The sequence below is a fragment of the Schistocerca gregaria genome, chromosome X, assembly GCF_023897955.1.
Source record: "Schistocerca gregaria isolate iqSchGreg1 chromosome X, iqSchGreg1.2, whole genome shotgun sequence".
Taxonomy (NCBI): domain Eukaryota; kingdom Metazoa; phylum Arthropoda; class Insecta; order Orthoptera; family Acrididae; genus Schistocerca; species Schistocerca gregaria.
Window position 1 is genome coordinate 106,513,765 of NC_064931.1, and position 144,179 is coordinate 106,657,943.

Genomic DNA, 144,179 nt, shown 5'->3' on the forward strand with positions numbered 1-144,179 from the left:
CACTTTACTGAATACTAACCCTTATGCAGACATGGCAGTAGACTTTTGTGTTGGCCAAGTTGCCGGTGTGGGCGTGGAGGGGCTCCACCACTGAAAAAAAAAGGCTGTTGGTGGTATGACTGAAGTGGAAACGCAAAGGAACAACCACAGCTGAACTGACCTCATGCGAAGAAGAGCATGATCGTCGAACATTGTGGTGGGTGATTGTAAAAGATGGCATTAAATCAGAGGAAGGAATCCCTCGTGAGTCGCAAAGTGCTACCAGCGGTCTAGCTAGGACAGTGACTGCACGTAAAGAGATAAAAAGAATGTTATGCAATGGTCGAGCAGCTCCTCATAAGCCACGCATTTATGTAGTGAAGTCTAAGCGACGCTTGAAAGGTGCAAAGAGCGACGCCAATTGACAGTGTATAAGTGGAAACCAGCGATTTCACGTTATGAATCATGCTGTACTCTGCGGCAATCCGATGGAAAGGTTTGGGTTTGATGAGTAGCCGGAGAACGTTACTTGCCATCACTTGGTTCAAATGGCTCTGAGCACTATGGAACTCAACTTCTGAGGTCATTAGTCCCCTAGAACTTAGAACTAGTTAAACCTAACTAACCTAAGGACATCACATACATCCATGCCCGAGGCAGGATTCGAACCTGCGACCGTAGCGTTCTCATGGTTCCAGACTGCAGCGCCTAGAACCGCACGGCCACTTCGACCGGCGCCATCACTTGTAGTGCCAACAATGAAGTATGGCGGAGAAGATGTTACGGTATGGGGTGTGAGTATTGTATTGTGCGTATTGAACCGGGGACCTAGAGACTACGGAGAGGCTTCATCCCGCTGTAGTCCTCAGTGGTACATAACAGATCACAGCAGTCCACCCCCAGCACCACCGCCCCATACACCGAACCCAGGGTTATTGTGCGGTTCGGCTCCCAGTGGACATCCCCCCCCCCCTCCCCCCCCCCCCTCCGGGAACGTCTCAAACCGGACGAGAGTAACCCCAAATGTTTGCGTGTGAGAGTAATTATGGTGTACACGTACGTGGAGGCAATGTTTGCGCAGCAATCGCTGACATAGTGTAACTGAGGCAGAATAAGCGGAACCACTCTGAATTCGCCGAGGCAGATGGAAAACCGCCTTAAAAACCATCCACAGGCTGGCCGGCACACCGGACCTCGACACTAATCCGCCGGGCGGATTCGTGCCGGGGACCGGTACGCCTTCCCGCTCGGGTTAGTAGCGCGTAGATCGGGCGGCTAGCCGGGCGGGTGCGGAATGGTGTAGTGTTTCTTTCTTAGGGTGTCGTTCCCTTATTGCAGTGAACGAAATGTTAAATGCGGAAGGACTGAACACATTTTACAGTGCTGCATACAGCGCATAGTACGCGAATAGTTCGGAGACGATGACTGTTCATACCTCCATGAAAATTCACCGTGGCATGAAGTAGATTCTGAGAGGCAATGGTTTATTAACTATAACATTGCTGAGATAGAATGGTCTGCCCAGATTCTCGACCGGAACCCAATGGAACACTTTGGGATAAGTTAGAACGTCGACTTCGCTCCAGAACCCCTCCTTTCCTTTTAAAAGGATACTGCTGATTTCCTTTCCCACTACGAGATTCTGGGCTGTTTATCAATAACTACCCCCCCCCCCCCCACAAAAAAACGTAAGAATGTCAGGCCGCATGCATTAGAACAAATATAACATATTAAAAAATATTAACCACTACGCTTCGTCCAGTCCAATGCAGGGGTTTATCATAACAGACAAGACATGATTTCTGGAAGCTATAATCGCCATATTTTAACTTTAAACTGAACCAACACAATACGTAAGGAACAAATACCTTCCAGGCGCATTAAATTAACATACACCAAACAATCAGGCACGAGATAACGGTTCATTCCTTTTCCTTTTTGTTGGTTTGGATCTCTGGCGGCGCTCCCCTTTTCATCCAGTCCTCGAATACCGAGTGTAGAAGCCCGTTCAATAAAATAATTAAAAAAAACAGCCAATAACAACATCCAAGGTTGCACCTGCAACGGGGCAGTATTAGACATAAGCAACGCATAACGCATAAACACAGGCGCTTCTATAAAAAGTGACAGGGCACGAAGCTAGTTTTTGAATACTAGTTAGTGTTAATATCCAAACGCGACCTCTCATACAACAAGGCACACAGAACTCTATTCTTGTTCTTTAATAAGCGTCCTAAAAACCAGTCTGCCGTGGGGTACATACTCGTAATTCAAGTTCCACAAGAAACAAAGCAGTCCTCCAGAAACGGCGCGCTTCGGTCAGAGGGCTACTCCCCCTCTCTAATTAAAAAAAACTGAGTAAAGGAATTAACGATCAACTTGAACAGATGTCTTGTGACGTCCGCTCAGACCAAATGCAACGAACAATACCGAACAAAATGGAAAAAAAGAGAAAAAAGTGGTCAGTGTGACAGAGTGTCAATCCTAAGGGTCCGAGTTTGATTCCCGGCTGGGTGGGAGATTTGGTCCGCTCAGGGACTGGGTGTTGTGTTGTCCTAATCATCATCATTTCGTCCCCATCAACGCGCAAGTCACCGAAGTGGCGTCAAATCGAAAGACTTGCACCTGGCGAACGGTATACCCGACGGGAGACCCTAGTCACACGACATTTACATTTATCCAGAAACAATCTTCACGTCCAGACAGAAGGTTATACTCACGTCCAACATTACGGCACGCCACTGTCTCGCCCACAGCACAATTGCTGCTCTCCGCTGCGTCCACTGCTCAGTTTCTCCTCGCGCCACAGCCAGGACTGTTCCTCCCCTAATGTCCCGCAATCCCACGACAAGTCGCCTCACCGCCGAGAGGAAGCATGAGCAACGTTGGCAGCTAGCGCCAACCAAAACCCATCGTGCCGTACACTGCACAAAGCCTAATCTTTCTTCCTTCCATCTTACGATCTCTACAGGATAGATACGTAGGGATCTGTAGAATATGCATGATTCCTGAACTGAAATATGGTTCCTGAAATTTTCTAAGCTGATTCTCCCGAGATTTATGGCGCCGTTTTCGAGTTTCAACCAGCTATGGTTTTTCAAAACTTCAGTTGCATTCTCTAGCCAACAAATCAAATCTGTGATAATTTGTGCCACTCTTCTCTCTATACGCTTGATTTTACCCCTCGATCCGGCCCAATATTGGGGTCATTCATTTGAACAACATTCGAGTATTGTCTGTATTCAATTAGTTTTGTAAACAAACTGCACTTTCACGTTTCCAGCATGCTACCGATGAATAGCCCCCTGTTGTTTGCTTTACCTACAACTGGGCATATATGATCTTCCTACATTGTTATTCCCAGATATTTGCACGGCATTACTGACTCTAGTTGTGTCTCATTAATCTGTTAATTAAGGGATACCACACTTTTACGTTTCGTGAAGTGCATAACTTTGCATTTCTCCTCATTAACAACAAGTGGCTAGTCTTTGCACCACGTTAATATTTTTTCGAGATCCAACTGGATATTATGCCTAGTGCAGTTTCTATCAAACAGACTTTTTTCATAGATAACTGCATAATCTGGAAAAGCCTGAGATTGCAACGAATGCTATCTGCTAAGTCATTAATGCAGAACATGGACAGCAAGTGTCCTATTACCCTCCCTTTGGACACCAGATACTACTTAAGTGTCTATAGCCATTCAGACTAACATGCCAGCTACGAAGTTTTCGGTACAGTCGTAAACCTGGGTGGATATCCCAAAGGAATACATTTTCTGCAAAAGGCGTTGAAGTGCTGCTGAATTTTCATTTCTTTTCATGTATTTATTCTTCACAGTTACAACTTATTGTCTGGAAAACTAAAATAAGCCACACAGCCCACTTTTTGTTTATAATAAAAAAGAATAGAATAATTATTAGTTCTTGGTGCATGCAACAATACTAAAAAAGGAGCATACAAAACCAAAGAAACAGCATGGTTTTCGAAAAAAAAGCAGAAGCAATGAATCCAGAATTTTCCAAACTAAAATACGATGGAACATACACATGACGTTTTCGGTTGGAAGTATTTAGTCCTAATACCGCTAGCAATGATCTTTTCTCACCTCCGAAAGGCACCTCAAAATGGTTCAAATGGCTCTGAGCACTATGGGACTTAACATCTGAGGTCATAAGTCCCCTAGAACTTAGAACGACTTAAACCTAACTAAGCTAAGGACATCACACACATCCATGCCCCAGGCAGGATTCGAACCTGCGACCGTAGCGGTCGCCCGGTTCCAGACTGTAACGAATAGAACCGCACGGCCACCCCGGCCGGCGAAAGGCACCTGTCCAACAATTGGAGGCTTTCCCGCAAGTCATATTGGGTGGCCTAATGTACGGTATTCGAAGCAACTGTGCACCTTGTATTGCTGTGTGGGAGCATCACATCGCGCAATGTCGCCCCGTACGCTTCTGGAAAGCTGATATATGGTCTGTTTTTCGGTATGTCCTGCATTAGTACCAGCGTGTCAAGGGCATTTTTTTTTTGCGCACTCGTTATGTCCGTTCTGTGTGTTGTTCCGTTTACTAGTATCTTGTACATCAATTAACTTATCCACGTAAGTATGTTTCATTCAAGTTTGTTACGAAATTTAAGATATACGTACGTTTCATTATTGTGGTGTAAAAGATGAAGTCTCATCAGCTGAGTCTCAAATCAACAAGTCACATGGATACATTTATACTTACTCTGATTTGTTTTCACCACAGACCCAGGTCCCCGGCTTCATATGTTTCAGGTGATTTGAAAAGGTTGAAAAACAAACAAAAACTTTTCGTAAGGATTCTTTATTTTCATCCAGCACAAAACAACACTATATCGTTCCACTTCAGCATGCCGTCATCAGAGTTGCCACCATATTATTTACTGGACTTGAATCATATGAAACAGTTTATCAGTTTATCCCGTCACTCCGATAGTAGTTGGCCTAACTTATTGAAAACTCTCCATAACTGTCCACAACCACCTCCCTTCATCTGAGACAGCTTCTTTTATTGTAGTGGCTTTTGACATAACTCTTATGGTGTTAAACAAACTCTACGTTAGAGCTAAGAAGTCTTGTATGAATCAAATGATCGTTTGTATCCAATGAAACTACAGGCCAATTTTCAGTTTGATTCACTGGATCAAAATTCGAGGACCCTCGCAGATTACCTGTTCTGTTTGCACGCAAATCATCTCTATAGTATAATGACCGATCCGTACTGACATGAGGACAGAAGGGCTAAAACCATATAACAACTAAGATCAAAAGGCTAAAATACAATTAAACCGAATTCGTTGATATACATACATCAAAAAAAGTTTTGCACCACCCCAGTTCCCAGAACTTTTGAAGACAGACGTTGACTGGGGATATTATATCACAGACACACTCCATTTGACTGGTCAGAGATGTCACTAAGCCCGCCCAAATATGTAAACAACCATGCATGAGCAGCGCCTAATGGATGGAGTGGGTCCGACAGCCGATCAGTTCCAGTCATTCCACCAGGAAGGAGGTGCACGGCTCGTGTTGTCCGTAATTCAACCATACCTAGACCGTCCATACCGCGGTTCGATCGCGTCCGCATTATTACTTTGTGCTAGGACTGGCTCTCGACAAGGGAAGTGTCCATGCCTCTCGGAATAAACCAAAGCGATTTTGTTCGGACATGCAGGAGATACAGAGAGACAGGAACTGTCGAAGAGCCGGCCGGTGTGGCCATGGGGTTCTAGGCGCTTCAGTCTGGAATCGCGTGACTGCTACGGTTAGTTAGGTTTAAGTAGTTCTAAGTTCTAGGGGACTGATGACCTCAGATGTTAAGTCCCATAGTGATCAGAACCATTTGAACCATTTGAACTGTCGAAGACTTGCCTCGCTCAGGCCGCGCAAGGGCTACTACTGACAGCAACGCCATCGTGTTGAATAATGCTTTTCGTGCAGCCACAGGACGTCGTGTTACGACTCAAACCGTGCTCAATAGGCTGCATGATGCGCAACTTCAGTTCCGACGTCCATGGCGAGATCCATCTTTGCAAGTACGACACCATGCAGCGCGGTACAGATGGGCCCAACAACGTGCCGAATGGACCGCTCAGGATTGGGATCATGTTCTCTTCATCGATGAGAGTCGCATATGCCTTCAACCAGACAATCGTCGGAGACGTGTTTGGAGGCAACCCGGTCAGGCTAAACGCCCTACACACACTGTGTAGCGAGTGCAGCAAGGAGGAGGGTCCCTGCTGTTTTGAGGTGGCATTACTTGGGGCCTTCGTACGCCGCTGGTGGTCATGGAAGGCACCGTAACGGCTGTACTATACGTGAATGTCATCCTCCTTCCGATAGTGAAACCATATCGGCAGCATACTGGCGAGGAATTCGTCTTCATGGACGACAATTCGCGTTCCCATTGTTCACATCTTGTGAATGACTTCCTTCAGGATAACGACATCGCTCGACTTGAGTGGCCAGCATGTTTTCCAGACATGAACCCTATCGAACATTCCTTGGGATAGACTGAAAAGGGCTGTTTATGGATGACGTGACCCACCAACTAATCTGAGGGATCTACGCCGAATCACCGTTGAGGAGTGGGACAATCTGTACCAACAGTGCCTTGCTGAACTTTTGGATAGTATGCCACGACGAATATAGGAATGCATCAATGCAAGAGGTCGTGCTACTGGGTATTAGACGTACTGGTGTGTACTTCAATCTAGACCACCACTTCTGAAGGTCTCGCAATATCAACATGCAATGTGTGGTTTTCATGAGCAGTAAAAAGAGCGGAAATGACGTTTATGTTGATCTCTATTCCAATTTTCTGTACAGGTTCCGGAACTCTCGGAACCGAGGAGATGCAAAACTTTTTTTGATATGTGAACATATTAAAAGATTGCGTTAGATTCATAGATTATAAGTCTGAACTTGGATTTCTCAAGTGCAAAGTGTCTTGTAACTTACTGATGTTTTAATTTGATATCTACATGAATTCTCTGCAATTTGAGCTTAAGTGCTCGCTAGAGGGTTCATAGAGCTACTTTCAGACTACTTCAGGCCGTTAGGCTATGGAACAGCTAGTTGGAAAAATGAACATCTAAATCTTTCTGTGAGCGCTCTGATTTATCTCATTTCACAGAGGTGGTCATTTCTTCCTATGTAGGTGGGAGTCAACAAAATAATCTCTCATTTCGAGGAGAAAGTTAGTGATTGAAATTTCGTGAAAAGGTCTCGCCACCACCAAAAACTGTATTGTTTTATTATGTCCATGCCACTCTCTCCCCTATTTTGGGATAATACAAAACGAACTGCCCTTCTTTAAACTTCTTCAATGTTCTCCGTTAATCCTACCTGGTAAGCCTGGTAAGATAGGACAGCAAAGCAATACTCCAGAAGAAGACGGACGTGCGTAGTGTAGGCAGTCTCTTTAGTAGATGTGTTGCATCTTCCAAGTTTCCTGCCAGTAAAACGCAGTCTTTGATTTGCCTTTTCACAGAATTTTTTGTGTGTCCAATTTAATTTGTTCGTAATTGTAATCCCCAGGTATTTAATTGAATCGACAACCATTAGATATCTTAAGTAAATCATTTTGTAATTCGTATTAATCTTCTGGCGAGGTTGCTAGACCGGAAACGACAGTATCAGTTGTAAACAAGTTAAAGGGCTGATCAGATCATCTCCTAAATTGTTTATATATATTAGGAAGAGCAGAGGGCCTACAACAATTCCTTGGGGAACCCTAGACCTCATTTTTGTTTCCCTCGATAACCTTCTGTCAATTACTATGAACTGTGACCTTCCTGATAGGAATTCACAAATCAAGTCGCACAACTGAGACGATAATCCATGATTACAGAATTTGATTAGAAGACGCTTGTGAGTAACGATCTCAAAAGCCTCTTGGGAATCTAGAAACGTGGAATGAGCTTGAGATCTCCTGTGGCTAGAACTCATCATTTCGTGTGGATGAAGAGCCAGTTTTGTTTCACAAGAGCGATATTTCCTGAATCCGCGAGTTAATTAAAATTAATTAAAACATTGTCCTTTCATGAAGAAATTGACCTGTATCGATGTATTTCGACCTTTCACAGCGACTGTGATTCGTCAGTTGCTTAAAAATGCGTTTCACATAAAGTGTCGAAAAGAAGATTGAGCAGTAGTTGCAGAACAGATTTCGCGGGATTAATTCCCCACAAAACGTGTTAACTTACTGCAAATAAGAACTGCTTCTAACTTCCAATGAACGTTGGTAATGCTGGGGCTGATTTCTAAATGATAGATCTAATACGAAAACCTTAATCATACGAAGAAAGCCGATAACATAAAAAAGTAAAAGGTCAACATGGTAAGAAACGGAGATTTTTAAACAGTTTTACGCAGGGTTATATTACATCAGATTCAACCTTTGTTACTCCAAACTGTAGGTTGTGATGTACAAAGGGCCTTCCGTCAGAAGCAATCTACTGAACATACATCGTGAGTCACGAAGAAAAGTGCATGCTTTGAGGGGTGATAGTATTAGTGATGGTGAACGAAAAACGTCATATGAAAATACACTGAAGAGCCGAAGAAACTTGCACACATGTCTAATATCACGTAGAGCCCCAGTGAACACGCACAAGTGCCGCAACACGATGTGTCATCGAATCGACTAATGTCTGTAGTAGTTTTGGAGGGAACTAACATCATGAATCCTGCAGGGCTATCCATAAATCCGTAAGAGTACGAGAGGGTAGAGATCACTTCTGAACAACACGTTGCAAGGCATCTCAGATATGATCAATAATGTTCGTGTCTGGGGAGTTCGATGGCCAGCGGAAGCGTTTAAACTCAGAAGAGTGTTCCTGGAGCCACTCTGTAGCAGTTCTGGACATGTGGGGTGTCGCATTGTCCTGCTGGAATTGCCCAAGTCCGTCGGAATACACAATAGACATGAATGGAGGATGTACATGTCACATGCCAGAGGAGTATCTATACGTATCACGGGTCCCATATCACTCCAATTACACACACGCCCCATACCATTACTGAGCCTCCTCCAGCTTGGACAGTTTCCTGCTGACATGCAGGGTCCACGTCCATCCGCTCGATACAACCTGAAACGAGACTCGTCCGACCAGGCAACGTGTTTCCAGTCATCATCAGCCCATTGTCGCTGTTGACGGGCCAAGGAGAGACGTAAAGCTTTGTGTTGTGTAATCATCAAGGGTACAGGAGTGGGCCTTCGGCTCCGAAATCCCATATCGATGATGTTTCTTAGAACAGTTCGCATGCGGACACTTGTTGATGGCTCAGCAGCGAGATCTGCAGAAATTTGCGGGAAGGATTGCACTTCTGTCACGTTGAATGATTCTCTTCAGTCGTAGTTGGTCCCGTTCTTGCAGGATCTTCAGCGATGTTGGAGATTTGATGTCTTACCGGATTCTTGATATTCAGGGTACGCTCGGGAATCGGTCGTACTGGAAAATCACCTCTTCATCGCTGCCTCGGAGATGCTGTGTCCCATCGCTCGTGCGCCGACTATAACACGACGTTAAAAATCACTTAACTCTTGATAACTTGCCATTGTAGCAGCAGTAACGGATCTAATAACTGCCGGCCGTTGTGACCGAGCGCTTCTAGGCGCTTCAGTCTGGAACTACGCGACCGCTACGGTCGTAGGTTCGAATCCTGCCTCGGGCATGGATGTGTGTGATGCCCTTAGGTTAGTTAAATTTTAAGTAGTTCTAAGTTCTAGGGGTCTGATGACCTCAGATGTTAAGTCCCATAGTGCTCAGAGCCATTTGAACCATTTTCTAATAACTGCGCCAGACACTTGTTGTCTTATATAGGCGTTGCCGACCACAGCGCCGCATTCTGCCTGTATACGTATCTCTGTATTTTAATACGCATGCCTATACCAGTTTCTGTGGAGATTCAGTTTATGTTGTGTTTTTAATGGTTACCACGGAAACTAATGAAAACAATGGGGAACTGGACAAATGCTGATGATAGTGAAAGAAAAGTTGTGATCCATTTTTTTGTTTAATTGTGAACATTTCCTTACAAAAGATGTTTAAAAAGTCTACCGTGAACTGAATTCATTTTTCAGGTCTTGTTGGCAGCTGCCGTGTATTGATCTGGGCTCATTTGTACGCTCCTTTACACTGAGCAGACACATGTAAAACACGAGCGCTCTTAAGCCAACCCCACAAACTGTAATCTAATGGACTAACCACGGCGATCGATCCAACGTCCAGGATAAGTTTCAGTGAGGTACTATGTCATTGGACGTATGCAATGTGTTCCAAGGAGGTGGAAGTACGTACTACGTTGCCCACTGTTGTATTCGCATGTGAGTGCTCGTGAAGAAGGCATCCTATTGACGCCCTATATGTCGGACAGGTTAAGAAAAGGGGAGATGTTCATTTGAAGTTTTTTTGTTCACCATCACCAATACTGTCACCCATCAAAGCATATACCTTTTCTCCTGAATCACTCTGTAGATCGAATGCTTGCAATTGATCTCTGATGTTCGGAAATAGCGGATAATTCAACAGCACTGTACTACAAGTTATTAAGTGTTGCTGGCCACGTAGGACAGCATGGCGGGCAACACTTGGTTAGTCGTGCTGTCATGATGGGAGTCAGTTTCCTCTGAAGAACTGAGCTTTCGCTGTATGCGGCAAGAGTGAAGCAAGTGTGTGTAACATTCACTTCTCCTAAGGTGTCTTCCACGCTTCCGAAAAACAATAATATCGGTTTGCCGTTCGTTGCTCGTGATCTGCTAGCATTAGAGCGTGCCAACTTGAGGGCGGAGAGGTTATCATAGCCGCGGGAGTGCATCAGCGTCCGTGTCGCAACGCGGCCAAGGAGAAACTATTCCTGAAGTCCTCAGACGTCCCAGGCACTGCCGATATGCTAGACCCTTTGACCCGTACAGCTTCAATTCGATCCCATTTTTTCCACTTGCTTATCAAATACTTACTTCTCGTCCCCATTATCAGCCTCTCGGCTTCATTGATGTAATTCTCCGCTAGCCGTCTTCCTTTGCCAATTAAGATTGGAATTCCATCATACCTGCTGTACTATTCGTCCATTACCGAGATTGCTGCCTCCCACAACATTTTATTCGTCCCACTATTGAAATAACGGTAAAATTTGAGGATCTGGTAGCCTTATTGTCTTGTATTTTTTTCTTGAAAGGGCTCTCCCTGATATCTCATGGATTATGTCTTAAGCTCCACAAGACTTCCACAATGAAATTTTCACTCTGCAGCGGAGTACCTCGTCTCGTACCTTCCAAACGTTACAGAAATTCTCCTGCGAACCTTGCAGAACTATCATTCTTGGAAGAAAGGATATTACGGAAACATGGCTTAGCCACAGCTTGGGGATGCTTGGAAGATAGGAGACGAGGTATTGGCGGAAGTAAAGCTGTGAGGACGGGTCCTGAGTCGTACTCGGGTAGCTCAGTAGGTAGAACACTTTCCCGTGATAGGCAAAGGTCTCTAGTTCGAGTCTCGCCCGGCACACAGTTTTAAACGGCCAGGAAGCTCCATAAGGCTGTTTGAAGACTAAGCTCATGTACAGAGGGAAGCCACAACTGCAAGAAGAGGGCCTGTACCTCTACGCTTCTTGGAGGGGCTGGCAGTTCACTCGTTGCGTGGCAACGGTGATCAATCACTGGAAACAGCCACAAGCATGATATGTCTAAGAGGATGCGTTCGGTGATGGTTAGTGTTTAACGTCCCGTCGACAACGGGGTCATTAGAGACGGAGTGCAAGCTCGGGTTAGGGAAGGATTGGGAAGGAAATCGGCCGTGCCCTTTCAAAGGAACCATCCCGGCATTTGCCTGAAACGATTTAGGGAAATCACGGAAAACCTAAATCAGGATGGCTGGAGAGGGGATTGAACCGTCCTCCTCCCGAATGCCAGTCCAGTGTGCTAACCACTGCGCCACCTCGCTCGGTATGCGTTCGGAGTGAGTTAAGTTGCAACAAACACATAAAACTAGTTATAGAGAAGGTAGAACCAACAGAGTTATTGGAAGCACCCTAGGGAAATGAAGGGTGGTCCCCGGTAAATAGCAACTTACATCTTCATTTAGTTATTATGAGGTTAAAGGTATATTTTACACCAATATGACTTACACATAACTGTTCCACATACATTGCCATTACTGAAAGGCCAAACGCAAGTTTATTTATTAAAATGTACGGCTCACAAATGACTTCTATCAAAAATGGTTCAAATGGCTCTGAGCACTATGGGACTTAACATCTGAGGTCATCAGTCCCCTAGAACTTAGAACTACTTAAACCTAAGTAACCTAATGACATCACACACATCCATGTGCTGGGCAGGATTCGAACCTGCCACCGTAGCGGTAGGGCGGTTCCAGACTGAAGCGCCTAGAACCTCTCGGCCACTCCGGCCGGCTGACTTCCACCATTGGCGATGCATTGCAGACGCTCCTCATTACGTTCTCAATCATTTTTTGAGGACTGTTCTCTGTCTCTTCCCGGATTGCGACTTTCAAATCATCAGTATTTTAGGGTCGCCATGAAACAACACCGTTCTTGAGGTGAGTCAGCAGTGAAAAATCAGAGGCTGAGAGATCAAGTAATCTCGCCAGCCATGGGATATCACCAAAAGGTGAGAGTAATCGATACTGAAGTCGGCGCCTCAGTGTATTCATTGAATTCTGGGCCGTATGAGCTCTAGTCCCATCTTACTGAAACCATATCACGTTTAGACGGCAATGCCTCCGCAGCTATGGGATGAAGATGAAGCATGAGCAGATACCTCTCGAAACTGACACTCACTGGTAGGCCATTATTACCTTAAAAATGTGGCCCAACGATTCCCAAGGGCTATCTAGTAGGACAGAAGACGACGACGTTTGGGGCACTATGGGGTTGTCCACGAATAAGCTGCGCGTTTGTGTTCGACTAATGTTGGAAGTATTGTTTATTGACAAATCCATTTAGATGAAGGTTTGCGTCATCAGACATAACCCGATTTGTCAGAAATGTCTGGTCAATTCTGTCCAGTTATATTATGTCGAAATAGTGCCTACTCACTGGATCGCAACTGTTGAGTCACTTGCAACTTATAAGGTGGTGATAAGTTCCTCTGGGACCAAACTGCTGAGGTCATCGCTCCCTAGGTTTACACACTACTAAGTTAGAACTTAAACTAACTTTCGCTAAGGACAAGACTCATACCCATGCTCGAGGGAGGACTCGAACCTCCGACGAGGAACCGCGCGAACCGTGGCAAGGTGGCTAGTCCGCGCGACACAACCTATAAGAAAGAAACTTCAAATCCTCTGCAAAAACATTTTTAATGTTCTGGAATGTCAACAGACAGATCAGTGTGATCAGAATGAATGTCCCACTTCGCAGCGGAGTGCGCGCTGATATGAAACTTCCCCTGGCCGAGCGGTTCTAGGCGCTTCAGTCCGGAACCGCGCGACTGCTACGGTCGCAGGTTCGAATCCTGCCTCCGGCATGGATGTGTGTGATGTCCTTAGGCTAGTTAGGTTTATGTAGTTCTAAGTTCTAGGGGACTGATGACCTCAGATGTTAAGTCCCATAGTGCTAAGAGCCATTTGAACCATGTTGAAACCTCCCCGCAAATTAAAACTGTGGGCCGTACCGAGACTCGGTACCTTCGCCTTCCGCGGGCAAGTGCTCTTCCAACTGAGCTACCCAAACACGAATCACAACCCGTTTCCATAGCTTGTGAAGTTTGAAAGGTAGAAAGTTGTGACGTTTGGAAGACAGGAGATAAGCGACTGGCGGAAGTAAAGCTGTGAGGACGAGTCGTGAGACGTGCTTGAGTAGCTCCGTTGCTAGAGCACTTGTCTGCGAAAGGCAAACGTCACGAGTTCGAGTCTAGGTCCGGCACACAGTTTTGATCTGCCAGGAAGTGTCTGATCTCTCTGAGCTTCGTTACAGGGCTGCAAGAACTCAGCGGATATTTTCCGATGTTTGAGCTGTCATTTGATGTCCTTTATGCTACACATCGGTGACAGAACTCGTCCCACGTCATTGTTTTATCTGCCTGGATATCATTATTCTATCTGAAACACGGAGACAGTGGGCCCTTCCACGGCGCATTGGACATCCGCAACGCTCTGCACACGACTGAACTCCCCCACTACCTCAATACGCACTCGCACTAGCCAACGTTGAGTTTCGACCTGAATGGCGTAATATGTGGCTCAGATTAGATTCGGTAGATACCGTGAGAACATTTGCAACTTAGCAAAGTGGCCGACTGAAAGTGTACCATTTCCCCTGGACCACTCTGTATGATTCATCCACTAAGAAAGAATATCCTACGACCAACCCCTGAGTATCGTTCATCAGCTTGGAACCGTTAGCAGCTGCGTACTTCGTCACAGGTTTGTTTAGTCAGCATGAGAGCTTAATGGAGATGTTCAACTAATTATAGATAAATACTCTTCAAGAAAGGGTTGTGCGTCGCAGAGATGCATATCGTTAATATTCAGAGAGCGGTCAATCCAAAACTCAAGAAACCTGTACCTTCCTCCACCATACGTCTCCTTATCTAATGGCGGTAAACTGTGAGAAATTCAAGATTACGCAGGGACTTAATGATAGTCATTCTTAGCTCACAAAATTAGTGAATGAACGAGGCGGGCAGTGACACACATTGTACTCTTCGCCACACACTGTAAAGTGGCTTGTGTAGTGCTAAGGAAAATGTCGATGTGTCTTTCACGTTGCACTTCATGCAGATCAGATGATATCGTAAATGATCAATCTAATGAAGTTCCAGAATGTTCCACTTTCTTGAATTTTACAATACGTCTTTTCATTTATATCATTCTTTGCTTTACGAAAATTAAAGATACAAGCTATAATTACAGCTCCACGGGTGTCGTCAAAAAACTGCTGTGGTCATCAGTCCCCTAGAACTTAGAACTACTTAAACCTAACTAACCTAAGGGCATCACACACATCCATGCCCGAGGCAGGATTCGAACCTGCGACCGTAGCAGTCGCACGGTTCCGGACTGCGCGCCTAGAACCGCGAGACCACCGCGGCCGGCGGTGTCGTCATAAATAAAACCAATTTCGTTTTATGCATTATGAAATGGTAGTTGAAAGCCGACTACAATAAAAACGTTGACTTCGTTTGTAACATACACGAGGATTTCCTGCAATCAGTCCCAATTTTTATTAATTTCACTTGTCTTATACACGATACTCTTATAAGCGAAAAGTGTTCTTTACGTTACTGAAACGGTTTCAAAAAGTTTATATATATATATATATATATATATATATATATATATATATATATATATATATATATATAATGCTCTGTATTATATCTTCACATCTTCTTCTTCTTCTTTTGTGCCTTCGTACCGCATCGGCACAAGGTCGGCATTGTTACTGGCGGTTTTGGCATGCTTCATTTAAGGGGTGACCGGATGCTCTTCATGTCGCTGCCCCGTTACCTCCTGGGACAGAATGTGTGTATCCTAACTGTTTGCGTGTAGCGCTACTTTTGTAAGAATGAGCGAACGTTTTCTAAATGTTTGCGAATAGTGTAACTGAGGTGGGGCTCGGGTACCAGCCCGGCTTTCACCCAGGGGAATGTGGGAAACCGCCTAACAACCATATCCAGGCTGGCCAGCACACCGACCCTCGTCGTTAATCCACCGTGCAGATTCCATCCGAGGCCGACGTACCTCCTCGTCCTGGATGTCGCTTTGACACATACGACAGGTGGGTTACAGATATCTTCATAATTTCAGAATATATTATTTTTGTCTTGTACAAGTGAATAGAAAGAAAACTAATTTAGATATGATAAGCATGTATTAGTTTATGTTTAATGAGTTACAAAAATTACGTAAGTATAAATTCCTTCACGTTTCGAAATACCCATAGGACAAGAAACTTCGCTAACAACAAATTTAGACGCGGCTGAATGACAGTGAAGTTACTAGAACTATGTTGAAGCTCATGCAAAGCATGCATCACGTTTAAATTATCATAAAGTTCTGAAAACGCACTTGGCATCCACTGAAAGGTAATTTAAATGAATGAAAAACTGACTGAAAACAATTAAAAATGCTCCTCCTGCGGGGTTGCATCATAATTACTCTCTGCTGTCGTCCGAGTTGTATCAAACTGGGAGCCAGTCAGGAAAATTTCCTGTCAGGACCGTGATTACAAAGTACATTTAATTTCGTGCTGACCGTCACATATATCACTAGCGACACGGATAAAATTATAGGTAAGGAGGGGAGCCTTACAGACACTAATCAAGGGAGAATAGTACTTAGACTAAAATAAAAACCGGACAAGTGTCATTAGAAGTCGCGCTCTGAGGACTCCTTACAAACTTAATTATGTTTATAGATAGTTCATCTATAGGGTTTGATAAATGACTTCGCGAGTATCAAAATATGTGACATAAATGGCGGTATCTTTTGACTGCATTGACTTAGAAGCTTAAATTTTTACACCGTCGAGGCACATAATGTAAATTTCAATCAGTGGCGGATACAGAAAAACCTCAAGGAGGGGGCGCCAGAGATATCTTGAGCTACCTTTACTTTTACCGTAATTAAAAATAATCAAGTCACATACAAAGTTTAAGAAAGTTTTATTTAAACTGATTATACACGTATACAAGATAATGACATATTATGATATAAAAAGTTACAATTGTGGTTCTCTTCCTTAAATGATGAATGCTATGCGCCTATTCTTCCTGGCAAATTGGTTAATTACATCGTCAATAGGACAGTTAATGAACAGGGTGAGTGTTCAACAGAGCTAAGCCATTAAGTCGATCCTCCTTGATTGTCGACCTGAGCCATGTCTTTGTACGCCGCAATGTTGAAAAACTTCTTGCTGCTGTAACAATAGATGCAGGTAGACAAGCAAATATTTTGTAGAGCATGTGCAAAGTAGGATAGTCAGATCTAGAACTACGTCACAATCAACTGATCACTCTCTGTCTTGACTAATCTTTACACTTGCTACAAACTAGGACATTTTACTTACTCATTCTTTAGTCTTAATATTTCTGCTTCCTATTCGGCGAATAGTTAGTATTTATAACGACACGTATCACAGATTGGTTCAAATGGCTCTGAGCACTATGGGACTCAACTGAAGTGGTCATCAGTCCCCTAGAACTTAGAACTACTTCAACTTAACTAATCTAAGGACATCACACACATCCATGCCCGAGGCAGGATTCGAACCTGCGACCGTAGCAGTCGCACGGTTCCGGACTGCGCGCCTAGAACCGCGAGACCACCGCGGCCGGCTATCACAGATTCTCTATACAAGGAAACAGTAGAATATTCGCGACTTTTCTAGAACAATTGCCAGACAGAATAACGTATCGAGATCACTAGAATTGCCGCGACTTTTCTCGTAGGTATGTGTTAGCTATCTATGTGCCAGACAGAAACGTATGAAATACGATGACGCGGACGCGCGTGCTACTTAGGAAAGTGCAACTACTCGATAACTCGATCCAGTCGAGTCGACTGACGAAAGGAACCAACGAACAGCGTGCGTGCTGACAGGCGGGGGCGGTGCGGGTGGGAATGCGGGTGGCTCTGCAAGGGGGTGATTTAAACTTGATACTTCTACCCATTCCTAAGAGAAAGGGACCTTAACAGACGTACAGACAGACTGACGGACAATAAAGATATCCTATAAGGGTTCCGTTTTTACCGTTTTGGCGACGGAAACCTAAAAAAAAAAAGATGTTTGAGGTCAACTGAACAATAGCCTTGGAGTTCAACAAGATTAGTATGCATAAAATTACATTAAAAGAGATACATTATAGATTTCAGAAATACAGAAAATTAAAGTACACTGACTGGATAGGAACAGCACTGAAAAGCTGGTAAAGATGGCATAAATCGTCAAACATGAACACAAGCACAAATCTGACATACACGACTCAGACGATTGAATAGTAAGACTTGACTCGTAAACAAAAAGATTAAGGAATAAAGCGATCCACAGAGAGAGAGAGAGAGAGAGAGAGAGAGAGAGAGAGAGAGACTGACGGGTGATGGTTCAGTAGCGGCTTGTCTCGAAGCTGCCGGCGGCCATCCAGTTCTACTGCTACAAATTATCAGATGTGGTATTGCGACCAGTTAGTAATAATACATACGAAAGAATTGCTCATCGAATTAATTGCTTTTCCTATTGCTTTGAGGTTTCAGCAACCATTAAATACTTCTACCGATAAGGCATTTAAACTGAAGGTCCAAGTGACGTGGATGCATATTATACCGATCGTAGAAACGCCTGTTGTCCCTTCGAAGCCGAGCTGTAAAGGTGAGAGTGGCTGTGCCCTCTGGTTCCTATTTAAAGACTCCTATCTAGAGGAAAACAGTCGACTGGCGAAATTGGAACTGAGTTCTGTGACCAACAAACTACGTCTTTCTGCAGCTAGTTATTAAGCGTCAGGTTTGTGGTATTACCTTCCTAGGCCGTGTCGAACTTTTACCACCAATTTCACCTTGCAGGTGGATCCCTGCGCATGAAAGTCGGCTTCTTATTACAAAGGCTTCGTTTTAACGGAAATCGCTATCTTGGCTATCAGTGGCAATTTATTAATGGCAACACTAGCTGAGCCGCAAAACTCGGGGAAAAATACCCCTCTGTCTGAGAAACGTCATCGCATTATTATCACCATCTCTCGGTCACATCAGGAACAAATTAAAAGTTAAGTCCTTAATAATTCGGTTCACTTTTACTCAGCATTTTTACATGACACTTGCAGAAAACGGTATGTTACGCTGAAAGGTGAATGTTCCACAGAAACGGAAGTGACACCTGGGGTGGCCAAAGGAAGTGTGAGAGGATCTCGTTTTCAGTGTACATAAACTATTTATGAGATAGGATCATCAGCACTACAAGAATGTATCATTGTTGGACGATCGTAAGGAATTACAGAAAGAATTGCAGAAAATTTCCACTTTCTTTAATGGGTAACAGCTCTCTTTCAATCTGGATAAATGCAAAATAACGCCTATAGCAAAATGAAATAACACAATAGGATTTGACTACAACATTAGTGGGGAACATCTTGAGCACGTCACGTCGTATAAGTATTTAGCTGTAACACTAAGAGGCCATCTAATACGGGATATCGAATAAAAATCAGCATTAGGGAAGGTCAGTGGGCGACTTAGATTTGTTTGAAGGGTTCTAGGAAAATGCAATATATCTGTAAACGAAATCTCATAAAAAACGCCCAATTCTAGACTACTGTTGCGGTGTTTGGAGTCCTTATCAAGCAGGCATGACAACGAACATCGAATGAATTCAGAGATGCGTTGCTAGGATCATAATAGGTCGGCATAGCCCATACGAACGTGTAACAGAAATACTCAGAGAACTTAAACGGAAATCCTTGGCAGATACACGCTGCAGCCCTCGCGAAACCCTGTTGGATAAATTTAGAGAACCTCTATTCGAAGATGACTGTGTGACAATTCTGCGACCACTGACGCAAATCTCAATTAGCGATCACATGAATAAGAGAAATAAGAGTACGTACAAATGTATACAGGGTGTTACAGAAAGGTAAGGCCAAACTTTCAGGAGATATTCCTCACACACAAATAAAGAAAATATGTTATGTGGACCAGTGTCCGGAAACGCTTAATTTCCATGTTGGAGCTCATTTTAGTTTCGTCATTATGTACTGTACTTCCTCGATTCACCGCCAGTTGGCCCAATTGAAGGAAGGTAATGTTGACTTCGGTGCTTGTGTTGAAATGCGATTCATTGCTCTACAGTACTAGCATCAAACACATCAGTACGTAGCATCAACAGGTTAGTGTTCAACGTGGTTTTTCAGTCACTGCAATGTTTACAAATGCGGAGTTGGCAGATGCCCATTTGATGTATGGATTTCCAGAACGAAGGTGTCCCGACAGGAAGACGTTCGAAGCAATTGATCGGCTTCTTAGGGAGCACGGAACATTCCAGCCTATGACTCGCGACTGGGGAGGCCTGGAACGACGAGGACACCTGCAATGGACGAGGCAATTCTTCGTGCAGTTGACGATAACCCTAATGTCAGCGTCAGAGAAGTTGCTGCTGTACAAGGTAACGTTGACCATATCACTGTATGGAGAGTACTACGGGAGAACCAGTTGTTTCCGTACCATGCACAGCGAGTGCAGGCACTATCAGCAACTGATTGGCCTCCACGGGTACACTTCTGCGAATGGTTCATCCAACAATGTGTCAATCCTCATTTCAGTGCAAATGTTCTCTTTACGGATGAGGCTTCATTCCAACGTGATCAAATTGTAAATTGTGGGCTGACAAGAATCCGCACGCAATTGTGCTATCACGTCATCAACACAGATTTTCTGTGAACGTTTGGGCAGGCATCGTTGGTGATGTCTTGATTGGGCCCCATGTTCTTCCACCTACGCTCAATGGAGCACGTTATCATGATTTCATACGAGATACTCTACCTGTGCTGCTAGAACATGTGCCTTTATAAGTACGACACAACATGTGGTTCATGCACGATGGAGCTCCTGCCCATTTAAGTCGAAGTGTTCGTAAGGTTCTCAACAACAGATTCGGTGACCGATGGATTGGTAGAGGCGGACCAATTCCGTGGCCTCCACGCTCTCCTGACCTCAACCCTCTTGACTTTCATTTATGGGGGCATTTGAAAGCTCTTGTCTACTCTACCCCGGTACCAAATGTAGAGACTCTTCGTGCTCGTATTGTGGACGGCTGTGATACAATACGCCATTCTCCAGGGCTGCATCAGCGCATCAGGGATTCCATGCGAAGGAGGGTGGATGCATGTATCCTCGCTAACGGAGGACATTTTGAACATTTCCTGTAACAAAGTGTTTGAAGTCACACTGGTACATTCTGTTGCTGAATGTTTCCATTCCATGATTAATGTGATTTGAAGAGAAGTAATAAAATGGGCTCTAACATGGAAAGTAAGCGTTTCCGGACACATGTCCACATAACATATTTTCTTTCTTTGTGCGTGAGGAATGTTTCCTGAAAGTTTGGCCGTACCTTTTTGTAACACCCTGTATAGACAATCGTTTTCCCCTTGCGAATGGAACAGGGAAAAATTGATAATATTGGTAAAATGTACAGTTCACCATGCACTGTACAGTGGCTTGTGGAGTAAATATGTAGATGTAAGTAGTTAATTAAAAACTGATGCAGCCACCAATTAAAGGTATCACGTTACAAAAATAATTTTGTATGATGTTAAAGACAAATTCAGTGATGTTAAGGTTGGAACCTTAATCAGGTTATTGTTCATCGTACTAATAGATGCAAATATTTTCTATAGTTGCAGGAGACGACAGAGAAGACTCGCATTCTTACTACCGCGGAGATTTTGTGAGAGTGGGCTAGAAACGGATGAAATCAGCTTAACAACTGAGGAGCTAAATCCGAAGTATGTGTAGATGAGTAGCAGCGTTGGTTTGAAACACCGATGTTAATAACCAGCTGTGTGACGTACTTCTCCGTACACCGTATAGACATCTGATGTTGCTGTGTGTCGAAGATATCTCACTAGCCAGCTGACAGTAAGTGTTGTACGATGCTTGATTGCACAGTTAACCAGCCTACAACTGCCAAGTAGTTGTCCACGCAGGCGTCTCGCTGACTCCAGGACTGTTTACCCTGCAGTTGCTAATATTGCTGGTTGAGTGGCTTAATCACAGAGTGCGAAGCAAAACTATGTTCGTGTATCGTCCATTGACAGTAACTGTGATCTGTTCACACTAAAAATGTGGCTGTTGACAACAAGAAAGAAGAAGAGATATTGATGTACATTTTGAATGTAGATCATCCACACAGCAGATATTTTCCCCAGATAAGCACTTTCCAAACAGTTACAATGTTATGGCAAAATTTCCACTTTACTTTAAACATTATGGAACCAGAACTGTGTAAGATATGAAGATTTAACTCAAAAATATTAACGTAATTTCTCTCGAAGAGCAATTTGTAGACCTGCTTACTATGAGGTAATAATTTGTCATTTTTTATCCGCAGCTACTTCATATACTGCGTCTGCCGCATGTACATTTTCGTGCTGATATTCTAACGAAAAGAGGAAAAAGATACGTTAAGCGAAACAGAGGAACTAATTTCCAAAAATTATATTATGTAATGCCATTCATCATGAAGCAACTATGATGTCCCTGGTCCTAGATAGCTTTGCGTCCAGAAACAGCTGAAGTAAGGCTTTGTTTAAAATCGTCACTAGCAGCTATCACAACATGTGTCTGAGTATGGTGGTTTCATTGTAAGATACTGGCAAACTGCAGTCAGTCTACAGATGAGATTTCCAACACTACGTTCATGTGATCCATCTTAGAGTATAGCTCAAGTGTGTAGGATCCACACAACATACGACTAGCAGCAGACATTGAAAATATGCAAAGAACGGCAGCACCAATGGTCACACGTTTGTATGATCATGAGAGAGCGTCACGGAAATGCAGGAAAACCTGAGCTGCGAGACGCTCTCGGAAGAGTACTTACATCGTCTCAAGTACCAGTATCAAGTGAGGAATCTAGGGATATACTACAGCTCCCTACGGTACCGATCTTTCAGTGATCACGAAGGCTAGGGTACACCCGTACGCGCAGTGTGCTATCTTAAAAGAAAGGGTGATGAGTCAGATGCATATAGAATGGCCATGGTGCGCCAGCCAACATGAGTGTGGGTCTAAGGCTGTTTTCTAAGCTCGTTCAAGCAAATTCTGGACTGGTCCCCAATTTACCCCTCATAAAATACGACACATAAATAGTTAAAACAAAATTCTTACTCAGAACAAAGCTTAATCAATTCACAGTCAGATGGCGCATACGGCTTCACTCCCTTAGACTTCTGATAACTGCAGTGGCAGGGAGGGCATCCTGCCCGTAATAGATAGGTCAAACCTTAACAAAAAAAAAAGAAGAAGAACATCCACAGTAATACTGAGTTTGTGGATAAAAACCTGCTGCTATGCAGGTATCAGCAACAATAGTTGCTTTGTGGTTCAAAGTTCAACGAGAGTGCCAGTAATCCGATTTTCGTCCATTTGCATATTAAAGCCTTTTGTAATATTAATGATTATTGCCGGATTTCCATCATATTGGCTTGAACGTGTAGTGTTCTGGAGACGGTAGAAGCGTTGTTGACATCTGCAACGGCTAAATATGGGGATATGGTGATCCTCGTAATTTTCTGCACAATTATATGTACATCGTGCTTTCGTCGTACAAGCATTTGCCTCACGTCTGAGTCATTTCTGTTTCGTTTACATTAACCGAGGTCACTTACGTAATTAACGGAAGCTGCCTCAAAGCGACATGGAGGTTGTTCTGGTACACACCATCCATGGGAATTTTCGCTTCAGGAGGAAGGAAGATTAGTGTTTAACGTCCCGTCAACACCGGTGTTATTAGAGACAGAGCAGACACTCAAATTCAGGAGAGATGGGGAAGGAATCCGGCCCTGTCCCTTCAAAGGAATCATCCCGGCATTTGCCTTATGCTATTTTTGGAAATTACGGGAAACCTAATTAGGATCGCCGTAGTCATCCCGAATGTGAGTCCACTGTGTTAATTATCGCTTACAGTGGTCGGTTGAGGGTCTGACTCCTGCCGCTAACGTTCGGGATAAAATAAACGATTCTAACACCGTTTCTCTTAAAAATGTTTATGAGTACACAATGCAATTCTTATTGCAGAGTGGATATATTGAAACTTTTTCTACTTGAGCCAGTGTATACGGAAAACTGTTAGTGTGCGCTGCAGGATTTGCGTTGTTAGTATCATGATTTACATTTAGGCGCCGTTACTGGTACGATGACGGAGGGTTAAAACACAAGCATCCAGTGCATTACAGTTGCAGACATTCAGCATGGGTCTGCACATGGTGAGCAGCACTTAGCTCGTAAATCAGCTTTATCAAAACAACAGCAGTAGTGCTGTTGCTATTCGCGAGTATCGTCGCATAAAAGTAATACGGACAGGTCATCTTTCCGCACCTGGTTTGAAGAACATGATCAGATGTTCTAAGTAACTGGCGATTTGGGAATTGGTCGTGGGAGACGCTGACGGCCAATTGCGTCACAAATTGTTGAAGAAGCTAATGTTGCCACGGCTGAAAATGCTGGATGCAAAGTGCGGTCTTCAAGCACTGAACGAGCTGTGTTAGGACAGCTCAACATTCCATGGTTCACCTAATGTGTTTCAGAAGCAATAGAGCAATCTATAGTGCGATTCCACGCTGTCGCGCATGCAGAGAGTCGTCCATTTTCAGCGTTTGTAACCTGGAACGTAAACGTACCCTCAATTAACAGTTGTTATCCCCCTGATATGGAAATTAAAATTTGTTTCCTTCACTGGTTTATTCGTTATTTTTCTTCCGCATGTTCTTACAAATGTTTACAAAAGTTTTATTGATCTACGATCATTCGTTTTTTATGGGGGCCCTTTCAAGTAGCGAAAGTTTAATTATGATCACTCTGTAGTTTGAGGAATGTAGCACATCAACATGATTTAACCTTTATGGTGAATTAACGTACATTTCGTAAACGAGCTAAATGTTAACACCTAACAGTATGCAAGATGGGCAACTGGTAACACGACTTCATATGAGTTCCTAGTGTTGAGAAAGTACTCTGCAAAAAAATTTCTGATACTTCGTTTCATTAATCACGACAGAAAGTGGAAACTTAAAGAAAGTAGTAGTAGTAGTAGTAGTAGTATTACGACGTGGTCACGCTAGTCCTCTGCGTTCTGTGTAAGGAATATAGAGTACGAGGTCCAGCTGCAACAGACGGACATTCACACCAACTGCAAGCCTACCAGAGTACCGAACGGATTAGAACTCTTTACGGTATTTTAATATCCGCTGCGCAGTAGGGGATAACATTTTTCTTATCCGCGCAGGCCTATAGTTGTGTTGACTGTATGCCTCCTAATGTGCAGAATGTGGCACTGTTGGGTCTTCATTGGCTTGGAGTGCTTTTTAATTTTTTTGTTGATATCTGCACAATTCATATTCTTTTCTTGTTGTTATTGCCTCAGCATACTTGGAGCTAACTGCACACCCCAACAGCGTATAGTTGTTAATGATTCTGATTGTAGACACTGTAGAGAGACTGTCAGCGAGTGCAGAGAAGAAGACAATACATGCCATCAAATAGTCAACTGAGTGAGGAGCCGAACAATATGGAGCAGTGTAAGACACTGATACATCTAGAAACGACTCTGACATGTGACATGTACATCCTCCATTCATGTCTATTGTGTATTCCGACGGACTTGGGCAATCCCATTAGGACAATGCGACACCCCACATGTCCAGAACTGCTACAGAGTGGCTCCAGGAACACTCTTCTGAGTTTAAACACTTCCGCTGGCCACCAGACCCCCCAGACATGAACATTATTGAGCATAACTGGGGTGCAACGTGTGGTCAGAAGAGATCTCCACCGCATCGTACTCTTACGAATTCATGGACCGCCCTGTAGGATTCATGGTGTCAGTTCCCTCCAGCATTACTTCAGACATTAGGCGAGTCCATGCGACGTTGTGTTCCGGCACTTGTGCGTGCTCGCGGAAGCACTGCACGATTTTGGGCAGGTGTACCAACTTCTTTGGTTCTTCAATGTAGATTAACTTAGCACATTTGAATACGCGTTTCGTATTATAGATGCGGAAAGTATAAAAAACGAGGAGAGGATTGAAGTGACAGTGACAATGTCTATCAGAAAAGAGTAGAATTTAAATAAAGAACTCTGGTGATATGAGAAAGTGAAAAGTTGTGGGGGAGAGGGGACTGACGAGTGTGAGCTGCAGACTTGTATATGGGAGAGATAGCTTCTGTGATTGAGGATAAGCCATTAACTGACTTTTGAAGTTTGGAAAGAATTTAATTCCTCTGAAGTTTTTAGGAAGATTGTCCCGAAGTCAGGTTCCTGACACAGAAAAGGATTTAGAGAACATAACAGTGTTATGTGATGGCAGAGAGAGGATTTTACTTTGTTGAGAACGAGTATTTGTGCTGTGCTATTCAGACAGTAGTGTTAAGAGTTGAAGATAAACAAGAGGGAGTGCCATGACTGAAAGGACGACCGAGGAAACGTAAAGTGTAATAGTCTCTACGTCTATCGACACGTGGCCCTGAAAATTGTTTGCAGATAGCAGTGATGTAGTCGAAATAGCGCACGTCACAAATGCATTTCAACAAACATTCAGCGCCAGTTCTACCCAGCGTGAGATTTCGTACGAAAGACCTCGGAAAATAGCATCACCATTGTTAAGTATGAAGAATATTATTGACTGTAATAATTTCTTTTTAAGCTCTTTTTTTATATTTCTGTAGTGAATGAAGTGACGCTGACACCGTCTTACATACTGCAGTTGAGTGCTCAGTCCAGTCTATGTGATCCTCCAGAATAAGTGCAAGTTCTTTGCAGAAGGAGAAGATGTTTAGGATTAAGGGTGGAAGAGAGTCTGTGAACTGCCTAGTAATAAGTCTTTTGTGAGCGACTAAGATTGCTTGCATTTTAGATGGGCTAAGTTACAAACCTACGTTCTCCGCCCTCTCAGATAAGGTAAGTAAATCAGCATTTACATGCTGGATGGTTGTGCGCAACTTTATTGGACTTGCACTGAGAGATAGCTGAAAGTCGTTCGTGTATAGGCAATACTTGCAGTGGGAGAGAATAGCTGACACATCATTAACATATAATGAGAAAAGCAACGGGCACAGTACTGATTCTTAAGGGATCCTTGATACTACATCCCTTCATTCTGACCTATTAATTCCAATCATTACACACTGTTGGAGGAATGTAAGGTATGACTGGAACCACTGTACAGCACTTGAACAAAAATGTTCACCTGTGAATGTAACAATGTTATTTGATGCTAAATAAGTGCTAAACTGTTAGTGAACCATCTATTCTAAAGCCTTGGATAATGCTGGTAGAATGCAAATGGGTCTGTAGTCTGACGGTTATTTGGCAGATTCCTTCTTGGGTAATGGTTTTATGAGTCCCTGCTTCCGGGAGATTGGGAAAAGACTAGAGGTCAGAGAATGGATGAAAAAGCTCGTTATTTTGGGCAGTAGTGGACTGACCAGAAAATTCATAATTTGCGCTGTTATATTCTCATTTCCTGCAGTAGCCGAACGAATACTCGCAATGGACCAAGGACGTAGCGATAGGGCGGGAGGGCGGGCTCCACCTATCACATAAATGAAATTACACATGACCTAGTTGCTGTGTAGTGAAATTGAGAGATATTTTGATTTTCAATCATACGACGAAAAAGGGATACGTACTATCGATAGTCAGCGAGGCCAACGATAGCTTTCAACTATCTACACATCCAAAGCACTATCGGCTATCTCCCATCCCTGTTTTAGCCAAATCAAGTTGTTGACCTTACTTGAGCTCAGTTGTTCTTTTGTTAATAAGTTTAGTTCTTATTTGCAGTTGAATGTAATGTAAATGATACCGTTTTTTCCAGTGTGCTGTTGTGATAGTTTCTAATTATGAATAAGTTTTAATAATAAAGGAGAGGAAAACCGATTTTGATTCGTCTGCTAGTGTTGCGGTAAGTTAATAATATGTGCTCACTGACTACAATAGTCTAATTACCTATCTATAGCAGTTCAATGTTAGCACTGGAGTCGTTATTTGGATGCTGTTAGAATTTTGGGGTATGTAATACTTCTGTATTCCATAAGACAGCGGATCGGTAGACATCATTGAAAATAATATCAAATTAAAGTCAGTGCATAAAAATATACTTAGATTTGTCTGTGTCTCCCAAAATTCGCGTCGATCAACAAAAACATGGCCCATAAAGATATAGTTGCATTTCTTTAAAAATATTGCTTGATATACTATCATTACCAATCCGGGCGGCATTTAGTTTTGAAAACCAGTTCCAATAGGAAGCGATGGGGAGCAATTCGTGGAGAGCAGAAGGGGTATGCGATGACACCACATTCCTTATTTCGCTCGTTCCTAAAATGCACTCCTGGAAATGGAAAAAAGAACACATTGACACCGGTGTGTCAGACCCACCATACTTGCTCCGGACACTGCGAGAGGGCTGTACAAGCAATGATCACACGCACGGCACAGCGGACACACCAGGAACCGCGGTGTTGGCCGTCGAATGGCGCTAGCTGCGCAGCATTTGTGCACCGCCGCCGTCAGTGTCAGCCAGTTTGCCGTGGCATACGGAGCTCCATCGCAGTCTTTAACACTGGTAGCATGCCGCGACAGCGTGGACGTGAACCGTTTGTGCAGTTGACGGACTTTGAGCGAGGGCGTATAGTGGGCAGGCGGGAGGCCGGGTGGACGTACCGCCGAATTGCTCAACACATGGGGCGTGAGGTCTACACAGTACATCGATGTTGTCGCCAGTGGTCGGCGGAAGGTGCACGTGCCCGTCGACCTGGGACCGGACCGCAGCGACGCACGGATGCACGCCAAGACCGTAGGATCCTACGCAGTGCCGTAGGGGACCGCACCGCCACTTCCCAGCAAATTAGGGACACTGTTGCTCCTGGGGTATCGTCGAGGACCATTCGCAACCGTCTCCATGAAGCTGGGCTACGGTCCCGCACACCGTTAGGCCGTCTTCCGCTCACGCCCCAACACCGTGCAGCCCGTCTCCAGTGCTGTCGCGACAGGCGTGAATGGAGGGACGAATGGAGACGTGTCGTCTTCAGCGATGAGAGTCGCTTCTGCCTTGGTGCCAATGATGGTCGTATGCGTGTTTGGCGCCGTGCAGGTGAGCGCCACAATCAGGACTGCATACGACCGAGGCACACAGGGCCAACACCCGGCATCATGGTGTGGGGAGCGATCTCCTACGCTGGCCGTACACCTCTGGTGATCGTCGAGGGGACACTGAATAGTGCACGATACATCCAAACCGTCATCGAACCCATCGTTCTACCATTCCTAGACCGGCAAGGGAACTTGCTGTTCCAACAGGACAATGCACGTCCGCATGTATCCCGTGCCACCCAACGTGCTCTAGAAGGTGTAAGTCAACTACCCTGGCCAGCAAGATCTCCGGATCTGTCCCCCGTTGAGCATGTTTCGGACTGGATGAAGCGTCGTCTCACGCGGTCTGCATGTCCAGCACGAACGCTGGTCCAACTGAGGCGCCAGGTGGAAATGGCATGGCAAGCCGTTCCACAGGACTACATCCAGCATCTCTACGATCGTCTCCATGGGAGAATAGCAGCCTGCATTGCTGCGAAAGGTGGATATACACTGTACTAGTGCCGACATTGTGCATGCTCTGTCGCCTGTGTCTATGTGCCTGTGGTTCTGTCAGTGTGATCATGTGATGTATCTGACCCCAGGAATGTGTCAATAAAGTTTCCCCTTCCTGGAACAATGAATTCACGGTGTTCTTATTTCAATTTCCAGGAGTGTATTTCTTCCGAACACCTTTCATTCCTGACTGATTCCAGTTCTCTTAGAGGCGCAACCCCTCTGCTGAAATGAAAAGGACTGCATCGAAGGCAGGCCGCGCATCTCTTCGGAGAATCCCGGCACTCAAAGCCGTATGATAAATAGATAAAATCCAAATTTTCATCATTTAGGCTCAGGCAATTGTCTGCCGGGACATTCTTTAGTGCAGAAAATGGTCTTTCTTACATTGCAACAGGTGACAGATGGATACTTAATGAGGAATTCTGAGAAACTGTATGATTCCCTAATTCCCGATCCTTTCCATTTTCACCACCAAAAATTGTTCTCGCTTCTCAGTGAAATAGAGATCTCTCCTTTTTTTTTTCAAAAAATTAGCTCTCGTCCGTTCCTGATAACTGTCTCAGCTCATATCCGGGCTGAAAGAAGAAGAATGTAAAATGACCTTGCAGCAGGAAAGAGACTGGAGCAAGAATGCTTCATATTGGTTTGCCAGAAAACAGTACTCCTAAGTAACAAGATTATATCTCCGCTTAAATGATACTGCAGTGACTTTGGTGGTGTGAGGTGTGCACGGATAGCCTAATGGTAAGGTGATCGCTCGCGATAAGTGGGAAATCCTGGTTCGAGCCCCGCACCAGGACAAATTTTCATTGTCGTTATTCCCTTATACAGCAGATGGTTATCCATATTCGCAACTACGAATACATTTCATGCATAACTCCGCTTGGTGAAAATTCAAAGAATATTGCCGAATAAAATGTTTTATGGTTATTTACGTAAATTTTCAGAATAAATGAAAAACGCTAGCCTTTTAAAGGTCTTCTTTATGAAATCGGACTCCCTCCGCCCCTTTTGACAAAATCCTGGCTACGTCCTTGAATGGACTACTTATACATTAAGAGAGTCGATGGTTTGCATCCTTATGCGTTCTTCAAGTGAAGATATTGGCGTCGAGAAATAGTCCTTTAGATCCTAAACAGAAAGTAGGAGTTCAGCTGCAGACTTAGTTTTACCTACTCCAAGATCTCGTAGATTTTTCCATAGAATAGTGTCACTGGGAAGTCCACAGTTAGCGAGTGGGCATACTTGAGTTTTGTATTTCTCACTGATTGACCAACTACATAGGTTGCGTAGTTGCTTGTAGGTGAGATGGTTATCAGAGATTGCTGCCGTTTGTATGCTCTGAATATTGCGTCTCCAACCCCTTTTTCTAAATCACTTCAGGCAAATGCCGGAATGGTTCCTTGGAGAAAGACACGCTTTCATTCTGTATCCTTCCCATCTTCTAGCTTGAGCTATGCCTCCAATGACTTCCCCGGAGATGGGATGTCAAAGTCTGATCTCCATTATGATTATAAACATTGTTTCTTAAACAGTGGCCACACCTCTTAGAGGTGCTCGGCCGTTTGAAGTCACTTGGTACAACGTTCTCCCTCGATAATGACATACTTGCTCACCAAAAGTGCTACATTTTTATCAGTAGTTGTTAAAATTTCATAAGAAGTTTCAACGTTCTATCGGGAACAAAGTCATTACAAACTAAATAGTAGCTCATTTTTTTAGCAAAGTGGCCTAAGAAGTAAAAAAAAATATTAGTACATTAGTAAAGTTGTTGTAGATAACCAGGAAAGTGTTTTTTCTAAGTATTACCATGTTCTGCAAAGCATCGGCGGAAAATTCCGTTAATTATAAATGTACGTTATCAACTTGTTCGATATCAATAATGTTTGGTCGATGGGGCAAAGGAAGCAAGGCGACCAGTTGTTTGCCTTGACCTAAATGTATTTTACCTTGTACGTACATTGTAAAGCCTTGACTGTTTTCTAAGGTTTCTGCGCGATATGATTATACACAACAGCACACATATTAATGATCTGACCTTGTCCTGCTGTATGAGTAATATATCTCCTCCGCCTTTATCAGCACATTTCTGGTCATAAATCACATCCCAGAGTAAGGAGACAGCCGCTTTTGTTTAATGTGACGTAACTGGATGTGTAAAATTGTGTGTAATACTTCAGTATGTAATGCTCATCGTACAATTTTGGCCATTTGTTGTGCCCTGTACAAATTAGTACTATTTTGCCCTCGATTTTATTTCATATTATAAATCCAAAACGTCATAATGGAATCAAAGTTGCTTAGATCATACATTACCCTCATTTTATAATTATTTCATTAAAACTGTGGAAGAAATGAGATTTGTTTTTAATTTTTGGGAATTTGAGTCTGAAATGATTTTATCTGGCAATAAATTTAATATTTCAAATCATAGTTTTACTTGCTAGCGGAAATGGGATTCACGGAGCTACAGGAAAGGAATAATATACGTTAGATAAATGTCACTTACAGGAAAACTGTTGTTAGAATTGGCAACAGCTACTTATTGTGGATACTGTTTGCGTAAATTGTGTGGGACTGTTTATTTGTGTTTAGCGATGTGGTTGTGATGGTTCCGAAAAATACTATACGGTTATTTATTGCGCCGTATGTTAGCGGTGTGCGTTTTATTCCACAGCTTCACACATACTCCGCAAGCCACCGTGTATGCTTCCGTTCGAACCTGAATTTGTCTTTTTCTTCACGGCCCTTATGCAATGTTGGTGGCAGGAGGATAGGTCCATAGTCCGCAGCAAATTCCGGTTTCCTAACCTTTTTCAATAGTGTTAGGCAAGAAGAACGTCTTCTTTTTCCAGGGATTCCCATTTGAGTTCGCGGAGCATTTCCGTAAAATTCGCGTGTTGATCTAATCTAGCGTCAACAAATCTAGCAGCACACCTTTGAATCGCTTCGATGCCTGCTCTTAATCTGACATAGTGTGCATCCCAAATTCTCCGGCATTACCAACGAAAGGGTTGCACAAGTGTTCCGTACTTCGTATCCTTTATAGATGTGCTACACTTCTCTAGAACTCAGCCAATAAACTGAAGTCGACCCTTCGCCTTCCCTATAATCGACCTTACGTACTCGCTCCATTCCATGTCACTTTGCAATGTTATGCCTAGGTATTTAAACAAGGTGATTGTGTCATGTAGCACACCACTAATACTGGCTCGCCGGCCGATGTGGCCGAGCTGTTCTAGGCGCTTCAGTCTGGAACCGCGCGACCGCTACGGTCACTGGCTCTGAGCACTATGGGACTTAACTTCTGAGGTCATCAGTCCCCTAGAACTCTAAACTACTTAAACTTAACTAACCTAAGGACATCACACACATCTATGCCCGAGGCAGGATTCGAACCTGCGACCGTAGCAGCAGCGCGGTTGCGGACTGGAGCGCCTAGAACCGCTCGGCTACTCCGGCCGGCCAGTAATACTGTTTTCGAACATTATAAGAGAATTTTTCCTACGCATCTTCAGTAAGTTACATTTTCCCACATTCAAAGCGCCAGGTGATATGGCCGAGAGGTTCTAGGCGCTTTAGTCCTGAACCACGCTGCTACTACGGTCGCAGGTTCGAATCCTGCCTCGGGCATGGATGTGTGTGATGTCCTTAGGTTAGTTACGTTTAAGTAGTTCTAAGTCTAGGGGACTGATGACCTCAGATATTAAGTCCCATAATGCCTAGAGCCATTTGAACCATTTGAACATTCGAAGCACGTTGCCGTTAATGACAGCAAAACAGTAGTTCTATCCAATTCATCCTGTACCCTTCTACAGTCATTCAAAAATGATACTTTCCTGTACAAAACAAAAAAAACTTTATATGGATATATGCCCTATTCCGAACGCTTTCCGGTATAGAACGCATTTTAACAGCCGTGTGAGGGAACACTTCAACCGCACCTTTTCTAATCGGTGATTTGGCCGTGGTAGTAGGATTAACTGCCCACCAAGTTCGCCAACCTCACGCCCTTAGATTTTTGTTTACGTGGTTGGATGAAGTCTGAGGTGTATAGACGAAAGGTAAATAGCGAGATGAACTGCTTTATGCCGTCATAAACGCCACTGCAGCGCCGGATTAATCGATCGCTCTTAGGATAATTTAGGTTAGGTAGTGTTTAAGTTTAGAGACTGATGACCTTAGCAGTTAAGTCCCATAAGATTTCACACACACACACACACACACACACATGGACGCCACTGCCCTCATCAGATACCGTGCAGAGGTACTCAGACAAGCAACACGACGTGATCTCCCAAGAGTGCAAAAATGCACTGAAGTTGACCGTGAGATATACGAATATTTACTGTGAACATTACAACAGCTGTAATATGACGTGTACGATAGTGCTTAGAGGTGAATGTGTTAAAAATACCTATTTTTCAGTTGATACCTTGTGAACCGCATGTTGTAATGTTTACTAACTTCTGTACATGTGTAAACCTGGCAGTCCATACACACAATGGCGGAAAAAAATCGCAACATTAAGAAGTAGCTGTGCGACATAAACGAAAATTGGTAGCCGGCCGTGATGGCCGTGCGGTTCTAGGCGCTTCAGTCCGGAACCCCGCGACTGCTACGGTCGCAGGTTCGAATCCTGCCTCGGGCATGGATGAGTGTGATGTCCTTAGGTTAGTTAGATTTAAGTAGTTCTAAGTTCTAGGGGACTGATGACCTCAGATGTTAAGTCCCAGAGCCATTTGAACCATTTTTTTTTAAAGTTGGTACTCGTGTTTCTACATCTGAAAGATGATGGCTATAAAAACGTCGCACCAGTAGCGCCACTATGAGGATACATATCAAGTTTGCGTTGATGTTAGTGAAGAATGCCGTTAAGGCGAAAAAGATGCCATTAATAATACCTCACAGAGTTTGAACGAGGACGGCCACTTGGCTTACCGAGAGGGAAGACCGTCGTGTTCGGAGTACGACTCTGGCGCATCGTTCTCCATCTGCAGCAGCAATTTGAGCAGCAGTTGGCACCACAGTGACACAACGAACTGTTACAGATCGGTTACTATAAGGACAACTCCGAGCTAGACGCCGTGTAGCGTGCATTCCACTGACTCCGAACCACTGCCATTTGTGACGTCAGTGGTGTCATGCGCGAAGCCTACGAGAAAGACAGGCAGCGGCGCGTACGTCACGAAGGCAGTTCTGCGCCAACGCCTGCACTTGCTCGCTCGCTCAACTCAGCAGATAAACTAAGTTTCTAAACCTGTTAACTCGTAGCTACGTGTATACGTACAAACGAGAATTGCATCTTCTACTGGAAACAGCTATGATGGAGTCTTACTGTTATTAGTCCTACAATGATCTGAAGTCCATAGGCCTACTTTAATATGTTACGACTGTACTAGGGTACAATAAAATTTAAATCATGCCAAAATGATTATCAGTTGCATAAGGCACCACTTCTTGTATTAAATGAGGACTGTTAAGTAGAAGACAATCCGAAAACAAAGGAAGTATGTTACAGTACGCTTGTTCGCCCACTGCTTGAATACTGCTCAGCAGTGTGGGATCCGTACCAGATAGGGTTGATAGAAGACATAGAGAAGATCCAACGGAGAGCAGCGCACTTCGTTACAGGATCATTTAGTAATCGCGAAAGCGTTACGGGGATGATAGATAAACTCCAGTGGAAGACTTTGCAGGAGAGACGCTCAGTAGCTCGGTACGGGCTTTTGTTGAAGTTTCGAGAACATAACTTCACCGAAGAGTCAAGCAGTATATTGCTCCCTCCTACGTATATCACGCGAAGAGACCATGAGGATAAAATCAGAGAGATTAGAGCCCACACAGAAGCATACCGACAATCATTCTTTCCACGAACAATACGAGACTGGAATAGAATGGAGAACCGATAGAGGTACTCAAGGTACCCTCCGCCACACACCGTCGGGGGGCTTGCGGAGTATGGATGTAGATATAGATGTGGAGTAAATCCTATAAACAAGCCGTTAGACCATTTATATCGAGTATTGATCTTAAATTTTGTTGTAGTACTGTTCAACTGGTTCAAATGGCTCTGAGCACTATGGGACTTAACCTCTATGGTCATCAGTCCCCTAGAACTTAGAACTACTTAAACCTAACTAACCTAAGGACATCACACAACACCCAGTCATCACGGGGCAGAGAAAATCCCTGACTCTGCCGGGAATCGAACCCGGGAACTCGGGCGCGGGAAGCGAGAACACGTAGTACTGTTAATCAGTAAGACTTCATAATAGCAGATTTCAGTATAAGATGCAATTCTCGTTATTACATACACCCCCAGGTGCAAGTTAACAGGTTTAGAAAAGATTTTGCCTGCTGAGCTGAGCGAGCGACCGAGTTCAGGCCTACCTTCGTGACGTACGCGCCGCGGCCTGTCTCTCTCGTGGGCCTCGGTCATGCGAGATCGAATTGGAGGCGGAGTAGAGGTCTGTTTTGTTTTGTGATGGAAGCTGACTCCGCCTCGGTGCCAGTGATGGCCGTGTGTCGGTTAGGAGTAGGCCAGTTGTAGGCTCGGAGTCAGCCTGTCTGCGCACTATAATTGCTTCATCATAAGAATAAACCTGATGTAAACAAACACAAACGCGATGATTGGTCAGAAGCCGTTGCACACGTACACTTGGGTTGTTACGCTCTTGGAAGTAGCTCCTACGTATGTATTTTATATCTTATTACTAAGTTACGTTATGGGAGGTAGGACGTCAAACGGGCCGTCTTGGAGCAGGAGAGACACCACGGGACATTTTAATTTCCACTGTCTTTACATTTACGAATAAATTCATAAAACTTTGTCAGCATGACCAGGAAGGATTCAGGTTTCACAATCATAGCAGTGGAAGTTCGAAAACATAACAAAATAATTTTTTTACATGTGAAAGTTCATCATTTTTTCACTTCGATTGGCTACGTTTGTTGCTGTAGGTACACATTTCTTCATAAGTAAGAGAGATTCTTCGATTAATTTTGCACAGCATACAAACTCTAGAAGTTATTTAATTTATGAAAAAATGAATGTGCTGTTATATTTTAAACTTCATGTTTAGAAAAAACTCAAATTTTATAGTTAATTACCTCAATTTTTACCACAGTTTTTAATTGATTTGGAAAATTCTAGAGTTTCAAACACCTGTAAGTATGGTTTGTATGCTGTGCAAAATTCATCGAAGAATCTCCCTTACTTATGAAGAAAAGTGTACCTATAGCAACAAATGCAGCCAATGATGAATGAAAAAAAGGTGAAATACAAATTTTAAAAAATAATTTTCTTATATTTTTGAACTTCCACCACTATAAGTGTAAATCATGAATCCTTTTTGGTCATTCTGACAAAATTTTATGAATTTATTTTTAAAAGTATAGACAGTGGAAATTAAAATGTCCTGTGGTGTCTTTCCTGCTCCAAGTCGTCCCGTTTGACGTCATACCTCCCTTAAATGTAACTTTAAGGTATTAGAATGTATTAACAGCCATCGACGTTTTTCTTAATCACGCTTTAACTACGTAGTTTTTATTTCAAACATCGTGTACATTTACAGCTTCTGCAACGTTGTGCTCTGATTGTCGCACTGTTAATGCGCAGTATGAAAATGGCTGAGGCTACTTTCTGTTCCGTAGTGAAACATGCGCGTGGAACACTGTTAAAAATCGCCGAAAAATAAGTTGTTCTCAATGTTCTTCATAAATTTACGGAGATAATCGGCTTTGAAGGTTTGTATATAATGCAGTTAACATTCAATTCCACTGTAGTGTAGCGCAGTCGGGAGCGTAATGGAATGTTAACTTACTGCGGTTATTCGTGCTTTGGTTTAATTCTCCCCAGTATCATTTGAGGAGACGAGGTACTGGCAGAATTGAAACTCTGAGGACGGGTCGTGCGAGGGTAACTATGCCGGCACGGTAGCTCAGCGTGTTCGGTCAGAGGGCTGTTTGCCCTCTGTAATAAAAAAAAAACTGAATAAAGGAATCAACGATCAACTTGAACGGCCAGACCAAACGCAACGAACAAAAAAAAAAAAAAAAAAACACACACACACACACACACACGGCAGAGCACTTGCCCACGAAAGGCAGAGGTCCCGAGTTCGAGTCTCTGTCCGGCACACAGTTTTAATCTGCTAGGAAGTTTCAGTTTGAGATACCTACATCTCGTAATTATAAAGCTCATCATTTTTTATGAATAATGTACGTCTTCTTGTTTCTAATCACATATTGCAAGAGAAATTGCTGTGTTCACTTCAGATACAAATCCTTAATTATCGATGTTTTATGAAAGACTGTACATAAAAGTTGTTTAAATTAAGAAAACATAGTTTAATTTTTAACGCTAAAATTAGAAACCAAATCCTGTTTATTTGGACTATATCCATCGCTTTATACCACAGAGGTAGATAAGTATCGAAGAAACATGAAAAACAATCATTTTCACAGCATCGTGCACATCATACAAATGCATCATTTATAGATTTGACACTGTACCACTACTATATGAACCCAACAGGACTGATCTGGAGCCAAGCTGCGGGATTTGGCCCGAGAAGTAACAAGACTGTTAAGCCGCCAGACGTACTGGAACTAACGCACACAGCTTTTCCACACGTCACTACCGAACGCTGCCGGGATATAGAAAGGCTCATCATAAAAGAAGAGAAAATGATGTACCTGGTTGGCTTCGTCGATTCTGTTGTTCATAGGCTCGTTGTCTACATAGCAGGTGACATTTCGAGAACTGAAATGTATTTCTCGGATTCGGATAAGGGAGGAGCTAAGAGATTACCAGACGGCTGACTGTAAGTAAATCCTTCAGTGGCTTCAATATTTAACTATATTGTGAAATCCTTCAATGCTCCCTTACGTTTCATACAGCTCATGCAGAAAAATTACCCTTTGGTTTTGTTAGGAATTTTCATCATTATTGTTTTTAATTACGTTAGCTGAAAACGATAACGTGTTGCCGTTTTCTTCCAGTCGTCTAAGGAGCGTATTGTGGGAGATCTGCAGTGTATTACTTCATTCTGCTTAAAAATTAGATGACTTCGGAGCTGTATTGCTCCTCCGCTCGTCTCTTTTTATGTGTGAACTGCAGATGGCCACGTCACTGCAGGCTAGCTGTACCAGCTGACCGGCCAGTGCTGTCCAAGTAAATAGCGCCGGTAAAGCTATTGTCCCGTGTTTTATGTGTGAACTGCAGATGGCCACGTCACTGCAGGCTAGCTGTACCAGCTGACCGGCCAGTGCTGTCCAAGTAAATAGCGCCGGTAAAGCTATTGTCCCGTGTTTTATGTGTGAACTGCAGATGGCCACGTCACTGCAGGCTAGCTGTACCAGCTGACCGGCCAGTGCTGTCCAAGTAAACCGCGCCGGTAAAGCTATTGTCCCGTGTTTTATGTGTGAACTGCAGATGGCCACGTCACTGCAGGCTAGCTGTACCAACTGACCGGCCAGTGCTGTCCAAGTAAATTGCGCCGGTAAAGCAGTTGTCCCGTGTTATCGCTAAGTCGTGCGCGTAACCCACAGCACATAACGTACCCTTATTATGGTACTTGACAGTACTCGAGACAGCTTCGCTGCAGTCCCACGTGAAACGGAAATCCAATGAGGTTCCAGCAAATGCGGAAGAATATATAGTGCAATGTTTACATCAGGTTTATTCTTATGCTGAACGGATTATAGACGCGCTGGACCTATACCTGGAGTTATGGTCTGGGATGAGATTTCGTGCGCCAGCAGGAGAACTCTAGTGGTTATCCCACGTACCCTGACGACAAATTTGTGCGTCAGTCTGGTGACTGGACCTGCCACTCGTCTACAGCATTACAGTGGTTCCAGAATGAGATTTTCACTCTGCAGATTTGAAACTTTCTGGCAGACTAAAACTGTGTACCGGACCGAGACTCGAACTCGGGACCTTTGCCTTTCGCGGGCAAGTGCTCTACCATCTGAGCTACCGAAGCACTACTCACGCCCCGACCTCACAGTTTTACTTCCGCCAGTACTTCGTCTCCTACTTTCCAAACTTCACAGAAGTTCAGCAAGGTTCGCAGCATAGCTTCTGTGAAGTTTGGAAAGTAGGAGACGAAGTACTGGCGGAAGTAAAACTGTGAGGTCGGGGCGTGAGTCGTTCTTGGGTAGCTCAGATGGTAGAGCACTTGCCCGAGAAAGGCAAAGGTGCCGAGTTCGAGTCTCGGTCCGATACACAGTTTTAATCTGCCAGGAAGTTTCATTACAGGGGTTGTTTTCCAACAGGATAACGCCCGTCTACATACCGCTGTTGTAACCTAACAAGCTCTACAGCGTGTCAACATTTTGCCTTGGCCTGCTCGATCACTTTATCGGACAACTCCAGCGTCATCCACAAAGAACATTAACCGTCCCTGTATTGACCGACCACGTGAAACAGGCATGCAACTCCATCGCACACATTGACATCCGGCACTTCTCCTACACAATGCACGCACGTTTGCATGCTTGCATTCAACATTCTGGCGTTTACATCGTTATTTTAAAGTACCAGCATTTCACATTTGCAATGGCTTATCTCCCGTCTACATTAACCTGTGAACTTGCAATGTTAATCACTTAAATATGTTACCCAGACAAATGTATTCACGAATATCATTACTCTACTTTGATTTTTTTGAGTTTCAATTGTTTTCCGTCAGAGTATTGTAGACGTTTATGTGTGTGTGTGTATGTATGTATGTAGGTTCCACATCTTCTCCTCAATTGTTGGTCGATGGCAATAAAATTTGGTTTGTATCAACTGACTGAAAAAAAACACCATGGAAGCAAGAACCACGTCCCACTCGAAGGGTTGCTCACGGGGATGGAAAAGCTGCATAGGTCACGACAAGCAAATATCCAGACTGCATTCATCCAGTACTTGAGAATGACAGCACTTAGTGATATGTAACAAACTTTATAGATAACTTCAAACCTTTACGAGACTTTTTCTCGCTGAAACTCCAATAAAACAGAGTAAGGGAAAAAGTTTGTCGCTGTCTACATTTTCGCTGTTCGCATCAGGCATTACGTTTTAATTTATTTCTTCTATACAACTAACTCTACTCGCAACACATTTTGGAGGCAGTATACACCAGCCGGCCAGTGTGGCCGAGCGGTTCTAGGTGCTTCAGTCTGGAAACGCTTAACCGCTACGGTCGCAGGTTCGAATCCTGCCTCGGGCATGGATGTGTGTGATGTCCTTAGGTTAGTTAGGTTTAAGTAGTTCTAAGTTCTAGGGGACTGATGACCTCAGATGGTAAGTCCCATAGTGCTCAGAGTCATTTGAACCATTTGAACAGTATACACATATACCACTAAAAGTACATGGAAAAATATGTGATTATACGATAGATATCTGAGGAGATATGACGCCATAACCTTTGAGCTGTGTGAAAACGGAACTGCAGAGCGAAATGCGAAAGAGATACAGGTAAAATATGTGTATTAACATGAGAAAAATATGTGAAACATGTGCACTATGTGATCAAAAGTATTTTGACACCCCCAAAAACATAAGTTTTTCATATTAGGTGGATTGTGCTGCCGCCTACTGCCAGGTACTCCATATCAGCGACCTCCGTAATCATGAGACATCGTGAGAGAGCAGAATGGGGCGCTCCTCGAAACTCCCGGACTTCGAACGTGGTCAGGTGATTGGGTGTCACTTGTGTTATACGTCTGTACGCGAGATTTCCGCATTCCTAAACATCCCAAGGTCCACTGTTCCCGATGCGGTAGTGAAGTGGAAACGTGAAGGGACACGTACAGCACAAAAGAGTACAGGCCGACCTCGTCTGTTGACTGACGGAGACCGACGACAGTTGAAGAGGGTCGTAATGTGTAAGAGGCAGATATCTATCCAGACCACTACACAGGAATTCCAAACTAGATCAGGATCCACTGCAACTATTCTGACAGTGAGCAGAAGGTGAGAAAACTTGGATTTCATGGTTGAGCGGCTGCTCATAAGCCACACATCACGCCGATAAATGCCGCACGACGCCCTCTTGGTGTAAGAAGCATAACCATTGGACGACTGAACAATGGAAAAACGTTTTGTAGAGTGACACAATGTGGCGATCCGATGGTAGGTTGTGGGTATGGCGAATGCCGGGTGAACGTCATCTGCCAGGGTGTGTAGTGCCAACAGTATAATTCGAAGGTGGTGGTGTTATGGTGTGGTCATGTTTTTCATTGAAGGACCTAGCACCTCCTGCACAGCACAGCCGTACATTGATGTTTTAAGCACCTTCTTGCTTCCCACTGTTGAAGAGCAATTCGGGGATGGAGATTGCACCTTTCAACACGATCGAGCAATTGTTCATAATGCACGGCCTGTGGTGGAGTGGTTACACGACAATAACATCCCCGTAATGGACTGGCCTGCACAGGGTCCCAACATGAACCCTATACAGCACCTTTGGGATGTTTTAGAACGCCGACTTCGTGCCAGGCCTCGCCGACCGACATCGATACCTCTCCTCAGTGCAGCACTCCGTGACGGATGGGCTGCCATTCTCCAAGAAACCTTCCAGCCAATACCATATTGAATTCCAGCATTACCGATGGAGGGCGCCATGAACTTGTAAGTCATTTTCAGCCAGGTGTCCGGATACTTTTTATCATATAGTGTATCTGACAAATGCGCACTCTGGCAATGCCGTGGATAAAAAGCTCCCCCTTAACCCTTACATCTATTTCAACCAAACTTGGCAGACATATTACTGACTAACTGAAAAAAAACACTGTTTGGCTTAGAACCAGCAACTCCCTACTGCGGTGGGGTGGGGGTGATATTGTGAAGGGGGAAATGGAGGAAGAGGTGGATAGATAGAGGGGGATGGGAGAAGGAGGAGATAGACAAAGGTAGGAGGGAACAGGAGACGGCCATAGATAGGAGGGAAGGGGAGATGCACAGAGAGGGAGAGGGAGAGAAAAATGGACAGTGAAAGGAAAGAGGAGGAGATGGACAGAGAGAGGGGGAGGGACAGATGAACCGAGAAAGTAAAGAGGAAGATATGGACAGAGGAAGGGGGTGGATAAGATATTCAGAGAGAGGGGAAGAGGAGATGGATGGAGAGAGCGAGAGGAGGAAATGGACAGAGAAAGGGGAGAACATGGACAGAGGTAGGGGGTAGGAGGAGAGGGATATTGAAAGGAAAGAGGAGGAGATGGACAGGGAGAGTGGGAGGAGGAAATTGACTGAGAAAGAGAAAAGGAAGAGATGGACAAAATGAGTGGGCAGGAAGAGAGAGGGGAGGAGGAGATAATCAGAGAGACACAGAAGAGGAAATGGACACAGAGAGGGGAGAGGAGATTGGCAGAGAGAGGAGAGGAGGATATAGACATGGAGAGGGGTTAGTAGGAGACAGGCAGAGAGTGGGGACTGGAGGGTGTAGGGGGAGAGAGAGAGTAAGAGAGAGAGAGAGAGAGAGAGAGAGAGAGAGAGAGAGAGAGAGAGAGAGAGAGAGAAAGGGGAGGACGAGGTAGACAAAGAGAGCGAGGAGGAGATGGACAGGGAGAGAGGAGGAGGTGGTGGACAGTGAGGGGGATGGAGGAGATGAGCAGAGGGAGGGGAGGAGGAGAAGGACAGAGACAGGGGGAAATGAGATATAGCCTAATAGAAGGTGTGAATAAACAGATACCCAGTTAACACTGTGTTGGTTCAAATGGCTCTGAGCACTATGGGACTTAACAGCTCAGGTCATCATTCCCCTAGAACTTAGAACTACTTAAACCTAACTAACCTAAAGACATCACACACACCCATGCCCGAGGCAGAATTCGAACCTGCGACCGTAGCGGTCGCGCGGTTCCAGACTGAAGCTCCTAGAACCGCGGCTGGCCAACACTGAATGATACAAAAAATAAATAACAATATACATTAAATGTGTTCTATCTAGGAGAACATTCGGAATAGGGCATACTTCAAAACCAAGCTTTTTCCTTCAAATGATTGTTCGTGTCATATCTCTGAATATTGACCATTCCTCTTCGGACATCCTGTATAGAGAACAAGAGCGTTCCTATACACTTTCTTGGGGCATTCCTGACTTTTGTGTCCGATGAACATTCGACATCCAAGTCAAGTTGTGTTTTATTATTTTAAAAGTCTTTGAGCCATTCAGTAGTCCAGAAGCTAACCTGTATGCTCGCACCTTTGTTCTCTGGAATCGTTTACGACTTCTGTGTGCTACTTACGTGAGTTGGACTAATTAGCGATTTTGTTTCTTCTCTCTATACTGCTTCCAGATCTTGAAAAATGCCATTGTTCAGATTGGAAGCGTATACCGAAAAATATCTAGAGCTGGAACTTAGTGAATCCGTAAAACTTTCAACATGATAAAAATAATATTGTAATTTAACATAACTAACGAGGATGAATCTTGGAACACCAGACTATAGCTCAGTAAGAAACGGTGCAGTCTCTGACAGATCTGCAGTATATGGCTGGCTGTCTTGCAGAAATTTTATCGGTTTTAAATATTTTTCAGACCTGCTAAAAATTTGGAAGTGGTGTCAAATTTGCATTTTACAATTTTGATCTCAATCAGAAAAATCGTGCACTTTAGTAACATAAAGTTCTTCCTAAATAATTGCCACGGTTTCCCCTTTGTGTGCTCGGACTATGGTTGACTTGTCGTACTCAAGCTTTTTCTAAATATACTTCAAAATACAATGAAGAGCCAAACAAACTGGTATAGGCATGCCTATTCAAATACAGAGATAAGTAAACAGGCAGACAACTGCACTGCGGTCGGCAACGCCTATATAAGACAGCAAGTGTCTGGCGCAGTTGTTAGATCGGTTACCGCTCCTACAATGGCACCTTATCAAGATTTAAGTGAGTTTGAACGTGGTGTTATAGTTGGCACACGAGCGATGGAACACAGCATCTCGAGGCAGGGATGAAGTTGGAATTTTCCCGTATGACCATTTCACGGGCGTACCGTGAATATCAGGAATGCGGTAAAACATCAAATATCCGACATCGCTGCAGTACCTGCAAGAACTGGACCAAAGACGACTGAAGAGAATCGTTCAACGTGACAGAAGTGCAGTCCTTCTTCAGATTGCTGCAGATTTCCGTGATGGGCCATCAGCAAGTGTCAGCGTACGAACCATTCAACGAAACATCATAGATATGGTCTTTCGAAGCTGAAGACCCACTCATGTACCCTTGATGACTGCACAACACAAAGCTTTACGCCTCGCCTGGGCCCGTCAACACCGACATTGGACTGTTGATGAGTGGAAACATGTTATCTGGTCGGACGAGTCTCGTTTCAAATTGTATCGAGCGGATGGATGTGTACGGGTATGGAGACAACCTCATAAATCCATGGACCCTGCATGGCAGCAGGGAACTGTTCAAGCTGGTGGAGGCTGTGTAACTGTGTGGGGCGTTTGCAGTTGGAGTGATATGGGGCCCATGATAAGTCGAGAAGGCCGGCCGGGGTGGCCGAGCGGTTCTAGGCGCTTCAGTCCGGAACCGCGCGTCCGCTATGGTCTCAGGTTCGAATCCTGCCTCGATAATGGATGTATGTTATGTCCTTAGGTTAGTTAGGTTTAAGTAGTTGTAAGTTCTAGGGGACTGTCGACCTCAGATGTTTAAGTCCCATAGTGCTGAAAGCCATTTGAACCATTTTGAACTACTTCAGACATTAGTCGATTCCACTCCACGTCGTGTTGCGGCACTTGTGCGTGCTCCTGGGGGCCCTACACGATATTAGCCAGGTGAACCAGTTTCTTTGGCTCTTCATTGTAAGAACGCGTCTGCTTCTTGTGCTAAGAAGATAACTTCTATCTGTTTGGCTGAATAAGACTTTCTTGATGCATTAACACCCAGTATTGCTATTACCTGAATGTAAACGAATCATGACATTAATTGCATCGTGTTGTATGCTTGTAGTGTGTAACTGACACGTCAGTATCTGAAACTGTAAAGTTGAAGCAGCTGTCTCTGGAGTTAATGGTAAAACAATTTGCTTAGACATCTAGTGGAAGGTGTAGGCCCCACCTCAGCTTTTACATACATTTATTTTGTTTCAGCTTTTCTTCTGTCTCCTGTCGACTGTGCTATGTTGTTTTCTATAATGGCTCTACTATTTAATGTTTTGGCAGTTAGGTAATGTAATTTGATGGCTGGATGCCTTTCCTACCGCCACACGTGTCAGTTCGTGCTACGACATCTGTCTGTGAACAGCGTAAACTTTGGTCAGTGGGCTATCATGTTTTTATTATTTGTATGCCATGTTGTTTGAGACGGAGATTGTGAACCTGCCCAGCAGTTTCCTGAATGAGTGTGAATAACTGCCTTCAAATCACATTCTTACTGGCCGCTAAGTTGGACAAGTGGAGGATAATGCTATGTGCAGATTCGATCCAGTTCTGGCTCACCCCCATATCTCGTAAAACAACGTTCTACGGGTGACGATGTTCGAGCAGGACAGTGTAACTCGTATTAATGAAACTTATGTTACTCAAGTCGCACAAGTTTCTACTTAAAACCCACAAAACATATAGTATGACAAGTTAGACGGGCTGTATTAATGTAGTGTTGAAAAAAAAACTTTCTTGCATTTTTTGAAGAAGCAGAATTAGCTGAAAATTTTTTCCAGCAAATATCTTTTATGGTTTTGAGTTCTGAGGTTTTGAATTTTGTAGTTCAAAAAGATTTACTACATCCATTTCTGGATTCACATAGTGAATAAATTTCAGCATCGTGATTGAGCGTCCTATATTTGATTCTGCGCACATTTCCTTAGATTCATGGTGTAAATTATGCACAGTGCAGAATAGAACTCAATCACTCAATACAGTTATAATGGGGGGGTGCCCAAAACAGAGTTATTTTTGAACGATCCTATGTATGTTGGTGTGCTGGTTGCAATATCAGCTTTCAGTGATGGCCATATATCTTCCAGCTTAATATGGGAGGCAACTGGTGTGGAATAATGGATTTCGGTGCAATGCATTAATGTTACACAATTAAAAATTTTGAATATAGGAGGTGTATGGCAGTCCTTAGAAGACAAAGCAGAGTAATCAGAAAAAGAAGTAGTAGTTACAAGAAGAAAGCTTGCAACTAAGGAGTATGAGCATGTAGTGTTTTAGAGTGTGTGTTTAAATATAAAGTGAGTTTTGTATGTTTTACTCTAAATGCTTTTCCCACAACTTTCCGTTTTGCTTGTTTAAGGAAACTTTTCTCAAAAATAATTCTCCAGGAATGAGTGCAATTTTGAGATTAACTTCTTGTTCTTCCAACAAGCCATTTTAGTCACATTTTAGAGAGATAAAAAATTTGAAGCTGAAAGTTATAAATTAAAAAGAATTTCAAGTAGAACAATTTAGTTTCAGTAGACACTGTCTGAGGTATTTTTCTTATTTAATCACTAGTTTCACCTTTCTCCTTTTACTGTTTATCCAGATTAGGTACTTACAGTAATTCTACTATAGAAGTGCAAGTAGGTAACTTCAAAATCATTTCACATTGAATTGTCGTTGTTAATGAGTTTCATATGAGTGTAGTATTTGAGCAAATTTCTAGAAAAAAAGCTAAGAAACTTTATGGGAAAGTGATTAGTAACAGATATTTTCGCCGGCCGCGGTGGTCTCGCGGCTCTAGGCGCGCAGTCCGGAACCGTGCGACTGCTACGGTCGCAGGTTCGAATCCTGCCTCGGGCATGGATGTTTGTGATGTCCTTAGGTTAGTTAGGTTTAAGTAGTTCTAAGTTCTAGGGGACTAATGACCACAGCAGTTGAGTCCCATAGTGCTCAGAGCCCTTTTTGAACAGATATTTTCAAAACTACTTTTTAAAGAAAGGTATCATAATCACTGTGTCCTCAGATCTATATTGTGATATGCTACTGGTACTGTGTGGTTCTAGCTGATAGACCTTTAATATGTAAGCTCCGTGCACGTGCCCTGGTGAGCCCGTCGGTACCGACCGACTGCCATGTCATCCTCTACCAATGACGGCATTGGATGCGTTGTGGAGGAGCGTGAGGTCAGCGCACTGCTCTCCCAGATTTTGTGTTTTCGTGAGCTGGAGCCATTACTACTCGGTCAAGTAGCTCGTCAACTGACATAACGAGGCTGAGTGCATCCTCTTCTAGTCTTCCCAGCGAGGAAAAGTCCCTGGCAGTACTCGGAATCGAACCCAGGTCCTCTGCATGCTAAACAGCTATGGAGGCAAACCTTAAACAGAACGTATTACTTCAAAAGGACAGGGGTACAACTCTTACTTCTTATCGCTCATCTTTGATTTTGAGAGAAATGTTCCACTGTTATTCCATTTATTTGTTTTGTTACATAGGTCTGCGCATCATCAGTTTTGTTTGTGTGAGGTGTTTATCTCTGTGAGAAAACCAAGACTGATCTCTGCGCATATAGCTGTGGAACTATTGGACTATCACGGGAAGTACTGAGTGGCTATAATTAAACTGACTGTGTTCCGAGAGCTGCAGTGCGGGGGTGTATACATCGCAGGTTGCTGAGGAATCGTAGGTGTGTTCATTAATCGGGAGCATGCAGAAAAAAATAATAGTTCCGTTTTCTGGCACCAGGTAGCACTACGGCACTGTAATCAGTCAGAATGTGAAATATTTCCTGTTTTGACATCAGTATGCTGCTTGTCGCCTGGCGACGCGTATTCATATTTTTTTGTGAAATGATTTTTCGTGTAAAGGGTTAAGATGGTTGAAGTTCTCCGCACGAAAAGTACTGGCTATTGAGAAGAAAGACCGTGCACTGCTTGTAACGTTGTTTCATCAGAACGGCAGCAATAGCATAGCATTACATCGCCGACAGAAACAGCTGCGAAGAGACCCCCTGTCAATAGATGGAATAAAGAATACGATCAATAAATTTTAAGAAACGGGTGAATTAGGTGGTGCGGCAGGGATGTGGCCCGTTTCCATCGCAGTTATTAATGAAGTTGCTGTAGCTATAACTGATCGTGCAGCACAAGCCTCAAACTCCTACAGACAGTACTCGAGCTGTGTCACGGGCATTTTCTCTCCCCTGGTCAACAGTTCAAAAGATTTTGCGGCGAATTGTGTATTGATATCCCTATCAGAATGTGCACCAAATTAAGCCCCGACATAGGCTACAAGGACATGACTTTGCCCTTCGTTTTTTGGCATGCATGGAAATGGATGACATGTGGCCGGGGAATATTCTTTGTACGGTTGAGGCACATTTTTGTCTGCATTGTGCCATGAACTCACAGAACCGTCACATATGGAGTTCTGTTCCAGCACATATTGTGCAGGAAGATCCAGTGCACTCAGTTTATGTGACTATGTGGGATGGTATCCCAAGCGCCTTCATCTCGGTCAGTTTTTCTTTGAGGCGATGTCACCTCGTGACCTGTTAGATGTGCAATGACAGTGAGCGTTGCAAGAACCTCCTTGCGCATCACTTGATTCCATTTTTGCAAGAACGCAATTGTGTCCACATCACTGTTTCCATGCAAGATGGAACGTAGAAATGTGTCCCCTGCCACCTGAACGATTTACTTCTCTAGACAATTTCAAGATGTGTGACCTTCCATATCCCTCTGCCTAAATCCATGTCACTTCTGGTTGTGAGGATATCTGAAAGATCATGTCTATGAGGGATGTATCTGGACTCTTCCTGCTCTAAAGGATAACATACGACGACATATCGCTCTGATCAAACAGGATATGCTGGGAGCAACTGTCGATCTTGCAGTGTTATGGATGTAGTATGTTGCTGAGCCGGGAGATCATATTGAACACGTGTTTAACTTGTGACCTTATACTACTAAACGTGTCAAATCACCGTTATTATGAGTTTGATAGTTCATCCATTTTTCTTCCAAATACACCACATTCTGACTTCTTACAGCGCCATGTTTTCACCTGGTGGCAGAAAGTGGAACTCTTATTTTTTCAGCATACCCCCCATTAATGAACAGACCTACTATGTTTGAGCGTCCTGCGTTGCATACAGACCACACTGCAGCACACAAAACATTATCGGTTTAATTATAACCAACCGATAATAAGCTCATTTGACAAAATATTAGTCAGCCCGTTAAAAGAACACAGTGGCCGCTTTGACGCACTGTAGATGGTATAGAACTAGTTCCAATTGGTCATGTAAGCTTCTACCGCTAACGTAAGACGTGGCAGTGAAGTGTTGTATCTATGTCTGTCGGTTATCTGGAAACATACACTACTGGCCATTAAAACTGCTACACCAAGAACAAATGCAGATGATAAAATGTTATTCATTGGACAAATATATTATACTAGAACTGACATGTGATTACATTTTCACGCAATTTGGGTGCATAGTTCCTGAGAAGTCAGTACCCAGAACAACCACCTCTCGCCGTAATATCGGCCTTGATACGCCTGGGCATTGACTCAAACAGAACTTGAATGGCGTGTACACCTACCCATGCAGCTTCAACACGATACCACAGTTCATCAAGAGTAGTGGCTGGCGTATTGTGACGAGCCAGTTGCTCGGCCACCATTGACCAGACGTTTTCAATTGGTGAGAGATCTCGAGAACGTGCTGGCCAGGGCAGCAGTCGAACATTTTCTGTATCCAGAAAGGCCCGTACAGGACCTGCAACATGTGGTCGTGCATTATCCTGCTGAAATGTAGAGTTTCGCAGGGATCGAATGAATGGTACAGCCACGGGTCGTAACACATCTGAAATGTAACGTCCACTGTTCAAAGTGCCGTCAATGCGAACAAGTGGTGACCGAGACGTGTAACCAATGGCACCCCATGGAATCACGCCATCACGACGAATACACGCTTCCAATGTGCGTTCACCGCGACGTCGCCAAACACGGATGCGACAATCATGGTGCTGTAAATACAACCTGGATTCATCCGAAAAAATAACGTTTTGCCGTTTGCGCACCCAGGTTCGTCGTTGAGCACACCATCGCAGGCGCTCCTGTCTGTGATGCAGCGTCAAGGATAAACGCAGCCATGGTCTCCGAGCTGATAGTCCATGCTGCAGCAAACGTCGTCGAACTGTTCGTGCAGGTAGTTGTTGTCTTGCAAACGTCCCCATCTGTTGACTCAGGGATCGAGACGTGGCTGTACGATGCCATGCGGATAAGATGCCTGTCGTTTCGACAGCTAGTGATACGAGGCCGTTGGGATCCAGCACGGCGTTCCGTATTACCCTCTTGAACCCACCGATTCCATATTCTGTTAAAAGTCATTGGATCTCAACCAACGGGAGCAGCAATGTCGCGATACGATAAACTGAAATCGCGATAGGCTACAATACGACCTATATCAAAGTCGGAAACGTGATGGTACGCATTTCTCCTCCTTACACGAGACATCACAACAGCGTTTCACCAGGCAACGCCGGTAAACTGCTGTTTGTGTATGAGAAATCGGTTGGAAACTTTCCTCATGTGAGCACGTTGTAGGTGTCGCCACCGGCGCCAAGCTTGTGTGAATGCTCTGAAAAGCTAATCATTTGCGTATCACATCATGTTCTTCCTTTCGGTTAAATTTCGCGTCTGTAGCACGTCATCTTCGTGGTGTAGCAATTTTAACGGCCAGTAGTGTAATTTCTAGTAAAATGTAGTAAACTACAACCGGCCCGTTGAGGATAAGGCTAGGGGAGCAAGAGCGCACACCCTCACTCGATGAGAACTCGTAGGACACTTACCGGACTCATGCCACTTCCTCGTGCGATTAATTCCCCTCTCTTCTGTCGTCATTTGTTTCCTTCTATTACGTTGTCTACGTGTTGCAATATCACTTTCACGAAACTGATTGAAGAGGTTGATAAACATTTGCCGAAATATTTGACGTCTATGTGGATATCTTGTCTCATACACCGTACAAGAACGAATTGCATTCTTCCTAGACTCCCCATACACCGTGAGCATGTTAGTTTTTTCTGTATTGGTAAACGCCATCGTCTACTCACGACCTACTGCTTGGACTGTGACACAGTAACTGAGCAACAGGACGCAATGCACTCAAGGAACATACAAACACACTGTAAGCAAACATAACAACATCGTACCTAGCAACAATACAGGTTAAATGATACAAACAAGTCCAACTTCCTGGCAGATTAAAACTGTGTGCCGGACCGAGACTCGGGCTCGGGACCTTTGCCTTTCGCAGGTAAGTGCTCTACCAATTGAGCTACCCAAGTACGACTCACGCCCCGTCCTCACAGCCTTACTTCTGCCAGTACCTCGTCTCCTACCTTCCAAACTTTACAGAAGCTGGTGTACATTAGGATGGTTCGACGTAGAAACAAGACAGAATGTTAGAAAGGAACTTTTGTGTTTGAACGCTCCTATTACCAACCGTCAATGAAACTATCCAATAGATTGGGTTATCAACGAGGACTGTCAATTGTGTCTACAAGGAATATACAAGTCGTAGCCACGTAACATGAAGTAAGAATAGTTGTTGGAAAAAAATTAACCGATGGGACCGGTGACGAATGTTATTCCTTGTCCATGCCGAACAGGAATTGCTGGTTTCAGTGAATACAGATCAATCTCAGTCACTTTCCGAGCAACTGTTGCGAAGGAAGCTGCATGTTATGGACATTTCAGGCTCAGCAGCTCTCTAAAGGTCATTGCTCATAGCGCCACATAAAACGTCACATCTTCAATGGACCTTGCAATACAGCCAGTGACTGGCTAGAGGCGTGCAGTATGGTCCGACGCGTCTTTTCAAACGATGCAAGGCGTCAAGTGTACAGACAGACCATTGAGCGTTTAACCGTGATTGCGTGGAGGGTGTAGTTTTGGCTGGAGGTGGTTCTCTGAAATTCACCTACCATGACTTGAGCTATCTCGTCTTCTACTCCGTGAACAGGAACCAAGATGTCTATATCAACATTCGCGGTGACCAACTGCTGCCCTTTCTTCTACATCTTCATGATGAGTATGTCGACTTCCAAGAGGACAATAGAAGTGTTCTCAGGGGTGCATGTATACATTAGTGGTCTTGATCGGCCCGCTGAATTACCTGAGCTTGATATCGTAGAAAATGTCTGGAGCTATTTGGAACGGCAGATGAAACTTATCAACCAACATTCCCGCAGTTTTATAGTTCTACCGGGTTTAATAATCAAATAATGATTTCAGCTGCATGTGGCATACCTGAAGAAACTACTGGGATCTTTCCCTCGTCAAATTACGCCATTATCAAGGCTAGAGGTGATATTAGCGTGGTGTCTCCTGGAATGATGGCGATGAGCCGTATGTAACTAAAGAAAAAGCGATTAAGGCCACAGTAATGTCTCATCAATAAATACCGTCACTTAAGGATGCTCTCTTTCAAAGTGATTGTGAAAGAATTGAATAAAGTCCATCTTATAAATAAAAGATTTTTGTATTCCTTTTACGTTGGATTACTACTGTTTCTCTAAATTTTGTTTCCGTTCTTGGTGAATACGGCATATAAAATACATTCTGAATTATTTCATTTGGAAACGTTTTCGTTACTTCTCTTTCACGTGTCTAAAAAATGTTCGTGTTAATTCTGATGTTTATTTCATTTCTCTAAAGTTTATTATGCCGTTTTAGAGTGTCTTTTGCGCCCGCTTTTGTTATAAATCACTAGAGAAACTGTGGTCTCATTAATGTTCAGCTTAACGGCCAGTTGTCTGTAGCTTGCTGGTATTGCACAGTGTTGCACAATACGCCGCCTTTTAAAATCCCTTATTTCTTTTGAACCAAGGTCAAGGGCTATTTATTTAAAAATAGTTCAAATGGCTCTGAGCACTATGGGACTTAACATCTATGGTCATTAGTCCCCTAGAACTTATAACTACTTAAACGTAACTAAACTAAGGACAGCACACAACATCCAGTCATTACGAGGCAGAGAAAATCCCCGACCCCGCCGAGAATCAAACCCGGGAACCCGGGCGTGGGAAGCGATAACGCTGCCGCACGACCACGAGCTGCGGACTATTTATTTACACTAATTACCAGTTTACAATGCCCACTGAGTGAGATGTGAATTAATACTACCATTATGATGAAACACTAGCATTTACTTTGATCTGCCGGCCAGAGTGACCGAGCGGTTCTAGGCGCTTCAGTCTGGAACCGCGCTACCGCTGCGGTCGCAGGTTCGAATCCTGCCTTGGGCATGGATGTGTGTGATGTCCTTAGGTTAGTTAGGTTTAAGTAGTTCTAAGTTCTAGGGGACTGAAGACCTCAGATGTTAAGTCCCATAGTGCTCAGAGCCATTTGAACCTTTGATCCGTTAACATTTATTTATGTAAGGGCATTGCTTTTCACTTTGTCAGACAGTTCTCTCCAACAGATTCACATCATTTCTATTATGGGCGTATATTTACTTGGTACGCAGTCATTGTTCATAGACGCGGTGTGAAAATTATTTGCAGTCTCATGCTGCTGTTTGCCGAAAGCGCTGACCTGGATCATGTGAGGGCAGATAAACAGCTGCTAAGTCTATGAACGAAGGTCTTTTATTCTCTTTGTCGGTCTATGTATGGCCCTTCTTCTACTTATATCACTGTCACAGGCCGCCGTCGGGTTTATTGCACTCCCTCGTAATCTGACGAGCTGCTGGGGTCTTTAACATTACCGCCTACGACGCTCAGAACAGAATAAACAACAAAAAAAAAACTTTATCAAGCACTTTGAGTCTGTATCGGTAAACTGCCTTTCATGTGCCAGTGTGAATTGTATCGCGCAGCAGACACTAGGGCAATATACGAGACGAGTTTAGGAGTGAGCGACTCAAATACTGGGAAATCAGAATGGTTAACAATACCGCCAAGGACGAGAACTGTAACACATTTCGAAAGTATTGTTTACCTTGCAGCAGTGTCATTCTATGAAAGAGGATATGACTTATAAATAAAGATAGAACAGTGGTGACTTCATAATGGTTTAAACAACTACACACAGTGGCTGGATATGACTCTGCGACCAGACTGTGAGGATTTTTTAAACTCTCAAGAAACTCTCATGAAATTCTCAATGAATCAGTGAGTGCTAAATGGTATCTAAGTTACTTTAAAGTGAATACCTGGAAACAGAAGAACCTAATATAATGTTTTTCTGCCCCACAAGTCCTAGTCTCCTCTTCCGTTTCATTCTTGTTGTTGGTTCAGCACTCTCATACAGCTCCTGCCTTAACCTATGTGTCCAGACTTCACCTTGTTTTTCGTGTCCCAGACGCCTCTTAAGATCGTTCGTTTCTGCTTCTCCAGCCGGATACACGCAGACTGTCTTGCTCAACATGTTCGCCTTCGTTGCGCATAAATCAAGAGAACGAAGGACAACACTATCACCAAGAAGATATGGAATACATCATTATTAACAGGGAATAACTGGATAAAAGAAGTCAGGGGGGACTGGGAAACAACTGGAATGAGCGAAAAAAATTAATAAGCAACAGTGCTGGATAGCTCGAGCTATAGAAATGTAATGAAAGCTCATACGTGGAATGAAAACAAAAGAATCAAAATTGAGATCACGTAAGCACAGAAAACCAAGAGGAGCGAGAGAATGAAGAGGTATATGGAAGAAAGAAGACGTACTCAACAAGCCACCTGTGATCGTAAAGGGTCGAAACGAACAAAATAAATCTTTTTTAATCCAGCTATTAATGTTTACAACATATTAGTTATACTACATTAAAATTATTTCTATAGACTACTAAAATCCCTTTACGCGATCAAAAACCTTTACAGAAATTTATAATGGGAACTAGGAAACGGACTAAGTTTTAATTCTCGTCTATGGTTGATCTGGACTAAGTTTCAATATTTGTTAGTTTTTTACCTTGGTTATTCTGGCGTTGACTATATCAGTATTTCCTGAGGTTCCCTCATTATTATTGCCTTTATTAATTAACTACTCTAAAGGTGTTAGAGAATAGCTTCCTGCCGGCCGGAGTGGCCGTGCGGTTCTAGGCGCTACAGTCTGGAGCCGAGCGACCGCTACGACAGCAGGTTAGAATCCTGCCTCGGGCATGGATGTGTGTGATGTCCTTAGGTCAGTTAGGTTTAATTAGTTCTAAGTTCTAGGCGACTGATGACCTTAGAAGCTAAGTCGCATAGTGCTCAGAGCCATTTGAACCATTTTGAATAGCTTCCTGCAAGTAAAATTTGCATTACTAGTAATGGAGTTCTTAAGTATACGAAAGAATGTCAGAGGACAGAACATCTGATCACATTCGGCAAGCTTATGAAAAATATGTGGCCATGAAACATACATTTAATGCTTTCACAGACTTTTTAGTACAAATTGGCCAGTAAGTTGTTTAGTTCATAATCATAAACGACTATTTGTCGCCTCGAACATTCTAGATGGAATAGAAGAAATGTGCAAAAAGAATGAAGTGAGCGAATGGTATCATTGGCCGGGAGGTCCCTACTCGGGGAAGTTCGGCCGCCGAGTGCAAGTCTTATTTCAGTCGACGCCACACTGGGCGACTTGCTCACCAGTGATGGGGATGAAATGATGACGAGGACAACACAGCATCCAGTCCCCGAGCGGAGAAAATCTCCAACCCAGCCGGGAATAGAAACCGGGAGGCGAGCACGTTACAACCCACCTTTTTTTTCATTTTGTTCGTTGTTGATCGTTGTGTTTGGTCGTCGCGGCCGTCACAAGACATCTGTTCAAGTTGATCGTTTATTGCTTGACTCAGTTTTCTTCATTACAGAGAGCACGCAGGCCTCTCACCGAACACGCTGAGCTACCGTGCCGGCGTTTCTCATTTTGTTCGCTTGTGTTCGTTTCATCTGCTCGGGGCGGACGTCGTAAGACATCCGGTTAAGTTCGTAGTTGATCGATTAACTCAGTTTTTTTTATTACAGAGGGAAGCTAACCCTCTGACCGAACACGCTGAGCTACCGTGCCGGCATCCCCAGCTAAGCAGGCGGCCAAGAAATGTGCATTTTGCACGTCTGTCATACGCAGAGGCACGAAATCATTACCATACGAAAGTTACTACCTCGAGCGGTATATTTCCTACGCGTGTTGTACTAATTATAACAAGGATACACTTCTAGGAGCATCACTTCAATACCGTAAAACATCGCCTGTACTATTTGATAATGGTCTTCATTCAGCAAAGAGGATAGTCTATAAGACTCTACAGGTATGCCAAATCCGTATGAAGCCGCTCATTAACGATTGGATCTTGTAGAGCTATGAAATTGCAGAGGTGTTTATACATTGTATTTGTTATTCCAATTTGACCCAGGTACACTGATGAGCCGAAACATAATGAGCACTGCCCACCGCGAGGTTGAACTCCTCTTGGTGGTGTTACGGTTATGTGACGCAGTAAGGAAAGAATTTAAGCGGAAGAGAGATGAATTGACAGTCATAGCGAATATACGGGCCGCAAAACGCGGAAATCCACTGATATGAGCGGTTTTGACAAAGGGCATATTGCTCTGTCGCTGCGACTGGAAACGAGAATCTCGGAGAGACGAAGCTGGTCGCCTGTTGGTGTACTGCTGTTGTGAACTCCTATGGAAAGTGGTTGGAGGATGGTGAAATAACGAGTAGGCCGTATGGTATTGGACGACCACGTCTCATCACAAAACGTAGAGGTCGCAGAATTCCCCCCCCCCCCCCCCCCCCCCCTGTGTGACCCAGGACAGGTAGTGGTCAGTGCCAGATCCGACAACAGAGTACATTGCTGATGTAGGCACAAGTGTTTCGGAGCACACAGTTCAAAAGCCGTTGTAGGAAATGGAATTCCGTATCACATGATCTCTACGTGTTCCTGTGTTGACCCAATACATCGTCAGTTATGATTACAGTGGGCACAGTATCACTGAGTTTTCACCATGGATCAATTGAAACATGTCGCCTGTCGAATGAATCTCATTTATTATTGCACCAGATCGATAGCTAGGTCCTTACAACTGCCATCCAAGCGAATGGCTGCACGAAACATGCACCGCGCCACAGATGCAGGCCAGTGAGGGCAGAATTCTGCTATGGGGGTACACTGAGTTGGGCTTCCATGGGACCTGTGGTGGTAATCGAAGGCATCATGCCAGCAGTGAACTGCATGAACATTATTGCGAACCACCTGCCTCGCTTCATGCTTGAAGTCTCCCCCTGAGGCGATGACACCTCCCAGCAGGGTAACTTTCCGTTTTGCAAGTTCAGAAACGTGCTACAGTGCTTTGAGGGGCATTATAGTGAACTCACATTGATGTCATGGCCAGCGAACGTGCCGGATCTGTACCCACTGGAATACATATCGGGGCATTAGCTGTGTGCCCGTAAACCACTATCCCGAAATTTGCTGGAATTGCTTGACCTGTGTGTAGACGTCTGAGCATTCACCACTTTGTCACTGTGAGCAGTGGTATTTTGCGAGGTACCCAATTCCAAATGCCGATTTCATGCAATTGCCTTTGCAATTTTTGCTCTTAAACTGATTTGGAGGGATTTGAATTCACTGACAGGAACGATTTCTGTCTCGTTTAATATTGATTGTCACTGCACTCTTCTCCGATCCCTGTCAGTTAGCACCTTTATACGGTCGTTGTTCTTACGCTGTGGCATATGACTGTGGTACAGCATTCCTTGTTGACATGTTGGGTAGTCTTTGTCGACACACAAGTAAAACAGATGACTTCATCCACCTGTGGCCAAGGGCTCGTGCAAACACGACAGCCACATTCTCCTTTCACGTCTCCACGTTGATTCTTGTGATTGCTCTGATTCTATACAGCCAACTGACACATACATCTCTACATCTACATGATTACTCTGCAATTCACAATTATGTTCCGGGTGCACGATTGATCGAACCACCTTCACGCTATTTCTCTACCTTTCCACTCTCGAGCAGCGCGTCGTAAAAGCGAACACTTAAACTTTTCCGTGCGAGCTCTGATTTCCCTTATATTACTATGATAATTATTCCTTCCTAAGACGATGGGCCCCAACAAAATATTTTCCCACTCTGAGGACGAAGTTTATGATTGAAATTCCATGAGAAGATCCTGCCACAACAAAAATCGGCTTTGCTTTAATGATTGCCACCTCTATTCGTGCATCTTACCCGTGGCACTCCCTCCTCCATTTCGCTATAACACTAAACGAGCTGTCCTTCTTTGAACTTTTTCGATGTCCTCCGTCAATCCTATCTGACTCGAGTCCCACATCGCACAGCAAAACTCCAGGAAAGGGCGGCCAAGAGTAGTGTAAGCAGTCTCTTTTAGTACACCTGTTGTACTTTCTGAGTGTTCTACCAATAAATCACAGTCTTTAGTTTGCTTTCCCCACAACTTTTCATCATTCTTTTCACACCAAACAGATATATTTTCTAAATCGTTCTGCAATTTGTTTTGCTCATCTGATGACTTTATAAGACGATAAATGACAGCATCGTCTACAAACAATCTAAGAGGGCTGCTCAGAGTGTCTCCTAAATCGTTTGTGTGGATCAGGAACAGCAGGGAGTCTATGACACTTCTTTGGGGAACGCCAGATATTACTTGTGTTTTACTCGTTAACTTTCCCTCAATTACTGCAAACTGTGAGCTTTCTTACAGAAAATCACGAGTCCCGTCGCACAACTGAGACGATACTCCATAGGCACGCATTTGATTAGAAGTCGCTTGTGAGGATCGAAGTCAAAAGTCCTCTGGAAATCTAGAAATATGTAATAGATTTGACATCACCTGTCGAGAGCATTCATTAGTTCGTAAGAATGAAGAGCTAGTTGAGTTTCATAAGAAAGATATTTTCTGACTCCGTAGTGGTTGTTTCTCAGTAAATCGTCCTCATTGAGGTAGCCCATAATGTTCAACCACAGTATGTGTTCCAGTATCCTACAGCAAATCAGTTTTAACGATATATGTCTGTAATTAAACGGATAACTCCTATTTCCCTTCCTGTCTATTTGTGTGCCTTCTACAACATTCCAGTCTTTAGGTACGGGTCTTCCGAAGAGCGAGCGGTTTGTATATGATGGCTAACTATGAAGCTATTATATCAGCATATTCTGAAAGGAACTGGATTAGTATACAGTCTCGACCTGAAGACTTACTCTGTGCAGGCCAGTCAATTACGGGAATGTTATTGTCGTATAACCATTCCGCCACAGGTTGTGCATTATGAACAATTGCTCGATCGTGTTGAAAGATGCAATCGCAATCCCCGAATTGCTCTTCAAATGTGGGAAGCGAGAAGGTGCTTAAAACATCAATGTACGCCTGTGTTGTGATAGTGCCACGCAAAACAACAAGGGGTGCAAGCCTCCTTCATGAAAAACACGACCACACCGTAACATCACTGCCTCCGAATTTTGCTGTTGGCACTACACACGCTGGCAGATGACGTTCACCGGGCATTCGCCATACCCACACCTTATCATCGGACCGCCACACTGCGTACCGTGGTTCGTCACTCCACACAACGTATTTCCACTATTCAATCGTCCAATGTTTACGCTCCTTACACCAACCGAGGCGCCGTTTACCATTTACCGGCGTGTGGCTTATGAGCAGTTGCTAGACCATGAAATCAAAGTTTTCTCACCTCTCGCTAACTGTCACAGTAGTTCCAGTGAATCCTGATACAGTTTGGAATACCTGTGTGATGTTCTGGATATATGTCTGCCTATTACACATTACGAGCCTCTTCAACTGTCGGCGGTCTCTGTCAGGCAACAAACGAGATCGGCCTGTACGCTTTTGTGCTGTACGTGTCCCCTCACGTTTCCAGTTCACTATCACATCGGAAACAGTGTACCTAGGGATGTTTAGGAGTGTGGAAATCTCGCGTGCAGACATATGACGCAAGTGACACCCAGTCACCTGACCTCGTTCGAAGTCCGTGAGCTCCGCGGAGCGCCCCATTCTGCTCTCTCACGATGTCTAATGACGACTGAGGTCGCTGATATGGAGTACCTGGCAGTAGGAGGCAGCACAATGCACCTAATATGAAAAACATATGTTTTTGAGGGTGCCCGGATACTTTTGATCACATAGTGTAACTCTCTTGCTTGTTTGCTAGTGAAAATTAATTATTATTATTGATTGCCTAGCGAGGATCTACACTTATGATAAGCACCACACAGTACTATAATCTTTTTCAAGTTCATGGAATAGTACAGTGACGTGTAATTTACAGAAAAAGTAAACATGAATCTCTACTAGCAACCACACAATATTAGTAGCACTATATTTAAACACAAACGCACCAACTAACGCTAGTGATACCATCCTTGCTGAATGTTTCAGATCTGAAGATATCTAATTGGGTCGAAACTAGTAACATCATTTAAATTAAAAAAAAAAATGTGATCTTGGATTGTTTGCTTGTATAATTATAAAACAAGATCACTGCTATCTTCTGCGACAAAATACCGCTTTTCTGAAAATATTGTGGCGAAAATGTAACTCTAGGCGTGGATATTTGATTACGGCAAACGACTGTAAATCACTACGACGAAAATAGTACGAGAAATGTGATAGAAGTGGAGCTTTCGATTTAGATTTGAAAGTATGTAGTTCGTTTCTTCTCTTTTTCCGTTCTCTTGGAAGCATACCGAAAATTAATTGTGAGGAATGATAAGTGCAATTTTCCACAGTAGTTGAGGAGCATACGAGAAGTTGTTTCCGCTTCCGAGATTGATGAGTAAGTTTCACACTTATTTTCGCCAAATTTAGATAAGTAAAAGCAGCTGACATGAGAGACTGCTCACTTAGAAATTAGGGTAGGAATATCTAGATTGTTGAGCTGATTATATTGTATATAAACCCAAAGTATAATTCTGCACAACATTTTAATTTTAAGAAATGCAGAGTAAGCAAGGCATTGAAAGTATTTCCTTGTGTCGTCATATCAAGCATAACTCAATGCGGTAGGCGAATTTATTTTTCTGCCTGTCATAAAGTCGGTACTTATGTAAACGACGTTCCGTATTTATTATACGCACTGTAACATAAATCAAGTGTCAATTTTTTGTCACAAAACTGTCATGATTCCATATGTAAACACTATACATCATTTTTCCCTCTTCTTTGCAGTTAATATTTTTTTAAGTTGCACACCATTTTTGTCTGTGTTTGGGACATTTAGCTGTCACTTGGAAATGGTCTAATGAGCCGGAAGCTGGTTCGTGAACAATTAAATATAATTCTGCAGGAATTAGAAAGAGTTTTCCTATTTAATATTACTGCTATGTTGTGCCAAGCACAGACAGAAAATTCAGTTAATAATACTGTCATAGATGATGAACTAGATGTAATACACGTGCGAAATAGATAATGCGGTAAGCTTACCGTAGAACGTAAGAAAGACGGCGGTTTATTCTATATGAGCCACTAACTGTGGAAAGTTTTTTGCATGAAAGGTGACAAATTTGGTCAGTGCTGACCAAAATCTGAATCCAAAGTGCATTTGCCATCAGTATCAGGAAAGTTTTAAAAAGAATTCAGCTTCCAGTATGAAGTTTCATTTTGTAGGTGAGCGTGCGCTTATTCGAAACTTCCTGGCAGATTAAGAGTGCTTACCGCCCCGGAATTACGACCCGACGTTAGCCTTCAGCCGGAAATCGCTCTACCGACTGAGCTATCCTAGCACAACTCAAACCACCCCTTCACACCTGTCCTTCTTCCAATACTTCTGTGAAGTTTGGCATGTCGTAGAAGGGGTACTGGTGGAAGTAAAGCCGTGAAGGCGTGTCGTGAGTCATCCTTAGGTAGCACACTATTTTAATCTGCCAGGAATTTTAAAATTCAACTGAGTTTGTGCAACGGTTAGCGTCCGTGGATGAGATCTAGGATCACCAAACAGTGATCAGTTATTTATTTTTTTATCCTTTGGCATTGCTGATATTTCCGCCAATATTCAATGGGTGGCAGGACTACCCATCACCACTCGCTATTAAGAGCGTGCTGTCTGTGGGAAGAAGGAATTTGTCCGCATTTGTCCAAGCGAAGTAATCAGAGAATGTATTAAGTTAAATAGTCGTGAGTTTGCAACTTATAATTCCGTTCTTATTTATGGAAACGAGTTTCCTCGTGGGTGTTTGCGTTATGGCCATGATTTTAATCGGTGTTTTGCAACCTATTGTGTGGCTTCCAGATAGTATAATTAACCGTTTTAATGGACGTTATATTACTGTAAAAACGCAAGTTACATTTCCCCCATACAAAATAGGTAAGAATCCACTTCGTTAAAGAGTTACCCTCTGTGGGCCGGATAAGTTCAAAAGAGTTGTGTAGTGTATAGGTTAAATATTTATTTTAATTACTTATGATTTATATTAAAATACGTAAGTTGTACACCTAAATTTGAGATGTAAGAACTATTTTTGCTTGACATATACAGTGTAAAATACCATACATGTAAACTTTTAATTGACTTTTAGGGTGGCCTATAATGCCTCATAAACACAAGGGGGGTAAAAACCAGAGCTTTATGGTCAGAAAGTAGTCTCCTGCTACTGCAGAAGATGTCAATAGTGGACAGATTACCTTGTGGTACAGATCGAAACTCCAGCAAATACTATACAGAACTCTGAAACGAAGAATGGATAGCAAAAATTTAGCCAAAGGTCGACCAAACCCTGCAGGTAAAAAATATATCATAAAATCAATAGTGACGCCGTTACTGTAGACACTGAAATTTTAGTAATAAAAAAATACTAATCGGAATTCATATTAGAAACTTCTTCAGGACACCTTGGTGCTGAAAATGAAAGCAATCTTGTCGACTCTTTAGACGACTGCAAGATGAAGGATATGCATCATCGACAAAAACCATCTCGGTATTTAGTGTATTTATTTGCGAAGAAAAATGGAATGCCTAACCGATTCAGTGAAGTGAGTAAGATAGCAGTCTATGACCGATTGAATCTATTCTTGCAAAGGTACCCAACTGTTGTTGTAAGGAATGCCCAGTGTATAGTCACTGCAAGAGCGCTGAGAATGTTTTGATAAGAGGTTGAGAACTACCTTCCCGTCTTGTCACACACCTGCCAGGGGAACAAGTAGTTTCAGTAGTCTGGGAAAATTTGTAACATGAAAGAGAGTGGATTTTTGCTGAACAACAAACCTGGAAAAGCTCCAGCAGAAAAAGGAAAACCGTATACCCAATAGCTTGCTCCAATGCCGAATGAAATTTCCATCCACCCTACTGCGTATTTGAAGGCAAAAGGAAGAAACCTGAATTTGAAGAGCGTCTGTCAACAATTTCCTATCTTTAAATGAATGATGGGTCTGTTTGTGAGGATAGAACGTATTCGTGTACTGGTTGAATAATCACGTCATTTGTATTAACTATTGTGGCAAAGTTTTGCTAATTCTGGATGGGCACAGATCTCACTGCTATGATGTCAGCCTTCTTGATTTTACAGCTGAGATTCAGATTATTCTCCTCTTCCTTCCTAGCCACACTACACAATAATTGCAGCCCCTAGATCGGACCTTCTTCAAGGTCTTAAATTTTTTTGGCAACAGGCTATCAACACGTGGCTTCACAACCACCCAGGCCGCAAAGTTACTCGTGTGCGTTTTGGATAGTTGTTGAGTTCTGCGTGGAATCGTGCTGTAACTGTGGGTAACGGTAGGTCTTAATTTTCGGCCTGTGGGGTTTATCCACATGACCCATCCAAAATCCCAGACCACACAGTTGCAATATCTGACAGAATAACTGGCGATAAATTTGACACATACTTGTAAACAGCAGCAAATGCAACATCAGCTTGCAATGTAGAACAATCTGGTAATCGTGCTGTATGATCCACAAGCCGTGTTTCAACGACTACTCCTGCGCTAGCACCACCCACACCCAAAGCAGCGGTAGCTATACGCAATGCACTACCATCCAGAAGTACTGCAGGAACATATAGATGAAATGCAGGACCATCCAGAAATACTGCAGGACCATATAGAAGTCGTGAAGAACAATCTAATAATTCATCTTTTGATGGCATAAGCTATGTTCCTAAACCTTCAGCCTCTAGGTCAACCAAGAGGAAAACAAATTTTGCAAGTTCTAACAAGCCGTCCAAAAAGAAGGCAGATGAGAGACAAAGCACAAAAGAACGGCTCAAAACGCTGTATTCGGGAAGGAAGGAATTGATTCCAGCAGGTAGTTCATCTTCAAGCAAGAGGAAACTTTACATTTGAGTAACATAAATAGAGAGACTGACACCGACGACATTTGTCTTGCTTGTAAGGCATCTTTCATGACAAACAAGAACCTTGGTGGGACTGAATCTAAGGCACTGGACGTAAGAAATGGTCGTATGATGGCTGTGGAAATGACAGTAAATACTGCAATATTCGTAAAATATGAATCATATAACAATTAACAGCAGATAAAATCCTTACTCTAGCAGTAGCCAACTGCTGACTGCCAGATTATTCTTGTAGCTAAAATGAATTAGTTTTGTTGTGTTATACTTAACTAATTCACAAATTTTCTTTCTTTTATAGAGATGCACCTTCCGCCCGTACAGGTAGCATCTTACCCAATCATTAGTTGAAGATGTCAGCTGTACAGTGCTTTAAATATCATTTATTCAGATATTTACTGTTTATACTGTATTTTCAGTGTAGTCAAATGCAGGGTCATACATTACCTCGAAAGGAATTTCAAGCTCTAACATGTGTGAGACTGCCCTGATCTATCTTCCTACAACTGTGAGTGTTTTAGGAATTTGTGTTGAACCTACAGCCTGCAAGGTAGAAAGACACCAGCTCACCATGGAGAATTCAGAAGAATGCAGCAGTACAGACAGTGATGTAATCAGACAATGATGTCAATGTCAGTTCCACTACACTCCCTGCAGAGGAAACATTATGGCTAACAGAAATTAGTGAACGGGTTCAGGCCTAACTATATGTTAGCAAAAATGAAAATCTTAGATTTTCATTATAAAGTTTATTTTTACTCTAAATATGATTTCATGACATATTATAATACCTACAGGATGGTAACATGTTAATACGGGGTGTTCACAACAGTGAAGCGAAATTCGTAACTATTCTACAGTTCTTTCATAGTAAGATGTTTGATGAACATGTCTGGAGGTCGATAAAATACAAACAAATTAAATACAGTTTAGGCCAGAGATATCAATTACGCTAAAATGCACAATGAAAATACCCAAAATTTAATGGGCGTCGGTAAAGAGCAATCAAAAAAGAAGTACACTGTTAAAACAATTTATATAAAGCACTCTACAGTAGCTGATCAGTCCTTTTCATTAGAGCGGATATTTCGCGTTTCTGCTTCAATTAAGCTCTAAAATCGTGAATATGTTTAACTACAGGTCATGGTTGAATGTGCAAAAAAATAGGAGAGACAGAGACGACCGCTGTTCTGAGTGTCAATTGAATATCACTTGCTGGTCTAGCACGAGTGTGTGTGTTTACCTTTGGGCACCGGTGGCAGCGGCTGCTGTTCGCGTGAGCTGTGAACCTAAAAATCTATACGAAATCTCTCTCGACTGTTAAACCCCAGTCTGATACGTTTCCTACATCTTCGGTGAAGCCGAGACTCCTAGTTGTATAGCATGGTACACGCTATTTAGCTCGAATAGGGCGTACGTCGTTGCCCTCAAATCACTCGAAAGAATTAACTGTCAGTGCTTGATGCAATTCTCTGCACTAGGAGACTTTGCACTTTAGCTCCTTAACGAGTTAAGATGAGCCTCCGAACAATTGTTCACATAATGATTCTCGCAATTGTCTCAGTGCGGTGCGAGTCGCCTTGCTCAAACACTCGACGATTTGCTGCAAGAAATAGAGCGAATTTTTCTCCCTGCAATTTGCCTATATCAAAGCTGGTGGCGACGCATTTTCTTTCTGGCCAATCAGAGCGTTCGCACTTGTTATAACTCCACCCACTAGAGTTTCTGTAGCCTACCACAGTCGTCGTTTCTTTTGTTGGGCATAGCTTAACTTCTGCTATGTAATACTGAGCTAAACAGCTTTTACTTGCATGCGAGATTTAACACAGGTGGCTACAGTGAGTCACCAACGTTTTGAGTTGGGTTTCTCCAGACGTTTATCTAGAGTCTCCAGCCATGTACCCGTAGAAAGGCTTTCCAAAAGGTCGTCGTTAAAAGCGGGAACAAGGGTGGCTTTTGCTGCTAACAGTCTGCGCAATGACTCCAGCATCTCATTTCGTCCTCTAGATGTCCCGCTGTGTAGGTTTCGGCCTAACATTGAGATGGGTGTTGCTGTCATAAAATTCTCTTTCCCTCAGAACTCCATCTCGTAGCTTGGGTCTGGGAAATTACTTGCGTGCAATTACTAGTGTAAGTGTTAGTGGTTTATATTCACTAAGTGCTGGCTTGTTTATTCGCTTTGTATATCAATAATTCATACATTTTCACGTAACTATGTCATGTGACATATCGAGTTAACAGGAATTGTTTGAGGAATTCAATATAAGATGTGTTATTTGTTTGACACCTTATATATCACCAGGCTTCAGTGACAATTTTTGTACTGAAGTTAGACAATAGTTGTGGCGTTGTCAGTCAGTCAAAAATTATACTTTTTCTCAAGCATTGAATACTGGTCTGCCACTTGATCTAGTCCTTATTCTATTTAATTCTATTGGTTTGTATACTAATTTTAACGTGGTTACCGTTGTTAGTGGTTTAATTGTCTCCCTTAAGTGAAGACTATATATATTTTTATGTATAATGATATCAGTTTCTTCTTCTTAGTTATTTAGACGTGTTGTGTATTTTAGATTTCATATCGAAGATGAGGAGCCTCTCACATAGATCTTTTAATGTTATTTCCTCAACCACTTACAATTTAAATCAGCTCAAAAAGTTAAATGACTTTATACACAATCCAAAAATTTAGCGTTTACACTCAGCTGTTTGGTTTAAAAAACTTATGAATCTGACACTAATATAAGCATCAAAATAATTCTTTAGCAAACCCTATCCATGTCAAAATTTTAAAACTTTATATTAATGATTTATGCAAAATTAAAAAAATATTATATTCCCAAACAATGTTCACACACACATATTATTCTTAAAAAAACTATTATTCTAACAGACAATGAGGCATTTAAGAAGTGTTGCATTGATAATTATGCATGAATAAAATTATGTATGAATTAAATTCACACGATGTCTACAAATGTTCTTGCGTGAGGTTGGTCACGAATGTCTTTGCACGAAGCTGAAGGACTTGTGCGAGATGCTTGTTGGCAAACCTTTGCGTGGGCGGCGTCGTTCTTCATGCAATTTTGCAACAAGATGTTGTTGTAGTTTGGTGTAGCCCGCATAATAATATGGACCGTTTAGTGCAGAGTCTCGTGGATCATTGGCTTTAAAACGTGTATATTTCTTCTTAAGCAACTACTGAAGGTATTTATATTTTTATAGCACTTCGCAGACAAATAATTTACAACAGTCTGGGTATTTGGAAAGGTGTATCTTGATATATTTTCGCCCATCTTCTCTCTTCAACATCAGTCTTGGGACTCTTCATCTTCTGTGCTTCCAGTCATCTTCCTTTCTTCAGACTTGAACCTTATCTCTTCTCTGGGCAGTGGCTTTGAAGTTTTACATTCGGTAGTGTTTCAATCGTTGACTAGGGCATGTAATTCAGCATTGATTGACTGATTTTCCTTCAGCTCTGTAGTTCAATATGATATTGCAGTCTGGTGGCGACAGTGCTAGGGCCTCCCGTCGGGCAAGCCGTTCGCCGGGTGCCGGTCTTTCAATTTGACGCCACTTCGATGACCTGCAGTCGATGACGATGATAGGATGATGGAGAGGACAGCACAACACCCAGTCCCTGGGCGGAGAAAATTCCCCGACACAGCCGGGAGTCGAACGGGGGCCCAGAGGGTTGACAATCCGTCACGCTTACCATTCAGCTACCGGGGACAGACAAGGAATCGACGATGAATTCACTAGATATTATTGAATTCTTTACTGTAATAAATACACTATAGATACTATCTGGGCATTATAATATTCAATAACCGATACTAATTCTAGGACGTTACCATGGATACTGCCTCAGTTTACTAATATCGTATTAACCTTTTCTATTTCTAATCTACGAGGACGAGCGTTCTCTGAGAATAACGTAGCTGATGTATCTTCGATTTCGGCAGGTAATCCGTCTCTGATCCCAAGCGATGGGTAGGGAGGGGGGAGGGGTCGACCCTCCTCTACCATGTTGTTCTATCGCAGCTAGGGATAATCGGAACAGGGCGGCCATGTCACTTTGATAGTCTCGTTTTTGACACTCCACACCCACATTGGGGTGTAAATAGTTTAATCCCGTTTAAACAGAAAATCTGCATTTCTGACAAATCCAATACATATTCTGTTGCCAGTTTCCCAGAATTTACGAGGCAAATCGAAGCTGCTAGTTTTATTAGCCATGTTAATATGGCTATTAATAGTTTCTGGCACTGTGTTGCTCAAAACATGAGCCCCCTCCCGCTGGACGTTAAAATTGGCAGAGTGTATATCCTTAACTAGCCTGACTGTAGGGTGGCGGGACTTCAGTCTTGTTGAGAATGCACTAGCAGTGTGAACGTGAAGGGGCAGGAGCGGGTCACTATTGATCTTCTTCCATTCACATAGCATAGGCTCTTGCAATCACTAATTACAGTGCTGAGTGTCTAGTTTACTAACATGATGGCTGTTGAGCCCTACAGGTGAGCCACATTCTGCTACCGGGGACGGACAAGGAATCGACGATGAATTCACTAGATATTAGCCTAGACCTAAGGCCGAGCATACGAGAGTTGTCGCTGATGCGCCTCATGTCGATCTGCAGAGCTTCTGTATTATGTTATTCATTGAGTCAATGTTTGCAGCTGTGTTGGTTAATTTCTATTTGTAGGTGAGAGCCCCGTCCAGTGTAATACATACACATTTTGAGCAAGGGCTGTATTTTATCTTGAGAGGCAGTAAAATGTATTTTCAGTTTGTGATTGACCGTTTTCTTATTCAGATGAAAACAAACATAATTTGGAAGCACTCCGCATTTTCTGTAGTATTCTTCAAGACTTGCAAGGTCATTTGAGAATAGTGGTAGCTATGTATAGGGTGAAGAGAGATGGGGCCAGCCCTGAGGTAGCCCATTATTCAGGAACAGCTAGCTTTGACTTAGGCCCAGAGTTCCCTGGAATGGTCTGTCACCAAGCAGGTTGCTCAAGAACCTGTTCTGAGTTCTGTATGGAATTCCACAAAGTGTCATAGGGAGCAGTGAGATCTGTAAACAAGGCTGATGTCTTTTTGTTCTTCACGGAAACCAGCTTCAATACATGTTTTTAAGTTGAGCACCTGATATGTACAGCTTCAATCCTATCGAAATCCAGCTTGTTAGACTGGATTGATTTCATCGGAAGCACGCGTTATTCTGTTAAGAATCATACTTTCCAGGAGTTTGTAACAGGAACTTAGAAGAGCTACAGGTCGGTAGCTCTCAGCTTTGTCTTTTGGTTTCCATGACTGTACGATGGCTGTCAATTATGCTACCTTGAAGCCCTATGGAAGGTAACCTGATTCCAAGATGTCAGAGAAGAATCTGAATAACCGTTTACTGACTTATTTACCGATGTTAGTGAGGAATTCGTTGTGGGTTCCCTCAAAGCCTGGAGATGTACGTCTTCTTAATTTGTGGAATGCTGCGGATATTTCTTCAGTAGCAAAGTGGCTGCATATTTCGTGTTTCTTCGGGATGTTTTCTTTAAATATTAATCTCTTGTTTATTGTCCCTTGTGTGGGCTCGGTCTTCGAGCTCTTGATAGCGATATTGTAACTGTTGATACTTGATTTGCAGTCATTCCTAGTTCTTCTCGGGATATCGATTAACTGTCTCCCATACTCTTTTGAGGATCGATCCACTGCTGCTAGAGTACCTGAGGTCGGTATTCCCAGTCTGTACAGCTTATTGTTGTCTTCTTGCAGCATCTGGCGTGTGGAATAGTTCATTTGTAATTTCAGGGTCTCCGCTCTCAGGAACTTTTGATAAAGAGATTCACTATGGTTGTTACAGACGGTATATATTCCTTGCGGTGTCCTTTGGTGATTTAGAATGAAGAGGATCCATCAAATGTAAAATTAGTCCATCATGCCTTCTTGAAGTCCCGTCGGAGTCTAGGAAACGGTCTTATTATCGGAACTTGGATTCCCATTTACAGTACTACTGGGTGTCGATGGCTTTTCGGGCAGCCTTTGAGGACTCTTCTGTAAATGGGTTTATTGCTTTGATTTGTTGTTAGTAAAGGCAGTGCAGGGTTATGTTCCCTATTTCAAGCATCAAGGCTTAAAGTTATCCCTACCTTTGGTATCATTCAGTGTCTATAAACTGATGTTCCAATCACGACGTGGTTATTAGAGTCCGAACAAGTGATTTGCTGGATAAGAATGGGAAAGAAGATCATCCGTGGTCTAATCAAAGAAACCACTCAGGATATAGCCCCAGAAAAATTAAATCTTGATACATGGCATGGCGTTTGAGCCTCGCTGCACCTATAGACACAGTTGGTAATTAAAGCCCTTTTTACATTATGAACGAAAGAGTTTAGGAAATATTATAGTCCACTAAAGCGCCCCAAGCATACTAGGCTCGAACTATAAGCTCGTACCAGATCTTGTCGCAGCGTGTTTAAAAGATAAACGTAAATGCAGCGTACTGTTACTAGCATAACAGTGTCAAAGTCATGATTTCACATTAGAATATCATTAATTATTTGTGAAATTTTCAAAGATTTAAAAATTTCTGTGGAAATATTTACGAAAAGTGCACTGTACTCACTTGCTCAGAAAGTTATTTGTGATAACGAAACGATCATAAACATAAACAAAACTCAATATATGGTAAGCGCACCAGAAAGCAATATGGCAGACTCAACACTCAGCTGAGACGTGACCGCAGCAGACAGCTAGAAGCTCGTGCATGCGCTGTGGGACCAGTAGTACCGAATTTAGAACTGGCCCTATCCTTTTACCCCTAGAATTGTCGTGCGTCGCTACTAATGCGATCATAATACTGAGCCCGTCCACACGATAGACGACCACCATTCACGCAACGTGTTGTCAATCGATTGCAAGTTCGTTCATCGTGTAAAACTGGCATAAAATTCAAACACAAGGAAGGACAGTAAACAATGAAAATTTACTTAGCGTGTGTGTAAAATGTAGTAGAAATAGTACGTTGTTAAATATGAGGGAAATTTTTCGTTACGCAGAGTGCGAAATTTAGTACACAGAGCTGTCTCTCTGGCAGCAACAACGGCAGTAAGGCTGCATCACAGTGGCACCAACATCGGTGGATTCCGCCGGCGACCGCCGTCGGCCGAAGACGCCAATCTTTGCCAATCGCTACAGCAAAACGTGCGCGGTAACAATGCGGCCGATCTCGTCGCCCGAACGTACAGACTTCAGATGACAGCCGCGAGGGATTATCCGAGCTGTCTCGGGCGCTGCAGTCATGGACTGTGCGGCTGGTCCCGGCGGAGGTTCGAGTCCTCCCTCGGGCATGGGTGTGTGTGTTTGTTTTTAGGATAATTTAGGTTAAGTGGTGTGTAAGCTTAGGGACTGATGACCTTAGCAGTTAAGTCCCTCAAGATTTCACACACACACACACTTCGCATGACAGTCGATGAAATTCAAATGTTTTTCTTCGGGTGTACTCACACATGAAATATGGAGTGTGAGAAACAGGTGAGCTTAGTCCAAGAAAGGAGAAGTTTATAACATTCTAAAAGCGAAAAATATCAGTATCGGGATAAGGTTGGAATCTGTGGACTAAAATCGCAGATTTATTGGTAACCACAAGTAGGCAAAATCCTTATTGGAACTTTTTAGCGTAAATTATAAACTCAAAGAATAATTTATGAAAGTGAGAAGTGACAATAACGGTGACTGTGCGCCAGAAGCCCTGCAGAAGTTCTGGACACTCAGGGATATGGAAAAACGCATTGACCCATTGTCTGCTAAGGGTCTGGAGAAAATGATTGCAAAATTCTGTGTGGCAGAGTAAGGAAAGCAGCTGTGGTCAAAGCATTGTAGGAGGGATCGAACGGCGGTGTGCAAACATGGAGTGCATGTGGAATTGCCCGAACGTTGGACATTTCTGCGAGTACGGTGCATAAAATCCTACAAAACATCCTGCATTGGTTTCCACACAAAGTCACCCATGATCAGGAGTTGCTTCCTGCTGAACTGCCACCAAGACAAACATTCGCTCTGCAATTTCTTGTTCGCATAGAAGTGGACAGTGAATGGCCATGCAACATTATGTGGACAGACGAAGACCATTCCATCTCTAAGGGCATGTCAATACGCAGAACTGCAGAATATGGGCAACGGAAAATCCGCACGAATATCAACCGGTACCACTTCCTTCTGCAAACGTGACTTTGTGGTACAGGTTGACGGCGTCGTTTATCGTAGGGCCGTATTTTTCCAGAAGATGAGTCCTACGGGTACTGTTATCTATACCGCCACTGATAAACGCTATGAGAGTCTTTTGCAGACCAACATCATTCCAACCTTTCAACAGACTCGATATGAGGGAAGGATCGTTTTTATGCAAGATGGCGCACCTCCGCACATTGCACAGCCAGTGAAAAAGCTGCTGTAGAGGCATTTCGGAAATACTAGAATCATCAGCCTCCATTTCCCTGCAACCTGTCTGTTCAGATCACCTGGTCTTCGTCCGTGTGACTTCTGGCTATGGACTTATCTTAAAGATGCTCTGTTCAGGACTCCAATTACAAACATAGCTGAACTGAAGGCACCACTGGGAACGCAGCTTTATCCGGCAGGGCATCGAGACGAGAGATATGGTTACCTGATTCCACCCTCTATGCCAGAGTTCATCAGTCTTAGTGGTGTGCCAGTCGTTCGAAACCCCATAGCTGATGTTAACGTCCGTGCCAGGGGACAGTCCAACAGACACTGTGTCGTTATAGTGCAGCACAGTGCAGACAGTATACGGTCTTGGGTTATCTTGCTGAAAAATACCACCACGGAGGCGTCAAAGATGAGACACAGTGACCAGCCGTAACACGTTAGAAAAGTACTAGTAGCTGTCCAAATTAACGTCTGTGCAAAAAAGAGGTAATTTTATTGTGTTTCCATTTGTACCTCACACCACCAAGCCAGGTGCTAGGCCCGTATGACAATGACGAACGCAATCTTGTAACATTTATTCTCCTGGAAACCTCCACACACGGATACGTCGATTGAGATGCTGTTTACAGAACCAAGACTGATTTTGCTCCTTTTTTTCGTTATGTTGTTTCGTCAGTTAGGTAAGCATGCACAAGTATGATTTTTTGAGAATTTTAGTTGAGGAATATGTTTCGTGGAGATACGAAAATTACGTATGTAAACAGGCCACAACAACTGCGAAATTTATTTTACAAAGGGGGATTACCAGATGCGAAGCAAGCTTTAAAGTGACCCGCAAACTACACCCAGACAGCGTCATATAGTTTCAGTAAACAGTAATTACAAGCCTTTTATCTATCAGAACAGTTTACAGGTTGCTCGCCCTATCAATACGGCTGTAGCGTAATGCGTCACGGCTAGTAGTCTATTCAGCTGGTAAAAAGTTCCCTGACTTGCTTGCGCGGACTATGCTCTAAAGTCGATGCAATTGAGGTCTCGGCGCATGACCTACGATCCGCTTTATTGCTGTCATCTGATGATCTTTCTCTCCTACATTCCGAACTTCTGCGAAAACTCTCCTTGGACGCTCGCTTTCTTCGGGCAATGTTCTTACGGACTTGGTTTCGCTTTAGAGTTTCGATCCGGCGCACAGTTTTAATCTACCAGAAAATTTCACAGCAGCGAACAAACCACTGCACAGTGACAGATTCATTTTGGACGCGCTTTAATTGTTAACTCATGGAGTAACATGGCCTACAATACTTTTGGTGTAGCGTCCTTGCATTATTTTTTATGATGAATTAAAAATACTCATACTCCATGCGTCTTAAAACCTTTTAGAGTTAAACAGGTAGAAGTGCAAAAGCATTTTATTTACTGCCCGACGGGGAACCCTAGCCATACGATTAAATAAATAAAAGAGAATAGCACGCAACGGTCCAAAATTATCTAGATACCATACCCTCCTTGGCAATAACAGGCCGAGCATTGTCAGCCGACAACCTGTCGTCTGATCGTGCTGGGCCTGTTTTTCTGCAAACGTGGAGTGCACTGGGAATTGCCCGAACGTTGGACATGTCTGCGAGCACGGTGCATAAAATTAATGTAGGTTAATTCATACAAAGAAGAAAACAGCAACCAGCCACTATTAACATTGCTATTTATTTAGGTAAATAGCGCCGTTACCGGTTTCGAACTGGCAAGTTCATCATCAGACGGCTGTTCACATGATTTTCAAGATACACTTTACATTACCGTCCGTTTCCGATTTTTATTATTCCACTGTGGCGAAGTATTTTTGGTGTGTCGTTGCCCTACGGTAGAAAAACAGTGTTAGAAGCACCCTGTGTGAAAATAACTAACCTCCAAACGATGAAATACATGGTAAATAAATATGTGAGGTTAAATGTTGATGGTACTTACCTCGAAAATTTCGCGCGAATTCGTTGCAAAGTTGCAGGATTGTATTTTTCGCATATTCCTAAATATACCCAGCACTTATGTAACTTGTATATCACCATATTGTGCAAAGCACCACACACACACACACACACACACACACACACACACATACACACACACACACACACACACACACACACCAAAAAGAATTTGCCACATGTGAAGTTATCACAGAAATTGCAGATTTACAAACACAACAGTGTCAGAGACGTTCTGTCTCAGAGACATCACAATATACAGGTTGCTTTGATTTCACAGAATGACTATTTTTACAGAATAACATAACTTAATGAAAATTAAATCACAAAGATAAACCTTACATTATAATATTACAGATGAAGCTGACAGATGAAGTAACCAGCTTGTGTGAATGCTACTTATATGGTAAGTTGTAAAACAGCAGGTTAGTTATTTTCACATAGGGCGCTTCTAACACTGTTTTTCTACCGTAGGGCAACGATACACCAAAAATACTTCGCTACAGTGGAATAATAAAAATCAGGAACGGACGATAATGTAAAGTCTATCTTGAAAATTATGTGAACAGCCGTCTGATGATGAACTTGTCAGTTCGAAAGCGGTAACGGCGCTATTTAACTAAATAAATAGCAGTGTTGATGGTGGCTGGTTGCTGTTTTCTTCTTTGTAAGAATAAACCTACATTAATTGTACACAGCCACCGTCTCACCATGTCTGCTTTAGACAAAATAGCACGGTGCATAAAATCCAACGAAACATCCTGGATTGCTATCCACACAAAATCACCCACGATTAGGAGTTGCATTCTGCTGACCTGCCAGCAAGACAAAAGTTCGCTTTTGAATTTATTGTTCGCATAGAAATGGACAACGAATGGCCATGGACCATTGTGTGGACAGACGAAGACCATTTTATCTCCAAGTTCATGTCAATCCGCACGCACACCAGACGCTACCACATCGTTCTGCAAAGGTGACTGTGTGGTGTGCGCTTATATTGGACGACTCGTCTATAGTATGGTGTCATGTTTGTATTATATGTCCTCTTCAGGCCCCTAGCATAATCTGCCATCCACTAACGTTCTCATGTACAGTGAACAGAATCCTATGCAGCAGGGCCAAAATTACATGGATTCCGTGGCAATAAGAAGCCCAGCATGAGAGGACGCTGCGCCTGATATTGCCACGGAAGGTACATAATCCAGTTAATTTTGGCCCACTGCATGGGATTCTGTTCATTGCACATGAAAACGTTTGTGGATGGCATGTTACGCTTGCAACCTTGAAGAGGACGCCTTTTGGCGTCGAAAGCGGTAGCATGTGTTAAAAAGTATAAACGACGTGGATTCAAATACAGACGCTGGTTTTGTTTTCGTTATTCAAGTTCTTCTAGTCCGGCTGGAGTTCTACTTTTCTTTATGGACTACCGAGTTTTACAACGTGTAATGAAATGTGTGCACCACATTGAAATACTTGTAAAGGTAGACGAGAGAAAAGTTGGTAGTCATCTTCAAATTGTGTTCTGCAGCCTATGTAAATAAAAATTACGCAGCTGTATTCCGCTCAGCATTTCATTCAGTAGACGCGTGACTGTCAACCGAGCGATACCCAGACAAAACTTTCGACGTAATGCTTTCTTGTGGTCGGCGTCCGAAGTTGAGAGTAAGTTACTAATTAGCTGTTAGTGGTCCAACACTTTGTCCTACATCCCTGCAACTGAACCGAAGACTGCTGAGTGCTAGTAGAAAGCGTCGGATATTCTTTAAGATTATTCACAGATGATGCAGTAGTCTATTGTCTATTCCAGAGTAGCAACGCCAGAAGATAGTAAGAATTTGCAGAACGACCTGCAGAGAATTGATGAATGGTGTAGGATATGGCAGTTGACCGTGAACGTAAATAAATGTAACATATTGAGCATACATAGGAAAGGAAATCCACTACTGTGCAGTTACACTATTGATGACAAACAGCTGGAGACAGCGTCTGCCGTAAAATATCTAGGGGTAACTATCCATAGCGACCTTAAGTAGAATGACCATATAAAACTGATAGTGGGGAAAGCAGACACCAGACTCAAATTCATCGAAAGAATCTTATGGAAATGTAGCTACTCCACGAAATAAGTGTCTTATAATGTGGTTTTTCGCCTGATTCTAGAGTATTGTTCATCTATCTGGGATACCTATCATGTCGGACTGGTAGAGGAGATAGAGTAGATTCAACGAAGAGCGGAACGTTCGTCACGGGATCGTTTAACTGGCGAGAGAGCGTTACGGAGATGCTAAACAAACGCCACTGGCAGACGTTACAAGAGAGGCATTGTGCATCACGGAGAGAATTACTATGGAAATATTGAAATTTCGGGATAGCACTTTTCAGGAGGAGCAGGACAACATAATACTTCTTCCCTCTCCCCGCCGCCCCCCCCCCCCTCCCCCCCACGCCAGACACACACATACATCTCGCGTATTGACCACGAGGAAATAATTCAAGAAATTAGAATCACTACAGAGCCTTACCGAGAGTCATTCTTCCCACGCACTATTCTCGAGTGGAACGGGATTGGAGGGATCAGATAGTGGTACCGAAAGTACCCTCCGCCACACACCATTAGGTGGCTTGCGGAGTATGATGTAGATATAGATGTTATCGATATTTCTGAAGGCCCACGCCTTAAGTATTTACAGGAAGAGAGTGAGTGGAACTTCCACAGCCACTGGTAAGATACTGTTATTGAAATTGGCGGATTCGATATTTTTAATCTCATTTGTAAATATTTCATGGAAGATTTTATCCTATTGCCAAAATGAAAGGTTTATTAAGAGCCATAATACAAACTGACCTGCGTAACATGCGGAAATGGAATTGGAGCTATCAGGAACTGTGAAAAAAACATTTGTTGCATTCCTGAAAGTGATGCCTGTTGTTATACGGCCGTGGCGTATATTTTGCACAACCTGTTTGATAGCACTCCTGCATGTGACCTCTGTCAGGCTTAATGAGTTTAGTTTCCTGTGTGAGCTATCTCTTGCGTTAGTCACAATTTTTTCTCTCAAATGTACTCGCAACTGCACAAGTATTCTGTTTTTGGCGCATAGGCTGGTTTGCGTAATTAACAGCACACTGCATTAACTGATGTTACTTTACCTGAAATTAGGCGTAATGTTCCCTTGTCAGTCTGCTTATGTACGTTTTACGTGCACGAGCTTTTTCTGCACGAATGTGCTGTGAAAAAGCGAGACCGCTTCCAGCAAATAAAGAGATTTGGAGTTTAATTAGTGTAGACGTTCCGAATCACAAGTACTTGTTACAGCACGATGTGTCGGATTTGTCATAAAAATACTTGTGTTTCACAATCAAATTAATTAAATACCGTTATCACCTTACGGAAATTATTTTCATTAATCAATTAGGAAGGAAAGAAGATTAGGAGTTAAAATTATGCCGACGACGATATCATTATAGCCAGAGCACAAGCTAGTGTAGGAAACTGTAGGGAGGAAATTACCCATGTTATTTGCAACGAAACCATCCTGACATTCGACTTAATCGGTTAAGGGAGACCACATAAAATCTAAATCTTGATGGCAGCTCTTTATAATTACTAGTGTTCTACAACTGCTTAAGGAAACAGGGTTAGGGTGGTGAAATTACAACGTAAATTGGGGCCACATTTTGGTACAACTGCAGCAATTTGCACAATCGCTATTATTTACACTGCACAATTTGTTTCCCTATACAGTTGCACCACTAAAGCCACTACAAGGTACTCATAATGGAAAATATGCACAACACAAGTGATCATAACTCAGTTCGAAATTTCTTGCATAATGCCATGATACAAGATTCTGTGCCGCTGTTAATGTCTTTCGTTTTCGAGGTTTGGGTTCATGTATACTTGTGTTTTGCTAGTTGCTACCTGATGACCTCTAAACCTAAAAATTGTTAGTAATAAAAATATTAGTTGAACAATAAATAATTTGTTGATTGCTACCTTTACACAAGAAATGATTCTACCAAGAAGCAACACAAGAATTCCAGAATGAGATATTCACTCTGCAGAGGAGTGTGCGCTGATATTTCAACAGAAGAATTAGTTGACATTGTTCGGGTGTCTTACTAGAAGCTGTGTTACTTTGATTTATGAACGATGGAGCTACCGATCACTAACATTTTAAGTTGAGCCCAGCACCGTAACGGTACACAAAATATTAGGCGTTGCGTTGCGTATTCGTACGCAACGACGAAATGAGGTATGCCCATTTTATCGCAACTTGTCTCTCAAGAAGACTAAATCTGGAGCAGCGTTTGTAATCTACACTAACAAACTCACCAATGTTTCTACTGCGGCAGTTCCCACGCGGCAATAAGTTATCGTTCACAACCGCCACAACATCGACTTGCCAAGACAATCGGTTGCTATCTACGTAGGACTGTTGATATTAAAAAAACATCGGGAATCCGAAACATCGATATTTAGAAAAGTTTTTTATTGACTCTCGGAATGTTGAAAAGAAACATCGATATATTGCTATATCGAAGAAAAAATCAATGTGCTGGCCAATAAAAAAATCGGCTGCACAATGTAAATATACGTCAGGGTCCATAGTAGCACATTGAAGTACTGGTTTGTTATTAGGTATTCTGTACATCAACAAGCTAGCAGCCTGCATATCGCCCTTAGAGCAGGAATTGAAAGGAAAACGATGCACGTTCAAGCTTGGCGATGAACACTGTGCTAACAATGGTAACTGCATGTTCAAATGGCTCTGAGCACTATGGGACTCAACTGCTGTGGTCATCAGTCCCCTAGAACTTAGAACTACTTAAACCTAACTAACCTAAGGACATCACACACATCCATGCCCGAGGCAGGATTCGACCCTGCGACCGTAGCAGTTGCACGGTTCCGGACTGCGCGCCTAGAACCGCGAGACCACCGCGGCCGGCCAATGGTAACTGCATGTAAGTGGCATAAGGAAAGGTGTCTGTAGTTTGGTTTCGCCACACATCGGATTTGTCCGCAACACTTCGTGTCGACTTTAATATTTTTTTCCATCATCATCATCATCATTTAAGACTGATTATGCCTTTCAGCGTTCAGTCTGGAGCATAGGCCTCTTATAAAATTCCTCCATGTTCCCCTATTCAGTGCTAACATTGGTGCCTCTTCTGATGTTAAACCTATTGCTTCAAAATCATTCTTAACCGAATCCAGGTACCTTCTCCTTGGTCTGCCCCGACTCCTCCTACCCTCTACTGCTGAACTCATGAGTCTCTTGGGTAACCTTGCTTCTCCCATGCGTGTAACATGACCCCACTATCTAAGCCTGTTCGCCCTCACTGCTACATCTATAGAGTTCATTCCCAGTTTTTCTTTGATTTCCTCATTGTGGACACCCTCCTGCCATTGTTCCCATCTACTAGTACCTGCAATCATCCTAGTTACTTTCATATCCGTAACCTCAACCTTGTTGATAAGATAACCTGAGTCCACCCAGCTTTCGCTCCCATACAAAAAAGTTGGTCGAAAGATTGAACGGTGCACAGATAACTTAGTCTTGGTACTGACTTCCTTCTTGCAGAAGAGAGTAGATCGTAGCTGAGCGCTCACTGCATTAGCTTTGCTACACCTTGCTTCCAGTTCTTTCACTATGTTGCCATCCTGTGAGAATATGCATCCTAAGTACTTGAAACCGTCCACCTGTTCTAACTTTGTTCCTCTTATTTGGCACTCAATCCGTTTATATTTCTTTCCCACTGACATTACTTTTGTTTTGGAGATGCTAATCTTCATACCATTGTCCTTACATTTCTGATCTAGCTCTGAAATATTACTTTGCAAACTTTCAATCGAATCTGCCAACACAACTAAGACATCCGCATATGCAAGACTGCTTATTTTGTGTTCACATATCTTAATCTCACCCAGCCAGTCTATTGTTTTTAACATATGATCCATAAATAATATGAACAACAGTGGAGACAGGTTGCAGCCTTGTCTTACCCCTGAAACTACTCTGAACCATGAACTCACTTTACCGTCAACTCTAACTGCTGTCTGACTATCCATGTAAAAACCTTTAATTGCTTGCAAAAGTTTGCCTCCTATTCCATAATGTCGTAGAACAGACAATAACTTCCTCCTAGGAACCCGGTCATATGCCTGTTCTAGATCTATGATGCATAGATACAATTCCCTGTTCCACTCATAACACTTCTCCATTATTTGCCGTAAGCTAAAGATCTGGTCCTGACAACCTCTAAGAGGCCTAAACCCACACTGATTTTCATCCAATTGGTCCTCAACTAATACTCGCACTTTCCTTTCAACAATACCTGAGAAGATTTTACCCACAACGCTGATTAAAGAGATACCTCTGTAGTTGTTACAATCTTTTCTGTTTCCATGTTTAAAGATTGGTGTGGTTACTGCTTTTGTCCAGTCTGATGGAACCTGTTCCGACTCCCAGGCCATTTCAATTATCCTGTGTAGCCATTTAAGACCTGCCATTCCACTGTATTTGATGAGTTCCGACTTAATTTCACCCACCCTAGCTGCTTTATTGCATTGCAGTCTATTGACCATTTTCTCCACTTCCTCAAATGTGATCCTATTTCCATCATCATTCCTATCCCATTCTACCTCAAAATCTGAAACATTACTGATCGTATTTTCACCTACATTGAGCAACTCTTCAAAATATTCCCTCCATCTGCCCAAGGCATCCACAGGATTCACCAGCAGTTTTCCTGACCTGCCCAAAATACTTGTCATTTCCTTCTTACCTCCCTTTCGAAGACTGCTAATTACACTCCAGAATGGTTTTCCAGCAGCTTGACCCATAGTCTCCAACCTGTTTCCAAAGTTTTCCCAAGATTTCTTCTTGGATGCTGCAATTATCTGTTTGGCTTTGTTTCTTTCTTCAACACAACTTTCTCTGTCTACCTGAGTTCTAGTATGAAGTCATTTTTGATACGCCTTCTTTTTCCTTTTACAGGCGTCCTTGACTGTGTCATTCCACCAAGCTGTTTGCTTCATTCTACTTTCACACACTACTGTTCCAAGACATTCTTTAGCCACTTCTAGTACTGTGTCCCTGTACCTTGTCCATTCCTTTTCCAATGACTGTAATTGACTACATTCAACTAACTGGTACCTTTACGCGATCGCTGTCATGTACTTGTGCCTGATTTCCTTATCCTGAAGTTTCTCCACTCTTATCTTCCTACGTATGGACCTGACCTCCTGCACTTTCGGTCTCACAATCCCAATTTCACTGCAGATTAAATAATGATCAGTGTCATCAAGGAATCCCCTGAATACACTTGTGTCCCTCACAGCATTCCTGAATTCCTGATCTGTTATTATATAGTCAATGGCAGATCTGGTTCCCCTGCCTTCCCAAGTATACCGGTGAATGTTCTTATGTTTAAAAAAGGAGTTTGTGATTACTAAGCCCATAATGGTACAGAAATCCAGGAGTTGTTACCCGTTCCTGTTGGCCTCCATATCCTCCCTAAATTTACCCATAACCTTTTCATACCCTTCTGTTCGATTTCCAATCCTGGCATTAAAATCCCCCATGAGCAGAACATTGTCCTTGTCCTTTACTCTAACAACTACATCTCTGAGTACCTCATAAAAACTATCCCTCCTATCTTGATCTGTCCCTTCACAATGCGAATATACTGACACAATCCTAATTTTCTTGCTAGACACTGTCAAATCTATCCACATCAGTCGTTCGTTTACATACCTTATTGCAACTACGCTGGGTTCCATTTCTTTCCTGATGTAAAGCCCTACACCCCACTGTGCTATTCCTGCTTTGACTCCTGACAGGTAGACCTTGTATTCTCCCACTTCCTCTTCCTTCTCACCCCTTACCCGAATGTCACTAACAGCTAAAACGTCCAGCCCCATCTTACTTGCAGCCTCTGCCAATTCTACCTTCTTCCCTGAGTAGCCCCCATTGATATTAATAGCTCCCCATCTCATTACCTTTTGTTTGCCAAGTCGTATCTTAGGAGTCCCTGGTTTGTCAGTTAGAGGTGGGACTCCGTCACCTCCAAAGGTCCGAGGCATATTTTTTTTTCATTTCTGTCAAAATTGTGTTGTGAAATTAATCGTTGCTGTTTCTGTTGGCAGCGCGGAGCACCGATTACGTCAGCATTTCCCATCACACAACTCCGCCCACCGCGAAGACTAGTCTTGTCATTTATATTTTTGTTCCTCATTTTGAGCAACTGTTTTGAAGAATGCCGATTTGAAGAAATAGCACATTAGTTGCGTTAAAAATTGTTTTCTAACGCAACTAGTCAGCTGTTTTTTCACGTTGGAAATCTTATTCCAGTCTCACCACCAATCCCCAGTGCAACCGGACTTCTTTGCGCCACCTATACTTGCTTCACACATTAAAAGAGAAAGACTGAACGTGATGAAAGCTCAAAAAGTAGTACGACTCTTTCAGACAGTTAAAGTAAAATTATGTTCTTCTACAATTTCAAAAGAACAATTTCAAATATTTACCGAAAATTGCGAAAAAATATAAAACAAAATAAAAATATCGGTACTCGACATTTTCATTTCGTTAGCGATATATCGTTGAAAGAAATATCACCGACATATATCGATATTGTTTTGGAAAAATATCGGTATATCGATATTTTATTAACAGCTCTACTATGTAGTACACGACACAGCGGACACAGCAAGATAAATAATCATTTAAACATCTCATGAAGCGATAGGAAGTGAAACCGTAGTAGAAAGCCCGAGGGATATATGGAATTTCACTCTTGTGACTGACATATATTTCACTAAATAAGAAAAACGCTTAATTGAAGCGCCCTAGGTATGTTAAGCATGATTACGTTACAGTTACAGAGTAATCACAGTTTCAGTCAGGATTAAAAAAGCTATGTAATTAACTTGGTTTTGCTACTGTTATAGTGTCACGAGGCTGCATCTTTGGTGTTGAAGCTGGAGGCAGAAGACAGAAAGCAGAAATTTTAAATTTCACATCTAAAAATGTGTTCACGCATGAAGATACATTCGTACCAGTATCTGACCGTCGCACAGGCTCTCAAAAGAGAGACTTAATCGAACAAGACCCCAGGACCTGAGTGAATACCAGTAAAATTCCACATGGAATACGCTGCAGAATTAGTTCCTTTCGCTCACATTAATGCAGAATCGCTTGCGCAGCGAACATTCTCATGTAACTGGAAAAGAGCACAGGTCACTGCTGTTTGTAAAAAGGTCGTATTTTAGGTATTTGCATTATTTACAGATATTTACATTTTTTAGGTTTTTACAGGTATTTACATTATTACTTACAATGTTATTACGCTATATGAGAAATTACAGTGGGTCAGTAAATTTCATCAGTATAATTCAACTCAAGTCACACGCTGCAATTTACGTTATTTACGACTCACGTATTCACGTTATATACATTTTCAGGTATTTACAATAAAATGAACCATCAGTCTTCAGGTGGTAGTGACCTCACACAATTGAACTCACGCCATCGTCATTATGAAATGCTTGTCTTTTGACAAAAGTGCTAATTTGCTTTGCTTTATAGTCAAAACTGTGTGCAGCTGTGGTTGAATTATTTAATCTGCAGGTGATTTTTCAGTATCATTTAAGAAACATTGCCGGTAATTACCAGTGCTTAGTTCTTTTGCCGCATTACGTGTTGTCTCAGTTTAAAGAGTGTATATTTTTGCTCTCAGTTCTATGCGTTCAGTAATAATTTCACCTGACAATTCATCTTTCATTACATCCACTTTCTTTTTGTTGACACATGTGGTGTTATAAATGTTATCGTTAGGGTAACCTAAAGTGACAAACCGCCTATACACATCATTCAATAACGGCATAAATTTTATGTGCTTATATGATATATTAGATTATTTGCGTCTGTATAACACATTTTAACATTTTTTTGGATCATATTTCTTCATTATGTAGCCACAATGAAAATCTAAAACAGTGACATACACATTCCTACAGCTATAGGTTTGTCGTAACAATGTTAAGTCTACTTAATTTAACTGCAGCTAAATTTCCGTTAAATGCAATGCTGAGCTTGAAATTTGAGTTTTTAATCAGTGCAGAAACTTCGTATCTAGCTTCCCAATTCGTTACTTGTTTCACATCACTCATTTTTCGCACATTTTGCGTAGTTTTGCTCAAAACAAAGCAAGTTTGAAGAACTTTTTTTCGAAATCGGTCTTTGCATTCATGCTTTTCTCAGGATTAATATCTATATACGGTTTCATCTAGACTGATTGATGGTATGAATTTAGCGTACAATAACGTTATTCCTCAGGCACTGCTTTAAATTTATACACCGAATCACGTAATTTTTCTTATCCTTCAAAGTAGAAATTAATTTTCTTGGAGCTCTAGGCTTACCACTGATGGAGCTAGTTGGTGGTGCCATTTTTCAAGCACAACGATAGATCACGATGAAGATTTTGAATATTTCCAGAATATTCAAGATTTACTTCCAAAATATACCCCACATCGTAATAATCTGGAATGTTTCTCGCATCAAAAGCTTACAATGCTTCTGAGCTAAACCAAGCAAAATCGGAGACAGGAAGCTGTTGCCTGATTAAGAAACTGTAGAGGTTATTCATACCGAGACATATAATGTAAGACTCGTCCTAATTTTCATAATAACTAGATATGAGCCTGGTTTGCAACTGCATATCTATGAGAGCAGTGAACAATGCCACCTCTGGCGCCACGCTCATCAAACTGCAATTGATTAATGTCGGTAATAAGTTGCAAATTTACTTTTGTGGTTCTCAGTAATGCTGCCAGTGGCAAGGCAGATGAGTTCACATGACAGGCTGGATCTAGTTATTTTGGTTTTAGAGATAGTGTGCGGCACTTTTCAGACACATTGGCCAAAATCTAAAAGTCAGTTTTCAAATATAAGTTGGACTTAACTTCTAATGTCTTGCATTCAATTAAGCTGCACACTTTCCATGCTATTTGGTAGTACTGTAGTTCGATTGTTGTTTCAGCTGTCAGAAAGGCTATTCAACCCTTTAATCGGTGACAACTGTTCTGTTCCTCCACCAAAACGGATTCGTCAGTTACAGGCTCGTAAAGAAAGAAGCCTTTCTTGGTGATTAAATTAAACTGTTCACTGTTGGGGAAATACTCTCTTGTTATTTTTAAATTTTTGGGCTTTTAAATATTAGAGACATTTTTCAGAGAGCACGCTATAAAGTTGAAGGAATCTATAGACCGAAATTTTATGTCACTATGGTATGCCACTACAGTAGATTTAGTGAATGCTTTGTATATTTTTATGTTCTCTGCACTCACAGACACAGGAAACGGATTTATTTAAGCTGTTAAGCCCATTCGTTCGCAGATGTTCTTGATTATAAAGTACATACCATAATTTATTAGTTTGTGAAACACAACTGACACCGTAAAATTATGTCTGTAATTTAAATTACCGCTTTCATGTGTAGCTCCACGAAATCTGCCTGTAAAATGACTATTAGTTCTGTTTCATATCTGTTTGCTTGAAAGAATCGTTGTAGATGTGACAATTTTTTTCTGTTCGAAACGACTCTTGGTCCGCCGCACTAACAGTCATCTGCTTGTTTTACAAGAAGCAATTTTTTATATGCTCAGCAATCTGATACAGACGTTTGGTAAACCTTTCCGAGAAATCTGCACTTCGGTACAGCTGAGATTCTGAATTTTAGTTACTCTAACTGCAGTCCGCATAGAAATCTATACTTCATGGTTTTTGTGCATGAATTTCCCTACTAGCACCCGGTTGCAGTGAGAATTCGATGTATGCAGGAATGGTAAATAGTAATTTGTTTGTTATAATAGTCGAATTTCATGAAATTTTTCTCGGCTTTCAGCTTGAAATTGTTGACTGGTTTAAACTGTCCACAGGCAACTAAATGCGTATCTGATTTCCTGGGAAGGGAAATAGCACAGGCAGCATTCCCACACTGCAATAGAATGCTGATGATCGGTAACACAACTAACTGGAAGTCTCGACATCTAATAGAAATGACACATAACTGTATTAACAGATTTACATGTTTCAAACAATGGTGGTTTCAATTATTCAGCAGTACAACACAGAACTCTTTGTCTCCTCTCTTGTCTTCGATGACCATTCTTTCACAATCAGAATGTTGATTGCCGTAGACATAAACCGAGACATTTTCGTTCTGTTTTTCGAAAACGTGCATATGTTACTGCTCTGCGAGGGACGGTATGTTGCTAAAGCTTAATATTTTTGCATAGAGAATTTATTTAGACACACGGTCTGCATGCTGATTTCCAGGATACGATCCGTTTAGAGTTGACCACTTAAAAGAAAAAAAACGTTATCATTTGACGTAACAATGCGGTTCTATGTGCTGTCACTTTGGTCACTTTCATGCATACCCCTGAATAAAACCCAATTTTCATTAACGTTGACGCAAAGTAGACTGTGAGATCGAAAGTATCCGGTCACCCCCAAAAATATACGTTTTTCATATTAAGTGCAATATGCTGCCACCTACTTCCAGATACTCCATATTAGCGACCTTAGTAGTCATTAGACATCGTGAGAAAGCAGAATGAGGCGCTCAGGGGAACTCACGTACTTCGAATGTGGTCAGGTGACTGGGTGACACTTGTGTCACACGTCTGTACACGAGATTTACACACTCCTAAACATCCCTAGGTCCACCGTTTCCGATGTGATAGTGAAGTGGAAACGTGAAGGGACACGTACAGCACAAAAGTGTACAGGCCGACCTCGTCTGTTGACTGACAGAGACCGCCGACAGTTGAAGAGTGTCGTAATGTGTAATAGGAAGACATCTATCCAGACCTTTGCACATGAATTCCACAATGTACAGACATCCACTGCAATGGCTATGACAGTTAGGCTGGAGGTGAGAATACTTGGATTTCATGGACGAGCAGCTGCTCGTAAGCCACTCATCACGCCGGTAAAAGCCAAACGACGCCTCGCTTGGAGCAAGGAGTGTAAACATTGGACGATTGAATAGTGGATAAACGTTGAGTGGAGTGACGAATCACGGTACACAATGTGGCGATCCAATGGCAGGATGTGGGTGTGGCGAATGCCCGGTTACCGTCATCTGCCGGCGTGTGTAGTGCCAACATGAAAATTCGGAGGCGGTAGTGTTATGGTGTTTTTCATGGAGGGGGCTTGCATCCCTTGTTGTTTTGCGTGGCGCTATCACTGTACAGGCCTACATTGAATTTTTAAGCACTTTCTTGCTTCCCACTTTTGAAAAGCAATTCGGGGATAGCGATTGCATCTTTCAACACGATCGAGCACCTGTTCATAATGTACGGCCTGTGGCGGAGTGGTAACACGACAATAACACCCCAGTAATGGACTAGCCTGCACAGAGTCCTGACCTGAATCCTATAGAACACCTTTGGGATGTTTTGGAACGCCGACTTTGTGGCTGCCCGCTGTGACCGAGCGGTTCTAGGCGCTTCAACCGCGCTGCTGCTACGATCGCAGGTTCGAATCCTGCCTCAGGCATGGATGTATGTGATGTCCTTAGGTTAGTCAGGTTTAAGTAGTTCTAAGTCTAGAGGACTGATGACCTCAGATGTTAAGCCCCATAGTGCTTACAGACATTTGAACCGACTTCGCGCCAGGCCTCACCGACCGACATCGATACCTCTACTCAGTGCAGCACTCCGTGAAGAATGGGCTACCCAAGAAACCTTCCAGCACCTGATTGAACGTATGCCTGTGAGAGTGGAAGCTGTAATCAGCACCATATTGAATTCCAGCATTACCGAGGGAGGGCGCAGCGAACTTGTAAGGCATTTTCAACCAGGTGTCCTGATACTTTTGATCACATATTGTATGTCGGCGACTGCTGCGTAAACACCGTTTCCACGTGCGAGTACATCATAATTTACTCTACCACGCAACCATTTGGGGCTACACTCGTCTGATATGAGACGTTCCCGTGGGGGTCCACTGGGGCGACAGCACAACCCTGGGTTCGGTGTGGAGCGGCGTTGGGGTGGGTGGACTGCTATGGACTTGTGAGGTCTGCTTTCCGTTTATCCAATGGAAAGTTGAACTGAATATCCATCTGCTCTACAGCACACTGGACTGGCATTCAGGAGGACGACGGTTCAAACGTGCGTCCGGCCATCCTGATTCAGGTTTTCTATGATTTCCCTAAATCAGTTCAGGTAAATGCCGGGATAGTTCCTGTGAAAGGGCACGGCCAACTTCATTCCCCATCCTTCCCTAATCCTATGGGACCGATGACCTCACTGTTTGGTCCCCTCCATCAAATCACCCAACCAACCAATCTTTCGTGTGAAAATGGTCGCTACGACCGAAACGGTAGATAATGAATAATAAACTTATACAGCTGATTGCAGACATGCAGTTCTTCAAATTCCTGACAGCTGTATCGAATCGCCTTATTAAACTGTTAGTAAATCTGATGGTGTGCCGAATATATTAGTTTATACAATTTTTTAATGTAGTCGTATGTGTTTCCTTTAAATGGACCAACTGTAATACCGCGCCGTTATACAATCCCTTATTTTACACGGTGTATATAAAAAAAAAATTCTGTCAAAGTTGCTGATGGTTTATAAGGACTTAGCTTGGTTTTGAACAGTTAAGAATCGTGAGATCTCATATAAACTGCTTTAACCGTGCTCGCGTTTTGACTTTACGACATGATGCTTTGATGGCACAGGGAGTTGCTCGCCGAATAAGCATACACGGCAGCGACGCCATTAAAACACTCACCCGCTATCGTGAGACATCAAGTGTTTAAGACTTGCCTTGTAGAAGTTGTCCACCGTCAACAAAACCAGCTGACGACCACAAACTATCAATTAGGTACCCCAAAAAGAAAGCAATAAAATTGCTCTTCGACAGTCTGCAGGTAACTGGCGTGGTTATGTCGACTCATACAGCTCAAAATCGTCTCCAAATGATCAATTTGTCCTCTACGCGTCCAACACAAAGAAAAATACAGCACTGTTCTATGCAAGGAAGGTGGACAGTTGAATGCCTGGAAAGGAACCACGATCAATGGCGTCGGATTCTCTCCCGTAATTGTAGGACTCGTATAACACCTGATGATAGTAGAGGTTGGCAGGTGGCAGTACGCTTGTCACGCATGCAGTTCTACAGGTTCGGCAGGCAGATGAGTGTCTAGTTTCAGGCCTGCACCATATACGTTTGTCGGACGCCTGTCGTCGCTATAGATGATAATTCGAGCGCCATGCAGCATTGGAATAGGATTCTCTACTGATCAGCCCCACAGTTAACATTCAGCGATGTATTAGTTTTTCAGGAAGGTGTGAGGAAACACACTGCGCCAGGAAGCGGAAATCAACTGAATTGAGTGCCGTGAGGTATCAGTTGACATAAACTCAACCACATGCTGGGGACCAGTTGAAATGTGCAGTTCATCGCTGCAGGAACCCTCCTTCCACAGTGGAAGACCTCAGGAGGGTCACTTTTGAACAGTTGGACAGTTTTGAGTAGCGTTATCTCGATTACCATACAGAATGCCAATGAACATCTAAGGATGTTACAATTCGCAACGAAAAACAATACAGAATTGAATATTGTACAGCCGCAGACATTGATTCTACAGGAGTGCATTTTCCAATAGACTGCCTTCGTTTTATTAACTGGTTTATTTTTATTTCACAGTAAAGCTATTTTAGTCGCATAGAGATTAATCTTTTATTCCCTGCTCTCCTTGGAAGCAAGTCCACACATATTCACAGATTTGCAGGCATCCAATACCTTTTTTCCCACAGTGTCTCACATTGCAAATAGTCTCATGCGATTGGAAATGAGTGCAGGCCATTCCGGTTTAAAGATTAAAGAACAAATACACAAAAATATACAACAAAATCACTGTGTTCGCCTACTGGAGCGTCCTGGAGAATATTCTGAACTCGAACATTATGATTACCTTGGTGGAAAAGAGGTCTCTCTCAAAGAATTACCATTATTCCAGGAAAAAACTGTTTCTGTGAAACATAATTAGGCTTCTCTCACACATAATATTTTGAAAATAGTAGATACAGGTGAACAGGTAAATTTCGTCATCCTTCCTTTCCGAAGTGCGTTCGGCAGAGTAAAAAATTAACGAAAATATAATCATATGGAGTTGTCTCAAAAGTATATCTGAAAGAATTTTGAACGTTATAATGGACGGTGAATGCTTAACAAAACTGATGTTACACTGGTTATGTCTCAAGTGTCATGTTCTCACTATATATACAGCATTTTTCAGCCTTAGCCTGCAGTCGTGCCATATAGTCCACTGACGATGGTGCTCTAGACATCCATCTTGCTGGATGGTTGCAAAGCAATGCAAAACTAAGCACTCTGTATTTCCACACGATGTACTCTTTAAATTCTAGATAATGCTCATGACAAAGAAGAAGAACCAGATAGTATTCGATTACAAGGCCAATGACATCACATGTAAAGAAAATTGACACTGGAATACGTCTTGCCTTTACAGTACAAGTTATGATAGTCGTAGATAAATGTTTTGGAGACATTGCAGAATCGCAGTTAACCGCTGGAATTTATTCATTTGAAATGCATTTGACATAGCGTATAACCAAAATGTGCACTACGTAAGAAGTAAGTGCATTTTGAGCTTAAAAACATTGGTGATTCACTGCCTGAGAAAGAAATTTTCCCATATCTCTCGTATTACACGCTGTGGGAAGGATGGTAAAGGGGTTTTGGCCATCTAGCTCAGGACTCACTTCATTAATAATGCATTGCTTTTGTCTCTGTTTTGACAATATCTCCTTATTCTTCTTATGTGCAGCAGAAGGGAATGTTTTTCTATTAGTTTTGAAGTCCTGCTGCAGAGACTGAGAAGAATGGAACTTTTGACATACGTATAACTAAGTTTGGAAAAGCAATGGCCAGAAAATGAGAATGGAATGTATTAACTACTTCTGAAACAAACAATAATGTATTGTCAAGAGAATGAGTTCTTCCAAGAACAAAAGTAATGCAAGTAACCAGTTACACTTCACAGCGTGGTAAACGTTTTATTGTAGAATAGCTTGGCTGTGTTACGGCTTTATAAACGTAACTGACACAGAAATATTGCGTGCAACCTCAGTAAATAACATAACTGCTGCCGTATCAGATATGAATGATGACCTTTGTTCAATATCACGATGGGCACGAAACCTAGGTTTTACAATAAGCTTTTAGAAGACACAGGTCTTTCTAATATCACAACTAATCCTGATTAGCGGATATTTTCGCTAAACAGTTCCTTCAATACTACTCGGCGGTATCTATTTACCCTAACGAAAACAGTGGAAGCTCCCTTTATAGTCTTGGATGAAGAACTACACTGGGAAAAACAAACTGTAGCTGCAGGCAGGAAATGTCTCTTAATTTCCTAGATGCAATTAAAAAAATTACAACAATATTTCTACCACAAATGGAAAAAATAGCGAGTCTTGAGCCCTACCGAATCTTTGGTACTGTGACGTAGTTCAACACAGCACAACTAGTTGAAAGTCAGGGCCTCTCAAGGTAGCTATGAGGGCTTACACAAGATTGGGTAACATTCGCTTGTTTGAGTATGTCAGTCCTTTCTCTGCCCTGCTATGGTGGAGGCGACTGGATAAGCCAGGTGGCTATCACACGTTCTGTTTTCTTCATCGTTTACTTAGTCACTGGTGTCCTCAACATTTCCTTCAATAGCTGCAGTATCAGGTCGGATACGTCCAGCATCTTGGCCGTACCTTAGCATGACACTACACCTTACCCCATCTCCTCCTCTGTCTTAGCCATATGACTGTGAAACGAATTCCACCTTAACCTGCGTCTTATCCAAAGCCACTCGGGAAGAGATTAAAGGTACACCTGTCATCAACGCTCCGTTGTTAACAGGAGAAGTAGTGAAAGTGGAGTCAAAAAAGGGTCTAACGATCCATATAAAGACGTGCGTGTTCCTCGCACAGATCCCTGCACATAGCATTCACGAACGTTTATTTACAGTCTATGGACAGGTAAAAGCTATAATTACCACTCATTTTTCAATGTTGCTTCTGAGTTACTGGTTTTTCGCCAGCTATCTTGCTGATCTTTGCTCAAACAGGAATTTGCCAAATGTGTGAACGTGACACCCGGTACTGTAATACTTGTTGAAGCCGGCGAAAGGAACCTACTTTAATACAGTTCGCATAATAAGTGACGCAGGTTCACTCATTATGATATTTTTAAAGCCTGTGACAGATCTAGAACGAAGTCTCGCGATCCTTGGGTGCTGCCCTATTGACATCGCTCGTTGCAGCAAAACAAACTGCGCACAGCTGGAAGATTTCTCTCAAGCTGTTAAGCGCCATGCATTATTTACAACACAAAGGTTAAAGGACCGCTTCAAAGTTCGAGGAAAGAGAGATATAAGAATTCTTCTCTATTCGTTACTTGTGCAGGGACGGTATACTGGATAATCTAACAGCAGGTTTCGCAAAGTTGGAGGTACTTCCCCTGGTTATATTAGAGCATGGTGCAACCTCGACAAGTCAGTGAAAAGCTTTTGTATGTCCATCCTTTTAGCATGACGTCTCTGGGACGACGGCCGTTTACTATCGTGACAAAAAATAAAAACACCTACAGCCGTCCTTATGGTTTTATTTTATTTTGTCGCTACCAGTTTCGACGCTTCATTGCGTCATCTTCAGGCTGTTTTGATGCGGTACAGGTTGATACGATGGGTTATGCATGGGGATCGTATCAACCTGTACCTGGTAACGACAAAATAAAATAAAACCATAAGGATGGCTGAAGGTGTTTAATTTTTGTCACGAAAGTCAGTGAAAAATTTCAGCTATTTTTCGATACAGCCCAATGCTACGTACATGCAGTTTGTCTGACGTTCTTCCAGTGAGTAGATTTCGTACCTGAAGCACGTTTCTGGAACTCCTACAAGAAATTCACGTAGGGCTGCCGTAACATTTTTCATGTGTTGTTGTTCTCGCGGTCTTCAGTCCGAAGACTGGTCTGAGGCAGCTCTCCATGCTATTCTAGCCTGCAAGCCTCTTCATCTAAACTATTTTAACCTACATCCCTTTGCACCTGCTTACTGTATTCAAGTCTAGGTCACCCTCTACAATTTTTCACTCCCTAATCTTCCCTCAATTACCATACTTCACAACCCTCGACGTCTCAGGACGCTTCCTGTCAATCGAGCCCTCCTTTTAGTCGAGTTGTGCCATTAATTTCTTTTTTCCCCCGTTCGATTCCGTATCTCATCATTAATGATTGTATCTACCCATCTGATCTTCAGTACTCTTTTACAGCACCACATTTCAAAAGTTTCTATTATTTTCTTGTCTGGAGTGCTTACAGTCCACGTTTCGCAACCCAGACAAGTACCTTCACAAAAAACTTCTAATATTGATATGGACATTTAATTTTTACAAATTCATCTGTTCAGAAATGCTTTTTTTGCAATAGATAATTTGCATTGCATATTCTCTCTGCTTCGGCCATCATGAGTCATTTTCCTGCCCAAAAGGCACAACTATTCTACTACTTTCAGTGTCTCATTCCTTAATCAAATTCCCTTGACATCGCCTGGCTTAATTTGACTACCCTCCCCCTTCCCATTACCCGTGTTTTACTTTTGTTGACGCTCATCATATAAAAGGTTGTCAAAACATTATTCACTCCGTTCAGCTGCTCTTCCTAGCACTTTGCTGTCTCTGACAGAATTACAGTGTCATAGGCAAACCTCAACATTTTTATTTCTTCTCCCTGGACCTTAATTTTCCTTCAAAGTTTGTCCTTGGTTTCCTTTACTGCTTATTCAGTAAACAGATTGAATAAGATTGTCTAACATCTTTCTCAAGTACGGCTTCCCTTTCATGTCCTTTGTCTCGCTTTCTGGTTTCTGTACAAATTGTAAAGAGCTATTCTCTCCCTGCATTTTATCCCTGCTACCATCAGAATTTCAAAGAGTGTATTCCAGTCAAAATTGACAAACGCTTTCTCTAAGTCTCCAGATGCTATAAACGTATGTTTGCCTTCGTTTAACCAACCTTCTAAGATAAGTCATGGGGTCAACATAGCCTCATTCAGCTGTTCGCAATACCAGCACAGAAAGGTCTTGTTGTCTAATGTTACAAGGTCATATCAGTAAAGCATCCACACTGTTTCCTCTGCAACCACTGAAAAGGCTGCTATCCCTTTTTAGGAATCACAGATTAGTCTGGCCTTTCCACAGATACATCACCTTCGTGCATGTAGCCACAGTATGGGTATCTACATTGTGAGGCACACAAGCCAATGCACCTCGGCAAGATCCACAGTTGGTGGAGTTAATCTTCCGACCAAAAATGTCTTCAGATGTGAGAGTGAGATTAGCATAACTGAACCAATAACTAATTCACGGAATTTATTCGCAGGTGCTAATAGGAACAACGACCAACTGTATAAGGGAATGACGACAATGAAAATTCGTGTCGGATCACGACGCTAAACCGGATTTCCCCATTACGCGAGCGGTCTCCTTAACCGCTCTGGCTATCTGCGCACGGTTCACGGCCACACCCTAACTTTCATATGTCATCGTGTCTGCGTCACAACCTGTACTCGTACACACATTATATAATTCCCACACATGGGAGAACATTCTACACTACTGGCCATTAAAATTGCTACATCAAGAAGAAATGTAGGTGATAAACGGTTATTCATAGGACAAATATATTATACTAGACCTGACATGTGATTACATTTTCACACACTTATGGTGCCTAGATCCTGAGAAATCAGTACCCAGAACAACCACCTCTGGCCATAATAACGGCATTAATACGCCTGGACATTGAGTCCAACAGAGCTTGGATGGCGTTAACAGATACAGCTGCCCGTGCGGCTTCAACACGATACCACAGTTCATTAAGAGTAGTGACTGGTGTATTGTGACGAGCCAGTTGCTCGGCCACCATTGACCAGACGTTTTCAATTGGTGAGAGATTTGTAGAATGTGCTGGCCAGTGCAGCAGTCGAACATTTTCTGTATCCAGAAAGACCCGTTCAGGACCTGCTTCATGCGGTCGTGCATTATCCTGCTGAAATGTAGGGTTTCGCAGGGATCGAATGAAGGGTAGAGCCACGGGTCGTAATATATCTTAAATGTAGCGTCCACTGTTCAAAGTGCCGTCAATGCGAACAAGAGATGACCGAGACGTGTAACCAATGGCACCCCATACCACAACGCCTAATGATACGCCAGTATGGCGATAGCGAATACACGCTTCCAACGTGCGTTCACCACGATGTCACCAAACACGGATGCGACCATCATGATGCTGGAAACAGAACCTGGCTTCATCCGAAAAAATTACGTTTTGCCGTTCGTGCACCCAGGTTCGTCGTTGAGTACATCATGGCAGGCGCTCCTATCTGCGATACAGCGTCAACGAACTGTTCGTCGGAATGGTTGTTGTCCCCATCTGTTGACTCAGGGATCGAGACGTGGCTGCACGATCCGTTACAGCAAAGCGGAGAAGATGCCCGTCATCTCGACTGCTAGTGATACGAGGCCGTTGGGATCCAGCACGGCGTTCCGTATTACCATCCTGAACCCACCGATTCCGTATTGTGCTAACAGTCATTGGATCTCGAGCAACGCTAGCAGCAATGTCGCGATACGATAAACCGCAATCGCGTTAGGCTACAATCCGACGTTTATCAAAGTCGGAAACGTGATGGTACGCGTTTCTCCTCCTTACACGAGGCATCACAACAACGTTTCACCACGCAACGCCGGTCAACTTCTGTTTGTGTAGGAGAAATCGGTTGGAAACTTTCCTCATGTCAGCACGTTGTAGGTGTCGCCACCGGCGCCAACCTTGTGTGAATGCTCTGAAAAGCTAATCATTTTCATATCACAGCAGCGTTTTCCTGTCGGTTAAATTTCGCGTCTGTAGCAATTCGTGGTGTAGCAATTTTAATGGCCAGTAATGTAACTGAAAGTCGCTACCTAGAATTGGCGGATAGATACGATATTGCAGTGCCTGTGTTGTTCAGAAGAACGATGGAATGTTTCTTAGGGCATGCTTGCACGTCAGAAGGGCAATGTCAGAAGGAACAGGCACTGCGACAACTAAAGCCATTACGAAATACAAGAAACGTATTCGCAGTTGCAAATGCGAACATGCAAGTCCGAAGGAACATTGCATCATTCTTCTTAACGACACGGGTACTGCAATATCGCAATGACTAATTCTTCAAGTCTCTCAGTTTTTGAGGTGTCAAAGCACCTTTGTTCGGATATACTTTGTTCTGATCGATTCGTAATCAGCCCATGCATCTTCTAATTTTTTTTACGTAGTTGATGCAGATGAGTTGCGTATTGTTGATCAGTCATTCTTTATCCATTATTTTTATATACGAGGGTTGTCCAGAAAGTAAGTTCCGATCGGTGGCAAAATGGAAACCACTGGGAAAATCCGGTAAAGCTTTCCACAGATGTGTTGGGCAGTGTCTCTAGTACGCCCGTCGATCGTCTCGCGTCGCTCTTTCAGTTTTGAGTGAACAGTGAGCACGTACAGTTGCGTAGGGAACGGTGTGTCCCGCCAAGTATGAGGGCCTGGTTTGAAATTTCGCCTGTGTCATGCAGCCCACATAACACAACTGTCGAGCAATTCCTTCTTCATGCCAATTCTTGGCCGCACACTGCAGGGGCAATGAAGACGCTCCTGCAGCGTTTCCGATGAGAAGTGTTTGATTACACACAATACAGTCCGTGATTGGCTCCCCCTGAGTCTCTTCTCTGCTCACAAGAACCGCTAGCTATGAAGACAAAATTTTTCCACAGACAATGAGCTGCAGATCAGTGCAGATAATTGGCCGAAAGCACAGGCGGCTTCTTTCTATGTCGAGGATATTGGAAAGTTGATACAACACTACGACAAAACTCCAAGTTGAAGCGGCGACTATGTACAGAAGTAGATGGAAGGTGTACCTACCTGCTGCAAATAAAACGTTTCTGGTTTTCACTGTGGTGTCCATTTCGCGACCGATCACAACTTACTTTCTGGACAACCCTCGTATATCCGATTAAATATGTTACTTTACAGAAAGCTCCGTCTGTAATGCACCTGTTATTCGCTTTATAAAGATCTTCTATCGTGCGAGGTTCACTCATCAGGCAGCGTTGCGGCAAGCTGCCCACCTCAACATATTCGCAAAGAACATGTGCTTCACCTGGAGGAGGTCCACTTATGCATGTTCGTCTTACAGCGCGGCACTCGCTTAAATGGTCCTCTCACGGGAGCAGAAAGCTTTCGTGGACGAGAAATTGGCCAAGTTTTGTGACGTCACAGCGTGAACTTTGACGTTACACTAAATGCGAAGCGTGGAAGGATGAATTTGCCAAATGGGGATTTTGGGATTTTGCCTCACGGAGGGAAACGTGAACAATGAGATGAAACTTCGGTTTTAAGTCATATGCACAACTTAGGAGACGCCATATTGGATTAAATCATATAGCGTACGTGTTACGAATATGAGCTTCTTAATAGCACACTGATCATCTCCGGAAAACGCGTCATTTTTTATGTGATTTGTTATAATAAAATGGTGGAAAACTATGTACTGATAGTTAAAGGTTTCTTATTTTTCATGCTTTTCGTACTATTAACTTGTGTGCTATGAAAGTGTACCGTTTCAACAGCATGCCACATTGATAATTTATCAATATGCGTCGTCTTTAGTGCAATTTGTTACAGTGAAATATCAAATATGAGGGTCACTCCAAAAGAAATACACACTATTTTTTTTAATCCATCTTTTATTCTGCATTTCTGAAAGTTTTACAATGCGTAGATACATCCTTTAGGAACAATATTTTCATTTCTCCACATAATTTCCATCTCTCTCAACTGCCTTACGCCATCTTGGAACCAGCGCCTGTATGCCCGCACGGTAAAATTCTGGAACAACCTGTTGGAGCCACTGTTTGGCAGAATGCACAAGGGAGTGATCACCTTCAAACCTTGTTCCACGAAGTGAGTCTTTCAGTTTCCCAAAGAGATGACAGTCACTTGGAGCCAGGTCAGGACTGTAAGGCGGGTGTTTCAGTGTTGTCCATCCGAGTTTTGTGATCGCTTCCATGGTTTTTCACTGACATGTGGCAGTGCATTGTCGTGCAACAGCAAAACACCCTGTTTTTGCCGATGTGGTCGAACACGACTCCGTCGAGCTTGAAGTTCCTTCAGTGTCGTCACATATGCATCAGAATTTATGGTGGTTCCACTTGGCATGATGTCCACAAGGAAGAGTCCTTCGGAATCGAAAAACACCTTTGCCATAACTTTTCCAGCAGAAGGTATGGTTTTGAATTTTTTTTCTTGGGCGAATTTGCATGATGCCACTCCACTGATTGCCTCTTCGTCTCTGGTGAAAAATGATGTAGACATGTTTCATCAGCTGTCACAATTCTTCAAAGAAATTCATCTCCACCATTCTCGTACTGTTCCAAAAGTTCGCTGCATACCGTTTCTCTTGTTTCTTTGTTAGCCACTGTCAACATCCTGGGAGCCCACCTGACACAAACCTTTTTTAACGCCAACACTTTCAATATTCTGCAAACACTTGCTCCCCCTAGCCCAACGTAGCGTGACAATTCGTTCACTGTGATGCGTCAGTCAGTAGTCGCCAATTCGTTAACTCTCTGCACACTGTCGGGAGTGTGTGCAGTACGAGGCCTGCCGCTGCGAGGACAATCCTCAATATAGCCGTGCCCGCTTTCATCACGTAACCTGCTTGCCCACCGACTAACTGTGCTGCAACCGACAGCAGCATCTCCATATACCTTTTTCAACCTCTTGTGGATGTTTTCACATCACAGGAATTCTATGACAGCACGTTGCTTCTGACAAACGTCCAGTGTAGCAGCCATCTTGAAGACATGCTGTGACGGCGCCACTCACGGGAACAAGTTGAACTAAGTTTGAAAACAAGCATCTCCCATAGGCCGATGACCTCTCTGTTTGGTCTCCTCCGCCAAATCAACCAACCAACCAGTAGCATCCGTGGATAAATCCGTTAAAGATTTGTGTACATCGCGTATTGTAATTTACGTTGAAGCTGCTGTCATGTTAAAGCTGACAGGTAGCTGCTAGAGTGTTGAGCTATGTCGACAAAGATAACAGGATCATGTCTGGTAGCCTGTATATTTTTAATTTCTGAAATGTTCTAGGAGCTTCATATCAACTTAATGAAAGTATGATCTGCAATATTCGATGTCATTTATTATAAATTGATATCATAGACTGATACCACCCACACTGGAGTCTCACAGTTGGCAAAGGAACCGCACGCTTCCGACATACGCCGACAGCAGCAACACGGGGATTCGGCGCATCCAGTGAGGCGTTCCCACTGCGCTACACCATCAGCGACTTCGATTACGAACGCCATCTGCCGCTGCAATATAGAATGTGGTGGTTATAATTAAACTTTCCCTATTTAACAGGCTATGACAAGGAAAATAGTTACCGTGCGAGGACCAAACTTGGTAGTATTAATTTTAAGGACGTGGGGGAAGAGAAATTACGTACAATCAATTCAATCGAAACACTTTTAATGTGCTACTTCGGGACATCGTACCATTACACACCGGTACCTTTACTGCTACAATAGGGGCTCAATATGGCGGCCATTACTATCAAGAAGGGACTGAAAACGCAGGATTGCATTCTGCACATCAGAACGAAGCATGTCCGTAGGTATGCTGGCTACCTCTCTTGATATGCTGCGCTTCAGATCAGCACATGGGTGAAAGCTACCCTGGTAAACCCTGTCCTTCAGGTGGCCCCACAACCAGAAATCACAGGGAGTGAGATGAGGTGGTCGTGCCGGCCAAGCATTTGGAAACGATCGGCTGGTAATTCGATCGTTACTCCACCTCGATTAACGCCATGTGAAGAACATAGGGTTGCATTCTGTTTACAGTTGCACTTTAAACATAACGTCCCTTCTTTTCGACTAGAGTAGTGTCAGTTTAAGTTGGATCACTGGACGGGCGAAAGTCCCGCCAAGTAGTAATTTGTCACCAGTAAACTCTCCTGCGCTAGAAATTTTGTTTTGTTTAATGGGCCAGACTACAAGGCACGTGTTTTTCTTGTTTTTTTGTTTGTTTTTTGCACTTGAAATGTTAATAATATCAGTGCTGGACTGATTCGTGTGCTACGTGTGCTATGACACCTTCATAATGATATAGTTCCATAATTTTAGTGTCTTCCCAAGTCCGCCTGCGTAACTCAGTGGTTTGACGGCACGGTAGCTCAGCGTGTTCGGTCAGAGAGCTGGTTGGTCTCTGTAATAAAAAACTGAGTGGAAGGATCAACAAACGAACTTTAACGAATGTCATGTGACGTCTGCAGCGACCAAACACAACGATCAACAACGAACAAAACGCAAAAAAAAAAAAATGTGGTTACGTGCTTGCCTACCGTTCAGCGGGCACGGGTTCGATTTCCGGCCGGATTGGAAATTTTCTCCGCTCGTCAACTGTTTGTTGTGTTGTCCTCATCATCATGCGAGTCACCCAATGTGTCGTCGATTGCAATTAGACTCGCACTTGGCGGCCGAACTTCCCCGGATGGGGCCTCTCGGCCGACAATGCCATACCATCATTTCATTTCATTTCATTTTCATTGTCGTCCTAAGATTCGAAAGTCCTCGATGTCTCCGTCAAAGGAGCGTCTGTAGGTTGTAATCTTTGTACGGAAGAAAAATATTCACCATATCATACCAACGCAAACTTGTGAAAAATTATTTTGCTTCTTAATGTCGTGCGTTGTTAACAATAACGATACGAACGGTTTCGTTTCACGTAGACAGAACTTTCCATCAAATCGTTACAAGATTCAAACATGTCACTACTACCTATTGGTGGAAAACAATTTGATAATTAACGTCTCTTGGTGTGTATTGAACAACGAGGACATGCAAATTTGGAAATTTGTGGTAAGGTCTTATGGGACCAAACTGCTGAGGTCATCGGTCCCTGAGCTTACACACTACTTAATGTAACTTAAAGTAACTTACGCTCAGGACAAGACACACACCCATGCCCGAGGGAAGACTCGAACCTTTAACGGGGGGAGCCGCGCGGACCGTGCTAGGCGCCCAGACCGCTCGGCTACCCCACGCTTCAACGACATGGTTCGATCCATATTCTGCAGCTGTGAGCGTGACTGTATTCAATACACAGATTAAAAATGACTTCCTTGTTTACTCGGAACATGCATTTCACCTCACTCGTAAATTTAGAAATTTGTGGTAATATCTTAATGGACCAAACTGCTGAGGTCATCGGTCTCTAAGCTTACACACTCCTTCATCTAACTTTCTCTAAGGACAACAAACACACCCAAGCCCGAGGTAGGACTCGAACCTCCGACGGGGGGAGCCGCGGGGACCGACTCAAGGCGCTTCAGACCACAGTCGAGAGCAAATTCAAATTATGTATTAAGCGATTTGCGCCTAAATATGGACCCACGGAGTCAGAAACGCATCGGGTAATTTAATAGAAAAGGAAAAGTTTGTGACTGTATTCGTTTTTATTCACACATCCTGTGTAACGACGATATGTACAGGGCTCGACTCGCAGTCACCACAGAACTTTTTGTCACAATATTTCTAGTTCTAACATGCGCTCATACCGCTGCTGGTGAAATAAAATATTTTATGTCTATTCGTAGCTGGTGAACAACGGTAATAGGTGCCAGGTTCAAATACCGTTAAGACAGAAATATTTTATCTCGTAATTTTAAGTTCAAACATTTCGCTATTGCTAAAAAAGAAGTCGCTATCTAACATTTCACTGCTCTTAGTTTAGAATTCGGTTAGTTGCTGAGCTAGATACCCGTCCTCACAAAACGTTATATAACATAATTTCATTTTTAAACATGCGCTCACTTTATTACTTGTGAATGAAACCATGTATAACTTCTTTCGTGAAATGTTAACAGGAACATTAGTTTATTGATAATAGTCCCGGTCCAGTACAAAAATATTCGTGTAATTTCAAGTTGAGAGTTTCTAACAGACAGCGCCCAAAAATTAGATATTTCAAGTCTCTTATGCCTAATTAGCAATGACGATCGCTTCTCTATTCGAACTGCGGTCAGGCACGAAAGCATTGCTTAGTTAATATTGTCTAGATGTGCTGGGTTTGAATCCATATCCTAAAAAAAGCCAGTTCACCGTGTTATTTTAACATCAGACAAGTACGCAACTAGCTGCTCTTGTACACCTTAGATATTTTATTTCACTTTGTGCTAGATAACAAGGGGGTTAGGTAATTTCCGAACTGCACGTAGATCCACGTGCCATCATGAGAACAGCGGAATTACGAGCGATATGCTGTTGATGTTGAGGTTTCCATAGAGCGTTCGACGCAGTTAATCGCGGTTTTTCTAACATTTTAGTTCAGTAAACGGGTTGTGCAAAACCGCTCCCCGTGGCAGCTGCGAGTAATAGATAGTTGGACAAACTTTTCAAGAGCGAGAATAGTTTGAAACATCATAGAACTTTTGAAGTCCAGATATTCTTGCAAAAGTTCTTATTCACAAAAAAAACTAGCTTTGACTTTGGATTACTGCGTTATTTGTGTGACAGAGTTATTAGTTGTCTCAGACACCAATGAGAATGGTAACATTTCTAACGACTCACTTATTACAATACATTTGAGTTTACGAGCGTTAGGGATTGTCACATCTCTAATAATCGCATTCCTCATAGTATTGTCACCGTGGTATTAATTTGGTCCAGTGGCTAGCGTTGCCGCCTCTCGATCACTGGGTTCCGGGTTCGATTCCCGGCCGGGGCGGGGATTTTATCCGCCCGAGGACTGGGTGTTTCTGTTGTCCTCGTCATCTCATTATCATTCAGAATAAAATGAGGAATTTGTACGGTCACTGATAACCGTGCAGTATTAATCACGTGACAAGCCACAAGCCATACCCTCTTACCCTTTTCTTCTCCACCCCCCCCCCCCCACCTCCTCTCCTCTCCTGCCAATCAGAGTTTATTATTAAAAAGAAGCCAAGGTCAAAGATATGCATTGTTCCCGCGATATTTAAGTACACTACGTACACATACATACCTATGGCATAACATTAAAATGAAGAGTACAAATGGCACGAAGTTGCACGATTTCACTTGAAAGCCAGAGATAATTACATGCACATAGATACCTCTGCATATAATCAACGTTATATTAAAACGATGCGTAAAATGGCGTCAAGTTTTCTAGCACGCGCGCTCACACACACACACACACACACACACACACGCGCACACTCTGCAGAACTATCCTACCTTCTATTCCAATCAGAGCCCAGTGTCTTGGTAACCACTAAAATGGAACAGCCAGTCGCAATGTAGGCTCCTTTTAGCTGTGATCAAAAATATCCGAATTATTTAATCAAAAATTACGTTTGCGACGTTTCCACATCCAAAATACGTCGTCAAAACGTCTACACCCCTTCGCCTCCCACCCCCAAGACACACTTAAAAAATATAAAATCGACCTGAATTGCGTAAAACTAACACAAGGTTTTCATTACTAACTACAAAAACTTCTTTATGGTCTCCTCATCTGTCGTACCTGTAAATTTCAGTGGAAGCTGTACAGAATTCGTTATGGAATATTAGAACGAGAATAAAATATACTCTGCATAAATAGTTAAAAACCAACGGTTGCTTATGTATTGTAATTAGCGCATTGGTAATAGATACTTGCCGAAGATGAGTTTCGCTTTAAATACCAATCCACAAAACTTCAAAAGTGCAAAATAAAATCAACTGCTAGTTTATGGCTCTGTTTCTTGTCATCACCAACAGGGGCTCCACTTGTAAATGGCCAGAGTTCGACTGTTGTACCATATTTTGACAGCAATTTAGAGCATCACATTAATCATTTTCAACGTCTATGACGCTTGGCAAGTGTCACAAGTGTCTAAAATGTCTCCAAAAATTCTTCAGCAGTGCAAGTAAGTGTATCGTTTACGTCAAATATTACAATATCATTCTCCACACACGTACGCACGCGCGCGCGCGAGCACACGCGAACACAACACACACACACACACATTTCTACGGCCAAACACAGTGTTTGAAAAACAATAATAGTGACATTTAAAGCTAGTACTTAAAGATCAAAACTAACCTGATCATGCTTAACACACAAACAAATAGACATTCTGAATGTAATTATTTGGGCATCTCCGGCGGTATTCCGCAACGTTACCGCCCTTCGATTGTGCAGTTTCCGCACTAATCGAAACGCTAGGGTTGCAGGTGCCAGCCAGCCAGCCAGCCAGCCAGCCAGCCAGCCCTCCAGCAGCAGCGGCCCCGGCCCCGTCTGCGGCAGCAACAGCAGCAGCTGCGGCGGCATTCCTGCCAGCCGTCGTCGCCGTCAGCGCCAGCGCCAGCAGCTTGGGACTCTGGTCCTCCTCCGTCTTCGTCTCCCTCCGTCTTCGTCTTCGTCTTCTTCCGTCTTCGTCTTCTTTCGTCTCCGTCTTCGTCTCCGTCTGTTCCCAGTTTTTTCGTCGTCACGTCAGCCCCTACCACCAGTACGACCACTACCACCACAGCCATAGTTTACACTTCCCCCTCTGCGCCACCACCACCATTACATGGTGTGCCCAGTCTCACCCCTCCTTCCATCCCTCCTTTTCTTACTGTCCCATCGCCCTCGCTCTTTGTCGCCCCCTCTCCAGCTTCTTCTCCCGATCCTCTCCCTCTGATCCTTTCCCCCCACTCCCCCAGCCTGTCACTGCAGCTCCAGCTAGGGTGGTGGCCCGTCGGTCCACTGCCCATGCCCCACTCTCCCCATCGCCTTCGCCATCACCGCCGCCGCCGTCGCCGTCGCCGTCGCCTTCACCATCACCGTCACCGTCACGATCTCCGGCGCCGACTGCTGCGTCCACGCCGGGGCCTGCCCCTTCCCGCCACCTCCCTATAGCTCCTGTCCCTCATATCACCATCCACCCTTCTGCCGCCGTTAAGCGCCCTAGTGGCACCACCACCTCCTCCGCTCCCAAAAAGGCCCCACCCCGTCCTCCTTCCCCCCCCCCCCCCAGGATGCATGCCATGGATGTCGCGCCGCCTCCTCCCCCACCTCCCCCCCTCTTTATACAAATACCTCCTCTGCGTCCCGATCCTTCCCTTCTGGAGGCCCGGAATCTCTCCCTCCTCCTCTGCCGACACTTCTCTGGTGCTCCCATCTCTCTCCTCACTCCCAGACGGGATTTCGTTCTCATTTCCTCCCCCAGTGCTACCCTCCATACTGACATCCTCTCCCGCCTCCCCGTCACCCGTTTTGGCCCCCATGCTTCCCTCAACCCTGCTCCTTCTCCATCTCCCACCCGCCAACCCCAAACCCCGCGTCTCTCGCCGACCCTCACTGAAGTGATCACTCAGCTCAGTCCGTTGATCATGGCAGAGGAGGTGTTGGCGGAGCTCAAGGCCCATCCCACACTGGAGGTGCGGGCGGTCCGCCGCATTTTCAACTCGGCCAGCCCCACCCGCCTTATGCGGGTTTTCTCTGAGGACGCCCCCCTCCATTGACCGTCTCCTGAAGGAGCGTGCCCTCCTCTTCCACCAGCGCTACAAGGTCGACGCCTCCCATTCTCCTCCTCAATCCCTGCGCTGCCAGAGGTTTCTGTGCTATAATGCACACCCAACAGCCGAGTGCCACGAGGCTCCCACCTGCCCACATTGTAGACAAGCGCACTTCCTCCGGCAGTTCCCTAACCTCCAATCCCCTCCCTCCTGCAATACCTGCAATCTCCCCCATCCCACCTACTCCCAAAAGTGTAAAGCCCAACCCCCTCTAACCAGTCCTGAACTCACCGTAGATGTCCATCCTCTGGACGCCCCAACCCTCCTGGCAATTCCCTTCGTCCCCCCACGCCGCTGAATACATCATCAGGTTCCTCACCATTGTCCTACAAAACGTCCACCCTTTCCAGCGCCCTCACACCCTCCAACAGGTGTCCCTCGCCTTACGTTCCATTTTCCACTTGAAAATGTATGCCACCTACTCCAACAACCAGGCCCATTTCACCTTCTCCCACCTTGACGCCCTTGTCTAAATCCCTGTCATGGCTCGACAGCACCTTATCCTTTTCAACAACATCCACTCCCTTCCCGCCAACAAGAACCTCTTCCTGCACACCCTTGCCACCCACCGCGTGGACGCCTTCCTCCTCAATGAAACCTTCCTCCAACCCCACCACACCGTCCACACTTCGTCATACCTCCTTCACCATTCTGATAATCCCCTCCCGATTGCGCTTGGCGGAGTTGCCATTGGTCACCACAGCCAGAACCCTGTTCGGCTCCAACCTCTCCTTCCTGACCCCACCGAACACCTGATCCTTAGTCTCTTCTTCCCCGGCCTTACCGTCACCTGTGCCACCATCTATGTCCGCCCTAACACCCCTATTCCCTTCGAGTTCCTCTCCCACATTGACCATACCTTCTCCTCCTACATGATCGCCGCCGACTTCAACATCGACAGTCGTTCCCCCGCCCAGTTACGGCGGTGGCATCGGTTCCTCTCCTCCCTTCAAGGCGACCTCATCCCCATCCCCCAGCACACCCGTCCCGAATCCAAGTCCACTCCTGATGTTGTCCTTTCCTCCGCCAAACTCCTTGGCCGCATAACGGTGGATGTCCTGGAACCTATTGGTAGCGACCATCTCCCTGTCCTCCTCACCGTTTCAGATGGTCGTCGCCCCCGCCCGACCCTCGTCATGACCCTCCCCCTAAATACGTCCATGACTATTCCCGTGCCAACTGGAATGCCTACCGGGATACCCTCTCCACACAGGTCGAATAGCAACCCCTTCACCTACCGTTACCCTGACAATGTAACCCATGCCGCCACCTTTCTCCAGCAGACCTTGTCTGAGGCTGTGGAGGCCCACGTCCCTACTGTCGCCATCCACCCCCACCGTCCTACCTTACCCCCACAGGCCGTCCTCCTCCTCTGGGAATCCCGCCGTCTCTATCGTGCCTTCCTCCACACGCGTGACCCGGACACACTATGACGCCACCGGCAACTCCAACGACACATTCGTAATTTGCTCGCGGCCAAGAAACCCCGGGATTGGCGACAGACATGCTCCCGTTTAAATGCTACCCTACCTATCAACTCGTCCAAGTTCTGGTCCACCTTCCGTCGCCTTACCGGAACTAAACCCTCCCCCTACTATCCTCTTCCCCATGATGATCACCCCTTCCCTGACACCCTTAGTAAGGCCAATCACTTTGCCTCCTACCTGTCTGATGTCTTTTCCATCCCCGATGATCCCCAGTTCGATTACTCCCTCTTCCCGGATGTCCGCGATCGAAGTGACACCTCTGTCCCTCCCCTCACACCTGATTTCCAGTACTTGGACAACATTACACTCACGGAACTCAATGCCCCAATCACTACACAGGATCTCATTGCTACACTCCGCACAAAACGCAACACCGCTCCTGGTCACGATCGTGTCACCTATCGTCACCTTCGTGAAGCTCCTGCCTCTTTCCTCTCCACCTTGGCCAGGCTCTACAATGTAGTCCTGTCCACCGGTTACTACCCCGACCTGTGGAAAACCTCCCGTATCCTGATGTTCCTTAAACCTGGCAAACCGCCGTCTGCCGTCTCTTCCTACCGTCCCATTAGCCTTACCTCAGTCTTCAGCAAGGTCCTGGAATCTATCCTCACCCGCCGCATCCACCAGCATCTCCGCCAGCACCGCCTCCTTATGGTTACCCAGTGTGGCTTCCGGCCGTCCTTCTCTTCCGACGACCTTCTCCTTCACCTCACTCATCTCCTTACGAACCAGCTTAATTCCCTTCGCTCCGCTATCTTCCTCTCCCTGGACCTCGAACGAGCTTATGACTGCGTATGGCATTCCGGTCTCCTCTTCAAGCTCCAAACCTTCGCCCTTCCCATTAACTACGTCCGTCTGATCGGCTCCTTTCTCTCCCACCGTCCTTCCTACATCACCATCCATAACACGGATTCCTACACCTTTTTCCCTCTGCCGGTGTGCCCCAAGGCTCCGTCCTCTCCCCCCCTCTGTACCTTTTGTATACGGCGGACATGCCGCCGCCGTCACCCCCCCGTCCACCTTCTCCAGTTTGCCGATGACATGCTGCCGCTGTTACCCCCTGTCCACCTTCTCCAGTTTGCCGATGACACCGCCTACCTTACCCTTGCCCCCACCCTGCAGCGCTCCCAAAACCTTCTCCAATCCCATCTTGACCGGTTCACCGCTTGGTGCAACCAGTGGTTGCTCAAGGTCAATCCCTCTAAAACCCTGGCGATCATTGTAGGCAAAACCACCCTCTCCTTCCGCCTCCTTGATTTCTATCTCACCATCTATGGACGTCCTATCGCCCTCATTCCCACCCTCAAGTACCTTGGCGTCACCCTCGACAGTCGCCTCTCCTGGACCCCCCATCTCCGGACAATCCAAGCCAAGGCACACTCCCGACTCCGTCTCCTCAAGCTCCTTTCAGGCCGTACGTGGGGTCTGGACCCCTCTACCATCCTCCACACCCATAAATCCCTTATCTGCCCTATTCTTTGCTACACCCATCTGGCCTGGATCTCCTCCCCCCCTACCTTTTATAAATCCCTTCAAATCCTTGAACGCCATGCTCTCCGCCTCGCCTATCGCATCCGTCTCCCCTCCCCCACGCGGATCCTGTATGAACTCATTCCTTTCCCCCACCTCCTCCTTTTCCTTGAAAGGATACGGATCCTGTACACCTCCCGCAAACTTGACCCTCCCCACCCGCTTGTCTCGCCCATCCTCTCCCACCCCCGCCCACTGCCGCCCCTGTATTCCCGCGTCCCACCCGGTCTCCATCTCTCCACCCTCCTTACCCTCTCCCAAGGTGGCTTCCGCCAGCTCCCCCTCCCTGATGATGTCCTTCTCTCCTCCATCTACCCTTCCTATCAACTTTGATCCTCTCCACCCCCACTTCCTGTGTCCTCTTCTCTTGGTACCCTCCCTCCCTTCTCTTTCCTTTTCCCCTGTCTCCTTCCTCCACACCTCTCCCCCCAGGCTCCCCCCCCCTGTTCTCCCTTCCCCCTATCACTACTGCCCATGGCATCGTTTCTCCCCTCTCCTTCTCCCTCTTCCTCTTCCACCCCTCCCCCCTCCTCCTCTCTTGGCAGGTCCCCGGACTCGTACACGGTTAGTGAACATTCGCGCGCTGGATATCGACGCCTTGTGTTTCTGTGTGTGCCGTCGTTTTGTGCTTAAGTGGTTCAGTGTAATTCGTTTCATGCACCTACGTTCACGTGTGACAATTTTCGTCTATGTCTGTGTCCAAGTGTCTGAACAACTTTTATCTTGAACTCTACGCCTGTGAACGGCTCCATGTATTTTAAAAAGTGTTTGTCTCCGTTTACACGTCCACCGTATTTTTTTCTCTCACACATGTCCACCGTATTTTTTTCTCTCACATTGTCTTCATTTGTATCTTGTATGTTTCTCTGCGGCCGAAGAGCGGCGTAGTATGCTGCTGCTGGCCTGCCTGTAAACAGGTTTGAAAATAACAACAAAGAAAAAAAACAAAAAAACAAATATTTGGGCCTCATCTTAGTGTAACACAGTCAAGTTCAAAATCCACGTAGATACTTTTTCCTTAGCTTTGGATGACAGACATATTACTGTTTAAATGAAAATTCCACCATTTGACTGTGTACAGTGTTTATTTTATTCTACGATTATGATTTCGGCCTTTGGTCATTTTCGTGTACCACATTCAAATGCCCTTTCACTGGTTTTGTAGTAGATATAATCTTCAGCTGGATGTTGTTGTTGTTGTTGCTGTGGTCTTCAGTCAAAGACTGGTTTGATGCAGCTCCCCATGCTACTCTATCCTGCGCAAGCCTCTTCATATCCGAGTAGCTACTGCATCCTACAGCCTTCTGGATCTGCTTACTGTATTCATCTCTTGGTCTCCCTCCACGATTTTTACCCTCCACGCTTATTTCCAAAACTAAATTGGTGATCCCTTGATGCCTTACAACGTGTCCTACCAAACGATCTCTTCTTCTGGTTAAGTAGTGCAACAAATTCCTCTTCTCCCCAATATTATTCAGTATGTCCTCATTAGTTATGTGATCTGCCCATCTAATCTTCAGCAGTCTTCTGCAGCACCACATTTCGAAAGCTTCTATTCTTTTCTTGTCTACACTGTTTATCGTACATGTTTTACTTCCATACATGGTACCCTCCATACAAATAGTTGCAGAAAAGGCTTCCTGACATTTAAATCGACACTCGATGTAAATAAATTTCTGTTCTGTGGAAACGCTTTCCTTGCCATCGCCAGTCTACATTTTATATCCGTTCTACTTTGTCCATCATCAGTTACCTTGCTGCCCAAATCTACTACTTTAAGTATCTTGTTTACTAATCTAATTCCTTCAGTATCGCCTGATTAAATTCGATTACCTTCCATTATCCTAGTTTTCGATATACACTACTGGCCATTAAAATTGCTATACCATGAAGAAACGCAGATGGTAAACGGTTATTCATTGGACATATATATATTACTAGAACAGACATGTAAACATTTTCACACAATTTGGGTGCCTAGGTCCTGAGAAATCAGTACCCAGAACAACCACCTCTGGCCATAATAACGGCATTAATACGCCTGGGCATTGAGTCCAACAGAGCTTGGATGGCGTGTACGGGTACAGTTGCCCATGCAGCTTCAACACGATACCACAGTTCATCAAGAGTAGTGACTGGCGTATTGTGACGAGCCAATTGCTCGGCCACCATTGACCAGACGTTTTCAATTGGTGAGAGATCTGGAGAATGTGATGGACAGGGCAGCAGTCGAACACTTTCTGTATCCAGTAAGGCCTCTATAAAACCTGTAACATGCGGTCGTGCATTATCCTGTTGAAATGAAGGGTTACGCAGGGATCGAATGAAGGGTAGAGCCACGGGTCGTAACATATCTGAAATGTAACGTCCACTGTTCAGAGTGCCGTCAATGCGAACAAGAGGTGAGCGAGTCGTGTAACCAATGGCACCCCATACCATCACGCCAGTATGGCCATGACGAATACAAGCTTCCAATGTGCGTTCACAGCGATGTCTCCAAACACGGATGCGACCATCATGATGCTGTAAACAGGACCTGGCTTCATCCGAAAAAATAACGTTTTGCCACTCGTTCACCCAGGTTCGCCCTTGAGTACACCATCGCAAGCGTTCCTGTCTGTGATGAAGCGCCAAGGGTAACCGCAGCTATGGTCCCCGAGCTGATATTCCATGCTGCTGCAAACGTCGTCGAACTATTCGTGCAGATGGTTGTTGTTTTGCAAACGTCCCGATCTGTTGGCTCAGGGATCGAGACGTGGCTGCACGATCCGTTACAGTCATGCGGATAAGATGTCTGTCATCTCGACTGAAGAGTGATACGAGGCCGCTGGGATCCAGCACGGCGTTCCGTATTACCCTCCTGAACCAACCGATTTCATATTCCGCAAGCAGTCATTGGATCTCAACCAACGCGAGCGGCAATGTCGCGATACGATAAACTGCAATCGCGATCGGCTACAGTACGCCCTATATCACAGTCGGAAACGTGATGGTACGCATTTCTCCTCCTTACACGAGACATCACAACAATGTTTCACCAAGCAACGCCGGTCAACTTCTGTTTGTGTATGAGAAATCGGTTGGAAACTTTCCTCATGTGAGCACGTCGTAGGTGTCTCCACCGGCGCCAAGATTGTGTGCATGCTCTGAATAGCTAATCATTTGCATATCACAGCATCTTCTTCCTGTCGGTTAAATTTCGTGTCTGTAGCACATCTTCGTGGTGTAGCAATTTTAATGGCCAGTAGTGTCGTTCGGCATGTTTTCACTGGACCTGCACTTTCTATTAAATCTGCCTCGTGATGACTGGGTGTTGTGTGATGTCCTTAGGTAAGTTAGGTTTAAGTAGTTCTAAGTTCTAGGGAACTGATAACCACAGATGTTAAGTCCCATAGTGGTCAGATCCATTTGAACCATTCTTTTTATTAAATCTGATGAATTCAATCGTTTTAATTAGCTTAATCTTCATAAGTTGGGGGCGAAGAACTTCGCAAATTGCCTGGTTAGGCAAACTGTTGATAATCTATCCGTAGTTTGGGGTCACAGTCATATAATATTGTTTAAATGAAATTTCCGCCATTTGATTGTATAGATTATTTATTCTGTTGCACAGTGATAATTTTGCCTTTTGGCCATTTTCAAATCCCACACTCAAGTGCCAGTCTTGCTGGTTTTATAGGCAGGTACTTGGGGAAATGGCCGGCTTGTGTGACCGAGCGGTTCTAGGCGCTTCAGCCTGGAACCGCGCTACCGCTACGGTCGCAGGTTCGAATCCTGCCTCGGGCATGGATGTGTGTGATGTCCTTAGGTTAGTTAGGTTTAAGTAGTTCTAAGTTCTAGGGGACAGATGATCTCAGATGTTAATTCCCATAGTGCTCAGAGCCATTTTTTGAACTTCGGGAAATTCTTCATTACCAACGTACGAAGATTAACCAAATGAAAATGATTGAATGCATCAGATTGAATTAAAAAAATGCAGGATCTTTAAAATCGTCCCAAACTATATTCTGATGAAGATTAAATCTGCTGCAAAATCATCAAAACAGGCAATTGAGTGTGGTACTTCAAAATATACAATAGAATTAATAATTCATACAGTGAAATGGCGTAACTTGTATTTAAACAAAAATTTTTTATGTGCTACAAAGGTGTTTAGTAATGTAAAGAATCTTCAATCTGATGCTGCATACTGTCATCACATACCATTTTTCGCCAGCAGTTCAGGAGTAATGAAGATAGTGCATTTCTAGAAAATTATTATCTATGGAAAGTATTGATTTATATTACAAGTATTTCAGCCTTGTACTGCAATATTTAACAATCAGGACCATGGCTCTCTAAAACGTTTACCAATCGCAACTAAGGCTCTCACAAACAGACTGTAGTTCTTACAATTCATTACCAAATAACACCAATATGTAATAAAAATACGCAATGCAAAACATCACACACACACACACGCAATATAGCCAAACACCACATTAGAAAGAAAGGAATAAGTTTCTTTTACCACTTAAACCACAACATGATTTTGGGAAGAAAAGATGAAGATGTATTATTACCATGTATCACTTAAATTGGAGAACACCTGCGTTTGTTTACACTCATAACATGGCCAGAGATAGTGACAGAGACATAACATTTCCAAAGACGTTAGCATAGTCGATATTTCGAAAATAAAAGTCTTTCATAAAATTATTTAACATTTGTCAAGCACAAATACACACACACAGGTCACAGGTTGCTTACCATAGTAGACAAGTGTAGTTACAGATCTTTGCAAAAATTCTAACTTGGCAGCAACATAAAATTGAATTACTTCTCGAAATACGTGTAGTAAGATTTCGAACACAAAACATACATGAAAAAACACTGAGTCTTCAAATAAAGTATTTTCGCTCCTAAACTGTCTGTATTACTTATCAAAATGCATGAAACTTTCATATTGTCCCTACTGATCAAAACATTTATGTTAAGCAGCGTTTGTTTACAATGAAAGCTCGATTGCTGTACCACATTTTTGAAGCCAAATAGAGTTTCACACTAAATATTTCCACATTTACGTTGTCTGTATAAAAACACAGCCCATTTATTGGCACTACTTAAATAAATTGTAGATTAGAATGAACCATGGACCTTGCCGTTGGTGGGGAGGCTTGCGTGCCTCCGCGATACAGATAGCCGTACCGTAGGTGCAACCACAACGGAGGGGTACCTGTTGAGAGGTCAGACAAACGTGTGGTTCCTGAAGAGGGGCAGCAGCCTTTTCAGTAGTTGCAGGGGCAACAGTCTGGATGATTGACTGATCTGGCCTTGTAACACGAACCAAAACGGCCTTGCTGTGCTGGTACTGCGAACGGCTGAAAGCAAGGGGAAACTACGGCCGTAATTTTTCCCGAGGGCATGCAGCTTTACTGTATGGTTAAATGATGATGGCGTCCTCTTGGGTAAAATATTCCGGAGGTAAAATAGTCCCCCATTCGGATCTCCGGGCGGGGACTACTCAGGAGGACGTCGTTACCAGGAGAAAGAAAACTGGCGTTCTACGGATAGGAGCGTGGAATGTCAGATCCCTTAATCGGGCAGGTAGGTTAGAAAATTTAAAAATGGAAATGGATAGGTTAAAATTAGATATAGTGGGAATTAGTGAAGTTCGGTGGCAGAAGGAACAAGACTTTTGGTCAGACGAATACAGGGTTATAAATACAAAATCAAATAGGGGTAATGCAGGAGTAGGTTTAATAATGAATAAAAAAAATAGGAGTGCGGGTAAGCTACTACAACCAGCATAATGAACGCATTATTGTGGCCAAGATAGAGACGAAACCCACGCCTACCACAGTAGTAAAAGTTTTTTATGCCAACTAGCTCTGCAGATGACGAAGAAATTGAAGAAATGTATGATGAAAAAAAAGAACTTATTCAGGTAGTGAAGGTAGACGAACATTTAATAGTCATGGGTGACTGGAATTCGGTATTAGGAAAAGGGAGAGAAGGAAACGTAGTAGGTAAATATGGATTGGGGGGAAGAAATGAAAGAGGAAGCCGCCTGGCAGAATTTTGCACAGAGCATAACTTAATCATAGCTAACACTTGGTTCAAGAAGCATAAAAGAAGGTTGTGTACATGGAAGAACCCTGGAGATACTGACAGGTTTCAGATAGATTATATAATGGTAAGACAGAGATTTAGGAACTAGGTTTTAAATTGTGACATTTCCAGGGGCAGATGTGGACTCTGACCACAATCTATTGGTTATGAATTGTAGATTAAAACTGAAGACACTGCGAAAAGGTGGGAATTTAAGGAAATGAGACCTGGATAAACTGACTAAACCAGAGGTTGTACAGAGTTTCAGGGAGAGCATGAGGGAACAATTGACAGGAATGGGGGAAAGAAATACAACAGAAGAAGAATGGGTAGCTTTGAGGGATGAAGTAGTGAAGGCAGCAAAGGATCAAGTAGGTAAAAAGACGAGGGCTGCTAGAAATCCTTGGGTAACAGAAGATATATTGAACTTAATTGATGAAAGGAGAAAATATAAAAATGCAGTAAATGAAGCAGGCAAAAAGGAATACAAACGTCTCAAAAATGAGATCGACAGGAAGTTCTAAATGGCTAAGCTGCTAGAGAACAAATGTAAGGATGTAGTGGCTCGTCTCACCAGGGGTAAGATAGATACTACCTGCAGGAAAATTAAAGAGACCTTTGGAGAAAAGAGAACCACTTGTATGAATATCAAGAGCTCAGATGGAAACCCAGTTCTAAGCAAAGAAGGGAAAGCAGAAAGGTGGAAGGAGTATATAGAGGGTCTATACAAGGGCGATGTACTTGAGGACAATATTATGGAAATGGAAGAGGATGTAGATGAAGATGAAATGGGAGATATGATTCTGTGTGAAGAGTTTGATAGAGCACTGAAAGATCTGAGTAGAAACAAGGCCCCGGGAGTAGACAACATTCCATTAGAACTACTGACAGCCTTTGCATACGCATTGAGAGTTATTGAACGTTATAAACGTTTGAAACCTGGATGAGCGGAAGAAAAGAACAAAGAAAATTATAATTAACTGAAATGCTTTTTCCTGAAATCCATTACCGTAATATGACAAAACTCAAGCATCTGGTGAGCAAGATATATGAGCCAGGCGAAATACCCTCAGACTTCAAGAAGAATATAATAATTCCAATCCCAAAGAAAGCAGGTGTTGGCAGATGTGAAAATTACCGAACTATCAGTTTAATAAGTCACGGCTGCAAAATACTAATGCGAATTCTTTACAGACGAATGTAAAATCTAGTGGAAGCCGACCTCGCGACGGAGATCAGTTTGGATTCCGTAGAAATATTGGAACACGTGAGGCAATACTGACCCTACGACTTACCTTAGAAGCTAGATTAAGGAAAGGCAAGCCTACGTTTCTAGCATTTGTAGGCTTAGAGAAAGCTTTTGACAATGTCTCTACTCTCTTTCAAATTCTGAAGGTGGCAGGGGTAAAATACAGGGAGCAAAAGGCTATTTACAATTTGTACAGAAACCATATGGCAGTTATAAGAGTCGAGGGACATGAAAGGGAAACAGTGCTTGGGAAGGGAGTGAGACAAGGCTGTAGCGTCTCCCCGATGTTATTTAATCTGTATATTGAGCAATCAGTGAAGGAAACAAAAGAAAAATTCGAAGTAGGTATTAAAATCCATGGAGAAGAAATAAAAACTTTGAGGTTCGCCGATGACATTGTAATTCTGTCAGAGACAGCAAACGACTTGGAAGAGCAGTTGAACGGAATGGATAGCGTCTTGAAAGGAGGCTATAAGATGAACATCAACAAATGCGAAACGAGGATAATATAATGTAGTCGAATTAAGTCGGGAGATGCTGAGGGTATTAGATTAGGAAATGAGACACTTACAGTAGTAAAGGGGTTTTGCTATTTGGGGAGCAAAATAATTGATGATGGTCGAAGTAGAGAGGATATAAAATGTAGACTGGCAATGGCAAGGAAAGCGTTTCTGAAGAAGAGAAATTTGTTAACATCGAGTATAGATTTAAGTGTCAGGAAGTCGTTTCTCAAAGTATTTGTATGGAGTGTAGCCATGTATGGAAGTGAAACATGGACGATAAATAGTTTGGACAAGAAGAGAATAGAAGCTTTCGAAATGTGGTGCTACAGAAGAATGCTGAAGATTAGATAGGTAGATCACAAAACTAATGAGGAAGTATTGAATAGGATTGTGGAGAAGAGAAATTTGTGGCACAACTTGATTAGAAGAAGGGATCGGTTGGTAGGACATGGTCTGAGGCATCAAGGGATCACCTATTTAGTATTGGAGGGCAGCGTGGAGGGTAAAAATCGTAGAGGGAGCCCAAGAGATGAATACACTAAGCCGATTCAGAAGGATGTAGGTTGCAGTAGTTACTGGGAGATGAAGAAGCTTGCACAGGATAGCGTAGCATGGAGAGCTGGATCAAACCAGTCTCAGGACTGAAGACCACAACAACAACAACTTAAATAAATTGTAGATTAGAATGTGACTGCAGTGCGATCTTTCAACCACGTCACTGGGCAATGGATGACTAGGAGCAAGTGATTTACGGTGATGAATCATTCTGTAATCTGTGGCAATCCAGTGGATTAGTTTGGGTTTGTTGAATGTCTAGAGAATGTTACCTGCCAACATGTGTAGTTCCAATAGTGAAGTACGGAGGAAATGGTTTTAGGGTATGGACGTGTTTTTCGTGGTTAGAGTGTGATCCACTCATTGTGCATAAGAAAACGCTAAATGTGGAAGGATTTAACTACACTTTACAGCATTGTTTGCAGTGTACAGTATAGGATCAGGTCGGAAATGAATATTGATTGTATCAGCGTCACAATCCACCCTGTCATAAAGGAGAATATGTGAGGCAATGTCTTGTAGACAAAAAACTTCCTGAAATGGACTAGCATGCCAGAGTCCCGATCTGAACAAATGGAACACCTTTGGAATGAGTTAGCACGTCCACTTCACTCTAGACCCCAGCATCCGACATCACTACCTACTCTAGTTTCGGCTCTTGAGGAAGAATGGGCTGCCGCTGCCCCACAGACAGACATTTCATTGATAGCATCTTTGGCAGAGCTCAAGCTGTCATAAAGGCTAATGATGGACACACTCGATATTAATGTCCAGTAATAGGTGTGTGACTCTGTCCAATTAGATGGTGTAATTGAATAACAGTACCTAGAAAGGGCCGGCCATAAGTGGTCGAGCGGTTCTAGGCGCTACAGTCTGGAACCGCGCGACCGCTACTGTCGCAGGTTCGAATCCTGCCTCGGGCATGGATGTGTGTGATGTCCTTAGGTTAGTTAGGTTTAAGTAGTTGTAAGTTCTAGGGGACTGATTACCTCAGATGTAAAGTCCCATAGTGCTCAGAGCCATTTGAACCATCTTGAACCTAGTAAGGCTTTGGCCTTAACTTTTAACATACAATTTTGTCACTTGTTTTAACGCTATGGGAAGCGTCCTAAACGTCGGATTATTCATCTGTTCACTCACAAGTGCTTAGAAGTTCGGCATGGCCTTTCATTATGTCAGGTGTTGTTGACAACTGAGAAAACTACTGTCTCTTAGCCTTTATCCCATCAAACGTAGTGTACTGATTTCAGTATAGTTCAGGAGCTCTGCCGTCATCCCAATCATCAGTTTCCTAAGGAACGGATTTCGTGTACGCCTTCTGCCTGAGTCGTATCTGCTGTATTGGGACAGTCCATCCACCAGCAAAACAGGTACGCCAAGCGGGTGGCCGAACAGCCGACCTCGCTGGCGATGTTATCTCAGAAGATCACATGTACACATTCTAGCCAACAATATCACCACCAGTTTATTTTCGTATGAAACTTCAGAAGACGCCACGGAGACGAGGGGCACCTGCTTCGCCACAGGTTAAGGTGAAACAGGCGTGGTACTACTTGCTTCCATCTGCCATGCGCCTGCAAGTTGACCAAGCGATTTCGTCCGCCTAAGCTATCCTTAAGAAGCTGTATTGCCACAGAACGAGCAGTTCCACCAACGCTCGAAAATACACAATGGCAGCTAACAGTGAGCAACCAGCCTCCCTTCAGGACTGTTATAAGCCAGCTGACTTAACCACTGTGTTTTTGCGCAGGCGTCAGACTGGGCTTAGAATTATACTGATAAACTGTCAGTACTGATTCAAGTCCAGCCCAGACATAATGACATCGAGTGTTGTTGTTATCTGTCGACGAACTAAATGACACGATTATTTATTATTCATATTAGACCAAGAAAATTGTTGATACGTGTGTTTATACTTTACTGACTTCTTGTTCCAGTGGTCACTGGCTGTGAATCATTTCATTTTATTTGTGTTAAAATAAAATTCTTAATTTTATACCTATCTGGGAATCTTGTCTAGAGTTGTGAACGCACAGAAGGTCAGCACAGTATCAACTTTGTTGTGTGCGTTATCGTATTTTAAATGTTTGTGTATTGTGTTTTCTTAGGCGAAGAGTGGGGACCAGATATGCATTTGCCCAAAAGAGCGCATATAACAGCCGGAAACCACCTTCATACTAGCTAGAGTACCGGAACACCGGACGTTAATCTGGTTTTGGGTCATCTTCGTGTATGGCATATTATCTCGCTGCACGTTAAGCTATGCGAGCAGACGACTGAGAGAAATACTCATTGGAAGCAAATTAATTAAAAGAGGCAATTAAACTGTACTGATGAGCCAGAATGAGATTTTCACTCTGCAGCGGAGTGTGCGCTGATATGAAACTTCCTGGCAGATTAAAATTGTGTGCTCGGCCGCGACTTGAACTCGTTCTTTGCCTTTCGTGGGCAAGTGCTCTACCATCTTTTTTTTTCCGGGTCGATACCCGAACTCGAACCTTTGCCTTTCGCGGGCAAGTGCTATATCAACTTTTTTTTCTTTGTTATTTATTTTTGTTTTATTTTATTATTTTTATTATGTTTTTTCTGCACCAGGAACAGGGTAAATGAACAAAAGATCTTTATTGGTACAAACTTAAATACAACAAAAATGCCATCCCTCCGCGAAAATAACACAAGACATGATACTCGTACAAGGTGAGCAATTTATTTTTATGAACAAGGTGTAGGGAAAAAAACTAATAATACTGATGGAAGCTAAGAGGTGTAAAGCAATATACAGTGGAGTGAGGGAAAAACCAGTGTTTTCTGATGTAGTGTATAAAAGAAAGGAGGCGCGTGTCCATGCGCCTACTCGACTGTGGGTTACAATGTAGAAAGTAGCGCGAGGGGTCTCAGATGTCAGCAGGGGGGGGGGGGGGGGGGCGGGAATGCCGTCGGCGTGTGGCACCATCCAACTGAGCGGGGGTGACGTAAAGATCGCGTGTAGCTGTTCGACTTCACTATGGCCGGTTTGTAAGTACTGCCAGAAATCAAGGCTTGATTTGTCGCCATCTTATACATGTAGGTGATGGTCCATCCCTTGACCCATACAATCACATGATTTTTGGTGGCGGGGAAATAAGTATTCTCAGGACGGATAAAATTCCATGGATCAATCGAGTCCGGCGGAACACGGAGGTAGCAGGCAACGAACTGTCGGGCAGCACAAGTCAGTTGGTGGACATCGTCATCCATGAGGTGGCAAATGGATCAGAGTGGAGAGCCCTTTAGTCCGATGGCGTGAAGACGATGATTTGTGGCGAATTTTTCATTTGCGACTTGGTACCATGTTCCCCGGACGTTGGAGGGAAGAAAAGGCTGGTGGATGTGACGCCAAACCGTGGGTCACCGCGTGGACGGATGTCGCAGTTCGATATTGTTGCTGGATATGGAACGAAGGCGTGGGGTGTAAAAATCTTTAGGTCGAGGAGAACGCGTGGTCGGTAAGTGTGTGTGAGCATAACTCAAGTCGACGATGAATTCAGAAATGTGCGAAAGATGGTGCTTGATGTGTCCGACTGGTACTGGTGGTGTTATGGTCGCGGGCACAAGGATTTCCAGCAAGCTCCGCGTAAGGGAGGTGCCCCCGTGCCACTGCTTGTGTATGGTGGACATGTACAGGGACGCCGCGCGGAGTCGCACATTGACAAATCCGTGGCCCCCCGCTCGCGGGGGAAGGGTGAGCGTGTCGTAGCGGACCTTAAAGAGCGTACCGGCCATAAGGAAGTATCCGAAGGCAGCCTGGAGGCTGCGTCCAATAGTTGATGGCAGTGGGAGGACCTGTGCAATGTGGACTATTCTGGACGCCACATGTTGATTGAGGTATTGGACACGTTGTAAAGAATCGAGTCGTCGGAGAAGATTTTGTCGCACCGTCGTGCGGATGGTTTCGAGAGCACGCCGAAAATTGATGGCAGCGAAGCGGCGCACGGTGGAGGTGAAAATGATACCAAGGTATCGTAGTTTTTGTACACACGGGAGAGGTGCTAAGTCGTCGTGTGAGAGGCCGCGTCCAATGGGCATCGCCGCGGATTTAGCCACATCCATGTTACTGCCCGCTGCAGTGCCGTACGTTGATATCAAATCAAGCACAGTGTGTGTTTCACCCCGTGAGCGGATCAAGAGGAGGAGGTCGTCCGCATACGCACGGCATCGAAAACTGTGCTGTCGCAAAGTGAGACCAGAAAGGTGGCTCGTCAGACTCCCGATGAGTGGCTCCAGGCTGATGGCATAGAGTAAGGTAGAAAGTGGGCAGCCTTGCCGTACGGAACGTCGGATCGCCACTGGTCCCGCCACACGGCCATGAACCTGAATCAGCGATTCGGCGGTGCCGTACAGGCGCTGGATTACGTCGATAAAGGCTGGTGGAAAACCCATGCGGTTCATCACGGAGAACAGAAAAGGATGCCGCACTTTGTCGAATGCGCTGTCAAAATTAATGGCAACCACTGCGGCGCGGAGTCTGCACGCCGCTGCTAGTGCAATTAAATCGCGACATTCTCCTGTGGCCGTTTGTATATTAACTGAGTCGCCCGGAGTTGTCTGTTCCGGGGATAGAATGCTAGGCAGGACCTTGCGGCATCGCGTTGCCAGGAGACGTGTAAAAATTTTACAGTCTGCGTTAAGCAGAGTCGGGGGACGGTAATGTGCTGTCGTCACATCTTGTGTCGGTTTGTGGATGGGTAAAATAATTCCCGTGACGAAGGACGGCGGTACGGCGTTCCCCATCGTCAGCAGTTCATGAAACATCGATGTCCACCGTGACGCCATTAGTGTGAAGAAAGCGCGATGAAATTCTATCGGCAATCCGTCGACACCGGGTGACTTATTCAGAGCAACGTTTTTGATTGCATCGTGAATTTCGTCACGCGTAATAGGCTCCATCAGCTCATCCGTTTCGTCGCTGGTGAGGGTGCGAGTTACGTGTGGTAACACAGACTCCTCAGCGTGGTTGTTGGTAGTCTCCTCCTGGTACATTGTGCGGTAGTGGTCGACAAAGCCACTGACGATTTCGGCCTGGCAAGTGACGTGCTGTCCGCGACAGGTGGTGATCTCGGTGATGAGTTGTTGCCGTCGATGTTTCCTATCGGAGGCGATTTGATGCATGGTCGGATGTTCCTGTTCCGCCGAATCTTGATATCGGGTTCGCACCATAGCCCCCTGCAGTCGACGGCGTGTCAAAGCTACAATTTGCGCCTTAATCGTGCTGCGTTCCCTCTGGGTGTCGGGGGTGGGCGGTTGGGCGTCCAGGTGCGGAGAACGGCGTAGAAATAGTCGGTAGTGTGCCGGCGCCACATAGCAACTTCCTTTCCATACTGAATCAAAGTACGTCGAATGGCAGGTTTGGCACATTCCAGCCACCAGGTCAAGGTCGTGCAGTATTTCGGTAAGCGACGTTCACAGGTGGCCCATGTCTCGGTAACACGTTGAAGACATTCGGGATCACGGTGCACGACTGCGCCAGACCACTTGCTTGGGGAAGAGAATGTTGCACGTGTAGGCACAGTGGTCCGAAAAGGCCAGGGGCCAGAGTTCTGCACCTTGGACTGCAGGTGTGAGTTCCCGAGAGACGTAAATTCTGTCCAGGCGGCTCGCGGAGTGACTCGTCTGGTAAATATGTCCAGGCGCGTCGCCGTGCTGAACTTCCTAAGTGTCACGGAGCAACAGATCTCTGACGACAAGACGCAGTTCTTGACAGGTGTTGTAGTGGGGCACTTGATCTTTAAGGTGCAAAACACAATTAAAATCGCCCCCAAGCAAGTAATGGTCGCAGCGTCCAAGAAACAAAGGAGCGATTTCTTCTGAATAGAAGAGCGCCTTGTCGCGTCTGCGGGTGGAGCCTGACGGAGCGTAAATGTTGACGATACGCGTCCCCATGACGGTGACGGCCATACCTCTGGCAGATGGAAGGTATGTGATATCGGTCACTGGAATGCCTTCTCTGGTGTAGATGGCTACGCCGCGTCCCAGGTGGTCACCAGGAGAAGGATAAGTGTTATATCCCGCGACGTCTGGAAGTGTGGCCAACTGTACTTCCTGTAGTAGTGCGATGTCGACGTCCGACGCCCATATCATCTCTCGCAGCAGTTGAAGTTTCACGGGTGAGCTAATGGTGTTAGTGTTGATCGTCGCTATTCGGTAGGTTTGGAGCCGTCCCCCGCCGCGGAGGGGAACTCCACCGGCGGAGGATGAAGAGGGGCGAGGAAACGACGAGTCGTGTCACCTGACGGCGTTATCAGCGGCATAACGATGATTCCGTCTGGGGTAACTCTGTCCCCAGCGTGTGGTCCGGGTCCTCATCGACGTCCTCACTCCAGACCATTGAGGGCGTTGTCGTTGTGATGGTCGTACGTTCCACTTCGGTCGTAGGGGCGAAAGACATCTCGCCGGCAGTCGTATCGGTGGAGTCCATTGGTTCAGGAGCATTCGTATCGTCGTGTAGGTTCTCTCGTCAGGTCGGACGGCCTCTGGAGCATCATGGGGAGGTGATCCGTCTCGTTCCGAGACCGTACGGCGCCTCCTCTTGCGCCTCTTAGGTGAACGTTGTTTGCGGGTTCGTCCCTCCGTGTCGGAAGACGGAAGGGAGTCGCGTCGCTCTGAGAGGAAGGCCGTCGCGGGAACGTCAAATGAAGGGGTGTCCATATGTTCAGGCGGGAGGGTGTCGGAAGTCGTCGCTGTTGGCAGTGGCGCCGTAGTAACGTCTGGCTTTGAGCGCGACGTGTCGGCCCCGGCGGTATCCATAGCAGCTGGAAGGGTCACCGGTACGTGGTCCGATGAGCAGCGGCCGGTGGGAGGAGAAGAGGGCGCCGATGCGTAGATGATCGGTAAAACCGTCGTCGGAGCCGGAGGTGCCATGGTAGCGGCTGGCATTTGGGTGATAAGTCGCTGAAGACACTCAGATCTGAGGTGGCCTTCTTTTCCGCACCCGGAACAGGTCTTGGGTTGGCCGTCGTATATGACAACCGCTCGGCACCCGCTAATTTGCAGGTAAGATGGCACGTGGCGATGGAGGTCGATGGTGATCTGCCGTACACCGTTAAGAACGGGGTACGTTTGGAATTGCACCCAGCGTTCGGCAGTGTGTCCATGTACAGTGCCATAGGGGCGGAATGCCGCCATAACGTCTTCCGCCGGAAGCTCGAACGGGAGTTCGAAAACTCGTATGGGGCGCATTCCTAAGCCGGCGTGGTCGACAGTGACCGCTCCGACGTTGCCGTCGGCGTGGCAAAAGCGTAATCCATGGTTGGTGTCACGAAGTATTCTTTCACATACCGCGTCATTGACGACTTTCACCTTACACAGAACTGCTTAATATGGACAAATGGATGCCCAAGATGTCGGCAGCTGGGATCTTAGCAACGTCATGTAGGAAGCGTTCCACTTCCAAGGCCTTTGGTCGTGCGTATTCGTTAAAGAAGTTGAATTGTAAAGTTGATTTTCAAAAACGGTTGGCCATGGCTCTAGTGCACGTAAGTGACGGTCGCTGAAATGTAAACAACAGCAAGCGCGCGCGCTCCGCAGGCGGAAACAACAACACGTCCGCACTGCACGGCGGCGAAAGCAGGACTGACCATCTGAGCTACCGAAGCACGACTCACGCCCGTTCCTCACAGCTTTACTTCTGCCAGTTTACTGATGAGCGTTTCTCAACTGGACAGAGGTGTAGGAGAGAATCGGACATGATCTTATTGAAGTAAGCATCTCATTACTTTCTGAAAATATCTACAGAAGTCACAAGTATCATAAATGAAATTGTTGCGACAGGGATTTCAACCACAATCGCCAAAAATGTGAGTCAAGTGTCTTGTCTACTGTGCTTCCGATAGATCCGCGTGTTATATTTTTGTAAGGTCCTCTGGCTATTAACGGTGCTTTTCGACACATCTCTAAAAGTAAGTCTCATATCATGATCCTGTTTGATCCTAAAAAGCTATGATGCCGTAACTCTATGAAAATTGTACGAAGTGGGTTTACAATTAGAATAGAGACCACTGGTGGCGTCTGAGGAACGAATTTAGGCTACAACATCCTGTGGCATGTTCCAGTTTTGACAGTGCACCACAAGACGTATAACAGGCCATACAACACGCACGAAATCGGGCAATTCCAAAATGTTTCTTCATAAAACTACACCATGGGTGAAAAACTGACGTCTCTCAATCTACGGATTAAAAGGAAAACTTGTTAAAGAGCATTGGGGAAAAGGAAAGGACAGGGAACCAAAGGAGGTGTAAAAAGATAAAATTCAAAGGATGGAGACAAAGAACTGTGAAAAGTTTTCCGTGAAAACTTGGAAACTGATCCCTGGAGCGCCACTCTCAAAATAGCAAGAGAAATAAATCTGTCAGCACTGGTAATGTCGGATATAAAGAAGGGAGATGGTGCAATGAAAACAATGGTGGAAGTACTCTGATGAACATCAAGTATGCATTCTACTACCAGTGGGCGATGCAGAAGGGGGAAGTAACAACAGCGGCAACTTAAAGGCTTACGAACGCGTCGTACGACATGTCGCCAATGGTAACAGCGCTGCACAGGAGGAATTTTGGGATGAAACTCAGTCTTTGAAGAGAGGAAAAGCCCCCGGTCCAGATTAAATCGGTGTAGAGGTGATGCAGAAAGGTTAGAGTCAGCAAGTACCTTATATGACAGCACTTTTCAATGAGTATCTGGAGCACGGGTGAGCGGATGGAAAACTGCTAATACAGTAATACTCAAAAAGACGAGGACCGAGAATCTACATCTGTGAAAACACAGCGACCGATATGCCTTTTGAATACTATAGGGAAAGTCCGAGAAAGGCTTCTTTGCATGCAGCTATTTATCCGTAGAGATCTGACTGGATAGAATCGTCAGCAATGTGGCTTCCGGAAAGGAAGATCTATCAAGAATACAATAAATCGGGAACTACAGCTTGTCGGTAGAGTAACGTCTGGATAAACCGTAGGAGTGCTGATAGACATTCAGGAAGCTTTCGATCATACAGGCTCTCTGTTGTTCCTCATCTATATAAACGATTTAGGAGGCAATCTGAGCATCCATCTTAGGTTGTTTGGAGATGATGCTTCATACATTGTCTAGTAAAGTCATCAGAAGATCAAAACAAGTTGCAAAAAGATTTAGAATAGATATCTGTATGGTGCGAAAGAGTGTCTATTGACCTTAAATAAAGAAAAGTGTGAGGTCATCCACTTGAGTGCTAAAAGGAATCCATTAAATTTGGGTTACACGATAAATCAATCAGATCTAAAGACCGTAAAATCAACTAAAGACCTATGACTCAAAATTGCGAATAACTTGAATTAGAAAGAACATATGGCAAATGTGATGGGGAAGACAGACAAGAGACTGCGTTTCATTGGCAGAACCCTTGGAAGATGCAACAGATCTACTAAAGATATTGCCTACACAACTCTCGTCCATCCTCTTTTGGAGTACTGCTGCGCGGTGTGGGATGCTTACCGGACAGGATTAACATCAAGGAAGTTCAGAGAAGGCCAGCATGTTTTGTATTATCGATAAATATGGAAGAGAATGTCACGGATATGATAAGGGACTCGGGGTGGACATCATTAAAACAAAGGTGTTCCTCGTTGCGACGGGAACTTTTCACGAAATTTCAATCACCAACTTTCTCATCTGAATGCGAAAATATTTTGCTGACGCCGGCATATACAGGGTGTTACAAAAAGGTACCGCCAAACTTTCAGGAAACATTCCTCACACACAAATAAAGAAAAGATGTTATGTGGACATGTGTCCGGAAACGCTTAATTTCCATGTTAGAGCTCATTTTAGTTTGTTCTTCCACCTACGCTCAATGGAGCACGTTATCATGATTTCATACGGGATACTCTACCTGTGCTGCTAGAACATGTGCCTTTACAAGTACGGTACAACATGTGGTTCATTCATATTTCAGTCGAAGTGTTCGTAAGCTTCTCAACAACAGATTCGGTGACCGATGGATTGGTAGAGGCGGACCAATTCCATGGCCTCCACGCTCTCCTGACCTCAACCCTCTTGACTTTCATTTATGGGGGCATTTGAAAGCTCTTGTCTACACAACCCCGGTACCAAATGTAGAGACTGTTCGTGCTCGTATTGTGGACGGCTGTGATACAATACGCCATTCTCCAGGGTTGCATCAGCGCATCAGGGATTCCATGCGACGGAGGGTAGATGCACGTATCCTCGCTAACGGAGGACAATTTGAACATTTCCTGTAACAAAGTGTTTGAAATCACGCTGGAACGTTCTATGGCTGTGTGTTTCCATTCCATGATTAATGTGATTTGAAGAGAAGTAATAAAATGAGCTCTAACATGGAAAGTAAGCGTTTCCGGACACATGTCCACATAACATATTTTCTTTCTTTGTGTGTGAGGAATGTTTCCTGAAAGTTTGGCCGTATCATTTTGTAACACCCTGTATAGGGAGAAACGATCATCATAATGAAATAAGGGAAATTAAAATTGCTACACCACGAAGATGGCGTGCTACAGACGCGAAATTTAACCGACAGGAAGAAGATGCTGTGATATACAAATGATTAGCTTTTCAGAGCATTCACACAAGGTTGGCCCCGGTGGCGACACCTACAACGTGCTGACATGAAGGAAGTTTCCAACCGATTTCTCACACACAAACAGCAGTTGCCGGCGTTGCCTGATGAAACGTTGTTGTGATGCATCGTGTAAGAAGTAGAAATGCGTACCACCACGTTTCCGACTTTGATAAAAAACGGATTGTAGCCTATCGCGATTGTGGTTTATCGTATCGCGACATTGCTGCTCGCGTTGGTCGAGATCCAGTGACTGTTAGCAAAATATGGAATCGGTGGTTTCAGGAGGGTAATACGGAACGCCGTGCTGGATCCCAACGGCCTCGTATCACTAGCAGTCGAGATGACAGGCATCTTATCCGCATGACTGTAACGGATCGTGCAGCAACGTCTCGATCCCTGAGTCAACAGATGGGAACGTTGGAAGACAACAACCATCTGCACAAACAGTTCGACGACGTTTGCAGCAGCGTGGCCTATCAGCTCGGAGACCATGGCTGCGGTTACCCTTGTCACTGTATCACAGACAGGAACGCATGCGATGGTGTACTCAACGACGAACATGGGTGCACGAATGGCAAAACGTAATTTTTTCTGATGAATCCAGGTCCTGTTTACAGCATCATGATGGTCGCATCCGTGTTTGATGACATCACGGTGAACGCACATTGGAAGCGGGAAGCGTGTATTCGTCATCTCCATACTGGCGTATCACACGGCGTGATGGTATGGGGTGCCATTGGTTACACGTCTCGGTCACCTCTTGTTCGCATTAACGGCACTTTGAACAGTGGACGTTACATTTAAGATATGTTACGACCCGTGGCTCTACCCTTCATTCGATCCCTGCGAAACCCTACATTTCAGAAGGATAATGCACGACCGCATGTTGCACGTCCTGTACGGGTCTTTCTGGATACAGAAAATGTTCGACTGCTGCCCTGAACAGTACATTCTACAGATCTCTCACCAAGTGAAAACGTCTGGTCCGTGGTGGCCGAGCAACTGGCTCGTCACAATACGCCAGTCACTACTCTTGATGAACTGTGGTATCGTGTTGAAGCTGCATGGGCAACTGTACCTGTACATGCCATCCAAGCTCAGTTTGTCTCAATGTCCGGGCGTATCAAAGCCGTAATTACGGCCAGAGGTGGTTGTTCTGGGTACTGATTTCTCAGGATCTATGCACCGAAATTGCGTGAAAATGTAATCACATGTCAGCTCTAGTATAATATATTTGTCCAATGAATACCCGTTTATCATCTGCATTTCTTCTTGGTGTAGCATTTTTAATCGCCAGTAGTGTATAACAACGAAAGTATTTCAGAATGGCAATCAAAAAATTTCCGTTTGAAGGTGCTACAGTTCAGAATCGGTATGTCATTCAGGCAAAATCATCGTGGGCACTGAGGCAACCATCCCACCGACGCACCAGGTTGAAGCTACCCGTTTGGTAAAACACCGCGTCCAGATACGTCAAGAAGTCCATAGCTGCCTGCTGCCCATCGTCACCCGACAGGGATCGTTGATCCTTCAAGATCTTTTTTAAAAGATCGAAGGCTTGATAATCGCGTGTGGAGAGATCGTGACTATAGGCTGGGTGCCCGAGTGTTACCCACTTGAGTTGGTCTAACTTCATCACTACGACATTTGCGATAAGGGGACGTGCGTTACCATGAAGCAGCCGCTCCCCTCGTCGCACTATTCCGCAACAGTGGTTTCCGACTTACATACGGTCCCACACGCACTCTTCATTCTCTGACGAATGTTTACCTGTCTGTTCACCGTCGTACGAATGGCACACTAACCCCTTTCCTTCGTGCCGCTGCTTATATGCCCGCAACTGGATAACGCCCTCAAACTGAAGCTTTTTGATGTCCTTTTATAAATTCAGCTGTAAGGAAATCTTTTCTGAAGGTGTTTGGAGCCTTGTACAGGACTGCGACGTGGACGATTAGCAGTTCAGACAAGAAGAGAATAGAAGCCATTGAAATGTGGTGCTACAGAAGAATGCTGAAGGTCGCGTGGATAAAGAGGTAATAAATCAAATTGGGGAGGAAAGAAATTTTAATGACACGACTAGACTACAAGAAAGGACTTACTGATAGGACACACTAAGGAATTGTCAGTTTGGTGTTGGAGAGAACTGGGGAGAGGGAGAGGGCGAGGGGGTAAAATTGTGGAAGGAGACCAAGAGATGAATAGAGTGAGCAGGTTCAAATGGATGTTAGTTGCAGAGGAAGAACCAGAGTAAAAGTTTAGGAAGTTAAGTACTTTAGGGAAGTTTAATCGAACATGGGTAAACATAACGCTAAATATGAAATTGAAAAGATGTTGATAATCAGTGTTAAAATAGAAGAGAGTCTGTTTTAGGGACGGTTCCGAAGATTGCGAAGAAAACAAGAAAGGCAGCTAGAGAGCATGAGCTGCGACAAAATTATGAGTAGATTACTATTCTCAACATCTACAGCTTCTTTCTTATATTAATAAAGTTAAAACAACTAGACCACTCTTTTGAAAATAATATCAGGCAGTAGGATCGATAATCGATAATGTTATTATAATATAATAAAAATATATAATGCAGACCAAATAACAGATAATAGTTTATACAAATAGGTCACATCATAAATATGATATTCTAGAAATATATTTTGAAAATTGTTACCTTTAAATTGCACACATTGTGGATTTACACATTTTTTGTCACCGCCATCTGTGGCACAACAAAGATCAAGTCGATAATCATTTTCGTAACATACACACATCAAAAAAAGGTTTGCATCACCTCGGCTCCGAGAGTTTCGTAACCTGTAGAGAAAATTGGAATAGAGATCTACACAAATATCATTTCCGCGCCTTTTATTGCTCACGAAAACCACACATTGCATGTTCTACCACCATACAGCGAGACCTTCAGAGATTCCTCGCCAATATGCTGCCGATATGGTTGCACTATCGGTCGGAGGATGGCATTCACGTATCGTACAGCCGTTACGGCGCCTACCATTACCACCAGCGGCGTACACTGGCCCCACATAATGCCACTCCAAAACAGCAGGGAACCTCCACTTTGCTGCACTCGCTGGACAGTGTGTGTAAGGAGTTAAGCCTGGCCGGGTTGCCTTCAAACACGTCTCCGAAGATTGTCTGGTTGAAGGCATATGCGAATCTCGTGATCGGTCCATCTGGCATGTTGTTGAGCCCATCTGTACCGCGCTGCATGGTGTCGTGGTTGCAAAGATTGAGCTCGCCATGGACGTCGGGAGTGAAGTTTCGCATCATGCAGCCTATTGCGTACAGTTTGAGTCGTAACACGACGTCCTGTGGCTTCCCGAAAAGCATTATTCAACATAGTGGCGTTGCTGTCAGGGTTCCTCCGAGCGATAATCCGTAGGTAGCTGTCATCCACTGCAGTATTAGCCATTGGGCTACCTGAGCGAGGCATGTCATCGACAGTTCCTGTCTCTCTGTATGTCCTCCATGTCAGAACAACATCGCTTTGATTCATTCCGAGACGCCTGGACACTTCTCTTGTTGAGAGCCCTTCCTGGCACAAAGTAACAATGTGGACGTGATCGAACAGCGGTATTGACCGTCTAGGTATGGTTGAACTACAGACAACACGAGCCGTGTTTCTTCTTCCTGGTAGAATGCCTGGAACTGATCGGCTGTCGGACCCCATCCGTCTAATAGTTCAGAACTCCGTGAATATAACCCACTTGGATTGGAATTTGGTGGTCTCGAAGGCCAAGACAACATAGACTTGCTCCCTTGATACGTAAATTCAGCGATTAGGACTGGATGCATTAACATAACGCCAAAGGTCTATATTGAAATACGGCGGTGAACCCGTTGTCCACGAAAGAAAAGATATACACTCCTGGAAATTGAAATAAGAACACCGTGAATTCATTGTCCCAGGAAGGGGAAACTTTATTGACACATTCCTGGGGTCAGATACATCACATGATCACACTGACAGAACCACAGGCACGTAGACACAGGCAACAGAGCATGCACAATGTCGGCACTAGTACAGTGTATATCCACCTTTCGCAGCAATGCAGGCTGCTATTCTCCCATGGAGATGATCGTAGAGATGCTGGATGTAGTCCTGTGGAACGGCTTGCCATGCCATTTCCACCTGGCGCCTCAGTTGGACCAGCGTTCGTGCTGGACGTGCAGACCGCGTGAGACGACGCTTCATCCAGTCCCAAACATGCTCAATGGGGGACAGATCCGGAGATCTTGCTGGCCAGGGTAGTTGACTTACACCTTCTAGAGCACGTTGGGTGGCACGGGATACATGAGGACCTGCACTGTCCTGTTGGAACAGCAAGTTCCCTTGCCGGTCTAGGAATAGTAGAACGATGGGTTCGATGACGGTTTGGATGTACCGTGCACTATTCAGTGTCCCCTCGGCGATCACCAGAGGTGTACGGCCAGTGTAGGAGATCGCTCCCTACACCATGATGCCGGGTGTTGGCCCTGTGTGCCTCGGTCGTATGCAGTCCTGATTGTGGCGCTCACCTGCACGCCGCCAAACACGCATACGACCATCATTGGCACCAAGGCAGAAGCGACTCTCATAGCTGAAGACGACACGTCTCCATTCGTCCCTCCATTCACGCCTGTCGCGACACCACTGGAGGCGGGCTGCACGATGTTGGGGCGTGAGCGGAAGACGGCCTAACGGTGTGCGGGACCGTAGCCCAGCTTCATGGAGACGGTTGCGAATGGTCCTCGCCGATACCCCAGGAGCAACAGTGGCCCTAATTTGCTGGGAAGTGGCGGTGCGGTCCCCTACGGCACTGCGTAGGATCCTACAGTCTTGGCGTGCATCCGTGCGTCGCTGCGGTCCGGTCCCAGATCGACGGGCACGTGCACCTTCCGCCGACCACTGGCGACAACATCGATGTACAGTGGAGACCTCACGCCCCACGTGTTGAGCAATTCGGCGGTACGTCCACCCGGCCTCCCGCATGCCCACTATACGCCCTCGCTCAAAGTCCGTCAACTCCACATACGGTTCACGTCCACGCTGTCGCGGCATGCTACCAGTGTTAAAGACTGCGATGGAGTTCCGTATGCCACGGCAAACTGGCTGACACTGACGGCGGCGGTGCACAAATGCTGCGCAGCTAGCGCCATTCGACGGCCAACACCGCGGTTCCTGGTGTGTCCGCTGTGCCGTGCGTGTGATCATTGCTTGTACAGCCCTCTCGCAGTGTCCGGAGCAAGTATGGTGGGTCTGACACACCGGTGTCAATGTGTTCTTTTTTCCATTTCCAGGAGTGTATTATTGTCAGTGTCTTGGCGCAATGATTTCCGTAGCATGTGGAGAGAAGGAATACTAGACAGAGTTTGAATCACTAATAAGAAATGCTACTAAAGATAGTACCACCAACAGCACATGCACTCATTACGTTCTTCCACGTTCAACATTTATGCCAGGATGCTCCGTCCGTCATACACTTACTCCATTTCAGTAGACCCAACATGGCATATGAAAATGTACTGATCTTACCTCCGCGAACGACTAGCTTCATACAACAACAATTACACATTTATTTTACAAAATATTATGACATTTAGAAATTTAGTTGGGACGAAGAGGTTCCTTGTTATAATACACGAAGAATGAAAGATAAGTTTTTCACTTATGAATAATAAAACACAAAACACAATTTCTCTTGTGGCACCACCACCATAGGGAATAGAGAAAAGAAAGCAAACAAACAGCAGCATTGTTCCAGGCGACTTCTTAAAAGTTAAATGTCCAGTCGTGCTAAAAAGTATCCGAACGACCTGAATTGCATTTCGCCTGATTCGCATACAACCCTCATAACGCAGCTATCTAGCAGGACCTCTAATAGCTCCTCGGTATAGTAGTTTGACTATTGAAAATGGTTCCAACAAAACACCACTAGAAAACATTTCTCTGTATTGCAATAACTCAAAATGTCAAGTAATACCACGATACTACAAATATCAGGGAACACTTTACCAGAGATAAGACTGACCTTAAGGCTTGTAAGCTCACATTTATTACAATACATAACATACCTGAAATGTTACCACACTCATTATTACGTCAGATCGGTAATGTGCGTAGTAAGTTCGTCGTATTCATGACTTCCTCTTCAAAGTAACATACTGTACTTATTATTCAACACAAAATGACATTAAAAATTTAAGTTTTTCACGAGCTGCTAGTTGTGAATATGTATGAACTTCAAATGACACGACGAACCGTCTCGTTCTGCATATGGATTCAAACCCATGTCATGCAGACTAAGCAAAGATTTCGTGACTGACGGAAACGTAACAGTCATTCCTGACTAGGCATACAGAGAGTGATATACCTCGATTTTAGACAATACCAGTTATGAAATATCAACATAAATTACATAACATAAACATTTGTAACGGACGCGAATTCTTACCCATCATCTATTGTCCCTGTTAACGCACTACGAGAGATGTTAAATATTGCTTCTTCACAAGTAACTTACTTGAAATACCGAGAGGTAAAGCTTTCTGTTGGACAGGGATTCGAACCCAGAACCTAATCGGATTGTTATCGAAATACAACCAACTGTGACATATCGGATTTTCTCGGAAGTAGCAATTTATTTTAACTGAAATAACGAGACGAAACATTAATTTTTTCCTTCCCAGGGCTCCAACCCGGCACCTATCGCTGTTATATTCTAGAGGAATGTGAGCATGTTCTAAATAGAAATAATATGACGAAGAGTTCAGTGCTGAACTAAGAATCGAACCCCAAACATATCTTTGTTGACTACACACAAAGAGACGTCAGCTACCAAATTTTTCTCCAGCAGAAGCTGAACTTAGAGTGATCTCGCAAATAGTTCTGTGTCTCACTGGGAGTAAAAACCGTCAGATATCGTTAGTGTTGATAACGAATGAAAATACATTAATAATCAAAATTATTATCAAACAGCAGATAGGTGTTCTCATGCTAGAGCTTGATAATACATAATGAAAACTTTAGTGTCGGGCCAGGATTCAAACCCATTCACGCGCAATATGTGGAGATGTTGAGAAATCTGCAGTTTTGAACAAACAATAAATTGTAGTAGAGCTGTATTACCACGAAGGGACCAAATTCTGCTTTAGGGGCGGTCTGAGTTGCACTCCCAATTCAGAACCAGTTTTATCGACATATAGAAGCTCAAATAAAAGATGGAATAAGTGTCCTGTGAGACTACATAGCGTTTGTTCCGTCACTAGAAATAAATAACCAGTATGAGAAAGGTTACTGGTGATAGAGTTTCTACATGTCGCTACTCCTGACTTTATTGTGGTTCAACCTAATGTCTACTTGGTAGAGAAGGAATATCATGTCTAATGTGAATTTCAGACCACAATGCCGTTATACCTTCTTCTCTTGGCGTAGCCAGAAGAGAATAGAATCTGTCTCTCCTTATCAACAATCATCGACAGACGTTGGAATGGAATCCTGTCCACGAGTAGATGAATCTATCAGCAATCCAACAGACCACCAAATCCTCTTCCTTGTGGCTCATTTTCTAATGTAACGCCGTTGCGCCACACAGGATCAGATTTTGACACACAGGCTCCCTGTAGTGTTTTGCAGCATGTTCAGTACATTCTTTAGCTTGGTTGACCGAATCGCCATGAACTAGCTGCCTCAGTTACCCAGTGCATATATTCGACTCTATTTTGTCATCACCGAAATAACATCACGTAACTGTCACCTACACAGAGCTGCCAACAGTGTAGGATGCAGAAATTTAAATAGGAAGTGTTCCTTTCCACTGGAGTTACTCTACTGCTCTATCTGTTTGTTGAAAACGTCGTGCAGTGCAAAAGAAAAGCTGTAACTGTCTGTCTCTCAGAAGTCTACATCAGGCCATATGCAGTATCTCACAACACGGTGAAATGCGGAAGTTCTGGAGGAATTGTTGTTGACTTCTGGAGGTGCTGTAGCTATGGTTCAGCTAGTAGTGTAATGGTAAGTGAAGTACACAGTAGACGAAATGTTAAGAGTTCAAATAAATTCATTGCTGATTTTTTTAAAAAAAAACGCAGTTCTGCTGTCTGCTGAAGTTATCAATCTAATGGAAAGTTGAACATAATTCCCGTCACTTTTCAACCCAAAATAGTCGCATGTGGAAAAGGGCCACTACTGCGACATTTTGTTCTTTTCAGGTTTAATAGACGGCCATGCAGCAGATACATCTCGAAATTTTTGTATTATGTATGGGGAGAGCGCATCGTTTCAAAATACGCCAGAAAAGTATTTTCTGCATTAGCTGTCGTGTTGCAGTGGCATTTTATTCTTCTTCAAACCTTGTTTGACAGCTTTAACTCAGAACAAGTTTTCTACATGCATGTAATCAATAAACTGCATGTGCATTGTCAGACTGTTATATGTAACATCAGAGAATTCGAATATATCGTTGATGATTAATTTATCTCTCATGTTTACTACTGTTTGAACAACACTAAAACTAAACCTATATTGTAAGAAATGAAATACAACTGCTCACGATAACCTTACGACGAAAGTCTGTTTTAATAAAGCTGAGTATCTGTACACAAGCGTGCCTCTATCGAACCGAATTAGTAAATACTACTCACTTAGATTTCGATTGGGTCTGTGTTTTTAATTGGTATGCTGTGTCATACTCAAGAGGTATGCAAATGTAGCATTTCATAAATAAAGTTATGTATTCCTAGAAGCCCAAAATGTGCTTGTCAGCAATGGAAAGAGGCATTACCTGTTGTGCAGCATTGTAAGTTTTTCACCATTGCACTATGAGCCGAAAGTATTTTCTTGCGTTTTCCTTATTGATGATTGATTTGACTGCTTGTAGCTTTTTCGCAGAAGGGATAAAAACGTCATAGTCAGTGAGGCTCGAACCGCGAACCAAAGCAAACGCATTTTTGCAGATCAGCGTATTACCACAGAGCTAGGGAAAATATGTGTATCTGGGATTCCAAATACGAGGCCAATAGTGATTAGAACACGTAAATCGTTATTTAAAGACAAGATTATTTGCGATTTCCACGTGCAACGACTTTCCTGGGCTGAAAGCCGTAACTTTACAATCTTCTGTTACACCTCAAGCGGTAATAACTCAGATTATTCCATGGAAATGACAGGAAAAATCAAGTGAACTTTTAGGCTTAATTCCCTGCACACCAGGAAGTAACTCGTCGATCACAGAGATGCCAAACATACCATCCCTTGTTGTCAAATCTCATTGACAGTATCATCAGGAAGAATACGAACCGATCTGTCCCTACAGATGGCTGGGAAGTGACCATCGCTGGCGTCTCAAAGACGCGTCTGGCATGGCCTGGAGCGCGTCTGATTCGCATTTTTGTAGCTAGGTTTAGGGACTGGAGCGTAGTTACTAATAATACTCAGAACTGACTGTAAACTAAGCACCATAAATCAGTAACTCTCATAGTCGTTTTTATATCTCTTTCGTAAGTGTAATCAAAACTAAGAAACTCATTCATTGACGTTTTCCTGCTTGGCCGATAGCGATAGTCGAGCACAACAAAAAAAATAAATAAATAAACAATGTTTGTGTGTGTATGTGTGCCAGTGTGTGTGTGTGTGTGAGAGAGAGAGAGAGAGAGAGAGAGAGAGAGAGAGAGAGAGAGAGAAGTGAGAGAGAGAGAAAGTGAGAGAGAGAGAGAGAGAGAGAGAGAGAGAGAGAGAGAGAGATAGAGAGAGAGAGTGAAATATAAAAAAGAATGAGAGGGGGAGAGAGAATAAATAACTGTTGTAAGGAAATTGCATCATAGTATGTAAAGAAATATTTCATTAATGTAACACGTTCCACATCATTACGAAATGTATTCATGATCTGTGGAACAAATATTAATCTAATCTAATCATATTGCTGACTAGCCTTGAAGAGTCATGAATTACCGAAATATTCGCCAATATCAGTAACCAAATCTAAACTTGAAAATAAAAGACCACAGTTTTTGTAGACCTTTTCGTCCCTGTTAACTAACCACGAAAGATGTCGGATATACCTACATTCAGAAGTAACGAAGTGTGCATGCACTTAAAGATGAAGCGCACGATGTGAAGTTCTGTGACGGAGATACGAACCCAACACGCAACCGGATTGTTAACTAAGTAAAATCAAATGTTATGTATCTGTTTTTCTTACCAGCTTCTAGGTGTCTGAATCTAAAATAAGGAGGCAAATTTTTGTGCGTGAGCGACAATAGAACCGCACACCTACCGTCCTTCTTTATATCCGCGAATATAGCTTAAGTATCAATTGGTTACTCACCAACAGTAAGATGTGTGAGTGTTTGACCAGAAATAACGACACCTATTGCGAATGTTGGCAACACATGAACAGATATTAAAAATGCATGTTGATTTTCACTAGCAGGCCGGTGTGCATGTGATAGGTCTTGAAATGAAATTATGAATATTTTTGTACTGGATCAGTATTCAGACCCACAGACTTATCTTTGGAGGAGACCTAGAGGAGACTGCAGTCTTGAGAAAAGGAACGAAATTACTGAACTATACTGTTCCAAGAGGTTCAGATCCTCGAGAGAGACGATAGAAATTCAAATCACAGTCCAGCACCAAATTTTTCAACGTCTGTAGTTCAATAAAGTACAAGTAAAATAAGAGCCCTGTTCCTTTAAATGACTATAGTTTTATAAAATAAAATAAAATTTTCTAATGTAAGTAAGTTTACTGGTGACAGTATATCTGTTTACCATTACTTACGCCTATGACATTTCCCAACGTAAACCGGCTCTGCCCAGTTGGTAATGAAGGAACGTGATGTTTCAAGCGGATTCTGAATTATAACGTCTTTCTCTTGAGGTTACCAGGGGTAAAGTAAATCTGTTTGTGCCTCTTAAAAGTAACTGCCTAAACCCACGCACTGCACCCGTGATAGTTCATTCCACCAGACCATTGTGGCCACATTTCCTACACCCAGGAGTGTACTGTAAAGGCAGCAATGAGCGATAGGAAAGTTGTTGTGAGGTGACAAATAACAGTAACAAAGGTAGTAGTAACAAATCAGTAATCTAAGATGTTTACTGCATTACAGACAATTGTTAACGATTAACAAAATAACCAAGAAAGTCTGAGTGTTTAATTGACGCACTGCATAGCTGTTCTTACTACATTGTTACTGAATTATGTTCTGGTTGTTTGCACAGGGATAAGTGAGAACCCTGTAGCCATAAATATCGTTGGTACAACGAGATATTACCTATCAACTATCCTTGCTTTACATCACGACACGAACATGCCGTCAACGAGCTGATATTTTAAATACATTTCTGTTTTCTCTCTCTGTTTCTCTTTCTCTCTTTTTATTTTTCTTTTAATTTTTTGAGGAAAGCATCAAAAAGCGCGAGTAATAAGCAAGTAGGCATATAATCTATTTACAGTTATTTTCATAGGGTCATGTAATGCAAAAATACACCTTTTACGTGTATTATTGCTAATTCCAATTATTGATAGTCTATTCGTGATCTTTGACCATTCAGTGGCGTGAAACCTATCACAGAAGCAAGCAAAACACAAATATTTCTTGCACCTTGTGCAACAGACAAACGAAATCTCTCTGCACTGGCGTATTGTCTGATATATTGCTCGGAAAACATATTTGATTCATGTTACTAAATACAGCTCAATCAGATATCAATGTGGATACGTACCAAGTGTATAAAAGTATATCTTAAAATACACAGAAAGGCCCAAAGGGGTATTCGACTGAAACATAGCGATGAACATGACTGTAACTGGGGTCGACAGCATCGTCGTCTACCACCTTGACATCTCGAACGGTGGCAGTGCTTGGCCGGTTACTTACGTTTACTGGTATCAAAGCTACATTATGAAAACACAAAAATGTTAATAACATGAAGATCATTAACTTTGGAACCCATAGTAAAGCAGTCATCAGTTAGAAGATTGGTTTGAACGCCACAGGGCTTTAAGAAGCACGGTCCTGTTGGAGGTGGTATGCCGTTGCTTTCCTCCGACCTTTGAGTTGACTTGCGTAGACAGTTAATAGGGGAACCTATAGTTAACAGCTTTCGGAGCACATTTTTCACGTCAACAAACACTGCCTGAGGGGAAATAAGTGTAAAATGGGAGATAAAATTAGTGGAACTGACCTGGGATCGAAGCCGAGACCTTGCCGCCATGTAACCACTACTGTGGCTTCTGCTAAGCATTAAAATTAAGAATCTCTTGTTTGTGCCTGCGTTGGCACTTGCGCGTCCCTGCACCAAAGTAAAGAGAACTGAATTGAATGTAGTGCCTTGAAGTTGGCATAAACAGAAAAGGAGAAAAACTAAACAACATAAATGGTCTCTCTATGATGCCTCAATCTTCATTGCCATTATGCATCTTATGAGAAAAAACGTACACTGGAAGGTCATGTTGCTTTATTTAAATGATTACAAAATGACGTAAAACGTGAGGTTGTCAGTAATAGCATATTACTGTTGTCAGTATGATGTTGCACTGCCCAGGGCCTGTAATGATAAAGAGCCCGTTTAGATCAGGCATATTGTATACAGAAGTGGAAGAGAGAGAACCACTAAATTCTACAATCCGTATGCATCGCATATACACAGAGATTACTGTTACAGTGTACTTATGGTGCCCAATGGGTTAATTACGTATTTTCCAGTGAGAAAGAGTACTGGTAAACAGTCTCCGCTACATTAGGTTACTTAAACTGGTGTCACTCTGAGCTACAATTTATGGTCAGCGACTAAGTGTAAGGTCAATGGGTCGGATGCGAGTTTTGCAACTGTAAATAATTTCCCACATTACAGAAGCGAATATTAAATTTGAACTAATATTGTGAAAATTTTGAACTTGGATAGCTCAGAATAAAAAGCTTTCTGTTTATTGCAAAGAAAACAATTGATTTTCTAAAACATTCTCTGTCATACACAACTTTAAACAGGTCAAGTCGACCAAATCATATGGAAGAACTGATAGCGAAGTACATCGAGAGGCAGTAATATCCCTTGGCTTTTGGTTTGGCAGTATTCGACATCCATTTCTAGGCGCAAGTAAATGAAGAAAGGGAGCGCGAGTTTGTTATCAAGTGACGTATTCGGTCCCTAAACCTAGTTACAAAAATGCGAATCAGACGGGTTCCAGGTCATGCCAGCCTCGTCTTTGAGACGCCAGCGATGGTCACTTCCCAGCCATCTGTAGGAACAGATCGGTTCGTATTCTTCCTGATGGTACTGTCAATGACATTTGGCAACAAGGGATGGTATGTTTGGCATCTCTGTGATCGACGAGTTACTTCCTGGTGTGCACAGTATTAAGCCTCAAAGTTCACTTGCTTTTTCCTGTCATTTCCATTAAATAATATGATTTATTATCGCTTGAGGTGTAACAGAAGAATGTAAATTTACGGCTTTCAGCCCAGGAAAGTAGTTGCACGTGGAAATCGCAAATAATCTTGTCTTTAAATAACGATTTACGTGTTCTAATCACTATTGGCCTCGTATTTGGAATCCCAGATACACATATTTTCCTTACCTCTGTGGTAACACGCTGATCTACGAAAATGCGTTTGCTTTGGTTCGTGGTTCGAGCCTCACTGACTATGACGTTTTTATCCTTTCTGTGAAAAAGCTACAAGCAGTCAAATCAATCATCAAAAAGGAAAACGCAAGAAAATACTTTCGGCTCATAGTGCAATGGTGAAAAACTTACAATGCTGCACAACAGGTAATGCCTCTTTCCATTGCTGACAAGCACATTTTGGGCTTCTAGGAATACATAACTTTATTTATGAAATGCTACATTTGCATACCTCTTGAGTATGACACAGCATACCAATTAAAAACACAGACTCAATCGAAATCTAAGTGAGTAGTATTTACTAATTCGGTTCGATAGAGGCACGCTTGTGTACAGATACTCAGCTTTATTAAAACAGACTTTCGTCGTAAGGTTATCGTGAGCAGTTGTATTTCACTTCTTACAATATAGGTTTAGTTTTAGCTTTGTTTAAACAATAGTAAACATGAGAGATAAATTAATCATCAACGATATATTCGAATTCTCCGATGTTACATATAACAGTCTGACAATGCACATGCAGTTTATTGATTACATGCATGTAGAAAACTTGTTCTGAGTTAAAGCTGTCAAACAAGGTTTGAAGAAGAATAAAATGCCACTGCCACACGACAACTAGTGTAGAAAATACTTTTCTGGCGTATTTTGGGACGATGCGCTCTCCCCATACATAATACAAAAGTTTCGTCTATTAAACCTGAAAAGAACAAAATGTCGCAGTAGTGGCCCTTTTCCACATGCGACTATTTTGGGTTGAAACGTGAAGGGAATTATGTTCAACTTTCCATTAGATTGATAACTTCAGCAGACAGCAGAACTGCGTTTTTTTTAAAAAAAAATGTAGCAATGAATTTATTTGAACTCGGAACGTTTCGTCTACTGTGTACTTCACTTACCATTACACTACTAGCTGAACCATAGCTACAGCAGCTCCAGAAGTCAACAACAATTCCTCCAGAACTTCCGCATTTCACCGTGTTGTGAGATACTGCATATGGCCTGATGTAGACTTCTGAGAGACAGACAGTTACAGCTTTTCTTTTGCACTGCACGACGTTTTCAACAAACAGATAGAGCAGTAGAGTAACTCCAGTGGAAAGGAACACTTCCTATTTAAATTTCTGCATCCTACACTGTTGGCAGTTCTGTGTAGGTGGCAGTTACGTGATGTTATTTCGGTGATTACAAAATAGAGTCGAATATATGCATTGGGTAGCTGAGTCAGCTAGTTCATGGCGATTCGGTCAATCAAGCTAAAGAATGTACTGAACATGCTGCTAAACACTACAGGGAGCCTATGTGTCAGAATTCTCATCCTGTGTGGCGCAACGGCGTTACATTAGAAAATGAGCCACAGAGAAGAGGATTTGGTGGTCTGTTGGATTGCTGATAGATTCATATACTCGTGGACAGGATTCGATTCCAACTTCTGTCGATGATTGTTGATAAGGAGAGACAGATTCTATTCTCTTCTGGCTACGCCAAGTGAAGAAGGTATAATGGCATTGTGGTCTGAAATTCACATTACACATGATATTCCTTCTCTACCAAGTAGACATTAGGTTGAACCACAATAAAGTCAGGAGTGGCGACATGTAGAATCTCTATCGCCGGTAACCATTCTTAAACTAGTTATTTATTTCTGTTGATGAAACAACCGCTATTTAGGGTCACATGACACTTATTCTATCTTTTATTTGAGCTTCTGTATGTCGATAAATAATAATTCCAATCCCAAAGAAAGCAGGTGTTGACATATGTGAAAATTACCGAACTATTAGGTTAATAAGTCACAGCTGCAAAATACTAACGCAAATTCTTTACAGACAAATGGAAAAACT

General features: G+C 43.6%; 1 long non-coding RNA gene across 1 annotated transcript; it reads right to left on the reverse strand.

Moving 5' to 3' along the window:
- Positions 1 to 16,632: 16,632 nt before the first annotated feature.
- On the reverse strand, positions 16,633 to 93,184 carry LOC126299564 (uncharacterized). The gene is made up of 2 exons (XR_007552827.1): positions 93,073 to 93,184; positions 16,633 to 16,903 (listed from the first exon to the last, which is right to left on the reverse strand). It is a non-coding gene; the product is annotated as an uncharacterized LOC126299564 (long non-coding RNA).
- Positions 93,185 to 144,179: the final 50,995 nt, after the last annotated feature.